The 143,566-nt window shown below is 44.2% G+C and overlaps 4 protein-coding genes across 10 annotated transcripts in view; 3 read left to right on the top strand and 1 right to left on the bottom strand.

The window, feature by feature from the left end:
* Positions 1-4,278, top strand: part of CPA4 (carboxypeptidase A4) — a 21,516-nt gene extending 17,238 nt beyond the window's left edge. The window contains exon 11 of the mRNA XM_025865546.2: positions 2,941-4,278. Within this exon, the coding sequence (XP_025721331.1) occupies positions 2,941-3,128 (188 nt within the window). The 3' untranslated portion in view covers positions 3,129-4,278. The remainder of the gene's footprint in view (positions 1-2,940) is intronic.
* Positions 4,279-18,574: 14,296 nt separating this feature from the next.
* CPA5 (carboxypeptidase A5) lies at positions 18,575-41,244 on the top strand. Of its 5 annotated transcripts, none has more exons than XM_073899200.1 (12): positions 18,575-19,666; positions 20,166-20,377; positions 21,532-21,613; positions 22,704-22,838; positions 33,042-33,140; positions 34,340-34,441; positions 35,632-35,733; positions 36,094-36,204; positions 36,600-36,690; positions 39,854-40,053; positions 40,332-40,416; positions 40,918-41,244. In XM_073899200.1, exons 2-12 carry the CDS (start codon positions 20,262-20,264, stop codon positions 41,103-41,105), a joined length of 1,311 nt encoding a protein of 436 aa, XP_073755301.1. In that variant the 5' UTR covers positions 18,575-19,666; positions 20,166-20,261; the 3' UTR covers positions 41,106-41,244. The 5 variants fall into 5 exon arrangements, with proteins under 5 accessions (XP_073755301.1, XP_073755304.1, XP_073755302.1 ...); XM_073899203.1 differs by having other exon boundaries at positions 40,865-41,052; XM_073899201.1 differs by lacking the exon at positions 40,332-40,416.
* Positions 41,245-50,920: 9,676 nt separating this feature from the next.
* Positions 50,921-57,864, top strand: CPA1 (carboxypeptidase A1). 2 transcript variants are annotated; one of them, XM_025865559.2, is made up of 10 exons: positions 50,921-50,993; positions 51,456-51,537; positions 52,003-52,236; positions 52,471-52,572; positions 53,346-53,447; positions 53,631-53,741; positions 54,407-54,497; positions 55,233-55,432; positions 55,835-55,919; positions 57,600-57,864. In XM_025865559.2, the coding sequence occupies exons 1-10, from the start codon at positions 50,929-50,931 to the stop codon at positions 57,785-57,787; spliced, it is 1,260 nt and encodes a 419-aa protein (XP_025721344.1). In that variant the 5' UTR covers positions 50,921-50,928; the 3' UTR covers positions 57,788-57,864. The 2 variants fall into 2 exon arrangements, with proteins under 2 accessions (XP_025721344.1, XP_073754722.1); XM_073898621.1 differs by lacking the exon at positions 55,835-55,919.
* A 9,637-nt stretch (positions 57,865-67,501) lies between these two features.
* Positions 67,502-110,640, bottom strand: CEP41 (centrosomal protein 41). Of its 2 annotated transcripts, none has more exons than XM_025865587.2 (11): positions 110,529-110,640; positions 96,735-96,798; positions 83,441-83,488; positions 79,164-79,225; positions 78,187-78,256; positions 72,653-72,800; positions 70,631-70,782; positions 70,156-70,223; positions 69,060-69,174; positions 68,375-68,590; positions 67,502-67,697 (listed from the first exon to the last, which is right to left on the bottom strand). In XM_025865587.2, exons 1-11 carry the CDS (start codon positions 110,559-110,561, stop codon positions 67,549-67,551), a joined length of 1,125 nt encoding a protein of 374 aa, XP_025721372.1. In that variant the 5' UTR covers positions 110,562-110,640; the 3' UTR covers positions 67,502-67,548. The 2 variants fall into 2 exon arrangements, with proteins under 2 accessions (XP_025721372.1, XP_073755306.1); XM_073899205.1 differs by lacking the exon at positions 110,529-110,640 and adding an exon at positions 97,389-97,478.
* Between the last annotated feature and the right edge of the window lie 32,926 nt (positions 110,641-143,566).

Consider the following 143,566-nt stretch of genomic DNA (forward strand, 5'->3'; position numbering starts at 1 on the left):
CTGGCTTCTGGGTCAAACACCAGTTTAAAGGATGGCCTTGTAATCCCACATCAAACACATTCTTCCCAGCGTATGCTATGCCAAAATCAAGAGATACTCATCGGATTCCTCCAGAACAAGAGGAGGAAGGCTCTCCTGAGTGCTATCCAAAAGACATAATTATTTCCTAAGTCTTTCAAGAGCACATCTTCTGTATTGTTTAAAGGCTTTGTTTACCCTCCTTGCTTTCCAAAAATGTAGTCAATTTTTGTATAACACTCCGATCCCATGGGTTATTGCATGTGCTACATGAATAGTCGACGTTTGTCCCTTCAAGTGCCAGATCTTTTCTTAGATCAACCATTTTAGCTGAAAATAATTCTCAAATAAATTTCACACTTTCTTGCCTTTTTAAACAGAGCAAGTACAAGGGATTGAAGCTCCTTTCTTCATGACGGAGTGGCCTTCTGAACATCAGTTGTAATGTCCTGAAGGCCTTCTGTGCCATATTGTATTTTCAATCCCTGTGCTGGACAGCCCCAAGCCCATTTTGCTTCTTGAATTCTTGTGTCTGCTTTTTTAGAGTTTTCGTGTTTCCTTCCCCTGGTCAGACTGTACTGCTTTCAGGCCACCTGCCTCTAGCAACCTTCTCCCCTTCTCTTCACTACTAAAGGCTGGGACACAAGTTCTTTGGGCTTATTTGACTTGTGGATAGATTGTGAGTAAGAAGGATGTTCATGACAGCATTGTTTATAGTCATAGAAGCCTGGTGAGCACCTAAATGTCCGTCAGTACAGTACTGAATAAAAACACATTTGGTGCAGGCACACAATGAAACAGTGTGCCCCCCTTAAATGAATGAGGTGTGTCTGTATGTGCTAATAGGGAATAATCTTTAAATGTTAGTTGAAAAATATAGTGTGGTTTTTATTTTATTTATTTAAATTTTTAAATTTTTAATTTATCTTATTATTTTTTAAAGGATTTTATTTATTTATTTGAGAGAGAGAGCGCATGAGAGAGAGTGAGCACTGGGGGGGGAGGGGCAGAGGCAGAGGGAGAAGCAGACTCTCTGCTGAGCGAGGAGCCTGAAATACAGTGTGTTTTTAATATTATGTTCCCATTAATGTTAAAAGAGTAGACAGACTGGGGCACCTGGGTGGCTCAGTTGGTTAAGTGTCTGCCTTTGGCTCAGGTCATGATCTAGCCCCGCATCTCGGGGTCCTGGGATCTAGCCCCACATCGGGCTCCGTGCTCAGCGGGGAGTCTGCTTCTCCCTCTCCCTCTGCCCCTCACTTCCACTTGTGATCTCTTTCTCTCAAATAAATAAATAAAATCTTAAAAGAAAAGAGTAGATAGACTTTGAGCAGGGACCCAAATAAAGTGAAGTGCATGCACTTGATCACTTTGCTCGGCAGAGGACTTTTTGCCTCCTTCCTGAATTTAATATGTGTTCTGAAATAGTTGAGCTTACCATATAAACAACCTCTAGAAACTTCTGGTGCCATCATCTGTTTTTTATTCAACATTTTCTCATGGTAGAGGAGGAAGGATTTCAGAGACTATAGGAGAGCCTGTTTCATAACCTCAGGGGGTGTGTCATCACGGTAGAAGCAGCATCTCTAGAAAAATCACAAGTGATATCATGAGAAACAACCCTCGAAAATGATGGAAAAACAAGAGGACCCGTGTTTTCATTTAACAGACATGTACTATGCTAAATGGACTGGAAGGAGGTTGAGGAAAGCATGGGCTTTTTTTCAGCAGATGGCCTTGGGTTTCAGTTTCAGTCCTGCCATTTTCTGTCAATATTTCCTTAGATAAATTCCTCATTCTGAGCCTGGATTTCCTCCTCTGAAAAACAAGGACAGTGATACCCACCTCACTGAGTTTTTAAAGATTAATGAGGTCATAAATGTAAACTTTCCAAAATAGATGACCAGCTCATGGGAGATGTTCAATAAATGATAGCTGCTATTGACATCACTATTTTATTATTCAGTGTCATTCACACTTTGCACTTTTAGCCAGTTTCTGCTCTAGTAGAGTTTGGCTGGAAGAAGCAGGAAAACGGGCCTCTTTCCTTTCTCCAGCCTTTTGGCAAAGGGAAGTCCCAAGGGCTATGCTTCATTCTCTCTGTGTATCAGTTATCTCTTGCTATGTAAAAAGTTATCCTAAAACTTAGCAGCTTAAAATAATAAACATTTACTTTCTTCCACTGTTTCCCTGGGGTAGGAATTCAAAAATGGCTTAGCTGGGTGGCTCTGGCTCAGGGCCTCTCCCAAGATTGCAGTCAAGGTGTCTTCCACGGCTAGAGTCCTTTAAAGGCTTGACTGGGCTGGAGGGGTCTGCTTCTCCGGTGGCTCACTCAGGTGCTGAGTACCGGCAGGAGGCCTCCAGTCTTCACCACCAAGACCTGTCTATAGGACACTCTCTCACCGTCCACACACTCTAACACGTGGCTTTTCCCAGATCAAATGATCCAAGAGAGAGCAAGGCGGAAGCCATAGTATTTATAATCTAGCCTTGAAGGTCACACACCATCATTTCTGCAATCTCCTGTTAGTTACCCAGGTCAGGGCAGCCCCACTCAGTGTCGGAGGGGACTACCCAAGGATATGGAGACCAGGAGACAAGGATCATTGGGGCTGTCTTGGAGGCTACCTATCACACTCTGTGAAGATTGGTTTTGAGTGACCAGAAGGAGTCTACACAGTGAGTTAGTGACAAGGTGGGCACGAAGATTTAAAATCTCTTGGTTTGAGATGAATGAAGACATTCATCATATAGGACAGCCCGAGACGTATGGATCAGGCCAGTGTTTGTGTGTTGGTGGCCTGATGACCTTCAGAAAGAATTCTACATCCCTCAGGAACCACAGGCAGGCAGAACTCCTGAGGCCTACTCATCTAACCCTGAAAGGAACTGGGGTTCCAAGGTGCTTTCTTTTCTGACTTACAGATCCAGCTAGCGGGAGCAGCATTGACTGGGCGTATGATAATGGCATCAAGTATGCATTCACGTTTGAGTTGAGAGATACTGGGCACTATGGCTTCCTCCTGCCAGCCAACCAGATCATCCCCACTGCAGAGGAGACCTGGTTGGGCCTGAAGACCATCATGGAGCATGTGCAGGACAACCTCTACTAGATGAGGAGCCCCACTCAGTCTCCAGTTATTTCTCCCCGTGTATGCGTGCTCGCTAAAGCCACAATTAAAGGGAGCTTGTTCTTCCATGTGGGACTCAGAACCCGCTGGTTTTGTGGGGGGCACATGTCAGCCCCTCCCCAGCCCTCATCCTTGAAGTTCATGCATGCTGGTGGTGCACCTCAGAGAGGCGCTCTTGCCACCCTGCTGTGCTTTGGTCCTGCTGTTTCCTGAGCCCTTTGTGTGCCCTTCCTTTCACATAATTGCTTGGGCAGGCCACACTTAGCATCATTCCGTACTGGGTGGCATGGCTCTACCTCATTTTTAGAACAAAAAAGACATCTAAGATGGTTCCCTGGCCTTGTCCAATCTAGCCAGGCTGGTGACCCTGCCCTGCCGGGGCCCCAGAGGAGACACTGCAGGCGACAATGCCTGTCTTTGAGATCAGTCTCAGAGGTGACATAGAAATTTAATTAATCGCACTCCTTGAACATATTTGTCTTTGAAAAATAAATCTTGTAGGGTTATCAGTAGAGGCCATCTTCCTTTTTTTTTTTCTGGTTTTTGTTTGGGGTCTGAACATTAAATAGTGGATCCCTTCTCATCACTGGGCCCCAAATTTCCAGATATAACAGTTCTGATCACGTTCTTCCCTTTGTTACACATTGTAACTAGTCCCAGAAAGGGATCTGTGTCACTATAGGTACTGCTCACCCAGGAACCCTTAATGAAGTGGTGATCTAATAGTAGGATTGCTAAATTATCCCCATCTGTCCTAATGGGCTCACCTCTATTTTGCCTTTTGAACTCACTTCAAAGATCTTGCCCTCACCCTACGGGTCCTAAATCACTCCTCTGGCCTGGATAATCTCACTGCCCTGGCACATTCCTGTTTGCAGTCTGGTGTACCGTGTGTTTCCTTCTCCTGGCTTTTCTTTTGGTCTTTAAAGACAACTTCCATTTTGCATCCTGGACCATGAGCGTCAAGGTGGAGCAAGGATTCATCAGTCAGGCTTCTCTTGTTCCATTCCTCCTCAGCACATACCATCTGCCCTTTTTTTTTTCCTTTTTTCAAACATGTCTGTAAATCTTATCCTCCTGCCTAGGATTTGTGCGGCATCTGGTGTGTGCTCATAAGCCAATAAATATTCAATATGAGTCTCATGATCATCTCCTATTCTTCGCCTTCACCTGAATGGAACCAAGCCATGGTTTTGAATATGCAGCTCTTTCTAATGTCAAAAGTCAATTTTAATCCCTGTCTGTATCACATGACATGTAGGAGGACCTTCTCCCCGTCAGGCCCAGGAGCCTCCAGGGCACAGTGTTACCTTGGTGATTGCACTCTGGTCCTGGGTCTAGTTCTTAGTTTTTCAGCTCAGGAGCTTGATAGTCTCAGTGTCCATGTTGATTAGACTCGGGGATGCTGACTCACGCCCACAGAGCTCAGATGAGGCAGATGATAAAATCAGAATACGGATTTATTAATTTACATCATGGCATGTAACTGTTTAGTGGATTGGATCCTCACGTCGGTCTGCACAGTACATTCTCTCCCTGTAGGCAAGATACATGGGAAGCCAAATTATAATCAGAAGGTTGTTTAGTGAGCAGGGCGTCAGAGCAAGGAAAGTTAATTACAGTCTGTGATTAGAATTTTTAATGGTATCCAGCTCTAATAGTATGATATATCCAATTCTATAACCAGAACACACCTGCCAGCCAGCCAGCTGGTCACTGGTGCTGGCTAGTCAGGGTTGCCTCCGACCAGGCAATGCCCCAGGAGGCCTGGTCTGTAACCTGGCTCTATGTGTAGACTCCTCACCCCCAAGACTGAGAGTGTCCTTTAGATCCCTTGAGGGAAAGAGTTCTTCAGCAATACATAAAAAGCCATAAAGAGAATACCTGTGACTACAATCAAATTAAGAGCTTCTGTTAGGTAAAAGACATGTAAAGAAAGTGAGGAGTAAAGTTATAAACTAGAAGATGTTCACTATATTCATATACACACAACAAAGGGCATATGAAGAACTCCTACAGATCAATAAGAAAAGCACAAAGAACCAAGAGAAAATGGACAAAAGCTGCGAGCCAGCATTTCACAGAAGAGGAAACAGGTGTATTTGATCGAGGACCTATGAGTCAAGACTGCAATGAGATGCCATTTTATACTCTTTCAATTTACAAAAATCAAAATGTTGGAGAGGAGGTGGATGATAGGATCTCTATTATCGGTGGGCATATGAATGTGTAAAACCACTTTGGAAAATAGTTTGGCATTACCTTCTAAAGTTCACACATTATGGTCCAGCTATTCTACCCCAGGCATAAACCCAAGAAATTCTTGGACATATACAACAGGAGACATAATGAGAATGTTCATAGCAACACTGTTCATAATAGCAAAAACCTAAAAACAACTAGCAAGTGCACCAGTGGGAGAATGGGTGAATAATGTATGGTATTTTCACATACTGAAATATACAACAGAAGAAAATTTAGTATGATTTTTTTTCTAGAAAGTTCCAAATAACTGAACAAAATGCAAGTAATAATTCATTTTCAGGAAGACATACAAAATTTGATAAAATTGTAGAGAAAGGGAAGAAAGATAGGATCTATGCTCAGACCCCTTATCCTTTTCAAGTGTACCGATTCCCAGCTGCTATGAGTGTTGGCTGCCAACAGCTCAAGGCTCCCTCCCTCTCTGGAGAATTGCTGTTAGCCGAATAGGGGCTGACTCACACAGGAAGTAATGCACTTGTTTTCCCTATATCACCTCCCCAAATGTCAGCCAATGACTGACTAACTTGGGGGCACAAACAGCTAATCTTTTGCCTCAACGTAGGGTCACACTGTGGTGCAATGTGGGCTCCAGAACTCTGAATACGTTTTCCAGCTGATTCCACATCCTTCCTTAGCTTCGCCCCCCCCCCCCATCCTGTCCTGCTTCCCAAACTCTCCTTCTCCTGAGAACTCCCTCAAAAAAAATCACCTAAACAAGAATCTCATCTCAAGCTCTGCTTCTAGGGAAATGGACTTAAGACAACAGGAAGTGAAGAGCCTGGCATTCTGAGTGATGATTACCTTGGATGGGGAAAGGCGGGGGATGAGATAGGGGCCAGGGACCTACGGTTAGATTCAGGTTCTGTTTTTTTTCAGGTATTTTTACCTAATTTAGAAAAAAACAAACCCTAATTCAATAGCTAAATAAATCATAAAAGAGGGCCATGCATGGATCAATGATGAGCATGCCATTAGCCAACAAGGATTATGATTAATCTATTTCTATGGACCTGAAATCCAGTTTTAAAAATGTTTATAAAGGTGCAGATTTTAACACAAAAATGTTTTCCTATTCAATATGCATTTACTGAGCGTCTAGTGTGCCAGTGACAGTTTTAGATGCTGGCAAGGCACTAGCAAACAAGAAGACAAAATTCCTTCTTGCATGGAATTTCATTGTTGTTGGAGAGACAGAAAGTACTCAAGAAAACAAATTAAAAATTTTAATTTGGTTAATGAGAGCTGCCATAAATAACAGAAAACTGGCTGCTGGAAGGAGAGAGATGTATGGTGGTGGGGCCTCTTGACTGGGAAAGTTAGAGAAGACGGTGTTTGGGCTTGTGGTATAAAATTTTTCTTAACTCTCTTCTTTGTGTTCTTTTGGTACTCCCCAAACCACATGAAAAATGTAGGCTAGATGTTATTATCCACATTTTACAGGTGAAAAATCTCAAGAGCAGTGTGTCTCTTGCCTGAGACAAGTAATTAATATTTTCTGTTCTCTAAGTGAAGACCCCACCAAAAAAGAGAAAACTTGAGCCATAAACATTCATGGACACAACTTAAATTTCTGAAACACACTTAAGTTTGGAAGGCTTCCGTACCTCATCAAATGAGTCTCTATGGAATTTTCCACTATTAAGGACACCAGTGAGGATCGAAAAGGGACAGTCCACTGATAATGAAAAAAAGTATTTTGAGTTCTTTTTTTGCAGTACTGGGGGTGGAGTGGGGTTTGTTGAGCCATCCCCAAGTCTTACACCCAGTCTTGTGGGGGTCCAAAAGAAGACCTCGGTGACGTGGCTGAGGATGAGGGATATAGTCCATGGCTGTTGATGGGACTAGCTGTCACCTCTGTGCTACCCACTTGAAACCAGAGCCACCCATGGAACTGCAGCCACCTGGGGACTGACACACAGACCACATCCACTTCTGTCTTCTGGGTTACAGATGGTGAGGAGCGGTAGGATAGCCCAGCTCCTTCACTTGGCCATGTGTCCTCGGGTGTTGATGGACTCTCTGGGAGCTCCAGTTTCCTCATATTTAAAATGAGAATAATGGTAGTATTTAGAATAGTGTCTCAAGAGTATTCAGGAAGCTGACGTATTAAAGTATGAAGCACCTTTATCCCGCAGCAGCAGTTCTCAGTGTGTGTTAGCTTGAATCATTATTCTCACCAAGAGGTGGACATTCATTTATGAATCAGATGATTGGCATTTCCCCTAAATTCCTTTAGATTTTTCATGAGGCTTAATGACAAAGATCTCAACAGTTCACAGAAAAGCGCTGGTTGGATGCTAGGTCATTTTTAGTATTATTTGGGTTTTGAAATATTGGGGTTCTTTCTGTGGGAGCGTTCCCATGTTAAATAGTTATTGATGCCCCTTTACTGGGTTAATACAAAGGATTATTGCCCGAAGCCTTCACAGGTCCAGCTTTCACGAACAACCATGTCAAGTCTATGGGGTCACCTTTGATTTTCACAGGTGCTGGGAAGACCCCACTGTAAATTTCTTGCGAGTGAAGTTGAGGGTATGTTCCAGCCCTGGAATGTACTATGGAGGTTGCCCTTCTTTTATGTCACTACTAGGACTACCTATATATAATATATATATTCTTCATATATATATATAATATATATATGAAGAATCATTTATATTGTCATCATCATCCTTATCTTTCTGTTTGACGAATTCTGGACTTTTGCCAAACCAGACAGCTTGTAAAATAAATCCACTGTACTATTTGTATTGAGCCTTAAATCATGAGCACCAGCTGTTTCTTGTATTTGAAGTAAAGCTCCAGGTGTACTGGGGGCATCCAGAGAGCACAGTTTTTTCCTCCTCTAGGATGCATAGGTACTGTGGTGTAGCTGGGTAACTTGCTCCTTTAATGCAAAAAGTGAATCTCATGGTTTTGTGTGATTGATTGATTCATTAATTACTTTTTTGTATCTCCTACAAGATCGAGCTCAGCAGCTAGTAAATATTTGTTGATTTGATTTGCTGCAGGGACAGCGAGTTAACAATTGCATAAGCCATACTCTCAACAAGTTAGGGCAGCAGGAAAAGGGTACTTTTCCCAACCAATTGGTGGAATTCTGGAAAACAGCTTGGAATGCATGTGCCTAATTTCTAAGAGACAGCATAAATTAAACCTTCAGAGATAAGAAAGACTTGATACTGGTCACATTGCTTGCATTTTTGTAATGATTTGTAGTTTTAAAATGCTTTTATAGATATTGGATAATTAAATTATCACAACCACCCGGTGATATATGCAGGATGGCTATTACTACTATCCCTGCTTGACTGATGAGGAATCTGAGTTTTAAAGAGGTGAAGTAGCATGCCCAAACATACACAGATGGAAATGATGAAGCAGATTTTCAAGACCAGTCTCATAGGTTGTTGCTCAGGAAGCAACTTGAATACCTTTAAAATGCACAGAGTTCCTCCAGCCCCTCTGGTCTCAGAGCCCTATGTCATCCGCCTGGCTCCTGGAACCTTTGTTTCCAGTTTTGCAGTGATGAGAGGGGATGTAGGGAGGAAACAGGAGCCCAGGTCCCCCTCTCTGCCTGCCACTGCTGGCCGATGATGACCACAATTGAGGGGTGTTTTGTGTGGTTCCTGTGGGTCTGCCCTTCCTGTGCCTGAGCCCAAGATTGCCATCCAGGGAGAACTTGGAATTAATGAATTAATGTTTTACTTATTATGAAACATCTGGAATGGACCCCAAACACTATTTCCATCCTTTAGGCCTTTATGCCCTTTCATAGGGATTAGACAACCCAGAGAACCACCAAACCCCATCTTTAACTGTTAGCTTCTCAAAATTTGGATGACAAAATGTCCCCTTCTCTCAACAAGCAGATAGATATATTTATTCTTCTTGAGTATTTAAACAACTTGGACTAACCTTCAGAAACCATTCACCTGGATTTGGGGCTTATAATTTTCTCAAGGGCAGAGGCAAGGTTTTATTTATTTCGGACCCCCAGCACCTAAGCATACACTGGTGCATCATAAAGATACATTGACTGAATACCTGCAGTGGTGTCAGTTTCACATCTGATCTAGAAGCAGCCCGGTGTCTTCTTTCCACTTCGTTAACTGTCTGAGGCCGTCTGCCTTCCTCAGCTCTTGAGTACATTGCCATGGCATTGTTCTTTTCTGATGGATGTGGGAAACACAGAGGTCAGAGAAAGCAAAGCCCTTCTGCTCCAATTTCAGCACATCTCTGTTAGAAAACTCAGAGGCGCCAGGCCCAGTGGAAAAGGAAGGATGATGACCTATCTCACATTGTGAAGTGGTATTTCTAAAGCTCTTTCAGAGGCAGCTGTTGGTGGACAGGTATTAACTTGTTAAGGAGGCATGTCAAAGAAGAATGCACCAGATCTTCCCTCCCTCCCTCTAGCCCCAGGGCCATCGGTAGGATCAATATTTAAGCGGCATGTTTCTCTGTGTCCTCAGGTTCCCTGGTGCCTGGCAGGTCTAGGGACCTTCCATTTGCTCTGGAAAATAAGTGAGGGACTTGTGGAGCCTGAAAGATATTTGATCAAGTTGGATAGTGGACACGTTGCTAGGTTGGGGAAGGCCTGGTAAAGAATAGCACTGGCCCTGGGAGAGGGTGTTTCCCCTCCTTGCCAGGACTACAGGATAGTGGAAGGGTATAGGTGCCCGCTCCGCGGTCTCAGAGGCCAATGGCATCATGACCTTCAGAAATGAAACCAGGAGGGGCGCCTGGGTAGTACAGTCGGTCAAATGTCTGACTCTTGGTTTCTGCTTGGGTCATTATCTTGGGGTCTTGAGATCAAGCCCCGTGTGGGGTTCCATGCTCAGCATGGAGTCTGCTTGAGACTCTCCCTACCTCTCTTTGCACCTCCCCCCATGCTCTCTCTCTTCAATAAATAATCTTTAAAAAAAAAAAAAGACGGAATGAAACCAGGAGATTAGGAAAAGGCAGTCCAGAGATATTTCCCTTACTCCCAGTAGGAAGAGAAATAATAACAAGTTGATCAGTGTTTTCCTGAGTTGCTCAAACATGATGGGGCTTTTGCTCCAGCAATATCAGGTTTTTACTTTTTATTTCTCTGACACTTGGATCCAAATTTGTGACCCTTCCCTAACTGTTACCTTCATCAATATATGAGCAACATAAGGTTCACAGTGAAGTTGTTGCTTAGGATTTAATGGCCTGCCCTGTGTTCTTTTTTTAAAGATTTTATTTATTTATTTGTCAGAGAGAGAGAGAGCACAAGCTGGGGAAGTGGCAGGCAGAGGGAGAAGCAGGCTTCCCGCTGAGCAGGGAGCCCGATGTGGGGCTAGATCCCAGGACCCCAGTTTCTCATGATCTCAATACCCAGAATATTTCTGTGGTCCCAAGGAAGGATTTAGGCTTTATTCTTTAGGCTTTATTCTTATTGCAAGACCCACTTCTAGAGGCAGGCTGCCTTCTCCTTTCATATGTGATAAATTCCTGAACACGTATGGACATAAAGCCTAAAGTGTAAGTCTAGCAGTAGACAGATTGTGATGAGAAGTATATTCCCAGGGAGCCAGAACCTTTCTACTCAGTTGAATGCCAACATCACGCTATACCGGGGAGCTTGTCAGCATCTCTGGCCTTGCTCTGACCTACTGAATCAGAATCAGCATTGCACATGATTCCCAGGTCATTCATATACCCAGCAAAGTTTGGGAAGTGCTGAGCTAAACATAAATACGACTAATTACTCCTCACCTCGTAATCTTTTGGACAGGTGGACTCCACCCTGCCCATATAGGAGAATCACCTGGGGGCTTTTGTGAACTCAGATCAGGTAAAACAATCTCTGGACCTTGGTTCTGTAAAAATCTGCCCCAGTGCTGCTAATGGACAGCCGAGGCTGAGGACTACTGTTTTAAACCCAATTTCCAGTGCCATCTCCCCAGCGTTTTATACATCAGTAGGGAGATGATTCTCCATGGAGAATGGAGGCATGGACGTTTCTGCACGTCCAGATCATACCAGATTAGAAGAACAGAAATCATAAGAGGTTTCAGGTTCCCTTCACTCACGGTTCCTCTTCTGTAATTCTGCCTATTGCCCATACAGGTGTCATCTGACCCCCTTTGTGGAAAATGGGGCCCAAGGTACTGGCACAAATACGGATTTTGCCATGAATAACAAAATCCTTTGTCTCTGGCCTGGGATTTTTGTGTCTTCCACCAGCATCCACGAAATAGTGGCAAGCTAACATAGTAACTTGAAGGTACGGCAGAATGTTCGAGCGTTCACAGTTCTTGACAACATCTTTTATAGTTTTGTTCTTCTCCTGCCCTCATCAATACCTCGCTATGTGGGTTGATCCAACGAATGTCCGAGTGAGGCTATTTCCTTCCAGAATGTCTACCTCCATCTTTAGCTCAGCTGCATCAAGTTTATCTCAATTGTTTAATCACGGGCACTAATAATTTTAGATTACATTTTCCACTAATTTTTACAAAATATGGGCAAAATGCAAAAAACACTGCTGTTTAGATGAAACCAAATGAGGTGAGAAGCTACATTGGCAAGCAGTCCTTCCACCCCTCACCTGCAGTCCTATTGTTGTGCAAAAGTCTGTTATGGTAGAAGAGACTATATGCAGTATGCGCGGGGCATGTCCCCGTATAATTGATGACAGTCAAAGAGAGCCCGAAGTTCACATGGACCCAAGCATTCATTGTAAAATTCTTGATCCCAACGGCCTGTCAGAGGAAGAAGATTTTGACTCTTTGTGATAAAAAGGAACAGCAAAGATTAAAATCCCCACCAGACATCAGATTCCCAAAAGAGAACCTTGATCATAACAGTGCTCAAAAAAATAGCTTTTCCTCCCCCATAATACATTGATTTCAAAGATAGTGAAATTCTTCAATATCTGTCAACATTGATTTAAATAAATTTCAATTAAAAACTCAGATTTTGCCACCTGACACAATGTGAGAGGAGAAGCACTTTTCGAAACAAAAGCATGAGAGTTTTAGGCTTTTTTCAAAATAAATCAGTCCCTGAGCATTAGGCCAGCATTCTTCAGATGGTTTTTCATCCTGCACTCCTATAATGAAAAACCTGTTAACATGTCACACCCAACATATATCATTACCTATTTATAAATTCTTTGCAAATACCATTGTACTCATTATGTAATTTTAAAACACAAACAAAAATTGAAATAAAAAAAGGATAAGATAAAAGTACACAGACATCTTAATAATTTCTTCCTTCACCCCCAATAGGTGTGAATGTCTCACTTTGGAGATCATTGGATTGATTGGAATGCTTCTAACACCTGTCTCGATTTGCTTGAGCTATATTTTTATTTTTTAAAAGTTTTATTTATTTATTTTAGAGAGAGAGAGAGTGAGAGCGTGGGGAGGGGCAGAGGGAGAGAGAGAATCCTCAAGCAGATTCCCTGCTGATCACAGAGCCCTACATGGGGCTTGATGCTATGACCCCAAGATCACCACCTGAGCGGAAATCGAGTTGGACACACAACTGACTGAGCCACCCAGGTGCCCCAATGAGCTATATTTTTAAATGTAAAAAAGACAATTCAGTGAGAACTCTTGCTTTATCATACCTTGTGGTCCCCCAAACCTATTATTTATTATTGGCCCTTTCCAGAAAGAATTTGCTGTCCCTTGACAGGGAAAGTGTCTGGGTCACATTCCCTTTCTTCCATGTGGTCAGGACTTCATAAGCTCCATATATAGGTGTATATATGTATAGGTGGCTCTTCAGTCCCAGGGGCTGGTCCTGGTTATAGCTGCACCCCTTGGCCTGCAGACACCCTTCCTCCAAAGAGTAAGAAGTGGCTTCTTGGGTGGTGGCGGCCAACCCTCCGTGTTGCTGGGGACAGGCTCTTGGGCTATGGTCTTGGGCACCACAGTGGTCATTAGCTGGGTACTGGTGGCCAGGCCCTCAGCCACAGGGTGGTGAGAACTATGGGCTGGGAGCCAGAGCATGTCACCGTGCCAACCCTTGGCCCTGTAGAGACTAGGTGGAAGCAGGCAGGAGCTCGGAGTCCCCTTGGTGGGTGGTTGGACCAGTGGGGAAGAGAGTGGGTATAGTGCAGTTGGGAGGAGGCCAGCTGGGTGCCCAGCTGAAGGCAGCCATGTAGCAGAGGGAGGCCGAAGAAGCTGTCACTAACGGCTTGGCCTAGGTTTGGGGATGGACACCAGTCCAGGGGGCGAGTGGGGAAGGCAAGACCCTGGTATTGGAAAGCTGCCCTTAAGGATGACACCAAGTGAGGTCTTTGGCTGTGGGTGGTAGGAATGGAGTCCAGTAACTAAAAATGGGGAGCAGAACAGAGCAAAGATTTGGGAGCTCTGAGCGGATGGATACAGAGCTGGTGGTATAGGCAGGGGTGAAGGCCTAGGAGGCAGGCTCCCCAAGCTCTCCAATCTCCCCAAACTTTGGGCAGTCATTGGAATGAGGAAATCAGCAAATCGATCTATGGGTAGGTAGGTCATGGGCAGTGATCTGGGCTGTATGCGGGGATCCTGGGTCACATGGGTGAAGATGACACAGCCCCAGCCCACAGGGGGATTGTTTGATGGTTAGACTGATGCTTGCGAACAAGCAGAATCTACAGTGTGTGATGCTGGAGGGAGGCACAAGGCATGATCAGCTAAACTGAAGATATGGTCGTTCGCTATGGCTTCCCCTGGGGGGTGGCCCCAAGGTGGGATTTTGAACGATGAAGTGGATTTGGAAACTCCAGAGCAGCATTAACCACCTTTTGGTGGGTTATTGTTTTCTTGGATTTTCATTACTTGGTTTCCTCGGAAAGCCCCTGTCTGGCATATTTCTGGAAGGTGGGATAAGTCTGTTTTTTTGTTAATTAAATCACATTTTGAGTGTAGTGGGGGAAGCTGGCTATGTTAAGAAACTGTGGTAAATCCTCTTGTTAATCAAAGAATCCTTTTGTAATGTGAATGATGACACTCTTGTTTCTCTGTGTTTTAAAATTACATTTGATATATTTATTTCCATTAAACACCCAAAGGGGACTTTTGGAAATCAAACATAATTTCGTTTGGGGGTTTTATTTGTAAATATTGGAGCACCTCATGCCATCTCTGGAGACCCTCAGGGAGGTCCCCAACCAAAGTGGGAATTAATACCTTTAATGAAGAGGGATTCAGGGCAAGAATCAGATTTCCTGCAACCTCCGCGCCCTGCCTTGGCTAGTTAACTCCTTCCTATCTTTACCTAACTCAGCTCAAATCGCACCTCTTTTTGAGCCTCAGTATTTTTGTGTGGTAACATAGGCATCACGTTAAATTGACCACTTTGTCATTTTTAAGCGTACAGTTTAGCAGCATCAAGTACATTCACATTGTTGTGCTACCCTCAGTTCCGTCCACCTCCAGAATTTCTTCATCTTCCTCAACAAAACTATCCCAGTAAAACATTAATTCCTTGGTTGCCCCACCAGCCCCTGGAAACCACTCTTCTGTTTTCTGTCTCTGTGCATTTGACTGCTCTAGGTGTCAAATGCTGCCATTTATTTATCTATCTATCTATCTATCTATCTATCTATCTATCTATCTATTCATTCATTCATTTAGAAAGGATGATGCGGGAGGGGCCAAGGGAAAGGGAGAGAGAGAATCTCAAGCAGGCTCCCCTCCTAGCGCGGGACTTGATTTCATGACCCTGAGATCAGGACTTGAGCCGAAATCAAAAGTAGGACGCTTAACTGACTGAGCCACCCAGGCTCTCTCAACTTCACTTTTATTTTAATCGGTTATACAGTACAGTGTTTAAAGAGTCAAATAGTTTTATAAGACTTGTTATAAAAAGCAGCCAAGTCCTCATTCCTCCCTCCCACGTCTTGCTCTCCAGCGACAACCATATTGAATTCTTTTAGTCTTGACGTTCACATCCATAAACCTAGGGAAGGTGCTTATATTGCTCCTTTTTGATTTTTCTGTTTTAGGCATTGTCTATTGATTTCTCACTATGAAAAATAAGAATTTAGCTTTCCCATAACTCCTTTGAAATGTGTTTTATTGTGAAGTATATCACACATATGAGAGTCTTCCATAGCCTGCTAAAAATAAAATACTATTGCTTGTTCAGCTGAAGGACACTGTTAGAAGCCTGCATGTGCCCCTCATTGTGCTCCCTTCTCTTTTCCAGATGAAAGCACTAATCTGTGCTAATAATTTCCTTCTTTTTCCTTATAATTATCCTGTGTGTACATATTTCTAAACAATCTATTGTTGAGTGTTACCTGTTTGTGAATATAATATAAATGGAAACATATGGTATGTTCTGATTTTGCTCCTTTCACTCAGCTTTATGATTCTGAGGTTTGTCCACTGAATGTATGCAGCTACAGCTGGTTCATTTTTCTCTACTCTGTTGTGTTCGGTATGAATACAACTACACCTCCATTTGTTTGGTCTTGTCCATATAGCTGGTGCCCATGAGCAAGAGTTTCTCCAGGCCGCATAGGTGGGAGTGGAATTGTCAGGGCATAGGGTATGCGGTACCTTTTCAAGTTCACTAGGTAACAACTGTTGGTGGTAATCTCACCAATTTAAACTTCCACCAGGAGTGGTTGAGAGAGATCACTTGTGAGTGCTCTTCTATGAAATGGCCTTGCATATGTTTTACTCGTTAAAAAAATTAATGCACAGATGTTCTTTATATATCACGGTTATCAATAGTTTAGTGGTTTTATGTATTGTAAATATGTCTTCCCAGTTTGAAGTCAGCTTTTTTTTTTTTTAAGATTTTCTTTATTTATTTGACAGAAAGAGAGAGAGAACACAAGCAGGGGGAGTGGCAGTGGCAGAGGGAGAAGCAGGCTCCCCGCCGAGCAGGGAGCCCGATGCGGGGCTCAATCCCAGGACCCTGGGATCATGACCTGAGCTGAAGGCAGACGCTTAACCTACTGAGCCACCCAGGCGTCCCTGAAGTCGGCTTTCTATTCTCTGTCAAGGATCTTAAGAACAGAAGTTCTTAAAATTTAATTTAATTTTGTTGATTTTATCCATCTTGCCCTTTATGGGAACCTTTATGTTCTTTTTTTCCTTATGTCTTATTTACCAAAATTATTCCCCATCCCAACTTCAGAAAATATTCTCTATATTGTCTTCCAAATGTGTTACAGTTTTGCCTTATACATGTGAGCATTTTAATCTACCTGGAATTGATTTTTATGTGTGGTGCAATAGGGATTTAATTCCATTTTTTCCATCTACATCTACAATCATCCCAGAAACATATATTGAATAGTCTGTCTATTTCACAGTGATCTGCTATGCCAAGTCTGCAAAAAAGGAAGTTTCCAAATATGCTTGGGTTTGTTTCTGCACTCTATTTATCTGTGCCAATACTATAGTGTCTTAATTACTATAGCTTTATAATATGTTTTAATGTGTCATGTAGAAAGTCCTCCCACTTTGTTTTCAGAATTGTCTTGACTCTTAGGATGTGTGTTTGTGTTTTTTCGTATATATTTTTATCAGCTTGTGAAGTTTTGTGGAACTGTTGGGCTTTTGACTGCAATTACTTTGCATCTCTAGATCTATTTGGGATAGCTGAAGAATAAGTACACGAAGATAAACTGCAGAACATCCGAGACAAAGAAGATCTTCAAAGCAACCAGGGATCAGAAAAGATCACCTGCTAAAGAACAGTGACTAGACTAATCAATTATATTTTAACAGTAAAAATGGAAGCCAGGAGACTGTGGGAGATGTTTCCAATGTGCTGAGAGTAAAACAATAATCAACCTGGAATGGATACCCAGTTAAACTATTTTAAGAATGAAAGCAAAATAGAGGTGCCTGGGTGGTGGGGTCGGTTCACTGTCCCGCTCTTGGTTTTGGCTCAAGTCATGATCTCAGAGTCATGAGATCGAGTGAGCCCCACTTCGGGCTTTGCACTTGGCACGGAGTCTGCTTGAGATTCTCTCTCCCTCTCCCTATCCCTCCCACTTGTGCTCTCTCCCTGCCTCCCACCAAATAAATAAATAAATCCTAAGGGGGGAAAAAGAAAGAATGAGGGGCACCTGGGTGGCTTAGTCGGTTAAGCATCTGCCTTTGGCTTAGGTCATGATCCCAGGGTCCTGGGATTGAGCCCCACATCAGGCTCCTTGTTCATCGGGGAGTCTGCTTCTCCCTATGTCTGCCGCTCCCCCTGCTTGTGCTCTCTCTGACAAATAAAATAAATAAATAAATAAATAAAATGAAAGGAAAACAAAAACTTTCAAACAAATAAAAACAGAGAACATCACTAAAGGAAAATTTCAAAAGATCTACTTTGAGCAGAAGGAAAATGACCCTAGATCCTAGGTATATTCTCCTAGGAGGAAGATCAGGAACTGGGCTTGAGAGAACTCTTCCAGGGGAAAATCTGTTTACCATTCAGGTGTCTGGCTTTTATTCCTTTTTGAGATCTGTAGATTCTTACTCTCATGCCAACTCAGTGATGCCTTTTAAGAGTTACTAAAAATATGTTATCCAGCATTTTAGTTGTTTCACGTGGGCAGGATTGTTGGGGCATCTAAACCCCCCACCTGCAGGAGGTAAAAGTCCTCCAACAGAACTTCTTTCAGAAAACTCCGTGTCCTCAGTCTGTATGGAGTCCATGGTACCTCTCCTCATGGCATACTGTAGCACACACACCAGCTATATTTTTACAGTTATTGCATGCTCTTTAAATTAATTGTCTACTTACCCCATTAGAAATCTAAGGGCCAGGTCTGTTATTGCTCTCTGTTTTATTCCCACACCTTGGCAAGTGCCTGGCACATAGCAAATATTCAGTAGACATTTATTGAGTAAATGATTAGATGAATAATGAATTTTGAGCGAGAAGCCAATATTAGGTATTAAGTCAAGCAGAGCTGTGTGTCTCTGCTCCTAGTCCAGCCATTGGAGGTACTGCCGTAGGGCTGGTGAATTCCCACAGAACTCTGCTGTGTAATGTGATAGCCATTAGCCGCATGTGGCTATGTAAATTACTGCAATTAATTAAAATTAAATAGAATAAGAAATTCAATTCCTTAGTCACACTGGCCACATTTCAAGTGGCTAGTGGCTATCCCATTGGACAGTGCAGACATAGAACATTTCCATTATCACAGAAAGTTCTATCGGAAGGGCTGCCATAGAGTTCTCAAGAATTCTGAAGTGCCCTTCTCTCTTTCTCTCTCTTTTTTGCTCTTGCTCTCGATCTTTCTCTCTCTCTCCCTCTCTCCCCACCCCTAAACCAAAAAGACAGGGATAGTTGTCTTATTATTAGTGACTTAAATGATGCTTTTGAACAAGAAGATGCTGGGTACTTTTGGTGACTAGCACCATCCCACTTTTTTTTCTTTTAAATCCCTGAGCTATTGTTTACTAGTACACTCTTTTATTCCTATGTCTACTAAAGCTGAATGTTACTTGGGTGGAAAGCCTAATTGCTTTCTTTTCTAGGTCCTTAAACCCTTTGCTAATGTTTCTGTCTGAGAGTTCCCAAAGCCAGGGTTCTAGGAGAGTTTGGCATGTCTGAACAGCTGAACCACAAAATAATGGAGTAGGTCCGGCGGGGTGTGGGAGCAGGGCATTCTGTCAATAAAAGAGCTCCCCTCTCTGCACACATGGCCAGTTAATTGGCCATTCTGGGAAAGGATGGATGGGGAGGGGGGCTTCTGAGAATCGCCGGTGACAGTTAAGTGGCCTTTTGTTGACGTCCTCTGCTGAACAACTTTGTTGGATTTAGTCTCTGCTTTTCCTCGGCCTCCTGTGGATTTTCTGTTAGATTCATTTACCATTCAGGCATCATCTTTCACTCTCTCCTTCCAATATGACTGCTTTGTGTGCTGGCCTCGGCTTTATTCCCGCTCTTCCCAGATCATAAAGGGGGCTGTGTGGGGCTTCGGCAGGACCGAGAAATTGACTCTGCTGTCTGTCGAGAACCATAATGATCACACGGAGCTTGGTGTCTAGCAGAAAATGCACTACCTGCACCAGCCTACTGGCGACCGGCTGAAGATCGAGGAAAGGGAGTCTTCCCCGAATTCCTTCCCATGCTATGTATCTCTTTCCTTGGTTCCCCTCTCCATTCCCTTCTGTCCGCCTTCTCCCTGCTGCAACTCAAGTCGACCTAAGATGCAGCCGTGACTAAGCGTTAATGCTCTTGAAATAATACATTCTATTTTGCAGGCTTGGCCAAGCCAGTTCACCCAAGTTGTCTCATCTAATACCCCCCCAAACCCCTGTGAGGTAGGGAGGGGAGGTGTTATTAACCCTATTTTCCTGATGAGTAAACTGAGATTTAGGGAGATTAGGGCAGTTGCCCACAGTCTTTTAGACAGGAAGTGAGCACGAGGCCTCTGTCTAAACCCAGCATTCTTTCCGTGGCGTCCACACCCTTATGTGTGAGGAGGACGTGGCCCAGGGGGAGTGTGAGTGGATGGGGAGGGAGAAGGAGAGCAAAAGAGAAACGTTCCATGAAGAGGGAGGAAAAGAGTGATTTCCTTGGGCCTCTAGCTCTTCTCAACTTTCTACGAAGATGGAGGATTTGATGTCCACCAGAGGCTGGCCCAGCAAACCTCCAGGGAGGAAAGAAAGCCAAGAGCCTCGTCTTCCTTTTTCCCTCTTTCCTCTTCCCAGGAGGGCATTGGCCTAGCAGTGGGGAGGGGTGGCCCTAGCTCTCCCCGGGCCCTGCGTGTGGGAGTCACACGCTGGGTCTCCCCCGAGGGAACCTAACGCCCATTCTCAGGCCGGGCCTGCCGGCCTTTAGGTGCCGCGTTGTTTTGAGGCCTCGGCCATGCCTGCCCACGAGGAAGGCCCCTGAAGCTCGCCTGAAGGAAGAAGCATGCAGGGCGCCCCTGGAGGAGGCGTGGGCCCTGGCCCGTCCCCTGTGGACAGGTGGATGCTCCTGGTCTTCAGCTTTATTCTGGCAGCAGCTTTGGGCCAAATGAATTTCACAGGGTGAGTGGCTGTTCTTTAGTGCGGGGGGTAGTGGCTGTGGAGAGCTTGGGGACCAGGTGTGTGTGTGGGGGGGAAGGGGGAGGTGGCTGTCCTACTGGGACCTGGCCAAAGTGGAGGGAGTCGGTCCCTTAGTTCCCATTCAGGTCCATAATCTCCCATGCCCATGCTCAAGGGCAGGACAAGCAGCTGTGTTATTGTCCCTCCCCATGTGAGTTCTTAATCGGCAGCCCATGGGGAAGCTTTCAGGGCTCCATGAATCCCCTGATTCTTGATTATATGTAAAATTATTGGCCTATCTACTTTTTTTCCTGGGGGGAAGGTTTATAACTTTCCTCTGATTCTTAAAGAAGTTAGTAACCGCCAGAAGACTATGTCTCCCTGCCCTAGGGATGCAGTATTGTCCCCCTGTGAATAACAAGAAGCCCTAGTGTCTCACACCAGGCCCTCTAGGGACCTGTTTCTCAGCCTCCCAAAGATCATGCAAGGTGACTACTCCATGGTATGTCCACAGTGGTGATCAGAGAGGGGGTTAGTGAGGGGCTTCATCCTCCCAGATGTCTGAGCCAGCCAGGGAGGGAGCCGGCGCCATCCCAGGCAGCAGACCCCGGAGGTCACAGCTCCTCCAACAGGATGGGAAGGGGCTCAGCTTCTTCCCAAAAGGTAGCATGAGGCTGATCTCCCCTTCCGTGTCCTCAACCTCTTGAGAGAAGACCGGAGAGGGCCCAGGGTTTGGACAGATCACGGCCCCGGGCCCTTGTATGAAGAGCACTTGGGGCCACAGTTGGTCTCCCCTGTCCCCTGGATCTATGCCTTTCTCCCCTTCATTCCTTTTGTTCTCCAGCCCTCCTCCATTCCCCGCAGTTCCTTTCCCGTACTTCCTCCCCCGTCTTGGCTCTGGGTTCATCAGGAGCTCTGCCAGGCTTTCTTTAGTCCTTTAGGTGGTCTGTCCTCAGGCTGGAGCGGCCCCTATCCCAGGCTGAAGGACTTGTGTGCTTCCCAGAGCTACGCATCCTTCTGCTCAGGGTCCTCTGGCCTCCCAGCCTTCCCGCCAGGTGCCCTCGGCCTGGTGTCTTCTCACTCCACCTCCTCCAAGCAGCCCAGCCTTCCAGGAAGCCCTCTCCGCAGCTCCCTCTGCCCTCCCTGTGTCTTTCCAGAGACCAGGTTCTTCGAGTCCTGGCTAAAAATGAGAAGCAGCTTTCAGTTCTCAGGGACCTGGAGGGCCTGAAGCCCCAGAAGGTGAGGACTCCTCAGGGCTGAGGAACACGTTGTGAACTCTCTTATAGTGGCTTGCACTATGTGTAAAATTATTGGCATATCTACTTTTTTTCCTGGGGGGGACGGTTTATAACTTCAGCCCCTCGCCTGCTCCCCCCACCCCAAGCCTGCCCGCCAGACAGCTCTGCCAAAAAGCACAACACTGTGGAAAATCACATGTGGCTCCTCTTCAGGAAAGGTTGGGAACACTCGCTCAGAAGGTTGGGTGACCCTTCTTGGCTTTCTCCTCTGTCCTAGATGGGGGCCTGTTGAGCAGACCCCGTCAGGGGCCACTTCGCAAGTGACTGGAATGTCCCAAAGCCACACGGGAAGCACATAGGTCTCTGGGTGGGACGCCATGCTGAGTGCAGCCTGGACACATCTGTTTCCCAACTGAAATGGCTTAGCTTGGCAAACCTGTGTTTTATTTGGGTTCGTCCCTGTCAGGCTGAGCATTTGTTTCCAAGAACATTGTCCTCTGCAAGTATTCCATGATGGAAAACATTCTCTTCAACTGTTAGAATAGAAGAGTTTTGTTGGAGGGCTGTTGAAACAACCAGATATTTCTGGAGGTGGCCCGCAGCCCTTGTCCCTGTTTGTTTGAGTACCCCTCTCTCCCAGGATGCATAACACTTTATAACAGTTCTCTCCGTTTTACAAACTGGGAAATTTGGATGACATGGGAATCCAGATTGGGTGCCTCCCACCTCTCTGGGGCTTGGGGACAGTGATGCCTCCCTCTTCTGACCAGAGTTCTTGTCCATGTTCATGTCCCATATGATGAGCTGTCTCACTTTTAGCAACTGTGTAGGGCTCTTGGGGTCCAGGTGAGGTTGCAGTGTGTCGGGGAGACTGAGAGATGAAGGTGCTTGGAATTACGGAGGGGAGCTCAGTTCGGGGATTTGGTTTGTTTGCCCCTGTCTTTCTGCTTGGCTTTAGGGTTCTCATTTTGGAACTGGGGCCCTTTTAACCATGTAAGAGAAGACGATCACCTGGCTCCCTAAGGTGCCTAGAGGATGGTGAGTAAGGACGCATGATAAATGTGTCTATTTTCCTTTCCTTTGTGACCAAGGTGGACTTCTGGCGTAACCCAGCCAGGCCCAGCCTCCCTGTGGATATGAGAGTTCCTTTCTCGGAACTGAAAGACATCAAAGCTTACCTGGAGTCTCACGGCCTTGCTTACAGCATCATGATAAAGGACATCCAGGTGAGGTCCTGCCCCAGGGCTGCGGCTAGGGGCCCCCGTTCCACATGCCTTTCTGGTTTGGGCCCGACAGGGAGGAAAACAAGCCAGGGCTAACAGTGGACATCTTGTTTCTAGAGTTCCATCTGCATTCTTGTGAACCGGCTATGGAAGGAATGAAAGCTCACACTTATCAGAGAATATTTAAATCTAGGACAGAGTCCACAGGGGGAGGGTCTCCTAGTGTGATAATGGCGGCCACTTGTGGGCGAGTCCTCTTGGGGAGGGATTCGCAGCTCACGGCCAAGGAGGAAAGCCGGGAGGAGGGGGCAGGAGGAGGTAGCTCAGGTCTTCCTAGGCACGAGGAAAAAGCAGCTCTGGATGCCTCCCTTGGCTTTTCTGACTGTCCCTCCTGTCCTTGTGGTGTCTCAGCCATCCAGTATCAGAGAGTTCCTTCACTCCAGAGAAGTGGGAAGAGGTGAAAGAAACTTAACTGTGGACCCGCTGTGGTTTCCCTCCCAACACCGGTACGGCAATGCTCTCAGTCCTGGGCGCCTCTCCCAGGCAGGACACTCCCAGGGCAATAGCTCTGGGAGAGGTGGCTGCAGACCCGCCCTCGGGTAGGGCAGAGGGAGCCTCCCTCCCGGCCATGCCAAGCTCCCCACCCCCGCTGGTCAGCACACCTTACAGAGCCTTTTCTGAACGTCATGGCATTTTATTTCCACTGTTCTGTCTTCACAAATATCCCAGGGAGCCTCCTTCCTACAGCTGTTCTTGGGGGCGCCACGTGCCGGTTAGGCCTCTCTGGCCGCACCCCTCTGCAGATGCTGTTGGGGGCCTGCAGAATCGTAGCCACCTAGATGCCCCCCCAGCCACACTGTGACACAGCTCATCTCTGAGGGCTGGGAGTGTGGGAACCCGGTCTCCCGGCCGCACAGACTTGACACCACATGCCAGGGGATAAACGCATTAGGAACATTCCTTTCCCAGGCAACCACAGGGCTGGGCCACTTAGGTCCATTCAGAGACCTTTATCCCTCATCAGGCACATGTGTTTGCTGCTCAACGTGGACGGGTGGGCTCTTTCTCTAATTAATCCCCCACAAACCAAAATGGGGAAACTCCCGCAGACGAGACAGGATGCCGCATCAAAAGAAATAGCACTCACTTCTCATCTTTAGCCCAAGCCTGAATTTTAAAGTTTGCGTTTCCCTGCTTGCCCTGGAAACCCCTCAGGATTTGGCAAACAGATATGAAGAGGTCTCTCAAAATTTTCTGTTGATTTCTGCACATCAGGACTGGCCCCAGGGGCACCTCTGAGCCTGCCCACCAGTTCCTTTGGAGCTGTCATCCCCATTCTCCTCAGCCTGTCCCCTCCTGTCATCCTGGGCCTGGAATCCTCGGGGTGGGGGGGAGATAATGCTTTTTACTCCCTCTTAGTAAGATGCCCTGGACTCTCAGCCCTCACCCAGCCAGGCAGGATTTTCACCAACAACTCCCTCTGTCTGCACTGCATCAAGCTCTGATGGTCATACTTAAGATCCCATTTTGGATTAGAGGAGCTGGGGGCCCCTGGGGGAGGCTGCTGTGTTGAGTTGATTTGTGGTGATGAGGGGGAGGGTGTCCAGGAGGAGAAAAGCTCAGAGGTGCTAACAGGAGGGGAAGGCTTTGCACCACTCAGGTTGTTGGCCTCCAGCCTTATGTTTCAGTTATTGATGCACAGGCCGAATTTCTTCCGATTCTTCCGAACCTTCTCAGCTGCGGTGTTTGGCATAGTTTCTCTTGCACGGTGGGCCCTCAACTGTCGCAGAAATTACTCTATTGGCAGGTTCAGAAAGAGCATGCCCAGACAGAGACCTTGCTATTATGTTGGTCTTTGTCTCCAGAGCCCCCTCTCCTGAGCCTCTCAAGGTCCAGGATCAGGCCCGTTGTCTTTCTTTATACCCTACCTAGCACCTCTGAGAGCACCTGCCACTCGGTTGGGGCTTAATAAATTTTAGCTGAATCAATGGATGCGGGGGAAGGAAAGAAGTGGAGGTGTGTTTGCTGGACAGTACCAGGCTGAGAGGGAGAGGGAAAAACCTTGGTGCGGGCTTTTGCTTTGGCCAGAGGCGGAGATTTTTGAGGAAGGGAGGTGCCCCCACCCCCCACCCCCCAGCTGTGATCATGGGGCTGCGTGAGGTAGAAGAGGTGGGTGCATTCATTCCACCCACTGGTGCAGAGATACCTACCGTGTGCAAGGTGCAGGAAATACAAAGATAAGAACTCTGGTCCTGTATCCAGGGGCACCGGTGTCATGGGGGTGGGGAGCGGAGGGGAGTAAATCAGTGATTACAATGGAGTGGATGAGTGTGCTGATGGAGTGCAGCAGGTTGCTATGGGAGCGAGGACACGCGGCTCTCAGAAGGCAGTAATTACGGTGCGGCTGAAGAGCAGGCGAGGGCGGGGGGGGGGGGGGGGGCGCCGGCGGGGGAAGGGGGCCCCCCCGATTGGCGATGAGACCCGACCAGATCACAAAGGGCATCCTCTGCTGGGTGATGAGGTCGAGATTTTATCCCGAAAATCGTGGGGGAGCCATCGGAGGGCTCTGACAAGATCAGATTTGCATTTAAGAAAAATCCCTCTGACAGTGACAATGTTGAGTTGGGGACAGGAGCAGGGAGAGACTGACAGGAAGGAGGGTGCTGAGAAAATGGGCCAGGCAAGAAATTATCTGATTCTGAGTGAGCTCGATTTGCATTTAATTTTTCTTCACCTCCCCGTTTTTTTCAGCCTTTTGGTTTTGGTGTAGTTTTTTTTTTTTTTTTTTCTCTAGGATGAGTCACCATGGAAAAGCTTCACTTGAGCAATCAGCTCTGTGGATTTTAATGGCTTTTTTCTGATTACAAAATTAATAAATATTCATGTTAGATAATTTGGAAAATAGGGGAAAGCACAAAGGAGAAAACAAAAACCACCCGTGCTCTGAGCATCTAGAGCAAAACACAATTTAGCGTAAATATTGCTTTGCCAATCCACCCCCCCCCCACAGCGGATCATTCTCATTAGCATACAAATATAGAGGTATTTCTTTTGCCCTAAAAAAAATCTGCTCTTGATCCCTTCTCTCCACCTCCAGCTATCTATCACCCCATTTCTCTGCTTCCGCACACAGCAAAACTCCTGGAAATATGGGCTGTACTTGCCATCTCCATCCCTCTCTTGGGGCAAACCATCCACCCCTCATGTCACCCAAACTGTGTCATGACCCACAGCTCCTAAGTCCAACTCAGCGGTCAGCTGTGAGTGCCCATTGTTCTTTCACCTTTCAGCACAACTGGTCACTCTCTCCTCTTTTGAAACATGTCCTGTCTTGGCTTCTGCCCTCTCTTGTCTTATCCCACCTTACTGGCTGCTCCTTTTCATGTTGTTTTCCTGTTTCCCAGCTCTGTCCTTTGACCTCTCCTCTACCCCTTCATCCGGGATCCCGGTGTTGACTACCTTCAGCCCCCTGAAGGTCCCCATACTTAGAGCTCCAGCCTGACTCCTACATTCAACCCGAACTCTAGCCTCCTATGTCCCACCACCTCCGCCCCATTACCACCTGCCTGCTTAGCTAGTGGGCGTCTCAGACTTCACTGTTCCAACCTGAGTACCACCCCCTGCCCGACCCGCTCCTCCACAGCCTTCTCCGTCTCAGGCAATGGCAACGCCAACCCTTCTGGTCACTCAGACAAGGAGCCTGGAGTCATCCGTGACTCCTTTCTCACATCCCACATTCAGTTTGTCAGCAAATCCCATCAGTTCTCCCTTTAAAATGTATCTGACCATTCCATGCTGCCACCTCAGGCCAGTGCGCCATCAGCCCCACCCCTGGATTATTCCAGGAGTTTTCTACTGCTCTTCCCAACTCCACCCTTGCCTCCTGGTTGCCCAGTCTCAGACCAGCATTCAGAGGGGTCCCTTAAAATTATTAGTATTACATATTGTATTCAATGATGTCACTTCTCTGCCTAAAACCCTTAATGACTTCCCAACTCAGAGTAAAAGCCAAAGTCCTTAAAATGGCTACAAGGCGCCACATGATCTATGCCCCACTCCCACATCCCCAACTGCTCTCCCCTTGCTCACTCTGCTCCAGGCACCTGGACCTCCTTAACGTTCCTTGAACTTGCCTGACCCATTCCTGCCTCAGAGCCCTTGACTAGATTCATACCTCAGGGCCCTTTGCCCTTCCTGGTCCGTATGCCTGGAATGCTGTTTCTGCAGGTATCTGCATGACCTCTTCCCTCACTGCTTTCAAAACCTTGTTCACAGGTCACCTTTTCACCTTGTTTTAAGTTGTACCCTTCTCCTACATTCCCCAATTCCCTCCCACCTTCCACTGCCTCACTTTTCTCCTTGGCGCTTACCACCTTCTAGTATCCTATCTAATTTATGTAATTATGCTGTTTATTGTCTGTCTCCCCTGACAGACTGTAAGCTCCAGGAAGGCAGGCAGTTTTCTTTCCTTGGCTGCCATATCTTTAGTACCCAGTGTGTGCTCAACAAACACCTGTTCACTGAAATAAGAGATTAAAAAAGTGGCCATGACGGTGGCTGGGGCGGGGTTGGGCAGCAGCCCTTAAAAGGGGAGGAGGCCAGGCAGGGATGAGCAGGAGAAGGCAAGGGAGGACAGCAGCAGGCATGGGCAAGGGCCTGAGGGAGAGGCAGAGTCTGGCTGCTCCAAGGGTGCAGGGAGAGAAGGCCTGGCCCTTCTCTTGGTCCTGGGAGGGGGGCCTTTGCTGACTGACCGTTAATGGGGGCCGTCTGCCATCCAAGTCCTCCAGATACCACTTCTCTCTGGAGGACTCCAGATTTCCCAGTCATGCCTGGTAATGACTGTTCCACCACAGAGTCCGGGAGTTGCCCCCAGGATGACTATTGCCCGGCCTTCTTCCTCCGGCTCCTCATAGCTGAATGTTAGGCAACGGTTCAAGCACTTACCGATTAACCCTTCTCATCCTCACGAGAACACTTTAAAGAATGTGCTCAAGTGTGTGATAACATGACCCCCGCTTTATGAAGGCACACAGAGATTAATACTTTGGTAAACTGAGGCACGGAGAGATGAGTGACTTGCCCGTCCGTGATGGTGTCAGGATTCAACCTGAGACAACCTGGCTTCAGGCCCTGTACCCTCTCTGCTCTTGTGCCATCTGCGGCCTCAGCAGTTGCCGTTGTTGGTGGTGTGGGTGGGTTTAACTTTGCCTTTTGGGCAGTGGGGCCACCACTCAGCCTTGACCTCTGAGGGGGTCCATTTGGCGAACCCCAGATCTGTAGCCACCGCCATGTAGGTGCGGACTGCGGTTGCGGCCCACCTGGAGGAGAAGGCCGGGGGCATATAAGGAGAGGTGCCTGCTACTGTCACAGAGCGGGAGTGGCTGGGGGGTGGGGGTGGGGGGCGAGACGCTCCCCATCCGCTGTTACCCGGAGCCGTGGCCATTTTGCGTCTGTGGCTGGAGTTCAGCTGCCGAGCGCCGGTTCCCTTCAGGCGTCACCTTCACCTTTCCGGGGCCTCCCTCGGCCTCCTGCCCTCCTCCATCCTGGAGGTGCTGTTCTCTGCTCAGTGTTCCCATCCTTCCTTACCCCTGTCATAAATTAATTCACACCAAGGTATTACTTTCCTTGTCAGGTTATGGCTTCCAGGGAGGCAAATGGCTTACTTCTGAGCTGTTTCTTTTTCTCTCTGAGAAGCCTGACAGGGCTGTCATTAGGCTTCCCTGAGCCTGTGGCAAGACTGCATTCTTAGTTCTCTCCGCTCCTTCCCCGGCCCTGTGAAGGGAGCAAACATCTGTGTGGTTTTCAGGCCAGCGTAGATTAGTGTTCTTGGAACTGGGGCCCAGCTGTGAGGGCTGAGCATTCCCAATCTGTACGCGGGTCTTGTCTCCATTCACAAGCCCGTGAGGGTGTTTGGAAAGTTATTTGCAGTTCGGTGCTGATTTCCCATTTGCCCCCAAGCTGTTCTGTGGAACAAAGAACAGCCTCGTGGGAGCTGTGTTCCTGTGGGCATCCCTGGGGGTCTGTGGGAAGAGCTGGGTCCTCTGGTCCTGTCTTCCCAATTTCTCCTCCCTGTCCTCCACCCTCGCCCACCGCCTCAGGCCCTCCACCAATTCCCTAGGCATTCGGATGTACGGACCCTTCACTCCTGTGGGGCCAGAGGGGGACTTCCGGGTGCACCAACCCAGGCTGCTTGCCCCCCTGCAGCTGCTCTCCACAGCTGGTCGTGCCCGGCCCAGAGTGACGTTAGGGCACGCATTGGTCATGGTGGGCTGCTGAGATTTCCGTTGGGTTCCTGGGAGAAGACAAGTCCCTTTTGTTAGAGCTTCCCAGGGTGGTGCCTGTGCCAGCGAGGATCAAGGCTCGTCCGGCCTTCCCTCACCCCACCAGCAATCCCAGCTTTGCCCAAGTGGGAATGTGCCCAGCCCAGCCCGTTCTGCCAGAAAACATTGCAGTCACCATTGCCTAACAGGCAGTCGGTGCTCAAAAAGAAAAGAAAATGAGGTCCAGGCATTGCTCTCCAGTCCTACTTTTAAATCTGCGAACTTGAGGGTTGTGAGCAAGCTGACTGGGGCAGCGTGGGGGGCAGGTGGTCACTGGGCGGCGGCCTTATCTGCAGCAGGGATGGTGGAGGCCAGAGTCCATGGCTGCTCCTTTATTGTAGCCACTAGGGGTTTTTATTTTTGTTTTAGTATTATTTATTCATTTAGAAGATCATACGTATTTTAGTATAAGCATGTTGCCAGAATGTAAAAATAGAGAAAATTTTAAAATGGCTTAAAATCATAATCTTTCTATTCTAACAGGCATTGTTTACATTTTGGTATTTTTTGACATTTTAGTGTCATGTTTTCCTATGCTCGGGGTATTGCTTTTTTCATTATTTTAAAACACTTTTTTATTTTTTTAATAATTTTTTATTGTTATGTTAATCACCATACATTACATCATTAGTTCTTGATGTAGTGTTCCATGATTCATTGTTTGTGCATAACACCCAGTGCTCCACGCAGAACGTGCCCTCTTTAATACCCATCACCAGGCTAACCCACCCCCCCACCCCGCTCCCCTCTAGAACCCTCAGTTTGTTTTTCAGAGTCCATTGTCTCTCATGGTTCGTCTCCCCCTCCAACTTACTCCCCTTCATTCTTCCCCTCCTGCTATCTTCTTCTTTTTTTTTTCTTAACATACATTGCATTATTTGTTTCAGAAGTACAGATCTGTGACTCATCAGTCTTGTACAATTCACAGCGCTCACCATAGCACATACCCTCCCCAATGTCTATCACCCAGCCACCCCATCCCTCCCACCCCCTCCCACTCCAGCAACCCTCAGTTTGTTTCCTGAGATTAAGAATTCCTCATATCAGTGAGGTCATATGATACATGTCTTTCTCTGATTGACTTATTTCACTCAGCATAACACCCTCCAGTTCCATCCATGTCATTGCAAATGGCAAGATCTCATTCCTTTTGATGGCTGCATAATATTCCATTGTGTATCTATACCACATCTTCTTTATCCATTCATCTGTCGATGGACATCTTGGCTCTTTCCACAGTTTGGCTATTGTGGACATTGCTGCTATAAACATTGGGGTGCACATACCCCTTCGGATCCCTACATTTGTGTCTTTGGGGTAAATACCCAGTAGTGCAATTGCTGGATCGTATGGTAGCTCTATTTTCAACTGTTTGAGGAAACTCCATATTGTTTTCCAGAGTGGTTGCACCAGCTTGCATTCCCACCAACAGTGTAGGAGGGTTCCCCTTTCTCCGCATTTTAAAACACGTTCTAACTGCAAGAGTAGTATGATGGACTTTTATCTGTTGTTAACATTTTACACATTTGCTTTTGCTTGGTCTCTCTGTATACACACACACACACACACGCACACACGCACACACACGGATAAGCATACCGTTGACCCTTGAACAATATGGGTTTAAACTGTGTGGGTATACATGGATTTTTTTTTTAATATAAATATAGTACAATACTGTAAATGTATTTTCTCTTCCTTATGATTTCTATTTTTAAAAAGGTTTTATTTCTTTATTTTGAGAGAGAGAGGGCACAAGTGGAGGCAGAGGGGGAGGGAGAGAGAGAATCTCAAGCAGACTCCGCACTGAATGTGGAGCCCAACACGGGGCTTGGTCTCATGACCCTGAGGTCATGACCTGAGCCAAAATCAAGAGTCGGACGCTTTTTTTTTTTAACTTATTTATTTGACAGAGAGAGACACAGCGAGAGAGGGAACACAGCAGGGGTAGTGGGAGAAGGAAAAGCAGGCTTCCCACCAAGCAGGGAGCCCAATGCGGGGCTCGATCCCAGGACCCTGGGATCATGACCTGAGCCGAAGGCAGATGCTTAACAGATGAGCCACCCAGGCGCCCCCCCAAGAGTCGGACACTTAATGGACTTGGCTACCCAGGAACCCCTCCTTATGATTTTCTTTTCTTTCTTTCTTTTTTTTTTTAAGATTTTATTTATTTATTTGACACGGAGAGAGAGGGAGAAAGCAAGCACAAGCAGGGAGAGAGGCAGAGGGAGGGGAGAAGCAGGCTCCCCGCAGAGCAAGGAGCCTGATGTGGGACTTGATACCAGGACGCTGGGATCATGACCTGAGCCGAAGGCAGGGGCTAAACTGACTAAGCCACCCGGGCACCCTCCTTATGATTTTCTTAATAACATTTTCTTTTCTCTAGCTTGTTTTATTGTAAGAATACAGTGTATAATACATATAACAGACAAAATAATGTGTTAATCATCTGTTTATGTAAGGTTTCTGGTTAACAGTAGGCTATTAGTAGTTACGTTTTTGGGGAGTCAAAAGTTATGTGTGGATTTTCAACTGTGTGGGGGTCAGTGCCCCTAATCCTCTCATTGTTCAAGGATCAACTGTATATTCCTGTAGATATGTATATCTATGTGTGTGCATATATATATATATATGTCTATCATGCATATTATAAATAATATATGTGTTTATTATTCTTATTAGCCTTAGGGTTTTGATAGCTAGCCAGCCTTAAGGAACCCAAGGCTAGGAATAGGGTATCTGGGTTCTTACCTCACCTCTGCCCCTTATTGACTTTGCCACTGAGTCCCTTCACCTCTCCAATCTGCTTTATCTCTAAAACATGAATAGTTAATTCCTACCCTGTCATTTGGTCATCTGACTGGATCAACTGAGATAATGAGTATAGGGATGCCTCGTAAACTAAAAGGATGCTCTGGCCTGAAGCAAGGCATCACTAAGACTGACTGGGTTGCAGAGCTCAAACCGGGGTGACTTTGGGGGGAGGTCTTCAGCCTTCACAGCTCAGTGGCCCAGGCACTTCCCAACTTGCCCATGCTGCAAGTCAGCACAGAATCCTGGGGTGTCTCTGTCCAATGTAAGGGTATGAGCTTGGGGTGAAGGGCACCTGCCCACCTCACTGAGTCCCAAGCTGGGAAAAGTGTCCCAGAACGATGCAGGAGGGCAATCCAATCCAACTACATGCCCTCCCTGTGGTCAGTGGGAAGGAGCACGTAGGGACTGAGTACCAACTCCAAATGACACCTGCGGACATTGCTTTTGGCTCACCTATACTTGTGTTTCAGAGGCAGTTAAGAAGGTGAGTAAAAGACCATTGGCACATTAATCCCATAATTATTTGGCCCTGCTTAGTCCACAGCTGGTTTTCCAGATGGCCTGGACGTCACTTGTTAGGCTATTTCCTGTGGGTAGAGTGGCTGTTGTGGGTCGGGGGAGCCCTCTGCTCCTCCAGGAGTACATGGTTCAGCTTGGGCCTTGACTCAGCAGTGTCCCTAGAGGACCAGTAGATCATGAGCACTTTTCTAAAACACTTTCATATCCATTACATTTATCCTATGATATGGGCAAGGCAGGTTCTCACTGTCCCAGTGTTCATGCTGATGAAACTGAGGCCAAGGCCTCACAGCAAGTTGGCGGCAGACTTGGAACACAGCTCTCCGGACTCCTCGCCCTGTGCTCGCTTGGGAAATGGCGGCACGAATGCTGGCTTGCCAAGCAGAGTCACCTAGCTACCAGCGTCTCCTCCTGTTGTGCAGCTCACACTCATGGTGGCTTGTTTTCCTGTGTCAGTGCTGTCTTTGTGCCTAGCCAGCTGAGGCAGGGCTCAGGGGAGGCGGGCCTGGCCCAGTCCTCCCCTTCCCTTCCAGTGTGTGCTCTTGTCTCCTAGGTGCTGCTGGATGAGGAGAGAGAAGCCATGGCAAAGTCCCGCCGGCTGGAGCGCAGCACCAGTAGCTTCAGCTACTCCTCTTACCACACCCTGGAGGAGGTAGGTCTGTCGGCCCAGTCAAGCTCTGGGCTCTGTTGTCCCTTTGGGCTCCTGGGGTCTCCAGACTCGGGCAGAAACTGATGAAAGACTGAGGTCTGAGAGAGAGTGTGAGCCGACACTGGGGAATGCAGAGCAGACACTGGGAGAAAGACTCTCAGCTTCCAAGAAGTCCAGAAGCGAGGATTCAGAGAGAACTGTGGCTCAACAGTGCCGCCCGGGGTAGGTGTGGGACAGAGTAATGGGCCTGCTAGGCAGGATGCTGAGGTAGGGACGCGTCACTTGCAGGGGGTGTCGTCTCCTTAGCCAACACTGAGGCTGGGGATTCAGGGGTCTCGACCTCTTCACAAGCATTTCTGGTGTCAAGGGGCCCGAGCTGTGGGTGCTAGGGTGTAGCAGGGGCAGGAAGCCAGGCATCTTGGAGAGCCACTTGGTAGAGTAGAACAGAGTTGCCTCGGTTGGAGAAAATGCTTGATCACAGTGACAGCCAGCTAGGGCAGGTGTGACCAACTGTGACCGGTTTATAAAGGAGAACATAGAGATGCCCAGTCCAGAAAGAAACTCAAGGCTCAGGTCCCATTTTCATGTAAAGGACATAGTGATACTGGTATTGCCCACTCTCTGACCGTTACTCCCTGTTTCACATGGCCTGTAATAGAAAAAATACATTTTTCCCCATGTATTTGGTAATTCAGTTATATACATACATTCCTCTGTATATACATTGATAGAGGAAAGGAAGGGGTTAATATGGCCTGTCAATGTGTATTAGTATCAGACATAAATAATCCTGCCTTCAGAGGGCTTAGAATCTAAAAGGGCCAAGAAGACCCTAACAGCACTGCAGGGTCTGTGGGGTCTGTCAGATAGACTCAGTGGGCCCAGCAAATGGAAGCAAGAGAAACTTCCACCCTGAGAGAGCCTTGCAGGCTGACCCTGGGGACTGAGTGACTGATCACGCGCGAAGGCTTAGCTCTGGGTGTGGTGAGTGGCCTTCGAATCCAGGCCGACTGCAGCTTATTGCCTTAGGCCTGGTGGGTGTCTTTGATTTGGGCAGTTCTCCATCTGGGTTCTTTTAGATCCTCAAGGGAGGTGGGAAAGCATTCAGGAGGGTGGGATGAGGGAGGGAGAATATCCGGGGAGACCCTGGGGTTTGCCCCTCCCTGCCTAAGTGCCTGTCTGATATACATCATTTCTTGCAGATATATAGCTGGATTGACAACTTTGTAACTGAGTATTCAGATATTGTCTCAAAAATTCGGATTGGCCACAGCTTTGAAAATCGGTCCATTCTTGTCCTGAAGGTAAGAGCTGGTGGTGTTGACCACTAGACTCTACAGTGAGAGCCTCCGGCATAAGGTTGAACTCATGTGGGCTCATGGCTGGGTGGGAGTTGTAGGGACAGAGAAGATGTGTATCCTCCTGCCCCGAGGTGACCCACAGCTCTGGGGTTGTGGTGTTCAGGGCCCCACCCTTGTAGGTATGGGCGGGCGACAGTGCCATGACCCGGCATATCCTCGGTCAGGAAGTAGGTGGGAGGGTTGCGAAGGAGATGGAACTGCAGGGTGGCGGTTGTGTCACCCTGGTCTTGGGATGTGAATGTGGGGGAGCCGGCTTTCTCCCTATTCCCTTGGTTGCGTCATCTGTTAAATGGGAAGAGAGGTAAATAGAGGGCTCATTTCCAAATGACTGAGGTCGTCTGGCTCAGGCAGCCCCTCAGATAGGCCTGAGTCTGTGGGGACCTCCCAGCCCTTCCCAGGGGCCACTGGAAACAGAGTTTGAGCAAAGTTGGCAGCCACAATGCCCTTGGTCATGAGTGGAAGCAGGATAGGTAGGAGTGTGAAGCACCCCCCCCACCCGGAAAACAATTCCTAGCATGTGCCCTAAAGGGCGCTTGGGAGGTTGGACCCCACAGGGCCCCTGACACCCAGCTCTCAGAGCAGACAGGCACTGTTGCCCTCAACCCTGCCCCGGGAGACTCTTCCAAAGGGCCAAGTGTCCTCCTCTCTCCCTTGGGATGTGACCTCCTCTATCTCTGCCTTGATTTCCCCTGGTGGCTGGGCGTGTTCTCCCTTTAATGTTGTCTAAGACCTTGCTACACAAAGTGTGGTCCTGGCACCTGCAGCAGCATCCCCAGGAGCTTGTCAGAAATGCCCAACCCCAGACCCCTCCCCACACCTACTGAGAGTCTGCATGGTAGTGAGATCCTGGGGGATTCATGTGCCCTTTAAAGTTTGAGAAGCACTAGTTGAAGGAAGCTCTGTGCTTCGGGCTGGATCACTCCACTCCCCACGTGCACAAGCCCCACTGCGCCCCAGGGCCCCCACACTTCGTGGACTCAGGCACAAGTACCTGCACATTCAGTCCCCGGCCTGGGCCCAGAGCGCCACCCCAGGTGGTGCGCAGACCTCTGGGGCCTGCTCCTGGGAAGCCTAGGGACAGCCCTGCAGCTGTCTCAGTTCAAACTTGTTTGGGACCTTGTGCTTTTACCCAGTTCAGCACTGGAGGTTCTCAGCGCCGGGCCATCTGGATCGACACTGGAATCCACTCCCGGGAGTGGATCACCCACGCCACTGGCATCTGGACTGCCAAGAAGGTCAGCGCAGATATTGGGGGTGGGGCAGGGGTGGGGACTGTTTGACTATTTCGGGGTGTCTCCAGTTGAAAATTTATACTGGGTTTGTTTAAACGCAGAGGCTCTCTCCCCTCCTGTCCTTTGGAACAGTTGCCGTGTGCTCTGCCCTTCTTAGCACAGTGCCCACACCCAGCCTCTGCCTCCTGGTTGTTTAAAATCCAAGCCTTTCATTCTGCACAAAGAATGTATCTGATGGCTTGATGCCACCCCTGCCTGCAGCCACTGGCTGTGCAAATGCCCTGACCCACCTTAGAGCAGAGCCCGGCAGCGCCTCCCATCCCTTCCAACCCTCCCCCATCCCCACTCTGCCCTCGCTTGCAGATTGTCAGTGAATATGGCAAAGACAGCACCCTGACAAACATACTGAATGCCATGGACATCTTCATGGAGATTGTCACCAACCCTGATGGGTTTGCATTTACCCACAGCATGGTGAGGGCATTTGGGAGGGAGGGAGAGGGGCAAGGGTCAGGGTCAGCTCTGGGGGGGGATGCAGAAAAGGTTGCCATGGCTTTGGGAAGCTGAGCTGAGGTTCCCTGGGGGCTGGCCGGTGACTCGGGTCAGCTATGGCTCTTGCCCTTCCACCCCTGTCCTGCTGCCCGGGAAGGCCACTGCTGGCAGCCTGCACCTGTCCTCGGGCCTCTTCCCACATCCTGGCTTTAGTCTGATCTGCCGTCCTGGCCCATCCTCATGCCAGCCGCAGCCTGCCCTAGAGATTCCTTCCTTTTGCCGCTCTCTGTCCTGCCAGACCCGCCTTCTTAGGTCAGGATGTCAGAGGCTCCCACCCCTGGGGAAGGGGTAAATGTCACCTGCACGGGCTTTTTCAGAACCGCCTGTGGAGGAAGAACAAGTCCACCAGACCTGGAGTCTTCTGCATTGGTGTGGATCTTAACAGGAACTGGAAGTCAGGCTTTGGAGGTATGGCAGTCTGCTGGACCTGGGGGCAGGGCTGGAGGAGGACTTGGTCCTTGGCACGTCTCCCACACGGTCAGGTTATGTGGACGCATACCTTGGGAGACGGGGTAGTTAGCTAATGCAAGTGAGTCATGGACGGGGACAGACAAACACATGCCTAGGATTGGCCGTGCGATATGGGGAGAGGTTGCACATGCGTGGTCAACATATGCATATGTGCAGGCTCCATGGGAAACACGGGAAACAGCTCCTTGCAGGGGGAACCAACTGCAAGGGTCAAATTCTAAATATGGTAGGGGAAGGTACAAGATAGTCTTCAGGTTGTACCTTTAAGAGATACAAGATGGTCTTGCTGGTTGCTCAAAACTCAGTTTTTATGCCCTCCCCTGCAAATCCCTCTAGCCCCTCCTTGTAGGGAGCCCACCAAAAGAAAATGCCTCCAAACTCATTTCCTGAGAGCCAGGACCTGAAATTTGCCCTTTCAGGAGGCCAGAACAATAGTTTTAATATAGAATAAGCCAATTTCTTATCAACTCTGACTTGAGCCTGGTTTTTATTTTTTGACTTAGTTGCTTTGTAATCCTGGGCTGATGGCCTGGTGCATGTCTGCAGGGTCATATTGTTCTAGGCAGAGGTGGGCAGCTTCCTCCCAAGTTCCTTGGTGTTATTCCTGATTATCTCCCTTACCATACCAGGAGAATAGGGACTAGATGGGGAAACTGAGGCCTCCAGAAAACCTAGAGACCATTATGTGGATCCTGGGAATGCAGCAATTGGATGGGTGGCATGCTAGGTCTAGCCAGGACAGGTTGCATGGGCCCAGCCTTCAGGCTCCAGATGTGGCACCCACTACACTGGGGTGGGGTGGGGGGTCGGAGTTTGGCTCCAAGGAGACAGTGCCATTGCTGTTGAAAAGCAGATCCACAGATGGGAGGCCAAACCAATGAGATAGAACATTCTAGATCTTCCCATCCCTTTGAAAATCTGGCTTCTTTCAGTTGGTTCTCATTGAAAAATCAGCATCTGAAGCATCCAGACCAGTCTCAGGCAGCTATAGGGCTCTATTCTCTCTTTTCCTGGCCTCTCAGCCCGTGGTGTTGTGGGTGGGGGTTGTCTGAGAATCCGGTGCTGTGTGTGTAGCTGCTTGTGTAAGGGAACACAACCGTGTAAAAATGGGTGTTTTCACCTCCAAATGACCAGACACTTGCCCCGAGTGGGCATCCATGTGGGCCCCTCGGAACTGGCTGAAGCGGTGCCCACGGACCCCAAGATAAACTGGCTAGCAGAAAGACAAATCATCTCTTAAGGAAAATAACTTTTTTGTGTGTTTCTCCATAGGGGGCAGGAGAGGGGGGAAAATCAGTAATATACACAATAAAAAAAAAAAATATGGGAAAAAAAAAGCCCAGGGGGGACAAAAAACTCCCATAATCCCACTACCCAAAGATTACTGCTTTTAATAATTTACCACGTCCTTCCAGAGATTTCCCCTTGCTACAAATTACATTTTCAGAGAAGGAAAAATAAATAGCTAATGAATCCATTAGCAGGTACTTGTGACACAGGCAGGCTCAGAGGACTTGGACTGTGAACGTCAGAGAGAGGCAGGCAGCTAATTCCCATTTGGTCCGGGGAAGATTAGTTTATGCTGCTTAGCTCAAACCAGAACTAATGGCCTGAAGTGTTTCTCCATATTTGGGCAAAGCCACCTGGTCGTTGGCAGGGGAACCGCTTTCCCCGCGTGGGCTGCAAACGCAGACAAAGCTCTCAGCCTCCCCCGCTCTGCTCATCTGTTGCTGTTTGTCATTCATCAAGTGGAGCAGGTGCAGAAGCTCCCGGCAGACACAACAAACAGGGCCGCTGTCCAGCCTGTGGGGCTGCTCCTCACCCTCGCTTCCTGCAGACACATCCCCTTCTAGCCTGGGTCCCCACCCCAGGTGGGACCCCGCAGACCAAGGGGGGACGCACTCCCCGGTGACAGAACCGCCTCTGGGCCTGCCTGCGGACAGAAATAGTGTGTGCCTGGGTTGGTGACTCAGGCGGGAAGATTTTGTTTATGGTTTTATCATTGCCTTAATTTGATTGCTGCATAATGAGTCATCTGTAGACCATCCCTCCCACTCATGCCGCCCTCACCTGCACTCCCCGGGGAGCAGTGGTTTGCTCCAAGCCTAGCGCAGCATCTCAGCTGGTCCCTGGGCCAGCCCACAGCCCAGCCCTCCATGACAGGGCCCTTGGGGAAGGGAAGAAGACCCAAGAAGAGGCTAAGAGGAAGGAAAGAGATGGAGAGCAAAGAATCTAGGAGATGGGAACCAACTAAATTTGTGAACAAAACAGAAGTTCAGCTCCTCTCCCCTAACTGAGGTCCCCAAGAAGAATTGCCAAAGGCTCTTTACATCTGTGGCTCCCAGACCAGTCTCAGGCAGCTATGGGGCTCTATTCTCTCTTTTCCTGGCCCCAAGTCCATGTTGCTCCTGGGGCCACGGTTGTGGCAAAGCTTGAGCAGATACTCAGTCTGAGCGCTCAACCGCCCCAAGCCTTCGGCCTGGCAGTGGACAGTCGGCAGAGAAGGGTCAGCTCGAAGGGGTCGCCGCTCGTCGGGGAAGCCAGGGTTGGAGACCTAGAGTTTCCTCTGAAGGCAGCCCTGCTTTTCTAAGTCCTTGGTCAGGACTTAAGCAAAGGGCAAGCCAAAGGAGCTCTCTAGAAGGCCCACAGAGTTGCTGAGTCATGGTGTGAATGCACTCCTCTGATGTATTAGACTAGGGTGTGCAGCAGTGATAAATGCCATCCAAATCTCAGTGGCTGAACACGGTAAAAGTTTATTTTTCAGGCACACGAAGTCCAACGTGGGTAGGTGACTCTCCTTGGCAGCTTTCTTCCGACTGTGACAGAGGGATCCAGGATGCTTCCTCCATCTAGAGTTTTTTGCTCCCAACCACATAGACAGAAGAGACTGTGGAGAAGTCATGCCTGCTCTTAACAGCCTCAAACTAGAAGTGACCCATCATTACTGCTCACATTCTCATTGGTCAGAAGTAGTCACATGACCTCAAACAAACTGCAGAGGAGGCTGGGAGATGTAGAGGAATACCTGGATGTTTTGTGAACATTGTCTTTCCCAAACCTGGGAATTCGAACCCTCTGGATGGTTTTATTTTTCTTCCAGGAAATGGTTCTAATGACAACCCCTGCTCAGAGACTTATCGTGGGCCCTCCCCTCAGTCGGAGCCTGAGGTGGCGGCCATTGTGGACTTCATCACTGCCCATGGGAACATCAAGGCTCTGATCTCCATTCACAGCTACTCTCAGATGATCATGTACCCTTATGGCCACTCACTGGAGCCGGTTCCAAACCAGAAGGAGTTGGTGAGATTGGCTGCCTGGGGCTTGGGGGAGGCATCAGGCAGACCGCCAGAGGTTCAGGCCCTCACTCTGAAACAAGGGTCTGGACCAGTTGACCCCATGTTAGGGAGGAGGGGGAGAGCTTGTTGTTCTCACATGTGGTCAAGTTCAAAGCCAGAGGGGCTGTGCTCCCTTCTCATGAGAGCCATCTGCACATTCAACTTCCGGGTTTCTCAGCGGCTGGTGAGGGTGTGGGAGCGTGGGGAGCCCCAGCCTCTCACCCTCTGGATGCAATCTCGCAGTACAATCTTGCCAAGGACGCAGTGCAGGCCCTGTATGAGGTCCACGGGATCGAGTACATTTATGGCAGCATCAGCACCACCCTCTGTGAGTGAGCCTTCCCCTGGGTGCTGCTCTAGGCCCCACATCCACCTGGGGTTGGGCAGGTGCAGGCTGTTTGCTGACTGGCAGGGCTGGTTGGCCACAGGGCAGTGCCGTAGATCTAACTGAGCGGGGTCAGAGCTGCTGTCCACATCTGAATAGAGGGGTGAGTGGTGGTCCCCAGAAACAGGCAACTCTTTCTTTGCAGCATTAATTAATGCCTGGTTCCCAATGTCTGGCTTACTGTGATGTTCCTTGAAGGAGAAGATCCTTCTTGAAGGAAAGCTCCTTGGTGGCCTCAGGGAGCTTTCTTTTTGCTGGGGCAGAGAATGGGGAGGGGGGACAGAGTGTGGCCCAGGTTGACGCTGGGGTCAGAAGGTGTGGTGTTGTCTGGGGTGAGTTGGGGTTTGGCCCCCAGGGCCCACTTTCCACTCAGGATACTTCTGCACCTTAGGACCACACCCTGTTCTTTCTTCTGGGGGCATTTCTTTGCCCTTTTATACCCAGATGTGGCCAGCGGGATCACTGTCGACTGGGCCTATGACAGTGGCATCAAGTACTCCTTCACCTTCGAGCTCCGGGACACGGGGAGCTATGGCTTCCTGCTGCCGGCCTCCCAGATCGTCCCCACGGCCCAGGAGACGTGGCTGGCGCTTCGCGCCATCATGGAGCACACCCTGAATCACCCCTACTAGCAACACCACTCAGGGCAGAGCAGGAGCATTCATTCCCTTCCCCAAGGCCTGGGGCTCCTCCTGAAACCCAAGTGATACATGGTCCTCCCCACACCCTTACCCTGACCCCTTAGGAAATAAATAACAAGTTTGAACAGGCTTGGTGGCCTCTGGTGCTTTGGGCTCAGCACTGAGGGGACCGGGGCGGCTTGAAATGCCTCTTCACTCCTCAGGAATTCAGGAGGATCAGGGGGCTAGCAGCCCTTAGATTTCGTCCTCTTGCAGCGTTCTCCAGGCCCAGAGCCGATAACTCACTCTCTGGGAGCTACTGGATACACACTGTCCCCTTGGTGTTTACATTCTGAGATGATCCGGAAGGCCCAGTGTTTGATCAAAAGGAGTGGGGCTCCAGTGGTGGCATCTCCGGCAGCCCGAGGGAGAGGTGGGTACGGACAGGCACATTCCTTCTCTGCCTGCTTCCTTTCCATGCTGTGTAGCAGGGGAGGGCCACATCTCGGAGGCCCCGGCTTGGAGGACCCCGTTCGCCCCCTAAAGGAAGGTGAACACCCTCACAGTCTCCCCTGGTCCGGGGAGCAGGGTCGCAAGCCAGTCAGAGCCAGCACAGCAAAGCACCACCCACCCAGGGAGAGGAAATCCTCCTTCCCCCTTCTCTCCACCCACGGTCACCACGCTGGTCGGGCACCGAGCAGTGAGTCGAGGCCAGGCATTTGCTAAGCAAGCACTTTATTTAAGGGAGAGAAAGGGACGATATTTTGAGATACAAATGAGGTGCCCCCACCCCATCCTGAGGCTTCCTTACAGCTTTTGCCTTCCTCCACCGCTGGGGAGCAGGGGTCGTGGGTCTCTCTGTCCTGCCCCCAGGGGAAGGCAGGTCCTCTGAAGAAGCAAGCGGGCCACTGAAGAGCTGAAAGGGTCTGTGTAATTCTGAGGCAGAAAATAAGACTTTCATTGGCAAGGGCCAGACTTTTGTTGTTTTGGTCACAAAAGAAAAGGATTGTGGGACCCGTGATTTGGCCCCTGCAGGACACAGAGCACAGGGTTTTACTCTAAATCACGGAGATGGAAGAAAGCAGGGGGAAAGGAGAACGAGTCCCCCTTTCTACGTGCCCTGTAAAAGAAGACAGGGGTTGACTCAGTGGGAGGCGGGGATCAGCGGGGATCAAATCTCTAGGTAAGGCCCATGTCCAACATGGCAACTGAGCAGCAGATGAACAAGGGCTGAGCAAGGGGTCTAGAAAGGTCATTAAAATGTATCCATGGGTATACCCGTATGGCTGGGTACACCTGAGGAGTGCAGCTACTGGGAGCTCTGAAAAAAGAAATAGTGAGGAGGCCTGGCGTAGAGGCAAGAAGGCTAAGCCCAGGGGCCACGGAGGCACCGGGGCCAGGGGATGCCTGTGCCCAGGAGCAGCTGTGCCAGGAGGAGGCCTGAGGAAGTCAGGGTAAAGAACACCTGAAGAACCCAGATCATCTCCAGGGGAAGAGCCAACAACGGGGGAGGAGAGCATCCCGATTCGGGCCGCGGTTCCTCAAGAGAGGCGGAATTTTTTTTTTTTTTTTTTTTACGCTGGAAGCGATTTGAGCGAGCTAGAATTTCCAAGCTAACGTCTTCTGCTATTAGTGGAAATATGAGACCATGGGCTGAATTAGTATAAGCTATAGACAAATAAAGCAAGTTATACCTTTGCACACTGGAGTCTGTGATTATAACTTTTGTACCCTCTGCGCAAATATTTTCATTTCATCCTCTTGGGGCGGATACTACCATTATTAATAAGCTTGTATTTCAGATGAGGAAAGCACGATCATGATTCGGAGAGGTTTTAAAGGCCACATGAGGCCACATGGATGGGAAGTGGTTGAGGGAGATTTGAACTTGGGTGTGTCTAACTCCCAAAACCACTATGTCGCCATTTGTCCAAGCGTGATGTGTGACCACACCTGTAGCGGAGTCCACGGGGAGTCGTTTAATGTGAAGGTAGTTCCATTCCCAGACTGAAACAGAATCTCTGGGGTGTACCCCCCGAATCTGTATTTTTACCCTCTGCCCCAGGAGTTGTGAGGTCCCTTAAAGGCTGAGAACCACCTGCTCTCCTGCCTCCCAGAAGAACACACTTGAGGCTTCCTGGGGAAGTTGGGGCTCAGCATCTCCACCCTCTGCCATTATCCATTAGGGCTGAATGTGGTTACAACAGCGGGAGGCTGGTCATCCTTCTCCAAGATGTTCCTAAGGGGCTGCCTTGGCCCTCACCTAAAGCAGTGTGGTCTGGAGACCACCGGCATCAATACAAAGTCTGGAAATACAAATTCCCAGGCCACCCCAGACCTACTGAACCCAAATCTCTGGGGATGGGACCCAGGTGATGCTAATGCCACGCTGGAGAGGCGTTGCCCTAGAAGCAGGAGTATCTGGACCCTGATGGGTTTCTCAGTAACAACAGTGAAAATAATAAGCTTTTCTAGCACCTAGCCAGGCATGGTTCCAGGTGCATTACAGGATTCAACACATTGCCTCCTCACAGGTCTAAGAAGTAGGACTCTTACTGTCTTGATTTTCAGATGAAGAAGCTCAGACTCAGCGTGGTAGCTAAGGGGCATCCAGCTAACTGAGTGGCAGTCATGCCCTGAGTCGTGCCCAGAGCCCCTTAGGACCAAGGGCCAGGAACTTGTTCTCATAGTCATGTTGGTAAGACCTGTGTACAGCCAATAGACTCATGAAAGTTGGAGCTGAAACTGCTTTACAGAAGGGGGTCTTCTTGAAAGGCAACTTCCTCTTTAAAATCCTTCAATGAATTAACCACCCCCCGCCCCACCCAAGATGCTACATGGCTAGCCCTGGGGACGTCTCCCACTTTGCCTGAACACCTTGCTCATTGGCCGCAACCTCACCAGCCTCCTCTCAGTTCCTTCCCAACTGGAAGCATTTGCACATGATGCTCCTTCTTTCTGGAACGTTCTCTCCTCCCCCTCTTGCTCCAAATGGCCCACTCCTTAAATTTTTCCCTTCAATATAAATTCCTCACCCCAGTCCTTCTAGAACCACCCATTAGAAGTGGATCTATTATCCTCTTTTCCAAGGCCTTATGTATTTCCGTGATTACAATGATAATTAATTGACTTCTTTGTTGATTTGTTTCTGCCACTAGTTTGGCTGCTCTGTGAGGGTAGGGACCATGTTTGGGCTCTTCAGCCTCACTCAGCTCCTGTCAGGTGCACAGCAGGTACTCAGTATTTGTGGAAAGAGTGTTTCTCCTCCTGGGCCTCATACAGATTAGTACTTAGGTTTAGTATCAGGTGACAGAAACCCACCTTACTGTGGCTTAATCAGATCGGGGTTTTATTTTTTTCATGGACTAAGTTGCCTGAGGTGGGCAGAGCAGCCCACCTGACTGAACGTGACTCCTTGAGGCACTGGGGGCCCAGGCCCCTCTGGCCTGGCCTGTTTTGCTACACCCCGTCATGTGACTGAATTCCAGGCAGGAAGGGCAGGGGTGAGCCCGCAGCTGGCTGGCCCATCCAGGGACTTCAGCTTACACTCTGTCGGCTGGGGTTGTGTCAGGTAGTCAAGCTCAGCTGCAACGGAAGCTGGAAAATCACCTTATAGTTGAGCACGTTGCTGCCCCAAATAAAATCAGAGTTTGGTTGGTAAGGAGAACGGGGAGAATGGGTATTGGAAAGACAGCCGGCTGTCTCCAGAAGCTTCTCTGAAGGGAGAGAAGATCTGAAGGGGTCTCTGAATCCGTTTCTTTGCTCTAGTTAAATTGGCTGACTTAACCATCAAGCCAGAGAACTTTCCAGGGTCCTTTAAAAGCTTCTGGTCCAACCCCCCTCCCCTTAAAGTTATAAAGACTGGGGGTCTCTGGATCATTGAACTTCTGTGTGGCCCTACATGAACCTAACGGCTGAGAGAAGACTAAAGCCAGGGGTCTTCCTCCTCTGACTGAAGGGTCTCCTCAGCAAGCCCAGGAAGGTGCTGGCTGGAGGGGTTTAAGTGTATCAAGTAAAAGCTCAAGACTTAAACATGCAAGTCTTAGAGATACTACAGAAAACCTCTTTTTCGTAAAATCTGAACTTTTTTTTTTGTTTTTCATTTCTTAGGTATATAATGCTAAATAGGAGTTCAGTTTTTCTACATTCTGCTTGGTTTTTTTTTTTTTTTTTTCCTTTCCCCTTCCAACAAACTGCTCTTTTTAGGTATGTTTTTTCATCCTTTCACCAGTAAAATTTATGAGCATTTATTTAAAAGAAAAAAACATTGGAAAAACTGAAGAGAGAAAGAGTGATTATACATATGGAAAGCTATAAAGAGCCACAGTGAATGTGTTGCGGTTATTGCTTTCTTAAAAAAACAAACCAGGCCGGCAGTTTGGAACCTGAAAGAGTCCTGTGTGAGGGCAGGCGGGCGGCAGAGGCTGCGAGTGATGGGCGAGTGGCCGGGGGCCAGGGAGTCCAGTGAGTCCAGTGAGGAGGCGTTAGCTGCCTCCATCCCCACTCCCTGCCCTCCTCCATCTCCCCTCTGACTGCCCCAGACAGGCCCAGAGACAAAATGACTTTGCCGAAAACACAAAATTAAATTTAAAAAAGCTTCTTCAGAAAAATAAGATGGCCCAGACAGCCCGTTACTACAGGCTGAGGGAATCCAGGGATCGCCGGCCTGCCAGGGCCTCCCACCCTGGTGAAGTCACACCACATCTCGAGTCTTGGGGGGCAGGGGGGCCAAGCCATGTTCTTCTGGGGACGGGGGTGTCCTGAAGGACACCTTTAACCTGTTCGGCCTTCCAGGGTTCTCCTTCCCCAAGTATTTGGGACCATCCTCGGGAATGATAGCAAATCCGTTCTTTGGGCTTGCCCCTCGTTCGCCTCTGGCCCCGGGATCTGCAGTTGGCCTCTTGCCATCTCCTAACCGGCTTCGCCAAGCTCCGTGGCTCCCCACCCACGCTCCTGCCCCTCCATCCACCTCCCTCAATTTCCCCAAAGCCTAGCTAAGACCGCACGGGAACATTTCACAAAACTGTCCTTGGGGATACAGGAGGGAAATACAATGTAGAAAGTAAAACACTTGGACCGGACGCGGGCTTTGGAGTCGGTTCGTGGCCCTTTGTGAGACAACCCCTCCCTACAGCCTTCACTCTCCTTGGCCCTCTGCCTGTTCCCACGTTGCTTCTCCCCTCCCCCATTTCCTCTTTTACATTAGGGGACATTCCTGCTCGGATCTTCTCTCTTCCGTCTCTGTTCTGGGATTTGGGCTCTGACTTGACATTTCCTAAAGACCGACTGGAGTGTTTCTCTCTTCAGGTTACAAATTCTGCCTCCTTTCCGGACACAAGCACCACCAGCCACTTTAAAGTGATAATCCTGCAGCTTCCAAGCAAACAAACACATAGCTTCTACTGGGCACTCAGTTACGAAAGCGAAGCTCAAGGAGGCTGCTGTCAGAGCCTCCTCTCCCAGCCCTTACACGAGGCCCCCACGGCCCGCAACCTCCCCCCACAGCCTCAGCAGGCGCGGCCCCTCTCGACCCACACCGTCCTGGGAACCCTCGCCCATCGCAAGTCCCAGGGCCCCTGGGGCTCTACTGTGATCTGCCCCCAAACCTGGGAAGGCCCTCCGTACTCTGCCCAGACCTGTCACCAGGCTGTGATTTGTTTGGGGGTAAAAAATACAAATGTCTTAGAATCATAAAGTGTCGCAGCTGGAAGGGACCCCCAAAATCCTTCTGTCCTACTCTCTCATGTCATAGATAAGGAAACTGAGGCTCAGGGATGTGCGGTGACCTCCCCGAGTCATATAACGGGTTTGTGGCAATCTACTTTCGGACGGCGTTCCCTCTCCCGTTTTGCCGTCTTCTGAAGTTAGAGAATGCCTTTGTGTTGGCTGTGCACTTCCTTCAGGCGCGTGTGACAGAGAGCCAGCTTGCTAAAGCTGGAGGGGGAGAAAATGGAATGAGTTGGCTCATCTCTAGAGCTGCGGTGGGGGTGGGGTGGCTAGACCCACCTGAATCACCCGGCCTCAGAGTTGGGAAGGGCGGTCCCTAGGGGAAGACAGAGGTGCCGTTACCAGAAGGAGGATGCTGGGCAGGGAAAAGGAGAGATGTCCATTACAGGCCAGCACTTAGCTGCCTCAGATTCTCACAGCCTTCTCTTCCCACACACACAACTGTATCCCATACAGCCTTGAACACACTTGCCAAAGCGAGACAGCTGAAATCTCCTCCAGCTACCGCATTCGGCCATTTTCACTGTGCCTGTTTGGGCTATTTGCAAGGATATCCCTTGTCCACAGTCTTCCTTTGATCCCCGACATGGACACGGACTGATTCTCCTGCCTTTTTAACAAACCATTTTCTATGTTTTAGTTTGGGGATCTTTAAGCATTGTCTTAGAGCTTCCGTTTACCACGCTTGGGCACTCTCTGGCAACAGCGTTGCCATGAATAGTTGTCCAGTGTGTGCACTGCACAAAAGCATTCTGCTGAGAGGATGAGGGACTATGTCTGCCCAGAGGGGGAAGGATGCACTTTTCCATTTCACATAAAGTCTCTCCTAGGCTAAAATTGTATTGTCCTCTGACAAAACGACCACTTTAAAAGCTCAGTAAAGGGGCGCCTGGATGGCTCAGTCGGTTGGGAGTCTGACTCTTGATTTCGGCTCAGATCATGATCTCGGGGTTGTGGGATGGAGCCTCAAATCGGGCTCTATGCCCGTTGCGGAGTCTGCTTGTCCCTCTCCCTTTGCTCTTCCCCTGCCACTTGTGCAAGCTTTCTCTCTCTCTCTCTCAAATAAATAAATAAAATCTTTAAAAACATAATAAAATCTTAGTAGGTGCATCACTTAGAATGCTTTTTACAGCCTCAGTGCTTTGTATAGTTAATAAAAAGGAAATGTATATTCCTTGATACTGTATAGTCCAAAGGTGGAGCGACAGACTTGACAATATCCAGGGAAGGGTGTCTCCTCAAGAGTGGGAAAACATTTTCTAGAAGCTTCCTTGCTGGCTTCCCTTCACTTCTTATTGGTCAAACTGGGTCAAATGCCTACCCCTAAATCAATCACCTGTAAAAGACAGTGGGATTCCTCAATTGTCTTAAGCCAATCTTGGAATTTATCCCTGAGCTGGGGATGGGGTGACTTTCCTGAGGGGTGATACCTGCATCGAATCTTGGTTTGTTCAGCGAGGGAGAAGGGAGGGACACTGGACTCTCTACTCCATGTGGCTACAGCAGGCCTTCCTCGGTTTACATTCAGGCCTCTGGCCTGTGACCTTTCCTTGAATCTGGATGCCAGGCTGGTAGCTTCTTTCTCATGCTAATAGGGGTCTTGATGCTCTGCATACACTCCCAGTTTTCTGCTTAAAGGCCTTCATCTTTGCCCTTGCTTTGGACCAATGTGAAAGAAGCCCCTGTGGGAAGGCAATGCTGTGGCCTTCTGCTCCAGGTTCCATTCTAGCAAACTGATCTTTACCAAGAGGCAATTTTCAGCTTCCTGAGGTGCTTTGGAGGGACCCAGGGAATTAGGCCTAGCCTCCGCCTGAGACCCGAAGTCCTCTCCCATTGTGTTTTCAGCTTCCTGACATTGCTGGCCCTAATTTTAGCTTGCAGCATTAAATTAATCTTTCCCAACCCTGCAAGGAAATAGATTACATGACTCTTGATCACCTTAGGTTGCTGGCTGGAGGCTTCAGGAGGCCCGCTTGGCGGGGCTGTCCCTCCCCCCCCCATCCCCCTTCCCCCAGTGGGCTTGTCTTTTCTAGAAGGAATTCACAGAAGGCCCAAGAATTAGCCAACACCCCCAACATGTGTAGTGTGTGTGAAACAGAGTCAAACCTATAGGACAGCTTTGGATTTAAGAAATACAAAAAGAAATATTGTTTTCATAATGCAAACTGAAGAAAGGCTCTACAAAACCTTTTTTCTTGCTGGGGGACAGATTTGAGAGCTCGAGAACACTGCAGGGCCCTGAGAGTTGAGGGAGACTATGAGGGATGGCTAAGAAACAGTTCCTGGTCTGAGGAAACTTATAGTCTCACAGGGGAGACACACATTAAGGAGGAGTAAATGTGAGTTTGTGTTCAAGCACTGCCTAGTGTAATGAACACCCATTCCTTTCTGTGCCTAGTAAAATCCTGTCATTAAGACTCAGGTCAAATGTCGCCTTCTTGGTAAAGTCTTCCCTGGAATCCACTTCTCATGCACGGCAGAGAAAACGCCCCACTCAGGTCTCCCGCAGCGAGGAATGCATCCCCCGTAAGTCTTTTGCTCATGTCATCCTGTCTTGGTAACGGCTTCTTGTAAGACCTGTTGGAGAACCGGAACATTGGTTGGTTACTTCCATCTTCTGCATGAGACCGTGGGCTCTCTGAGATCAGGGACAAGTCAGTGGGGAGCTGAATTGTTGTGGTGAAGCCACACTTCCCACAGGCTGCCCCCAGCCAATGACTGGTGTTTCTGGGGGATGCAGGACTCCCCTGGCTTGCAGCACTGGCTCCAAGATTTTGTGTCAGCCTGGCCAAAATATTCTCAGAATGGCTCCTGTCTGCGCTTCTCCTGCCCAAACTCCTCTCCTCCCTGCTCTCCTCCTTTGAGGAGAGACCGGGCAGATACTTGAGAAAGAGGCCAGAGGAAGCTGCAGGTAGGAAGTGGGTCTTATCTGGGGCCTGGAGATCAGGCAGGGCTGCTGGAGAGGAAAGAAACAGTCTTCATGGAGACCCCGCATCTGTTGAGGATGGTTTCAGTGTTCTATCGTCTTCTCAGAGCTAAGCTCAGGAAAGACTTGGGGGTCAATAGAATGGAGCCTCTCTGTCCTGGCATAGGAGGGTCGGCCAGGTAGAGGGTGGGATAGGGAGGCAGAGGGAACAGTTGGAAACCAGAAAGGGCCACTTTGACTGTTGTCAGTGTCCAAGCCCGAGGCCCTGACATAGAGCAGGGCCCCCAGATGGTGCTGGGTAGCCCCTGGGGGCCCCTGTGGATTAGAGCGGATTTGTGTGAGATGTTTCTGCAGTGAGATCAGCATCCAGAGCCAGAGTTTATTCCCCCTTGCGAGTTCCACTTTCTCCTGGACACTGTGCAGTCCCAACAGGGGTCTGGCCCTGGTTCCCAGCACCAGGCTTTCTACTCTGATGACATCTGGTTATAGTTCCCATCAAGGGCAGCCCTGATCCTGAGCCCCATAGCGGCGGGGGTGGGGGGAAACGCTGGCGGGAGTCGGGCTCCCGCCCCAGCTGCTGCTGCTGTGGTCTGACTCCCACGAGGCCACTGAGGCCGGGAGGACTGGGGCTGTACCCCGGAGGGGGACGTGCCTGGCACCGGGGAGGGGCAGCCCTGGACCCAGCCAGCAGGTGCAGGAGCGGGATGGGGGCGGAGAGTCCCAGCTGGCTCTGCCGTAGTAACAGAAGCGCTGGCACTTAGGAACGTGGGGGAAGGGGAAGCCCTCACCTGAGGCTCCAGCTGGCGTGGCCGCTCCGGAGTCCACTGCCCGGTCAGCAAACAGGACTGAAGCCCAGGGGCAGGTACCCGGGGCTGTGGGCGAGCTGGGGCCCAGCTGGAAGGCCTCAGGCCCCAGCCGACCCTCAGGCTCAGGCGGGCACTTCACGGCCAAGGGCTTGAGGCCTGGCTTATCTCCCCAGCTGCCCTGTTCCCTGCCACTTTATCAGGGAGGGTGAGAAGGTGTCAGAGCTCAGGACTCCGTCCTCCCTCCCCGTGGGACAGGGCCCAGGTGCAAGGGGGAGGACAACCCTTGGCCATGGCCAGAAGACCTCTGACCTGGGGGAGTTTAAAAGGCCCCAGGACCTTCTCTCAGCCTCAGCTGATGTTCCCAATTAGCCGCGGGATGAGGCGGGTGCTGATTTTCAGTGTGTTGCTGGGGGCTGTGCTTGGCAAAGAGGACTTTACAGGGTACGAGGATGACGGGAAGGGGGTGCTCACGCAGCAGAGGGGAGGACTCGGCCCCTGGCCAGCATCTGGAGGCGACAGACAGGCTGACTTGTGGGAAGACTCCAGAGAGGCGCAGACTAGTACACCCTGGGAGGCAGGCTGACCAGGGGCCATTCCAAGCCCCGGAGAAATCCAAGCTTGAAGGAATTTTTAGGAGAGGAGGTGGGAGGAAGCCTGGCTGGCTTTGGAGAGAGAAATAGAGTCTAAACTGGGATGGGGATCTCAGTTGTGTCCAGAAGGTTCCAAGGAGCATAGACCTCCCCTTGCTAAGGCCTCTCATGATTCCTCCTGCTCAGCCAGAGAGGATAGAGGCCCAGCCTTTGGATTCCAGGCCTCTCTATGCCACTTTCCTCCCACCGGGGGAGCGTGAAAGGCCAATCCAGAGTTGCTCGGGCCCTTCATCTCCCCTCCCTCTCTGCCCAGGCATCAGGTGCTCCGAATCTCTGCTACCGATGAAGCCCAGGTACAGAAGGTGAAGGAGCTGGAGGACCTGGAGCACCTGAAGGTCCGAAGAAGTGGGGAGCCTTCCCCGAGGCCCCAGGGTTCCTCTCAGGCTAGCCGGACCCACCCCAGGATGCCACCCTCCCCGGGGGCCACCTGGGGCCTGGGCCCTCTCTCCTCAGCCACCCAGAAAGGACCCAGGGGACTGATCCCTGTTAAGAAATGATTTAACTCCCACCGCCCCCCCCGCCAAGTCCCAGAATCTTGCTGCCTTCGAGCTTCTGAGCAAAGGGGGGGGGGCCTCCTTTCCGGCACTGCTCTCTCTCCCCTGTGCTTTCTTGAGCTCCTCCATACTGCCATTTCCCCGACCACAGTGAACTCTGTCCAATGGCCATGGTTTCCCCTTCGTCCCCTGCCCCTAACAGCCATGCTGCAGCCGCAGTTGTAGGGGACACTCTGGCCTAACACCCCCTCCCGGGCTGGCCCCTTCCCAGCTCACAGGGACAGTGCCTGCTCTCGTCCTCCCCAGCTGGACTTCTGGAGGGGCCCTGCCCAGCCTGGTTCCCCCATCGACGTCCGAGTGCCCTTCCCCAGCACCCAGGCTGTCAAAATCTTCCTGGAGGCCCATGGCATCGGGTACACGACCATGATTGAGGATGTGCAGGCCCTGCTGGATGAAGAGCAGGAGCAGATGTTCGCCTTCCGGACTGGGGCCCTTTCCACGGACACCTTTAACTACGCCACCTACCACACCCTGGAGGAGGTGAGGGACCCCTGGGGTCACTTGGCGCAAGCACTAAGCTCTGCCTCAGGCTGGCAGAATGTGGCCAACCTGGGTGTGCGGGGCACCTGCTCTGTCCCCTAGCGGCCTGGGGGGCCGGGGTCGCGGCTCCCCTGAATCTCAGCGCTTGCAGCCAGCGGGCGAATGGAGCTGCTCCGGAGGCATCCAGGTGCCTGGCAGCCACTCCAGCCGGCCTCCCCTTCTCTCCCTTCTCAGATCTATGGCTTCATGGATATCCTTGTGGCTGAGTACCCGCAGCTTGTCAGCAAGCTCCAGATTGGCAGCAGCTACGAAGGGCGTCCCATCTATGTGCTGAAGGTAACAGGCACCTGCGTGAGAACATACCCGGCGCATATGGGAGAATGGGCAGCCCCCTGTGTGTGTCGGGCCTCGGGGGCAAGCCCACGGTCGCAGAGAACACACCGTGACGTGAACGCCCCATGCTGACATTGGGGAAGGACAGAATCTCTATGCTGGTCCAGCTGTATGCATACCTGTACACACACAATTCTTAAATTTTTAAGTGACCTGGGTATTTTTTTAAAAGATTTTTTACTTATTTATTTGAGAGAGAGAGAGAGAGAGAGCGCGCGCATGAGAAGGGGGAGGGTCAGAGGGAGAAGCAGACTCCCTGCTGAGCAGGGAGCCCGATGCGGGACTCGATCCCGGGACTCCAGGTTCATGACCTGAGCCGAGGGCAGTCGCTTAACCAACTGAGCCACCCAGGTGCCCGACCCGGGTATTTTCAATCAAGTGTCACATTGTGGGAAGTATCCCAGAGTCGGTGGAGTCCAGAGAAAATGTTTTATTTGTGATGCGCCACAGAGAACTGTGTATGGGCAGCAGAAGAGGGCAGGGCCCAGAGTTCTGGCTGAGGCCCATTTGCCCCAAGGCCGTATGAAGGCCGGAGGCCACGTTCTGCTGGATTCCCGTCCGGACACCCCACTCCCCACCTCACCTGAGTGATGGCCCCACAAACGGAGCCTCAACCTGACATACCTGGGGAGCAGAAGGCCTCTGGGCCGGGGTAGGCTCCCCTTCAAGGAGCCAAGACAGGACGGTAGCTGGATCTCCCTGTTCTTCTCGTCCAGTTCAGCACTGGGGGAAACAGCCGTCCTGCCATCTGGATCGACACCGGCATCCATTCCCGGGAGTGGGTCACCCAGGCCAGCGGGGTCTGGTTTGCAAAGAAGGTAAGGCTGGGGCGGTGAGCAGGGCTCTTGCCTGGTGGGGCTGGCGGTCAAGGCCCGCGGGAGCCCTGGCCTCCTCTGTCCACCCAGAAGCAGTGATGCAGAGGGAGCAGGTGCTCACTGCCTCAGTGTGGCGGACGGCTGGCCTGACCCCCTCTGCCTGTCCGTCCCCTAATTCCGCACCAGATCACACAGGACTATGGCCAGGAGCCCACACTCACCGCCATTCTTGACTCCATGGACATCTTCCTGGAGATTGTCACTAACCCTGACGGCTTTGCCTTCACCCACAACAAGGTATAGGCCTTCTCCCATTCTTTGGAGGAAACAGGGTGGGCCTCTGAGCCCCACGAGCTAACTCACCCCTAATCTCAACCCCCAGAAGTCGAGGGAGGGGCAAATAGACCTGTCTTCCTAGACCAGGGTTCTCATCCTTGGCATTCTTGACATTTGGGGCAGGGAATTCTTTTTCTGGGGGGGGGGACTGTCCTGTGCCTGCAGAGTGTTTAGCATCATCCTGACCTAATACTCAGGAAATGCCAGGAGCAACCCTCTCCCTTGAGAGAGCCAAAAATGTCTTCAGACTTTGCCAAATGTCCAGGTATCGTCCCCAGGAGAGACCCACTGCCCTGGACCTTATTTCCTAGCTTTATGTTACTTTTATGGCAGGTACAGCATGCTACCAAGCTAGTGTGTGTCGTCGGGGGGGGGGGGCACGTTGTGGAGGCACCTGGTGAAATGCCATCTACTGTTGCCTCTGTTCTCCTTCAACCAAGAGCCTCCTTTGCAGACCTTCCTGACAACCAGTTGAAAGTGGTTTCTGACCCATGCTATGTCCACCCCAGTGTTATGGATTGGGTGCTTCGTGTTGGTTATGGCCGCTCACAGCCCACCCTGCTGTCTGCGGGCTCTGGACGCCAGCCCGGCATGGTGACAGACAAGCGTCTTGATTCCTTCCCCAGAATCGCATGTGGCGCAAGACTCGGTCCCTCACGGAGGGCTCCTCCTGTGTTGGAGTGGACCCCAACCGGAACTGGGATGCTGGCTTTGGGAGTAAGGCCCAGTGTGATTTGGAAGCAGGGATGGGAAACCCAGCGTGGCTTCTTCCCTTCCTGGGTCCTGTTGCCCCCTCCCCTTTCCTGCCCCAGCGGTGAGGGCGGAGGGGGGGGGGGCGGGTGTCAGTGTCTCCTCTGGGGCTCTTAGTGAGGTTTTCTTGCGCTGTGTCTGTAGAACAAATCTCCCCGCAGTGGAATTAAGGTCTGAAATCTATGTAGGGGTTTTCGAGGGTAGCTTCAGCTCCTTCCCTCTGTGGTCCCTTCACTACAAGAATCGGTCTTGGGGACGCCTGGGTGGCTCAAAAGCGTCTGCCTTTGGCTCGGGTCATGATCCTGGGGTCCTGGGAGCGAGCCCCATGTAGGTCATGTCGGGCTCCCTGTTCAACAGGGAGCCTGCTTCTCGCTCTCCCCCTGCTGCTCCCCCTGCTTGTGCTTGCGCATGCTCTCGCTCGCTCTCTCTGTCAAATAAATAAGATCTTAAAAAAAAAAAAAAAGAATGGGTCTTTCTTGAGACCCTCCTGGGGCATGTCCATCCATGTCGCCTACGCCTGGCTGGGGAGGGAGGCAGGACCCCCAGGTTATAAAAGGCCTTTGGCCTTTCCTTAATCCCAGGGTAGGGGTGAGCCCTCCTGCATTCCACCTCACCCCTGCTTCCATGCGAAGAACTTGAGGCTGTAGAAGCCACGCTGCTTGGGTATAAGGAATGCCAACGATCCTTCTTCCTTTCCCACAGGGCCTGGAGCCAGCAGCAACCCATGCACAGAGACTTACCATGGCAAGTTTGCCAATTCTGAAGTGGAGGTCAAGTCCATTGTGGACTTTGTGAAGAACCACGGGAACATCAAGGCCTTCATCTCTATCCACAGCTACTCCCAGCTCCTCCTGTATCCCTATGGCTACAAAGCAGAGGTGGCCCCTGACCAGGCTGAGCTGGTATGTGCCCATCCCCCACTTGCCCTGTGGTGCCTAGCACCCCTTTCTCCCATGGAGCCCCGATGGCTTAGGAAGACCTGCAAGGCAGACTAGCCTCGATTTCTGCCTGGAAAACTGAGGCCCAGATGGGTTGAGTCACTCCTGTCACATGACAGAGCAAGGGGCAGGGCTAGACTTGGAGCTGGTACCACAAGCTCAGTTTGGAACTGCAGTGTGACCAAAGGGCAGTGACCGAAGTGCCAGCCAGACATCCCATGGGGTTAGAGGACTACAGGGTCACTGAACTCCTGCTCTTTGCTGGGCTACTTCCCAGCTGGAAGTTGGGCTACCCTGGCCCTGCTGTTTTGGGGGGGTCTGCTGTTGCTGCCCATAACAGGTGGTACCGCTCGGCATTTTCTCCAGGACCAGGTGGCCAAGTCTGCTGTGACAGCCCTCTCCTCTCTGTATGGCACCAAGTTCAAGTATGGCAGCATCATCAAAGCAATTTGTAAGTGGGTGCATGGTCTCTGCAGGGGCACCGGGAGTAAGCTTAGCTGGCGTTTCCTGCCTGGGGTAGTGTCCCTCCTTGGGGCAAGTGCCCAGCGGTGCCTAGATCAGGGAACACAGGCGAGGAGAACAGTTCTCGGCCGTGCCTCGGTGGGCAGCGGGGCCCTTTTCTGACCTGAACTCTGCCTTCTTTGATACCTTCCGATAAAACGTATCAGCTCCTCTGAGAACTTTGGTCCCCTTGTCTTAGGTTAAGTCCAGCTTTATGGAGGGGCTGGAGGGTTCTGCTGGCATTTCTGTATCACCAAGAAATTCAACTTAAAAAAACACTCCTCCTCTGATGTCTTTCAGTTAGAGACTAGATCCTATCTATCATCCCCAGCTTAGTTGTCCCTGCCATGCCGCTGGGAGGAGCACTGCTACATCAAAATGGAATTCAGTCAGCAAATGTTTACTGAGCACCTACTATGCATCAGGCCTTGTTTTCCGTGCTTGGGAAACAGCTGGGAATAAGCAAAGATCAGGAACCATACATTCTAGTCGGGGAGAGTGACGATAACCATGAATTAGTAAATGATACAGTATGTTAGGTGATGAAAATTCAGGAGAAAAAGAAAAGCTAGAACAGAGTAAATGGAATCAAGGGTACTGGGCATGGAAGCTGGGGAGGTGGGTGGAAGGGTAGGCCTCAGTGAGTTGGTACTATCTGGGCAAGTGTTGAAGGAAAATGAGGAAGGGAGCCAAGAGGCTATCTGTCTGGGGAAGAGCCTTCTGGGCAGAGGAACCTTCTAGAACAAAGGCCCTACCATGTGATCTGGACTGGCGTGTTGGGGGAATGGCAAAACAGCGTGGAGCCCCACGTGACGGCAGCCGGCGGGTGGGGGGGGAGAGTGCACAGGGTCATAGGGGACTAGTGGGGTGGGGGCAGATGCCATAGGGCCCTGAGGAATGCAACAGTTTTGCCGGCTGACAAGAGGCAGGGGACAGGGACAGAGGTGGGGGGTCTGCACATACCCCTCACGTACCTCATGCCCAGAGTGCCAGGTGTTAGTAGGCGAGTGGGCCACAGTCTTAGCTACAGCTGGCCTTGCTTTTGGATTCCAGGCCTGGTTTGGAAGTGGTTTCAAACTGCATCAAAGTTTTCTACTTCATTCAATGTTGTCAAATTACATTCTGATATGCAGCCGCCTCCCGCACCCCGGCCCGATTCAAAAGCAACTTCGTTACCCACTGTTAACTGCAAATCTGGGCCAAGTTTCCTCCAAAAAGACAGCCAAGAGGCTTTTACTTTGCCTCTGGCCCTTTGCACTTTCTCCTGCAGACCAGAGCCCCAGGGGACAAATCCTGGTTACTCAAGTGGGTAACTCTGGTATATTTGGACCAAAGCAGCTGTTGGAGGGAGGCGGTTTTCAGTGGGGCTTTCGCAATTGTGAGAATGTTCTTGCATCCCCCTGTGATAGGAGAACCACAGCTGGTCCCTCTCTCTGGGCCTCTTGAGCTGAGACCTTTTGGGGGAGCTTCCTGGGAGGAAGCCAGGCTGCTTGGTCAACAGCGGGCCCTTAGCAGACGCGGCCTCCCGTGAACCCTGCATGAGGCTCCGGGCTTCGGACCATTGGCCCAGCCCACATTAATGTGTCAAGAGTGATTGACCTTTGCTCTCTGGCATCTGCTCCCGCCCCAGACCAAGCCAGTGGAAACACCATTGACTGGAGCTACAGCCAAGGCATCAAGTACTCCTTCACCTTCGAGCTCCGGGACACGGGGCGCTATGGCTTCCTGCTGCCGGCCTCCCAGATCATCCCCACGGCCCAGGAGACGTGGCTGGCGCTTTGCGCCATCATGGAGCACACCCTGAATCACCCCTACTGAACTGGCCCTTCGGGACCCTCCTCTTCCCCCGCCCCCTCTGGCCCCACCCAGGCAACCAAATAAAAGTCTGAGTGTCCATGGAACAGAATCTGGGGCCTGGCATGGAGGAGTGCGTCTGCCTTTGCAAGCCGGGGCAGAAGTGGTTTTGTTCCTGCAGGCCTCCCTGGGAATGTGTGGGTGGCTGGACTAGATGACCCCTAAATTCCCCTGCATTCCAAGGTCCTCTGAAGTTGGATCCAAGTGGCGTCGGTTTTAATTAGAGCACCCCGCGCTCAGCTCATCAGTGCGGTGGTTCGTTCATACCTGAGTAGCCAGCGGCCGCCCGCTGCAGCGGCTAACCAAATGCCAGGCACCCTGCAGCGGTGAGGAATTCAGCCTGCACAATAGTAGAGCTCGTTGGGTCCGTTTATCTACAGGAGCAATAACTGAGTATGGACTAGAATAATCTTGGTGGCCGCTGCTGTCCCAAATAGACATTGCAGCCAGGCAGAGCAAATTTAATTAAGTCGGAAGAAAACAACTGGGTTCAATGAAAAATTTACTGGAGATAAAGAACAAACACCAATCCCAGGACATTTTATTAACTGTAGTATACCACGAAGACTTTGCTTTTAGAGACAGAAGTAGCCTTATTTTCATATGCCACATCCTTTCTAGCATCCTTTGACACATGGTCTCCACTTCCTCTCCTGTTTTACCCACCACCACTCCCTTACCATTTGCAAAATTTCTCAAATATAAGGCCCTCCCTCTGATACTGTCCAGAGCTCCTAAAACTCACTGGCTTTCCTCCTTTGGCTCGGTGGTTCTGATGGCTGTGACATTGCAGGGAGCGCTAGCACCACAATACATTGGGCATCTCAGCTTTTTTCAAAGCAAGAATCTACCCGGTGTTTCTTCCAAATCTCTTCAGATGCAAATGTGGAGCAGGGGGTTATTCTCACAGCAGTCACTGGGAAGGGAGTGAGGGTGGATTGGTAGCGCCCCAAAGGGGGGAGCTGGGGGTAAAGATGGCAGCTTTCCCCGTGTGAGCCAGGCGAGGTGTTGCAGCACCTCCAGCTCCAAGGATGTAAAAGTCTTATCTTTTCCACGGGTCAAATGCTCTATTTTTGTTGTTTGTTTTGCTACCAAACATTCCAGAAAACAAAAAGTATGAGGCCGACTATACATACAGTATATATAAACTTACATATAGGTAGGTTTATGAGGCCAGGTAAAATGGCATTTCAGTCTTTTTTTAAGATTTCATTTATTTGAGACAGAGAGCGAGAGCGTGTGCACACGCACGTGCGTGACTGGAGGAGGAGGGAGAAGCCGACTGAGCGCAGAGCCTGATGCGGGGCTCGATCCCAGGACTCAGAGATCATGACCTGAGCCGGAGGCAGCCGTTTAACTGACTGAGCCACCCAGGCACCCCAATATTTCAGTCTTTCCAGAAAAATGACCTAAAGATTTTATAACACTTCCTTCAAGTTATCTTTTGGGAAACACTTCCATTCAATCTGTGTAGATAAGCTGAAACCCATTTTGATGGCTCAGTTTGGACAAGTGAAAAGCTGATCTTATTTTTTTGCTTAAGATGGATAAGCAAAAAAATATTAAGTTTGCAAGGACACTATATCTTACAAAATCGGATTACTTAGACTTCAAGGATAGAATTGCTTAATTTAAAATAATCGTGCTTCTGGATAGCAGGCACCACTTTGTTTGGCATTCAATCTCCAAAACCACAAATAGTAGTTGACGTATAGATGCCCAACAAATATTTGTTGAGCGAATGTTCTCTAGGTTTGCTAATGAATGAACTCATGAATTTTGTAATCTGTACAGTGTAGGCTTGTGAGTTGAGTTCCCTGAGTTGTAGTTTAGAAAGTGAGGCTCTGAGCAAGTAAGAGTCTTAAGACACCTGACAAGATAAGGAACGAACCCCAGAATGAAAATTCCATGAGGGCAGAGTTTGCATTGTTTTTTCAACACGTAATCCCTACTGGTTGGCCAAATACATGGCACATAGTAGGCACTTAATAAATACTTGTTAAATGGAGACATGGAACTTGTTAATACTATTTTTTTTTTTTTGTATTTCCAAGTGTAGGAAGGGGTTTCCATCTTATTGGCAGATACATATTTTTACAAATCTGTATAAATTTTACTTTACAAATAAAAATATAAAGCAAAAAGGGAAATGATAATTTTAGAAAATAGTGCAGCATATATGAGAAAGTATTAAAAACCTTGAGGGGAAAAGAGTTCTTATAAGTAAAAGGGGTTAAATAAAAAGGACTACCATTTCCAAAGAAAGATAAGCAATTCCCAAAAGAAGAAACAGAAAAAGCCAATAAATGTATGAGAGATACTGATCCTCTGAGTGATTTTTTTGTACATTAAAGAAAAGCAAAGGAATCATTTTTCTCCCATCAGATTGACAAAGAAAAAAAAAAAGACTGACAACTCAGTGTTATCAAGGGTATGAAGAAATAAGACCTGTCATATACTACTGGTGTGAAGATAGATTTATGCCACCTTCCTGGGGGTGGCAGCGGGGAGGGGGGGTGCAATATAAATCAAAATTTCAAATGTATTGTTGCTTTAACCCAGAAAGTGCACTTGGAGAAATTTATTTTATAAAAATATTCAGACAAGTTCAAAGATATGTATGTACAAGGCTGTAATAATACAAAATTAAATAAAAAGTTAAAGAACTACCTAGGTACCAGTATTGATACCCATATGACATGTTTAAACAATGGAGTATCGCGAGGCCAGTGCAGACCGTGTTGACATGGGGAAATGGGTCACAAAATACTAAGTGAAAGAAGCCAGCCACATAATGAAAATGTTCTAAAACAGGATTGTGGTAATGGTTGCACAACTCTGTAAATTTGCTGAACATCACTGAATTGTACACTTAAAAATGCGGATTTTAGAGGATGGAATTTATACTTCCATACAGCTGTTTAAAAATATAAGAAGTTGGTTACAAATTAATATGTCGAGTATGAATCTCAGTTTTGTTTGAAACACACATACACATACTATGCCAGGAAGGGTATATTCCCCAGTAATAATCGAGGTCACCCTGGGTAGTGGTGGTGGTGGTTTTCCCTCTTTTCTGAATTTCTTGCAATAAGCTTGTAGAATCAGGAAAAAACACAACTATTTCAAACACACCAAATAACCTGTGGGTAAAGTATAATCTGGAATCAACTTAATATCAACATCAAACATTTCATGGCCATCTTAATTTGTGCCAGATTCTTTTTTATAATTTGCCTCAAATCTCTTCTGTTCTGGCATCCTATTTCGCCATCTTGCCCAGAACAACGTATCTTATCTTTGGAAAAATTTATACTCCAGATAGAGCTGGAAGCAGTAGTGTTTCTACTCAGGGAAGGGGTTTCTCCCGCTCCCAGTTGGGAGCTTTTCCCTACGCAGTCTGCCATAGCTCACATGAAAATCCCCAAGAGCCCTTTCTGCTCACATTCGGTTTCTGTAGCAATCTGGGGAATTGATTATGCTCGTGCCTATTCTCCAGGGCTTTTCAAAAATCTTTATTTTTAAATGAACTCATTTGGCTTTTTTCTTACACCATTATATATCGTTCTCAATGTGGCCTGTGGGTCATTGGTGGTCCGTGAGAATCCTTAGGGTGGCCTCTTGAATTAACACTCAGATATGCACGTGTAGCTTTTCTGGTTTTGGCTTGAAGTTAAATTTGAAATGTCACTGAATACAATCCAGATATGACCTCACTGGTCCCTCATCCAGTACAGTGGTGTTCATCATCTCAGTGAGTGTTTTGCAAGGGCAAGTGGGGCCAGGTGGGTTTGAGGCTGCAGAAGGACTCTTGCTGTAAGGACTTTAAGGACAGAAACATCATTCTGCGAACATACTCAGACCCACGTGCCACTTACAGGAAACCGGTATGACCAGCCATCACATTCAAAGTGGCCACATGAAGGAAGAACTCTGGGAAAGAGGCACAGAGGACCCGTCAAATCTGAAAAACTGTCACAGGGTAACGAGTTTTCCCCAAAGCTTTCAGGATCTGCACTAATGTGGCAACTCACATCGCGAGCATCACCTAACAACCGCAGAGACAGAGACTGCCAAATGTTTATGGCCAGACACAAAGAAGAAAATGCAAAGTGTCCTGCTCCACTGCAGGAGTGGCGTTCTGCTACATCTTGGGGAGACTGCAGGGGAGCAAATACTCCATGGACACGGATGGAGGCAGAGGTTTGCCCCTGCTTCCTCCCATGAGACCCAGGCCTGTGGCCAGGAGCCGATTCACGCAATTTATGTCTCAGCCTAAATCAGAGACATCACCCCAAAGGAAAGCAGAGACCGGACACAAATCCTATCAATATGGTTTATTAAATGAACAGTTCAATGTACGAAGACAGCTTACTTCTTTTCCAACAGCCAGGTTAGAAGTTGGTAACTCCTGTTCCTTCAGGGAGACCTCATTCGTGTTCTTTCGGACACAAAACAAATCTCAGAAAGCCTGGCGCACCTGCCCTCAGGACAGGTCGAGAGACCCAGACAGTGGATCTGTGGAAATACATGCTTCCGGGAGCAGATGTGCAGTCTCTGAATTCCTGTCGCCTTTCGTGCAGGCTGAGGAGGAGGGAAGGGAGGCCAGCACCCGAGGGAAAGTTACATTCAAGTTGGTAAATCGGGGGCGTCACCAAGGGAGAGCGTGGCTGCGCCCAGCCGGCGTGGGAAGCACAGAGCAGAGTGGAGGATGAACTTGATCGGAAGCCACGGTTCTCAGGCCGGCTCCCGGCTTCTCAACCTTTAGCTCAGTGGCTCAGGGGCTCCAGGCGAGTTGCTTGCTTAATTTCCACCTGCTCCTCCGTCTCCTCACCTGAGAATGGGGCACCCATCCCATGGGACTGTTATGAGAACTGATGGGAGTCAAAACACATCTGGAAGAGTCTAGAACACTGTCGAACACAGAGTAAGCTCTTCACACATTTGCTAGGATTGCTATCCGGAGAGCTTCAAGATTTGGAACAAAAGAGAAAAAGAACCCACTCTCAGATGCGGATGGTGTACAACCTGTGTTTGATGAATTCTGAAGGCTACTTTGAGCCTGAGGGGACCATGAAAACAGGCGTGGCAGACTGCAGACAGCCGGGGTAATAACGCCCCTAACAGCTCCCAGGGTGCCCCCTGCAGCGGGTAATCTAAAAATCGCAGGCTTGTGAATGCCACTCCTACAAAAGCAGGATGTACACAGGGACAAAAGATAACGAGCTTGCCGGGGTCTCCAGGACGGCAGGCCAGCATTGAGCGGCCAGAGTCACGGGCACTGCATCTCAGATTGCAGTCTGGACAGCTTCAATTCACTTACTCACGCATGCTGACTAAAGGTCACTGTCCTTTCGCTGGTGATTTTCACCCTCTGGGAGCTTATAGTCAAAATAATGTCGAATAGAAGACGTATTTGCATCCTTTAAAAAAGGTAGTCCATCAGTCAGGAGCATTTAATATGTGGCCTCTGTTTGCCACGGGTTTTACCAGATGCCTCAAGATGTTACACAGGCGGAGAGAATTTGCTTCTACGTTCGGAACAAAGGAGGATCAGCATCAGAGAGTGAGACCGTCGGGGGTGGTGGCGTGACAAATACAGTTTTGTAAACACACATAAAATCACGCACTGAACCCTGTTTTGTCAGAATTCAATTCTGACAAATTTCCATCTTTACATTTTCCGTGCTATCACTGACCTATGTATGAATTTAAGGACACCACCACAACAACGTCAATAGTTACCATAATTTCAGGAAGGTATTACTACCCAAGCGTATTCTGAGCATTCTGCAAGCACAGGGTGTCTTATTTCCTGGTTTTTTTTTTTTATCGGAAAAAATACATTTGTTAATAAAATTAGTTGACCTGCATATAAGCATATCATCATGCACACATTATTAAAAGGATGAATTATTACCTATGTTTCTGATGCTTCTTGTAAAAAAAAGGAAAAGTATTATGGGAATTGTGTCTTTGAAAGAATTGTGATGAATCTAAACTCACATGAAAGACACTGACAACATTCTGTGACCGGGGAAAGGAAGGTTCTCAGTGATAATCATCGGGGTATGGCAAGAAGAGAGTCGTGGATGTAAATCCAGGGGAACAGAAATTAATTATACCCCCCCACCAAAATGTCGGATAACATAAAGACAGAATCTATAACCAACATGTAACATGACAGAAACCAAAAGCAGCACAAGAAAAATTACCTACATCTTTCTTCCTAGCCGAGCACTCTGATTTCACTGATATTCCACCAGGGAATTAGGGAAAAGAAGGTTTTTGTTTTGTTCCGTTTTCTCGGTGAGTGGCCTAGAGTCTTAAGAATTTTTGTATAATCTCGATAGCTCCACAGGAAAAAAAAAAATCCCTCAGCAACTAATGAACACTGCTATTCTCGTATAATTCAGATTTACACCAAGTCCAATATGACTGTGCTGATTCTGGTGTTCCACTAAAGGTAAAAAATAAAATTACTTTTAGGCCATTTGCATCATTCTATACCTTTCAATAGGTTAAACCTGGCATTATTACAGCCCAAGATGTGCTTTTCATTTTCGAGCGAGTAATGTAGCTCCCCTCCCTCCCCACTGCCCCTCACTTCTTTTCTTGCTTCTTTGCTTTTCTCCTTTCTTCCTTAAAGAAGACACACCTCTTTAAAGCACGAAACATATTATTGAGACTTTGGCCATCACCGCTGCTCAGGTGGGGCTGCAATTGTACATCATTAAAGCACCTGCCATTGCGGGGGGGCGGGGGGGGTCACACGTTCCCAGACAAGGGCAGCCATCAACCCCCCCCAACACTGACAAGGAAGTCCTGCTGTGAGGTGCTTCAGGAACAATCAGGCCCTGCCTGAGCATGAGGAGAAACCCAGGCCTTCTGTCTAGAGAGCTAAGGTCCCTTATCCTGGTTGGAATGATGTCCTGATTTTCTTTACACAAAGAATATGTGCCAGGGCGCCTGGGTGGCTCAGTCGTCGGGCGTCTGCCTTCGGCTTGGGTCATGGTCCCAGGGTCGTGGGATCAGGCCCTGCGTCGGGCTCCCGGCTCCGCGGGAAGCCTGCTTCTCCCTCTCCCACTCCCCCTGCTTGTGTTCCCTCTCTCACTGTGTCTCTCCCTGTCAAATAAATAAATAACATCTTTAAAAAAAAACAAAAACCAAAAAACAAACAAAGAATATGTGCCTTCTTGGGAGATGCCACAAAAAGAGGTATGCTTTCAAATCACCTCAGTCTTGTGGCTCCCCCAGATCATCTCAACAGAGAGGAAGAGAGAAGTTGGCAGATCTCAGCATATGAATAGCAAACAACAAATTAATAACTATGTACTTTAATCTTCATTCATAATTGCACAAAGTACCGCTGATCACTTAAATAATACATGTCAGTTAATCCAATGAAGAAACTAGCAAAGGAGAATGTTTGAAGCAATAACTTGAGCATGTTAAAACCTGTCTGCGAGTGGACATTTAACACGTAAAGAGCAGAATCAGAACAGGTCTTTGAGGAGCAGTGATTTAAAATCCTTACCAACAGGCAAAGCACTATGGAGAAACACACATAAATATATTCAACCTGCCAGATGTCTCAGCTAAATGCACAGCGATTCCAAGAGGTTTGGCTACAGTGACTTTCCATATATATATATATATATATACACACAGTAGGTTCTAACACTCTAGGGGTGTTTGGTGATCGGAATGCAGAGGAGGAACAAAGGGGGACTACCATTACTTTCAAAGTAGAATCGAGTGGGGAAATCGAAACTCCTGACTAGTCAACTTTAAAATGGCATAAACAGAACTTTGTTACAGAGAGAGATTTTTTTTCCCTTGAAAATGTATATGTGTCATAAATGGCTGAAAATCTTGTCCATGCTAGGGGAAAGTTGAGTGTGGAAAAATTTGCATTTTTTAAAATCTACGCTGTAAAGAAAATAAAAAGCCAGAGCATTCTGGCATTAGCAAAAGGCTGAACTAAGTTCTCAGGCAATAAATTTATGGGGAAACATGACAGGCTCCTCATTAAAGCTATGTGTACATTGGCTGCATTTTATACAAGATTCTTGAATCTTGTGGAAAACTGGGCACGGCTTGACATCTGAACAATGTCCCTGGTTTGTTTGATTTCTAAAGCATCGGAATATGTTGCACTTTGGAAATCAAGTAGAGAAGAATAAACACACTAAAACAGAACTGGGCTGAATCTGAAAGTTATTTTTCCATATGTCTCTATGAGATATTTATTACCTTTCTCTTACAAACACAGCCGCCCCTTCCCTCCCCCCGCCCCCCACTAAAAAAACTGCGGGACTTTTTTTTTTTTCCTTTTTTTTTTTGGTGGCGAGAAAATAGTCCCGGTAAGGCAAATCTTACCCGGCAGCAGGAACCACCTAAGGATAGGCAATTTTCAGTTGGCTTTCAGAAGCTGGTTGCCATGACAAAGAGCACAATTTATTCCTTGGTCCCTTATCACAGCTACAGATCACAGACCATAAAAATTAACAAGGCTCTCTCCCTTTGCCTGATGATTTCGGAGTCCCTCATCCTTACCTGAGGTCTTTTGTTCCCCCAATTAAATGGAATGAATGTCAGTCACCTAGCAATTCAGTTAATGCTGATTCAAAATTCTGGCCCAAACCAGAATCTATAATCACAACCTCCTAATCACAGCTCAGTCATGAGAATGAAAAGTAAGCAGGAAATTGCACTAATTACTCAATTAGACTAATACTGTATTTTTAAGCTAGGGCTTAAAGGGGCTGTCAGCCCTGACAAAGGACAGCAGAGCTGTCCTCACCTTGTGTGCCTGAGGTTGCCCAATTGAATCTGCTTTTTCAAGTGGCCATAATTTCTATCCATCTAAGATGGACTGGCCCGAGCTGGGGAGTGGAAACTTATGAAGGAGAAACCGACCACCAATGGGGAGGCCGGTCGGGGTGGGCAGCGGGGGTGCGTCAGTGGCCCTTAACACAGGCCCCTACGGTGGCCAGGGCTTCTCTGCGAGGAGCCCTCAGGCCCCGGGGTGAAGGCAGCTGAGCGCACATCGTCACGGGGCTGGTTCCAGAAAAACATCCGGTGAGGAGGAACACTCAGGGAGCGCGAGGGTGGCTCTACCAAACCTTAAAACTGAGCACAGCTCCAGGTGCCAGCCTCCCAACTCCTGACAGAGCCTGCGGTGGGCGCTGGGCAGACAGCTCCTCGGCCAGTGGGCCCACGCCTGGGGGTGGCTGAGGGGTAAGAAGCATCCACCCCCCACTCCCGAGACGGCTGCTGCAGAGCCCACCTGGAGAACCTTAATGAAATCAAGACCAGTGAGTGAAAAGGAAGTGGCTGGGAAGAACATACCAGATGGGGCTGAAGAATTTACAAAACGATGCAGGATATGACCCAATACAAGCTGGACCTTATTTGAAAGAAAAAGGGGCCTCAAAAATTAGACTCTTTTTTCCTACTCAGTTTCAGAAACTGAAATATTCTGTAAACAATAGGGAGGACACTAGAGCCTGTCACGCCTCTGGTTTTTGTAACCCCCCCCCACCCGCCTGCCCCGCCAGCTGGATGCAGGCGAGGAGCGGACCCCAGGCGGAGGGAAGAGGGCCTGTCACACATGGCAGGGTCTTTCCTCTGCAGCAGTTTCTGAAAATGACCAACTTGGGAACTGCTCAGGGGTTCCGAAAGGAGAAAAAGTATTTATTCGACTAAGACGGACAAAGTTTTTACTTCCAGGGTTTGCCTTGCAGGTGGCTGCTGCTGAGTGAGCGGGGGTTTGGGGGGCCAGCAGGGCCCCCGGCGGGCAGGTTCTGACTGCCACGGGCGCCTGGAACCTTGGAGTCTCTTCCAGCGGCGTTCGCTTGGCTCAGCCGGCCTGAAGGGAGCGAGAAAGCAGGGAGCAGAGCTGTAAGAATGACTCCGGGCGCCATCTGCCAAGTATACTTTTAAGTTAATGAAGTCTTAGGGTACGACTACTTTTAAGCTAATGAAGTCCTATTCATTGCTTACTTTAGGCTAAAACCTACTCTTCATCCTTGAGATCAACTTGAAGATGGGGAAGGGGCAGGGACGAAAGGAAGCCCAGTGACCCTTTGTTTTCTTCCTCTCCATTATCCCCAACCAACCTAGCCTGGCCTTCATTCCTTCTTGGGAGAAATGGGTACAGGAGGGATTAGGGGAAAGAGAAGAGAAAGTAGTGTGCTCAAGGGAAGGTTGAGCAGGGTTTCAAGGTGCCCAGAAGCCACAGAGGGAAACAAAACACATCGGAGAGGGAATCCTAGTGCCTCAGCTGAGCCCCTCCACTCCGCCTGAAATACATGTTATCTGACTGATAAATCCTTTCTCCTTCTCTGTCTATATGCAATGTCTAATTCTTCCCACAACCTGGGATCAGCACCCCTTGCCCCCCGCTTCCCCACACAGCACCCTTACACTCCCCATCCCCTACAGATATTTTAAGACTCTGAATATAAGAGATCACACTTTTCACACAATGAGGTCATTTTCAAAGCTCTACAGAAAACATGATCTCTAAAGGTCAAAGTAGCTTACTGGGATTGTCCGCAGGACCCTGATCCTCTTCCAGGTAATATTCTATCTTTTTTAAGTCTTCTGGGGTAAACCTCCATTTATTCTCAGCTGGTGGGGGCGGCACTTTGGGGCTGGATCGCTTCCGGGCAGAGCCAGGAGGAAGGGCCTGCTGGCAAGATGCTGGCAGGGAACCCGTAATCAGTCCTTCTGGGAATTTCTGAGCTAAGACTTTTAGACCTAGGTGTGGAAGAGCATCAGAAAAAGCAGCGTTAACATGGTGAGGCGACAGCAAGACCTGGAAAGGTGGCTGCATGTCTCCTAATCTTTGGCCTTCCAGTCTGGGCCAACACAAGGACATGACATCTTAATTGCTTCACCATGAAGCAAATTATACCAGAAAATGTCGGTGGTTAGGCGGGGGATTCTGAGAATTCCACCAGAAATCCTTTTGCTCCAGTCTTCAGCAGTAAGGCTTTCTTACAGAGCCTGAAAGCAACAGCGTTATTTCAGGAATTAAAAACAAGTGCTGACGGAGCTAACGGAAGTTTCACAGAACTCCTGACCCCTTGCAGCCAGCATGGTTCTCTCTCCTTCCAGGATTCTAAATTCTGAACGTGGACAGGAAAAGGGTGATAGGGGAGGGGTTGAAGGGTTGTGAGTCCCAGAGAGCTGTGTTTTCAGTCCCAAGCAGAGGCAGCCCACTCACCTCCGGAAAGCATGAAGAGGTTCTCAAAGCCCCGCTCGCACATGGTGGTGGCCGCCTGGCTGGCCAGCCTCTCGTCATCGTCGTACAGAATGATGACCTTGCCGTGGGCATTTTTCTAAGAGTCACAGGAGTTAAGGTTCGCCCGCACTGGAACTACTGAGAAACTCCCAGGGAACAAGGAACGGTCTAGGTTCACCTTCCTGAGCTGGTATTCTTTTTTTTTTTTTTTTATAAATGAATATCACTGTGGTCCAAGACAGCACTAGCTCCACACCTTATACCCTTTAGCTCTTTTATCCTCACGGCCCTGAAAGGTCTGACAATCTCCATTTCACAGGTGAGGACATAGGAAACCTCTCTGTCCCATGTGTCCACTGCAGTCTTATTTATGATAGTAAAAAAATGGAGACCCACCTAAAGGCCCATTAGAGAGGAAGAGTTTTTAGTAAATCACAGTATAGTATATAGTAAGATGAGATAATGCACTGCATCAAAAATGGAGTTTACAAAGAGCTTGTGTTAGCATGGAGAAATACACTGTACTATGAACTGAGGGCAAGTCAAAATACTAAATTATATCTACAGTATGATTTCTACTTTGTTAAAAAAGAATACAGAGAAGACAATTGGAAATAAAATATGCAAAAAACATAATCAGAGTCGTTCAATTGTATGATTATCAATCTTTTTTACATTTTTCAGTGCTTAAATTATTTCCCATTTGTGTAATTTTTATGAGCCAAAAAAGAAAGATTTTAAGATGGAAAAAATTTAAAACAGAAAGAAAAAAATTTACTCTTAGATTTCACTTGGGCAAGCTTTCTGGCGGGGAGAAAGGTCTTAGGACTAACTCTCAACAGATCACAGCCTTTAACCTAATGTTTTTTGGCCCACTGCAGGATGGCTTGGAAGCATCTGCCAAGATGGTCAGGATACTCAGCAACAGCGAAGAATCCAAATTCTAAAATATGCTAAGTAAGCTAATTAATATCAAAGGTCCTTACAGAGGTTTTTTTCCCTAGGAGCATGATTCATGATAAGTTTGACTCTTACAGTCCTCAAACCACCCAACTCCTTAAAATGCAACAAAGGATACATATTCAAGAATGTCATTTGAATAAGGGTTCATCGTTCTAGACAGAGTTGCAATTGGGTAACTATAAGCTGCAAAGAGAAGAAAAAGCTTAAGAAGTTTGTAGCTCTCAGTACAACTTGGCCCCAAATTCCCGGCTGGCTTAAAGTCTAAAAGCTCAAAGAACCATATTTGCAAAATCAACGAGCCATAAACCTAAATACTTTTTTGAGAGAAGAGAAACAGGTCACTATGAACACAACAGGAAGCTTCATGTCACCATTTCGGACATTTAGCCCCAGGTCCCAGAGCCATCCGAGATTGTCACCAGCCTCTCTCAGAGCATTATGGCAGAGCCAACTTCCAGATTCCCATGATGGATCCAGTTAACAAAAAATTTCCTTAACTGCTGACCCTGGGGTGCGGCTCAAGCCTGCCTAGACTCCAGAACGGGCTCTGTTCTTGGGAGTGAGACACGAAAACGCCTTCACTCTCTTACCTCCAATAATGTGGCACTGCTGGTAAGAATCTCTGTCTCGCACATCTAGTAGCAGGAAGGGGCAGTCGGGATAAGGTTTGTCTTTGGTGTTGGACTCTGCTTTCTTCACTAGCCCTTTGTCTAGATCCAGTTCCCCAACACCACTGATGACGCTGCAAGTGAAAAGTAGGTCGGCAGAAACTAGTCAGGGGTGAATGGCTTCAAGGTCAAATGCGTTTCTTCAGAATAGCCAGAGAGGGCTCAGTGTCTTTTCAAAGGGCACTTCAAAGAAAAAGGAAAATGGACATGGTGTCTCAGTTCTGCCTCTGAATGCACGACCGTATGGATTCCCATTCTATCACACTGGACCCTGAGGAAGGGACCCAACGTGTCCACCCATACTCAGCTTCAGAGAATGCATGTTAGGTCATTAGCATGGCTGAGGGGGCAGAAATCGTAGGGCACGTTGCTGCCTCCAGCAACAAGGGCAGCGTTCAGAGAAAGAAAGGGGCCAACAGTTAATCTAAGGAAACTGTAAGAAGCGTAAGAAAGCAGACCAAAATGGGAAAGAATATGGTTGGTAGGACAGGAAAAATGAAGGCTTTCTATGTACATTAGATGTAACATAAACCAACATCGATTAATGTATCTCATCTCCTTACACAGCGACCTATCCGATAGGTATTTTGAATCTTAATGTTTTCAATAGCTATCTGTGCTTACTCCCAGTTTATAGGTGACAGTGTTGAGGTTGAAGAGGCTTTTAGATTTGGTGGCATTCAAATAATGAGACAGAGGAAACACTAGGATTAAATGAATGAGCTTGCTATTGACAGTTCTGTTTCTAAGATCATAAAACTGGTCTCCATATTAAGATTACAGACAAAATGTGGTAAAAAATATGAATCAAAGGCTTAAGAGGAATGGCTGTTAGGAACAAAATGGCGAGGGGTGAAATATCTGTAGTGGAATGTAAGAGGACGCCTTTCGCAGGCGACTATGAAGACGTGTGTGCCGGACCACACACTAGTATGGCCTAATGGCTCCTCTCCCAGCGTGGCAAATCAAATCCTGCACTTAGACCCGATAAATGCTGTAACTAGATGCCACAGAGGGCATAGGAGAAGAAGAAAATCTATTTCCTATGAAACTGCATCCTCAATGGAAGTCTTATTGGTCTGTGTCGCTAATTCCAATTTTAGAGCTCTTGCTGAAAGTAGTTATAAAAAAAACAAGAGTAGTACTGGGGGTGCCTGGGTGGCTCAGTCGGTTAAGCGTCTGCCTTCCGCTCAGGTCATGGTCTCAGGGTCCTGGGATCCAGCCCCGGAGCCTGCTTCTCCCTCTGCCCCGCCCCTCCCCCCACTCGTGTGCGGACGCGCGCGTTCTCCCTCCCTGGTAAATAAATAAAATCTTAAAAAAAGTAACAGTGGTACTGATGATAGCAATTCTTTTTCTAGCAGACCTAGTTTCTCTGGAACAACTGTTTTGCTAGTCGTGCGCCGAAAATCAGCACCATCTTATAATCAACACCTAATATCTGCGAGAAAGCGTTGCATCATAGTCTTCGCAGAAAGAAGGACCGGTCCCGTGCAGTTTGAGAACTGACTCCAAAGGCTGCTTTCATGCTCCTTTGCACCTGTGTTAATATCAGAGCACCGCGAGTGGCACTCTATTTTTCTTCTGATTGCAGACAGGGTAATTATAAGCTGCAGCAGACAGAAAAGGGGGCAGGAGTGGGAATCAAAAGATAGTAGTTGTAAAGCTAAGTCCTAATAGCAAAGCTGCATCCAGGAAGGCTGAGAGAAGGATGGAATTCAGGAGTGAAAATTAATGCTCTCCTATCAATATACTCTTACCTTCACTAAGATGCTGTGAAAAGAGTCAGGCGGTGGCATTCATATCAAGAGAAAATTAGAAGAGCTGGGGTGAAAATGTGGGACTTGACTACTGCCAGTGTGTTTCTCCAGTGATTAAATCACCGAAACTGGTATCCAAAGGAGTATGAAGTAAAATGCAGGGAAAACATGGATCCGACGAGCGTACCTCTGCAGAGTGGAGCGATTGGAGTCCCCGGGTCCCGCGCTCGTTATGAACTGCATGGGGCTTGGCGACTGTTCCCCCGGGCTCCCCTTTCCGTTGGTCCTGGCACCGATCTCCCCATCGGGCTCTGAAGTCGTCGAAGAGCCATTGTCTAAGATTTGCAGAGGGATAAATAAGTAAAGTTGACCTCCGAGTTTATTCTCGGCAGTCCCATTGAAATTAGGTCAAGACGAGGAAATCCTATCACAATTATTAAACTGTCCTGGAAGTTCTACCACGTAGGACCCCAGGAGTCCCCGAGACCCTGTCAGGGGGACCCACAAGGTCTCTTCTACTGTGTTGATATTTGCACGAATGGTGCCAAAGCAATGGGGGCTAAAACTGTGAGCGCCTGAGCAACAATTGGGGCAGAGGCCCCGAGTTTTATTAGTGAGCGTCGTATTTTTCACCAACATGAACGTGCTCGGTTAATAAATACGGCAGTCACGTTTTAAAAAGTCCCCAATGGAGCCATAATCATAATTCTATTAAATCTCATCTTTAAGTACACACCTTTGGAATATTCTGTGTGATGATATAGGGAGTCCGCATATAGCAAGTCGGCTCCACACCAACATAGCATGGTTGTCTCAAGGGAAAGTATTAGTGTGATTAGGGCTGCTTTTGCCCTGAACACCATTTTTACTTGGAAGGAAAACTGACAGAGAAATTATAGTTACTTAGACTTGTGAATGTGGCAGACATTTTCTCAAAAATGATCTAAGCGAACTGTCATTTCAAGGAAAACAACTGATGGTATCTGTTGTAAAGATTCAATTTTGACCAAAAATCAGAATTTTAGAAACCGTGTTCTCCATCAGGAGCCTGACTGCCTCCTTGTACTTAATGACTTTTCCGATAAGATAGATGGTGAGATTAATAACTATGATTTTTTTTTGGATATTGTGTAATGAATGAAATTTGTCAATGTTTGGAAGATCTTCATAACTCTGTGAATCGATCTTTTCCAAATGACCGATGAATGATGTTATAAAATCATGCATGGGTAAGAAGATTAATTCAAAGTGCAAGACAGACCAGTGGGTTTAATGGAACAGAGTACTAAACATGCATTGATATGGTTTCAGATTCCACATTACAACTAACCTTTAACTAACCTTTAAGAAGCTACCAGTCGTCAAGTTTTGGTATGGTGTCAAAGATATGTATCCGCAATTATCTGAAAGGGTTATTAAAAGAGTCTCCCTTTTTCAACTACAGGTCCGTGTGAGGCTAGATTTCCTTCAAGTACTTCAACCCAAAGAGCATATTGCAACAGATTGAATGCAGAAGCCATGACAATCAGCTGTCTACTATTGAATCAGACACCGAGACTTAAAAAAAAAAAAAAAAAAGTAAAACAATGCCATGCTCAGTAAACTTGTTGTTTTGGAAATACAGCTATTTTGCATAAAAATGTTATTTATGTTTGCAATGGGTTCAGTATCACTGTTTGTAAAATGAAATGCTAAATAAATATTTTTAAGTTCTCAGTTAAAATTTTTAATATCCTAAATATTAATAGGTATAATGCACATAAACCAAAATTCTTTGAGGTCCTCAGTTTTAAGAGTGCGGAGGAGGACTGTACCAAAAAGTCTGGGAATTTGCTATTCTGACTAGTACAATGAGAGAAGAAATAGAAATAAGAAGCCTAGTTATTAAAGAGGACACTAATATTTATTTTGCATATGACATATATATACCTAGAAACTTCAGAAGAATCCTATGAGAATAAGGGAAATAAGTACGTGGTTAGCTTAAAAAAAGAAATACTAACAAACTACTTTTCTTATATGCCAATTAGAAAGGAATATGACGGGCATCTCATTTACAGTAACAACTGCAAATGTAAGATACGCTCTCCTCGAAAATAAGCCTATTAAGACATGTAAAGGGCCCACAAAAACTTACATCCTTTCTAGGTCTCCTAAAAATTTTACTTAAGAGACATTAAAAACAACCCGAATGAAGACAGTGATGTACTTTCACATTCCTGACTGGGTGACTAAAAGTGAAATGATGTTAATCCTTTCCAAACTTGATTTTTAGCCCTAAACCAATCCCAGTGGGATTTTTGGAAAGCTTAAAAGGATTTTAAAGATGAGAATGAAAAAAATTTATATATATATAATATTGTATATGTATATAAATATTGTATATTTATATACACACACACACAGACACACATACATACATATGGGTAATTTAGAGAATATGCCTTAGCGAATAGTAACATATATTGCAAAGATAAATGATCAAAACAGTGCTGAACCACAAACCAGACCAATGGAATATGAGAACACAGAAACAAATCCCAGAATATATATAAAAAGCTAATATAAATGTTAAAGGTAACATCACAAACCAGTGGGTAAAGGGAAAACGAGTGAATAAATGGTGGTGGGATATTGTGCCAACTATCTAGAAAAATCGAATTTAGAAAACCCCCTCACATCATATACCAAAATATTAACAAATAGATTGATGTAGGAAAACAAACAAACAAAAAACAAAACCACCAAGCAAGCTAATAGAAGAAAATATAGGTGAATAGTTTATCTTATTTTGGATTTTATGAGCCTAAGGCAATAAAAGAAAATACAACATGAAAGGCTAATAGATAAAATCTCGTAAAAATGCAAACCTTGTGTATGTCAAAAACCAACATGAAGAAAATTAAAAGGTGAGTAACAAATTAGGAAAAATATCTATGACCTAGATGCATGAGGAAAGGTTAATACACTTAATTCACAAAGCATTTTTTAATTAACTAGTGCTTTAATTGAAAAAAGATCCTGTGCACAAGGTAAAAATGCAAACAAGATAAAACTGTTAATACAGAAAGGAAGTCCCTTCCCACTGCAGACCCGTAGGCCCTCAGGCCACCTCTCCCAAGGGAACTACCTTCACAGATTTATATCTTCTTCCAGAAATAAAGCAACTACAGATTTTTGCATCTATTTTATTTCTTCCCCTTTTTACATATCAGGAGAATGCCATTCATACTGCTCTGCACTTTGGTTTTTTGTTTTGTTGTTTTATTTTTACTTAATGATACAGCTTGAAAACTGTTCCAAATCATTAAGTAAAGCTTTTTCTCATTCATTTCAAGGCTGTACTGGTTTCCAATGTTTAAAGATATCCTAATACACAGAGCTTTTACAAATCAGTAAAAGATGAACATTCCATGAGGGAAAAAAAATGGGGAAGGACATGTAATGTTCTCAGAAGAAATAGGTATGACCAATAAACAGACACATACACAAAGCTCAATTTCATGATCAGAGAGATTCAAAGGAAAATTATTAGATACTACTTTTCATCTATCAAACTGGCAAATGTTTGCAAAAATGATAATTATTCAGCATTGCCTAGGATGAAGAGAAACAGGTCTTCTCATTTATTTGTTGGGAATGCAAACAGGAAGAACCATTCTGGAGATAATGTGGAATCAGCATCGAGCATCTTAAAATGGTTCCACCCTTCAACCATCTGCAGCAATTTATCTCCAGGGAATAATCAGACGCACACAAACGTTTATGTATTTACATTACAGCATTGTTTTATAAAAGTGAAAAATTAGAAAAACCGTAATGTCCAATAGGAGAATAATTAAGTAAATTATGGTAGAGCCACAGGAAAGGCATTATATGACAAAACAACCTTCACAATTCAGCTTTTGAAGTCCATTTAATGACTTACGATAGTATGCATGATAAAATGTTAATTTGAAACAGCACAATTCAAAAGTATACACAAAGCGTACGGATTTGGGTGGGCAGTTAGGTAGGGGGAAGATAGAGCAAAATGTTAGCAGGGATTATTATTTTAATTTTCTTTATATATTTTTTTTGCAGTTTTCTAATTTTCTAGAAATACACTTTTAAGTCAGGAAAAAACAGTAAACGTTACAAAAGGAGATTTTTTATTCCTTCAAAAATAGCCAATATGCATACAATCTGTTCTACAGGCATTCCTGAGTGAGTTATTATTCTGTGTAGAGCACTAGAAAAACACTAATATTACTCACACATTATGGTGTCCTACTTTATAAGAGCCTATTTTGCTGTGCAAATTCATCGCAGAAGAGAAAATTGCATGTGCCCATATGTTCCGGTGCTGCAATTGCAATGAATTAAAGGACCAAATCCAGGTACTTATATAACCCGGTTAAAACTGGGAGTACTTCTATGAGGAGACTCAATTATCTCTGTTACAAAGAGCCCTTATTTCTCTGCCGTGAGAGGCATCTGTCAAAGATAAATTCCTGTCTTTGTCAGATGCTCTTTATCCTCCCTAACAAAAACAAGTCCGGGGAGATGACAGTTAAGTTGCACAAAACCAGGGCTTGGACTTCCTGAGAAACTTGTCTTGAAATCAGAAGTCAAAGTCCTGGCCTACATCAACCTTCACAGAACACATTTCCCTTCAGTAAACAGCCACATATTGATGGTTGAGTACCTCAGGATAAAATAAAGACCGTAACCCTGTGTATTCTTTTCATGACAGTACAACTAAGAGGTTTTATTTTCGACTCGGCATTTCAGAAAGGAAACCTGGAGCTAGAAGCCTATCTTCCTAGCCCTATCTCCAACCCAGCACCCATGCCTCCCCCAGACGGCTTGCCAGGCGGGATGACACATTCCTCAAACTCGCTCGGAGCTTCTCATTCTCCGCATGCCTTTGCTCAGGTTGCAAGAACCTCACCCTTAACTTGCACCTGTGAGATTCTACCCTCCTTTATGGCCCAGTTCAAAAGCTTTCAGAAAGCCTACCTCAGTTTTCTAACTGCAAAGTACGTTGCCTTCCTCAGAACTCCCACAGCAAAGACACTGGTTGTTACCAGACACTCGTAGATCGGTAACCCGCGCCCACTCCCTACTGGCTGTCTCACCTTAAGCAAGTAATTTAACCTCTGAGGCTTGGGCTTCTCATCTCTAAAGTGTACCTTCTAGAGTTTTTGATAAGATTAAATAAGAAAACTTAAGTGAAGTACTTAGCAATATATATTCAACAAATGATGGCTTCTCCCCAGTCCTCCCTCATGAATTTCTGCCACGTTTGTGATTTTGTGCTTCTGTTATCACTCTCCTCATCCAACACGCATACGAGTGTGCGCGCGCGCACATGTGGCTACCAACTCTTCGCAAGCAGAGCTGGGCGTTACCCATCTTTGTAGTCTCCTAGCACCTGATACTGAGACCTGTGCATATATAGACGGCACTAAAAATACTTGTTGGAAAAAAAGTAATTAGTATATTAAACACATCAAAAACTACAAATGTTAGAGCCAGAAAACCAGATGGCTTTTCAAAAGAAATAAGAATTAATAATTAAAGCACCAGGTACCATTTCTCAGAGAGTAACAGTCTGATTGCAAATAGATCCATCAAAGTCCCAGTTCCCTGTGAACACAACAGCAAAGGCAGACAGGGTGAGTACCTTAAGTCAAATGGTCAATCGTTTATTTGCCCCACATCCTCAATTCTCATTACCTTCTAGCCTTTGAATCTCTTCAGCTGTCACTTCCAGTGTTTGATCAGATAGGGAAGCAACTTGGATGACCTGAGAGAAGAAAGAATGAAATGTATAGATGCCTGTATGTTTGTCTTTAAACAGAGGCAATTCTGTCCTTTATAAAAGATGAGGAAACATCAAACATCAAAGATCTCTTGGTTTAAGGAACTGTCAGTGTCCTCCACTGGAAACTAAATCTCAGGCCTCCTCATTTTGGGAATGGTAATCATACCGCAGATGATAGTTCCAGAAAAAAAAAAAAAGATTCATTTAAAACATCACATGATAAACTTAAAAGACCAAAAGGACAATTTAGAACACGAAACGTGAATAAATAATCATATATATTTCAGTCTCAACACGCAGTACTTACAGTGACAGAATTGAATCAACAATTCTACATGCAACCAAGAAATAAATGTAATTATGAATATATGTATTACAACACTGTATACCTACACACAGTTTTTAAAGCACTTTTCACAGCTCAGCTCCTAAGACCCAAGATCCACCTTGAGGTACATCAATGAAACTCATGTTTGGGGGCCAGAGAGACACTTTGCCCCTAATTTTCAAATGAAAGAAGAAAGTGACTTTCCCAAAGTAACAAAATAGCCCATGGCAATCACCTGGTTTCAGGGAGAAAAATGTCCAAACAATCCAGAGACCAGAAATCTAGATTCTAAATATTAAATTAAAGCGTGCAAGGAAAAAAATAAAACCTAAACCATAAGTGTGATGATTTAAAGGTGGAATGTACACTTTCCTTTATAAAATTCTTATCAAAGAAGACTTGAATGAACAAACACACCACGCATCAATCCTCCCATAGGTGAAATGTAAAGAATCAGAAGAAACCCTTCTGCAAACATTACTTAGCCGTGGAATTTAGAAATACTCACATAAACCAGCACAAATTAGAGTCTTGGCTCCAATGGAGGATCGTTCAACTTACCAGCTGGGCAAAAGTTGTAACTTTTAGTCTCTTGAAAAGCTCATCCTTTTTGTATCTATAATCTGAAAAGCAGGAGAGGACAAATAATTTTCTAGGTATATTTTTCTTTCTTAGAGGTACTCATTCTTTCTATTTGTCAAGTTATGTGGTATAATTTTCAAGTGATTTATATGCTTTTCCATATATTATCTCATATACGATCCTCATGGTATGGTCAAAATTGAGTGTGCCACACATTCTCATCACTCCTTTATTCCCCTTCCCCCCCACCTCGTGCTTTGGCTGGTAGGCAGCCTACAGTTGAATTTACAAGCCATCCTTTTGTGTCTTGTGACTTTACCCCTTGCATTTATTCTATCCGCTTACCCTTTTTCCCTTTTACTCTGCTTTCTTTTGACCACCATTTTTGTAAGCCACTTTAAATCCTTTTCAGAACAAAGCAGGGAATAAACGTCTGCATTTTGCAAATGAGGACAGAGACCCAGAGAAGCTCAGTTGCCCCAGGTCAAACAGCTGGTAGGGCATTCACACACTCTGCCCTGAAGGGAGACTGGTTCTGTCCCTGAGGTTACAAATTATGCTGGAGACATATCGACCCCTCCCCCCCCCCCCCCCCGGGTACCATGCTGGGCATAAAGTTAGGCCTGGTCCTGATAATCTATTCTATCAGTTTCTCCGCAACTTCACTTCAATAAAAATCCACCTACTCAGTGTTCCAAGATGAAAAAGTTCCCGACATCTGTCGTGCAGAAGTGTCACATTTAAAAATGGTGAAGATGGTAAATTTGATGTTATGGTTTTTTTTTTTTTTACCACAATTAAAAAAAAATCATTCTGAAACATCAATATTTATTCAGCACTATCTTGACAGTCCTGAGACATGACTCAAATGGGGGCACTTCTACGCCTGTTTGTTATTAACAGTTCTTGATATCACATTGACCAGTCTTTTAAAATTTAGCCAATCTCACATGACCCAGTACCTGTCCCCCAGAGGCATGCTAGAAGTCAGCTTCCTTAAAATTTCCTGAAGATGACTGCCAATTCTGAGTTTTCAGCATCCAACCCCCACCCACCCTTAGCGCTTCCCTTCACTTCTACATTTTTATATTGGCGCCCATGATTCCTTAAGTACTTCCTCATTATTTCCGAATTACTAAAGGTTAGGTGGATAATTACTACGGCCTTCACAGCATAGAAGTCGCATAAACCGAGAATCCTAGCAACAAAGGAAAGGATTAAAGGTATTTAAAAGTATTTACCTGGTGTTCCTAATCACTTCCATGAATTTTCCAAAAACCAACACAGAACGAATCCTTTGGAGGATAACGTTAGCTTGGTTGACCAAACACCTTACGACTCAGAGTCAGGAAATAATAGTACTTTAAAAACTAGACTTGTCACTATATCGAGACTCCCGTTAACAATGAATTCAAGCTTCTCTGTTCTCCATGTCTCAAAGAGAGCCATCTGGCTAATAACTAACCATTACTTCTAGAAAATTCTCAGAATAGCTTCTTCTGGATACAACAAGGTAACAAACCTAAATGCAAAGGAGCTTCTAAGACCTGCCAGGATGCAGACCCAAGAAGCTGGGCAGAAGCTTTCAAAAGTACAGCTCAGCTGAATAACCACAGTCTCCTCTCAATTGCCACCAATCTGCCCACCAAAAGTCATTTATATAAATCACAATGGCAATAAATCAGCCAACAAAAAGAGTCAACAGCTTTCAAGTAGCTTGCACTGTGACATTTCTCCATTGATATTCTTTTGGTATAGTTATACAGTTTGAAATACTTCTCCACTTCTTCACATTCCCAGTACAAAATGTACACATTCAAATCCCCTTTGACTAAGTAGAAATGATCTCAAACGAAAAACAGGCTCTACTATATTCTACGGATTGGCATTTCTAGTATCCTCTCATAGGTGCTCGGCATCCCACTGCACATTGGAGCCTGAACTCTACATACCTGGTTCTTGTTTAGAAGGACAGCCATCGGTAGGACTTTCTGACATGATTACTCGGAGATAAAAGATCAAACTAGATGTTTTACTGTAAGTTTTAAAGTTTATAAAAAAGGCTGACTTGGAAAGCTCTGTCGTTCTGTCCTTGCAAGGGCGAACAGAACTTTAAGGATGGAGCTTCTGCTACGGTTGCTTCTCCCAAACTCCGGGATGGAGACAAAAAAATCCTAGTTTCAGATACGTTATCAAGTGCTGCTTCTCCGGTAAGTCTGGAGTCTCAGAATGCCTCTCTCGAGTTACTGGAAGGACAGAGACCTGACTATCTAGGATGCTTCACACTGGGTCCAGCTAGTGTCATCTAACCACCAGAAGCCAAGAATAGGCTTTGTGAGCAGTCAATAGACACAGAGTGTCTATTTTCCCGAGACAGAGTAGAAAGAATATTCAGATTACAAAGGAATGCTGCGTTTTCAGGGTTCTGTCAAAACGCGTTACTAGCAAAGGGAAGTTGGGCTCACAGTGGAAGACGAATCAAAGGAAGTGACAGAACAAGGTTTGTGATTTCACAGAAAGACATGGCATCTAAGGTAATCCACGAAAAGTGATGGGTCTAGGGTGTCACGAAACAAGGCAATATTCTCCTCCCTTTTGACCCAAAAGAACATCTACAACAGAAAATAGGAAAAGAGAAGGAAATAGCTTCCAAAATGTAGCTCTCAAATCAGAATCTGAAGTAATTCTAGTCAGGGAATCAGGACAAAGTGTGTGAAACAAGGTGAGAGGAGCCTCCTGTCTTACTAAAAGGAAGTCCAAAACTTCTAAAGAGGGAAGCAAACATTTTCAAGGACTCTATTCTAGAGGTATCTGGGGGGGGGGCAGGGGAGGGGGGGAGACCAGTTCCATCTAGAATTTAGATATTAGAGAAACCACGTTGTGCTTTTAAGAAATGTTTTAAACAGGGTTCAGCAATCTGGGTGGAACGGGACATTTTCAGGGGGCAAATCTTGGTGTGGACATGTGAGCTTACACTAAGCTACGAATGGATAGGAGGCAAAAGGAGATTGCAAGCCCAACCAGAAGCAAGCCAGCTGAATTTTACCTGCTGTGGATGAACTAAGGATGACACAGTGAAGCACAGGTGAGTAAACGAGATTTTTTTCCAACAGTTTAAAATGGTAATATATACTTAAAGAATATATACTTATGTAATGTAAAATATAATAAAAGCACAAAATCTGATATAAAGGATCGAAGAAGAAAAGGATGGTGTGACATTACCCATGAAAAAAACAAACGTCTGTAACATTAGCCCTTATAGCTGAACACGGTTAACTATCAAGAGTCAGCATAAAGCTATTCCTGAGTCCACACTATTGGCTGGGGTTTCTTAATACCGTGGCAATTCAAAAGAAGCAGAAACATTATCATTTAAATTAAAAGGCCTGTGTTATAAAAACAGAAGTTCTGGCGAATTCTGGGTTTGTAATATTCTCTTCCCGAAGGATGTGTATTACCAGAGTGAAGTTCTGAACTATGAACCATCAGAGTGCCTCTTTACTACCATTAGCTAACTACTCCCCTGGCACTGGGTTCCTCTACTGAGGAGATGAACAAATCCATCTTAGGAAATAGATGTTCCCACTTCTTTAATTGTGGCCTTGGTGTGTACTCTTTCCATCCATTTTGGACACAGGTTGAGAAATTATGATTTTGTGCAAGGGCGACGCACTCGGTGACTAGTAGCTTATCTTTGAAGCAGATTAGTTTGTAAAAAGGATGTGCATGAAATATGATTTTTAATTAAAGGAAAGCAGACTGCAATGAATTCATAAGGCATAGCACCACTTTAAGCTCATTCTCTCTTACGTCTTGATGTCTTTCATGAATAACTGACTAATTTATACGCAAAAGGAGGTTATGAAAGAAGAGATAATATTATTCCTATCTCGGGCATAGAGAAAACGAAGAAGGTAGGAAAGATCATGACCTTGAAAAAGGTGGAGACTACAGTACAATGAAACCAGAAGCTCGGACTCTCGCTGCCTAACTAGAGAGCTCATTCTGCATTTTCAACACTGACATCTCTGGTGGGATGTCAGTTGGGCAGAACTCAGCCCTCAGGCGACAACCTCAGCAGCTGGCTGGGATGGTACACGGTGTTTCCCACATCCTCCTTGGCACCTGCCAGGCTCGCCCGCCTCCCATAGATCTCTGAGCCTGTCAGCTGTAGGATGGGGCTAAGGTTGTTAATAACCAACTTCTAGAACTTCAGGGCTCTATTTTCCCAAACCGTCAATAGTGTTACTCACTTTTTTTGATCTCTTCTAGCTTCTCAATGTATTTAGTCATACTGTTACCTAAAAAGAGAATACGATAGGCTTTTAATGGAAGAAAATGAGTTAACACTGTAAAAACAGAATGGAGTACAAGTACTCCCCAAGCCTTCCTATCTAGTTCTTATGGAATCATAGTAGGTAAATGGGCCTCATTAACACTCTTTTGGATTATACAGCCTCAATAAACGATGAGGAATCAAGGGGAAAGTATTGGCCAAATGTATTGAACGTGTACATACCCAATAAACACTAGGAAGCCCCAGGCCATATAGATGATCACTTTACATAATCTTTTTTTTTTTTTTCCTTTTTGAGTCAAGGCTTTTCTCCTCCTTTTATTTCCCCATAATCTTTCTGTGGGGAAGATGTGCCAAGGAGAAAGAAAGAAGCAATGATCTCTGAATGTCTAAAATGTGCCGCTGTGGCTACCCAAGCAAGCCCTTGCTCTCTGCTTAGTCTTTGCGGTTTCCCTCACTTTCCTGAACATGGTCTTCAACTATTCGTGCTGATGCTGCAGCCCAAACTAGACCACACAGTCTGTGCGCTAGTATTCACCATGGATTCCCACCAGTGTGGAGAGCACCAAGCCCTCGTGTTCTGCAGCCTGGTTCTACAATACCAGGGGCTAGCCAAGGTGGTTTGGAGGGTTTCCATACACTAAAACGGGGCCAGGATCCTTTGGTTTCTGAACGAACTAAGGTCTAGTTCCCAAGCCACAGGCTATTATTTTTTACTGGGCATGCTTCAATTTGATTCAACACGGCAAGCTCTGCCTGGCATTCAAAAGATACAGCAAAAAAGGGGAAAACTGTTTCAAAGTTTCTCATTTCTAAAATTGTGCTCCTAACCTTTAAGCCTTGGGAGGAGCTAGTCAGATTCAGTCCCAACTTCAGATAAAAGAAATGCTTCCAATTAATGGCATGAACTGATGTTTTTTTAGGACTAGCCTGAGCTTTTCTTCATGTTTTAGGTCAGAAGTAGAGAGAGAAAATTCTTGCTCTGAAACCCAAAATACATTTTCCAAAACACAACTTACATCATGTTATTATTAAATCTTTACTTACGAATTCATCAGGGAATAAAATTCCACTGAGTCAAAAAAATTTATTTTCTTCCACCTGAAGACACACACTCTCCGGATCAGGATGAGACAGTGGGACACAGTATAGGCCTAGAGCCAGACTGTGGCCTTCCAAAAGCTCAGAGAGACATGGCAGCAGTCAGGGAGGCTGAAAGGTCTGAGCCTTCTCAGGAGAGACACTGAAAATGGCTAAGAGGTCCAAATAGCACCACAGACCAAGAGTAGAATCAAATATGATCTTTTCTAGGTTCTTCAGGCTGGAAGTGACCTGAGCTTCCTGACCTGACCTCCGGATCTCCGGAGTGGGAACCACAAATTCTTCCTCAGGGCACACCTTTCTCCCCTGCAACTCTGACCTCAGGCGGGAACCCACTGGTCAGTACAACGGGGGAAGAAGACAGGGCAAACATTGGGCTTGCTCTTCAGTGTCCTGCTGTCTTATTCTGAAGGTATTTTATATAATAGCTTTTGGTTACAAGTGTTCCTGAGTCCCCTATATTTGCATGTTGCTGACCCGGCAGTTTGCTTCTTTTGGCGGGGCAGCTTCGGGCAGTCTCGTCAGAAAGCTGAGGTACAAAAAGGATCACCGATTTGTTCACTGACACGGCAAATTAGTAACTAAGCCGGGCTGAATGTTCCCAACCTCCTGGTTTGTAACATGGCTCACAAAAACATACTTGTGCTGTTTTAAAAAACACAGTTTCACTGTGAGGTAAATACGTAGGAAGTGTGACTTCCCTAATAGTAGCAGGTGGGACCCATTTTACGCTTTAAATTCCCCGAGGCACACCACACATGGAAGACAATAGCCAGCCTTATTATATGGTCTTTATTATTAAAAACATTGCATTTCCATTCTACAGCGGTTTCCACTAGCAAAGTGTCTGAAGCCCATTTCTTAATCAATCTTAATCAGCATTTTCCGAGTATTTACACAGCACTTCATCTTTGTACCAGCAGGGCCTCACACCAACCCTGTGAGGTAGGCCGGCGCTCCTACTGTCTGTTCCTCCCACTAAAGGAGAAAGGCAGGCAAGCGCAGTCTTTTGCAGAGGTATGCAAATATTTGGCAAAATTAAGCACAAATCTGAGAGGGCGACCGATAAGAAGGTCTTTTCATTATAAACATTCATTCTATCCAAGCAGGGGGGGAAAAGAGAAAATGGAGGATTTCTGCATTGTTTCAGCTGGAGAAAGACACTAGGAATAGCTGACACAAAAGATCCTTAAAAATGATTTTAGAAAGTATGAAATGTAGTATTGTACCCCACTTCATAGAACGCTTATATCTTAACTATGCAGCTTATCTTACTGGATCTAATTGCATCTGAAAATAGGCTTTTGACTACCTTTTTTAAAAAGACTAGAAATGAATCAATTCTATAATTGGCTTATTTATAAATGCAGCTTTGTTTCATACAAAAGGAGCTTAAAAGATTATCAGCAAACCAGTTTTTTTTTTTAACTGAAATTACACATTACTGCTAGATAAATTTTCAGAGACTAGACTTTGATTAAAAAAAAAAAATGTCAGTGGCTCCCCATTGCTTCCTGACTAAAGTTTAAACTCCTTGTTCTAGAGCTGAAAGCGCCCAACGTCTTACCTGCCTCTTCAATCTTGCCTTAATTACTAAACTTGACAAACTCTCCGTTGGTCTTCTGTTCTCTAACATGTCATCTTGTCCGTGTAATCATAATAGCTCACCCAGCTGGAAGTGACCTTTCCCTCCTCTGAACTTCGACAGCACTCAGCTCACCACTCACAAGGCATTTATCATTATACCGCCTTATTTGTGTGCCGGTCTTACCTACCTTCTGATACTGAAAGCCAAAGACTATTTACACACACACACACACACACACACACACACACACACACACACACAGAATCTTTATCTCTTCCACTGTCTAGCATAAAAGGTACTTGGAATTATTTGCTAAGTGAAATATACTCTGAAGATCTACTATCTGAAGAATCCTTATAACAAATTATTTTATAACACAAATTATCATGCCCCAATTTGGCTTGAGTTTTTGGACACCTGATTTTCTTTAAACTATGCACAACTTGATTATTATTTCAGTATATGTCATATACTACCTATGTAACACCCATATTATTTCAAGACTCGGGTAACCTCGAAATGTATAAGGTGGTATTTAGCTCTACTTAGTTTATAATTTAAATTGCAAAAAAGATATATCTGTATATTTATTTATATATATACTTATATATATATATATAAAAGTTTTGCAATTAGAATCAAGAGAAAGAGACAACCCAACTCTATCAATAGTGCTATGCAAGAGAGAGCACAATCGATAAACGGAGTGACTCGTTCGTTAGATTTTTTTCCCTTTGTTTTCCTATAATTTAATAACATTATTTGCACTGAGCCAGTAAGGAAAGCAAGTGATTTTGAGCAGCAGTAATCTAAAGTGGGCAAGATTTATAAGGCACGAACAGAGTTGCTAAGAGACAACTCCATTGCTTTATTTTTGTTCAATATTTCCCTCCTCTACGGAGAAGTTCTTTTGGCTCAGAAGGAGCAGAAAGCGTGAAAAGAGGCACAGTGGTCCTTTGTTAATCTCAATAAGTTATATGAGTGTATAGTGCTTTCTGGTTTATAAAAGGCTTTCACATACATTTCTTCCTCTGACATAAAAAACAGAATTAAATACCAAATAAAAGTGAAGAGTACCTAGTCTGTAATGTGTTTGAGTGCTTAAGATCAAGGCTATTAGCAAATATTCAGACAAAGTAGAGACTAAAGAAGAAAAAAGGACATGACTAGTTTGTGTGGCAATAACAAGAGTAATGTGAGTTTTTAAAAAATTAAAAGTAAGGCTAGAAGAGACGCAGTGGAGAAAAATCTACAGAATTTTAGAAAACTGGACATTTGAAATTAGATTGGATAGAGATTGAAATGAGAGGCTAATGCAGGCGATGAAAGAGTGCAGGACACTGACAAAGGGAGAGCCCTGTGGTTTGGAAAGTGTCCCTTCATCAGCCTGTGGTGCTACGGAGCGGAAACCCAGAGAGGGTGCTTGAGAATACATAAGAACCCTGCGGTGGAGACCCAACAAAACGCCGTCAGGGATTTCGTCAGAAGCATAATCCATTCATGGCACAGTCTGGCAAGGCTGGGGAGCTGGTAAGGGACACCCAGGCACCTATGGAACAAAAGAAATATTTGAAGTTCAAATTGATTCCGGTATTTCTAGCTGTGGCTATACAGCAGTGTGTGAGTTTATGGGAGAAGTAGAGTCAGAAGCATAGAAATCAAAAATAATCTTTACCCAGGAAGAAGACAGCAGTCTTTGAAGAACTCAGGAGGTGATGTGGGTGAAGACTGGAGATACCACGCAATTCTTGATTTCTTGTGATTAACTCTGAATTGCTCACTGTTTGGTAAGAAAAGATTAAAGACCCATCTATTTAGCCTAGAAATGAGGAATGCTCACTCATACCTGTGCTTATTTTCACTGCTCTGACTGCAGAGCTTAAAAACAGACCATAGACAAGGGCTCCTTACTCTCACGGGGCTATAAGGTTACTCTTGTGCTCTCTTAACCAGGACTCCTCACCCTTTGCACCTGTTGGCACACATATAAATGATAATATTTGAACAAAATGCTGGTGTAAATGCTGGCTGCCCCAGGCCCCAATGGCTACCCAGAGACCTAACGGGACATGTATCCTGGCACATAACCAACAGGCCACGGTACACCAAGTGGAAACGTTCTCTGAATACACAGGGAGAGAAGTCACAAAAATGCATAGAAAAAAAAACATTAACATCCTCCCCTGAAATTGGGGCTCCTGGGTGGCTCAGTCGTTAGGCGTCTGCCTTCGGCTCAGGTCATGATCCCAGGGTCCTGGGATCGAGCCCCGCATCGGGCTCCCTGCTCGGCAGGAAGCCTGCTCCTCCCTCTCCCACTCCCCCTGCTTGTGTTCCCTCTCTCGCTGTGTCTCTCTCTCTCTGTCAAATAAATAAATAAAATCTTTAAAAAAAAAAAATCCTCCCCTGAAACTGACTTTAAAATAATTTCTAAGTTTGAAACAACAAAAAAAATCAAACACTAGGATAGCCCCACACTGACTTTAAAATAGTTTTAAGCAATGAAGTACACTTTGGCCCTTCCAAAAGCTATTATAAAACTAGTTTGGGAGACTTCTTACTCCAGGAAGATGAGGTAGATGTATTTTACTCCTCCAGCTAAGTACAACAAAAACACTGGACAACGCACAAAATGGGAGAAAGTATTTGCAAATCATATTTCTGATAAGGGTCTAGTATCCAGTATATGTAAAAGAACTCTTATAACACAGCAATAGAAAAAAAAAAACCAACAAGTACAAACTAGGCCAATGATTTGAATAGGTATTTCTCTATAGGAGATACACAAATGCCAATAAGCACATAAAAAGGTGCTCAACATCATTAGTCATTAGGAAAATGCAAATCAAAACCACAATGCGATACCACTTCATATCCGCAAAGATGACTATAATCAAAATGATGGACAGTAACAAGCATCATCAAGGATGTGGAGAAAAAGAGCCCTCCTACATTACTGGTGAGAATGCAAAGTAGTGCAGCTGCTTTGGAAAACAGTTTGGCAATTCCTCAAAAAATTAAACACAGAGTTACCACATACGGTCCTATATGACTCTTATGTATATAACCAAGAGAATTAAAAGCATATATTCACACAAAAATTTGTACATTAACGTTTATAGCAGCATTATGGCCAAAAAGTATAAACAACCCAAATGTCCATTAATTGATGAGTGGATAAACAAAATGTAGAATATATTTATACAATAGAATATTATTTGGCAGTAAAAAATAATGAAGTATTGATACATGTTGCAACATAGACAGACCTGGGACCCATTATGGGAAGTGAAAGAAGCCAGACACAAAAGGCTACATATTACATGATTCCATTTATGTGAAATGTTCAGAATTGGCAAACTCACAGAGACAGAAAGTAGGTTAGTGATTATCAGGGGCTGAAAAAAGTAAGGGATGGGAAGTGATCACTCTTGGATACTGGCTTTCTTTTTGGGATGACAAAAATGCTCTGCAATTAGAATGATGATGGTGTCACAAGTTTGTGAATGTACTAAAAACTTCTCAACTGCTTAAAAGGTTAACAGTGTGAATTTTATGGTATGTAAATTATATTTCAATTTAAGAAAATAACATATCAATTATAAAAAAAGATTGATTAAAAAGAAAAACCCTGGACATTATGTATAAAATAGAAAAGAAGACTTGATAGGTTGGAGAGAGGAAGGCAGACTGGGTAGGGACCTCAGGGCCCAAGAAATGGAATGATAGTTGGGTTACATGGCTTTTTGTGTTATCTGTCTGTCTGTTTGCCTCATGTATCTTAGACTTGGAGCTAAAGAAGCCAGGATCCAGAAACACCAATGCAGAGAGAGGGAAAAAAAATCCCTAACAAAAGCCTGCTCTCCCCACCCAAAGGCCTAGGGAAGGGGCAGCCTAGCAAGTCAGAAAACTGTCAGACAATAACTGCTTTACTCCAACCGAACACCACCCTCACCTGTCAGCAAAGGTTAGGGCGGGGGAGGGGGGTGCGGGCTTGAATTCTCTCCTTGCTGGGCTTTGATGAGGTGACATCAAAGCACCAGAAAGAGGATCAAGGAGGTGGGGATGGGAAAGTACTCAAAGATATAATGGCTGAAGACTTCCCACATTTGACAAGAAACATAAATCTATAGATGTACGTAGAAGCCCAGTGAATGCCAAACAGGATAAACCCAAAGAAACCCACATCAAGATACATCATAACCAAACTTCTGAAAACTAAAGAAAAAAAGAACCTTGAAAGCAGCAAGAGGAAAAAACGACACCTTACCTATATGGGAAAAACAGTTCAACTGATAGCGGATTCTTCATGAGAAATCATGGCAGCCAGAAGAAAGTGGAACAATATTGCTCAAGTGCTTAAAGAAAGTAATTGTCAACCTAGGCTCCCACACTCAGAGAAAATACCCTTCAGGAATGAAAGGAAATCAATACATTTTGCAGATGAAGGGAAACTCAGAGGTTTTACCTTAAGGGTAGGGTTCTTTAGGGTAGGTCTTACCAGCAGACCTACCCTAAAAGAATGGCTAAAGAAAGTTCTCTAATCAAAAAGGAAAAGTAGGGGCACTGGGCTGGTTCAGTCAGTGGAGTGTGTGACTCTTGATTTTGGGGTTGTGAGTTTGAGCCCCACATTGGGTGTAGAGATTATATAAAATAAAATCTTAAAAAAAAGTATTAAAAAAAAAGAAAGGAAAAGGAAAAGAAGGAACCTTGAAACCTCAGGAAAGAAGAATACAGAAAGCAAAAATACACATATGTACATTTTTTCAAGTGCCTATGGAATATATGCCAAGATAGACCCTATCCTGAGCAATAAAATGAACATCAGTGCATTTTTAAAGGTATTTTTAAAAGATTTTATTTATTTAATTGAGAGAGAGAGAGCACGAGCAGGGGGAGGGGCAGACTCCCCGCTGAGCAGAGAGCCTGACAGGGGGCTCAATCCCAGGACCCGGGATCATGACCTGAGCCGAAGGCAGACGCTTAACTGACTGAGTCATCAGGCACCCCTAAAAGTCACCATTTTAAAGTGTATAATTCATAATACACAATCTCTTCCCGAAAACAGAACAAGAGGAAATACTTTCCAGCCCATTTTATGATGCTGCTGTTACCCTGCTACTAAAACTAGACAAAGACAGTCCCCCCGCCACAAAAAAAATTACAAACCAATGTACCTCATTAATATAGACACAAAAATCTTTAGCCAAATAATAAATAGAATTGAGCAATATATAACAAGAGTTACACACCATGACTAAGTGAGGTTTAGTCCATAGATGCAGCAATAGTACAATATTTGCAAATCAAGGTAATCCACCATATAAACCAGCTAAAGACAAAATCATATAATTATATCAATCAATGCAGTAAAACCATTTGTTAAAATTCAACAGTCATTCATGATGGAAAATTCTTAGAAAAACAGGAATAGGAGGAAACTTCCTCAATCAGGTACAGCTAACATTGTACTTGATCATGAAAGACTGAATGTGTGTTCCCCCTAAGATCAAGAAAAAGGCAAGGATATTCACTCTTATCTCTCTTATTTGACATAGTTCTGGAAGTCCTAGCCAGTGCAATATAAGGCAATAAAAGGAAATAAAAGACATATACGGACTGGAAAGGAATAAATAAAACTTCTTTTCTGTAAATGACATTGCTGTCTACAGAGAAAAGCCAAAGGAATCTATGAGAAAACCCAAGGAATCTACAAAAAACAAAAAACAAAAAACAACCCAAAACCCCAACAAACAAACAAACTCCTCTTGTACCTAATAAGTGAATCTAGCGAAGTCCTAGGATTCAGGGGAAACATACAAAAATCAGCTGTATTTCTATACATTAGCAATGAACACAATGACACCAAAATTAAAAAGACAATACCATTTACCATTGCTAAACAAAAAGTGAAATACTTAGGTGTAAATCTAACAAAACATGTACAGGATACTTATGCTGCAAACTATACAGTGTTAATGAAAGAAACCAAAGAAGATCTAAACACATGGAGAGACATACAGTGGTCCCCCCCTTTATCCTCAAGGGATATATATTCCAAGATCCCCCCCATGGACACCTGCAACCACAGATAGTACCAAACCCTGTATGTACTGTGTTTTTCCTAAACATATATACCTATGATAAAGTTTAATTTATAAATTAGGCACAGTAAGAGATTAACAATAACTAATAATAAAAAAGAACAATTATAATATATACTACAATAAAAGTTATGTGAAAGCGGTCTCTCTGTTTCCCAAAACATCTTCTACCCTTCTTCTTGCGATGGTGTGAGATAATAAAATGCCTGCGTGATGAGAAGTGAGGTGAATGACACAGGCATTGTGATGTAGCGTGAAACTACTTTTGACCTTCTGAGATACATCAGGAGGAGGAGTGTCTGTTTCCGGACTGTGGATGACCGTGGGTAATTGTAACTGGAAAGTGAAATCCCAGATGCGGGGTAGAGGTGACTACTGTACTATAGTAATGGGTTGGAAAACTCGACGTAGTAAAGATGTCAATTTTTCCTAAATTGATATATGGGTTCAGTGCAACGCCTATCAAAATCAGAGCAATGCTTTTTTCATAAATGTAAATGAGATTATTCTAAAACTTACATGGATTCCAAAGGAATTGGAATAGCTAAGATAATTTGTAAAGAAAAAGTGGGAGTAATCAGTCTAACCAATTTTAATCAAGCCTGTAAGATGTTGGCAGAGGGATAGACACATGGATCAATGGAACAGAAGAGAGAACCCAGAAATGGATCCACATAAATACGCCAAACTGTTTTTTGACAAAGGTGAATGTGCAAAATTCAGTGGAGGAAAGGCAGGCTTTTAACAAATGGTGCTAGAGCAACTGGACATCCATAAGCAAAAAGTTAACTCTGATCTAAGTTGCATAAGCAAAAAGTTAACTCTGATCTAAGCCACATTCTTGTACAGAAATTACCTCAAAATGTATTGTTTTCTCTCTTTTTTAAAAATATTTTTATTATTTATTTATTTGAGAGAGAGAGAAAGCAGGAGCAGAGGGGAGGAGCAGAGGGAGAGGGAGAAGCAGACTCCCCGCTGAGCAGGGAGCCCGACATGGGGCTTGATCCCGGGACTCTGGGATCATGACCTGAGCCACAGGCAGATGCTTAACTGACTGAGCCACCCAGGTGCCCCCAGCCTTTTTTCCCTTAATTTTTAAATTTATTTATCGAAGTGTATTGTTGACTTAAATGTAAAACCTAAAACTATGAAACTTTTAGGAAAAAACCTTGATAGAAAATTTCTGGGTCTAGTCTCGGCAAAGAGTTCTTAGACTTAACAGCAAAAGCATGATCCAGAAAAGGAAACACTGATACACTGGACTTCACCACAGTTAAAAACTTAGGCTCTTCAAAAGACCCTGTCAGGAGAATGAAAAGATAAGCTACAGACTGGAGAAAATATTAGCAAACCATGCATCCAACAAAGGACTGGTAGCTAGAATATATAAGGAACACTCCACACTCAAGTTAAAAAGCAAACAATCCAATTAGAACACAGGCAAAAGACATGAAGGGATACTTCACTGAGTCAGATATACAGATGGCAAATAAGCATACAAAGACCTGTTCAACATCATTAGCCATCAGGGAAACACACATCAAAACTGCAATGAGATGCCACTACTCATCTATCCGAATGGCTAAAATTAAAAATGGCAACACCGCCAAATGCCTGTGAGGATGTGGGGAAACTGGAGCATTCATTCATTTCTGGTAGGAATGCAAAATGGTCTAGCTACTCTGGAAAACAGTTTGGCAGTTCTCAAAAAACTGCAAATGCAACTATCATATGACCCAGTAATTGCACTTCTGGGTATTTATCTGGGAGAAATGAAGGCTTCAATTCAAACAAAAATCAAAACATGAATGTTTATAGCACCTATATTTGTAATAGTTAACAAGTGGAAACAATCCAGATGTCCTTCAACAGATAAATGGTTAAACTGTAGCACTTCCATACCATGGAATACTACTCGGTAAATAAAAAAGTATCAACTAACAAATGTAACAACCTGAATGAATCTCCAGAGAATTATGCTGAGTGCAAGGCCAATTCAAAAAAAGTTGCATATTGTATGATTCTACTGATACAGCATCAGTGAAATGACAAAATTATAGAATTGAAGAACAGATCAGTGGTTGTCAGAGGTTAAGGAGAGGGTAAGGGTAGAAAGTGGATGTGCCTTTAAAAGGACAACATGAGGGATCCTTGCAAGCTGGAAATGTTCTCTATCTAGACTTGTATGTATCAATGTCAGTACCATGGTTATGATACTGTATAGTTTCCATAATATGTTACTGTGGGAAACTGGGTACAGGGTACATGGACTCTCTCTGTATGATTTCTTAAAATTGTGACTCTACAATTACTTCAAAATAAAAAGTTTAATTAGGAAAACACTAGATTAAAAATCTGAGGATATAAAAGGCTATAGGCAATTACTACGAATTATAAAAAGCAGACTTAAGTATCTCAATCTAAAAAAAATTGAAATTAATTTCAGGTACTATTTATTATTAAGTCAAATTTTGGTCATGAATTGAGGAATGGAAGGGAAAGAAATGGGTTTTTGTTCACAAATCCCAATTCAATTTCCAGGAGAAAAATCTATGAAGATACAGACAAAACTATGTATCTGAAATAAACCTCAGCTCTTTTATTTATTTATTTATTTTAAGATTTTATTTATTTGACAGAAAGAGCACAAGCAGAAGGAGAGAGAGGGAGAAGCAGGCTCCCTGCTGAGCAAGGAGCCCGATGTGGGACTCGATCCCAGGACCCTGGGATCATGACCTGAGCCAAAGGCAGATGCTTAACTGACTGAGCCACCCAGGCGTCCCATAAACCTCAGCTCTTAAAAATTTTCATTTTAAGAAGGTTCTAGGAGAAATGCATTCCTTTATAGTTGTCTTTTAAATGTTATCTGGACCCCTCAGAAAAAAAAATAATGGTATTTTTAATCAAAGTGCTTCCTTCACAGAATAGCTTATTCCAGAAGAGTGGGTCACAGGTGCAGTTGGGGGGGGGCAGGGAGATAGAGATGGAGGAGTTGAAGGCATTTGCGGTAGAAGGAATGAGGCTGGGAGAAAAGCTGGGACAGGTGGCCAAAGAGACAGTGGCCAGGCTTCACACCAGGTCTCTTGATGCGTCATCGACTTCTTCACCCTGCATTCAAATCTCGTTCTGTCTCCTTCTATTGAACTTCAAGTCAATCACCACAATCTCTGTGCCACAATTTCCTCCTCCTCAAAAACGGAGATAAAATTTTCTACCTCCCGTCAAACAGGATATTTGCAAGGATAAATATCTGTACAGCTTGGAAATGTTTGAAAGAAAGGTCCCAAGAAATTATATCTGCAAAGGTGGTTCATTTAAAACATTCAATTGAAGTTCATTTTATATGAGCAAACTTGCATAATGGAACACAGTAATTTCAAAGGAGACTGGAGGAAAGAAAGACAAACTGAATGAGATTTAATCCAAGTCAGTATCTCATCTATATCTTCTCAGTTGTCCTCAGGTTACTGGTGGCAAATTCAGCATTGCCAAAGGCATGTGGTGCCCCAATCCACTAGCAAAACCATCTCAGTAGAATAGACTCGCCACAGCAGACTTTAAATGGTTGAAAAACGAAATGAATAAGAAATCAAAATCTCACAAGCCTGCAAATCCACTAGGGACCTGGGGAGTGGTCTGCATCATGACAGTGAAGAATGTTAAGCGCTTGGAAATAAGCAATGCGACTCTTAAATTTCATTTTACTTCAACTGAAGCACGGATTGAGTTTTCTCTGATATTTTAGTTACTCATTCAGGTCTGTCTGCCTGCACTTAAATCTAAGCTCTTTGACTGCAAAAGTCACAATTCACACTCATCTTTCTATGTCCCCTAGTCCATAACTTTGCATGTAGTTGGCACTCTGCAAATATTGAACTGAACAAATGTGTACAAATATTATCTATTACTCAGAGTTTAAAGGAATATATTTAAGGTGCTCCAAAAGAGAGGTCCACTCCCCCACCCCCGGATACTTATTTAGCCTCAGCCTTGTAACCTATTGAACAAGGCTTTCATCAGTTTCTCAATTTATAAGAAGCTAAGTTATGTAAATGGAAACTTTTCTGATAATCTGAAAAGAAAAAGCTTTCAAAGATAAAGCCTGAGGGGCGCCTGGGTGGCTCAGTCGTTAAGCGTCTGCCTTCGGCTCAGGTTACGATCCCAGGGTCCTGGGATCGAGCCCCACAACGGGCTCCCTGCTCCGCGGGAAGCCTGCTTCTCCCTCTCCCCCTTCCCCTGCTTGTGTTCCCTCTCTCGCTGTCTCTCTTTCTGTCAAATACATAAATAAATAAAAATCTTTAAAAAAAAAAAAAAGATAAATCCTGAGCCTGGAAGGCAAGGGGGCTAGAACGTGAGAAACTTTGAGCTTTGATTGACAGCAGGCTTAACAGCCTGCTTCTTGCCAGTAATTCATTATTGGATTTTTTTTTTTAAGTTTTAATTTTCTAATATTTACTCACCAGTATCCAGTCTTGACTTGATATGCTGATACCTTGGGTTTTGTGGTATTCTTTTGGTCAGATACTAAAAAATAAGAAAATTCACAATTAATTGAGTTAATGTAAAAATAAGGGTGACAAAGGTGGGAAAGAATCAGATATTTAAAAAATAGAACAGATGCTAAAATTTCATCCAATTTAAAGAAGGAAGGCGCTCTAGAGGCCCAACTGTCCCTTCAAGCGAAGACTCTTCAGCATTTCCACAGGTGAAGATGGTTATCTTGTTTCTGTCAAAATATTTTCATTTTTTGTCAAAATAATCTCATAGCTCTATGTAATTCGGGGGAAAAAAACTCTTAAAAAAATTATTTCTGACATTGAGCCAAATTAGTCTCCCTCTAAGTTCCATCCAATCCACGGTGACAACCCAGAATAAGCCCCCCCCACACACATACCCCTGCCTCAAGAAATCTGTGAAAATACCTAAAGACAGCTCTCTCACCTTTCTTTTTAGTTTTACTCTTTGTACAACGATTTCTAGGCCATCTCCTCTGGACACGCTCTAGATTTTATCCACATCTGCCCTGAAAAGTAGCACTTGGACCCAGACCTGAGCACCGTGCCCAGATGCCGCTGGGCCAGGACCTGGTTTGGCAGTCCTCCCCTGCTGCTTGCCTGGAATCTGAGGCTCCACAGATGTCACTATGATGGCATCTGCTCTTGGGGCAGCCGAGGCTCATCACAGGCCCAGGGTGAGTTTGTGGTCATCAAAAGATGGCTATGTCAGGTCTTCCTTGTCCTGTACTCGGGGAGTGAACTCTTAAGTCCAAGCACAAGACATTTATGCATATTAAGTTTCAGGGGCATTGGCGAAAGCCATTCAAGTGAGGGAAGGCTGGTGAATTGACATTTCAAGATACAGCTTTCTTGCTCAGGCCTTTTCTGGCCTACAAGTATCAACATCATACGCTCAGTCACAGGCAGCTGCAGAATATGAAATTAAACCTGGCCAATACATTTCTGGCTTCATCTTCCGCCCCTCACACACATGTTCCCATGTTGACGTTGCCCGCGTGCTTCCCTAACTTGCTGCACTCCCTCAAGTCTCCAAGGCTTAGCAAATGTCTGCCTAGAATGCCTTTCCTTGACTTGTCCTTGGGCAGAACCTTACTTTCTCTGTAAGCTGTCCAAGGTGGAATCAGGCATTTCTTCTCCCTGGCTCCCAGAGTACCCTGTACCATTGTTTCCACCCCGAGCTTCTTCTCTGTATTTCCTCGAAGGCAGGGACAATGACTTATGCAAATCTGTATTCACCCAGGACCTAGTACATGGTAGGCACATTTACTGATATGGAGTCAACAAATGAGTATCTAGAATGCAGAGTATAGGGGTACCTGGGTGGTTTCAGTCGGTTAAGTGTCTGCCTTCAGCTCAGGTCATGATCCCAGAGTCCTGGGATCAAGCCCCGAATTAGGCTCCCTGCTCAGCAGGGAACCTGCTTCTCCCTCTGCCTGCTGAGCTCTCTCTCTGACAAATAAATAAATAAAATCTTTAAAAAAAAAAAATAGAGTGCAGAGTATCTTATAGTAATTACCTGGTTCCTTGGAAGAGAACATCAAACTTTATTATTATTTTTAAAAATTATTTTTATTTATTTATTAACTAATCTCTATACCCAATGTGGGGCTTGAACTCAGAGATTAAGAGTAGTTTGCTCTACCGGCTGAAAGAAAGAAGAAAAAAAAATCAGGTGGAGAACACCAAACTTCTAAAACCCGTGTCATTTGCCCTTGAAAACACAGTTAACTACAGCATGTCCTGCTGGCCAGAGTTTTAGATTTCAGAGACCAGGAGGAATTTTTTAAAACTGGGGGCACCTATAGAGAAAAACCAACTTTTAATTTTGCCAAGAAAGGACATTAAAAAAAAAAAAAAAGCACAAAACCTCGTAACTACCACCTGCCATTTTAATACCTAAAAAGTAAGGAAGAAAAAAAAAATCCCAGAATAAAAAGATTGGTCCTTTAGTGTTATTAAAAAACTCACGACATTGTCTGTGTTTTCCATTTCACTCCAGGCAAGTGAATACTTAGCATTGGGCCACAGATGTGTGTGTGTATGTGTGTGGAAACCCTGAGCTATTTTATTCCTAGAGAAAGACTGGAAAACTCTGGTCTCCATCTGATCAGTAACCTGCTGTCTTTAAGAGAAATCGACTCTAACATCAATTCCAACTCCTTCCTAGATGAAGACAGAAGATTCTTAAGTGAGAGAGGGAAATAGTTAAAGACTGAAAAGGGGAACTTTAGAATAAGATCCCACAGAGGAAGACAGTATCATAGCAAAACAAATCTAAAAAACCCAAAAATGCAAACAAAAAAAACAGGGAAAACATGCATCTGGTAAACTGAGTCAAGAAAAGCTAATAGTAGAATTCTGTTATCTTAGGCTAAGGGATTTAAAATTTTTTTTGTACTCTGTATTTTCATAATTTCTATATGCTACTTCCTGTTTTTACTTTTGTTTTGTTTTGTTTTCCACTAGTTTCCTAGCAAAGTGTCTTTTGAAAAACTCCAGGCTAGTCTCTGCTGAACCAAGGGGATTTGTCCATACCTAAGCCAACATAGCTAAGAAGTGAGGATGTCTCTGGGGACCAGGTGTGGTGGCAGCAGAATGATGGGGGGAGAGTGTGTGGACAGCTGCAGTCGCTGGGCCCTTCCTGCCCCCGGTTTTCCCTTACAGAGACTAATGAGAAATCCATATGCTGCAAGTAGAAAAATGCAGTGTCTCTTTTCCATTTTCCCATTTTGGACCCATTTCTTGTTTCTGACTTTCTAGTGCCAACCACAACGTAAAACTTGGTGCTTCACTCTAAGCAGACTACCACAGATTTTATGGAACTGCCATACATTTTTCCTTAAAATTCTTGCTTTGGGGGTGACTGTTTCTTGACCTACTGACCAACTGGCTTTTTTCAATTACATAAACAGGATGGAATGGTGGAAAGTGAAAGAGCTGAGAAAAGAAGCTGTTTCAAGGACTATTCATTCATTCAACAAAGCCTTATTGAGCACTAACCATTCAGGCAACATTTACTGGAGGAGTGAGCCACTGTGCTGAGGACACACAGCCATCCAGCTCTCGGTGGTGCTGGGAAGGAAGACAAGCCAACAAAGAGATACCTCACTGCATGATGAAAAGGAGAGCGAAGCAGGGAGTGCAACAGGAGCTTGTGGGATCGGCACCTGATCCTGAGTAAAAGAGTCAAGAACTATGTCCTGAGCACTGACTTCTGGGCCGAAGTCTGATGGCCAAGAGAATTAGTCAGGCTAAAGGAGTAATGGGTAGAAGCGGCAGGGTTTCTGGGTAGACCTGGAGCATAGGGGCATCATGGGGTCAGATGAGGCTGAAGAGGCAGGGAGGGCAGTTCCTAAGGGGCCTTGTATCCACACTAAGAAACCAGGATTTTTTTCCCTGTAGATGGTAATTTTGCTTCCCCTGCTCCCAGAGATAACTGTCAATGTCTGCAGACATTCTAGGTTGTCAGAACTGGGTGGTGGTAGTGGGGATGCTACTGGTATCCAGTGAGTAGAGGCCAGGGATTCTGTGAAACATCCTACAATGACAGGGAAGTCCCCCACAGCAAAGAATGAGCTGGCCCCAAATGTCAATAGTGCCGAAGTTGAGAAACCCTAGTGCAGATGATTGGGGAGTCATTGAAGAAAGTTTAAGGAGAAGTGATGGGATTGTCTTCCCATTTTAGAGAGCTCACTCTGGCAGCATTCTGGAGAACTAATACGATCATCGTCAAGGATGGAGGCACGAAGATCAATTAAGAGGTAGTTGCGCTAAGAAACATCTGTGGTGCTAAGGAAGTGACAGTAGACATGAGGAAGAAGAGACAGTCTCAAGAAATCTTTAAAGATGTAAAATCAATATGATTGAAAACTGACTGGTAGAACAGGGGGAGGACAGTGATATCATTCCCCCAAAAAGGGACTTAAGGAGGAAGCATCAGTTGAAAAACATAATGTTTTTCATGTTGAGGCATGTTGAGTATGCGCTATCTGCGGGTTGTCCAAAATGGAAGTGGTGAGCTGGCTGTATGGGTCTGAGATCAGGAGAGAAATCTGGGGTTGCAGAAATAAGATTTGGGGGTTGTTGGACAAAATCACCATCAGAGATTGTGTAAGACAGAGAAGAAAAAACCCCAGCACTTAAGGTCAGGTAGAGAAAAGCACTGTGCATGAGACTCACGAGAGGCCAAAAGAAAGTGGGTTATGAAAATTAAAGAAGAGTTTCAGGAAGAAGGGCGTGGTCAACAGTGATCAATGCTGTCAAGTCTGAGAACAAGAGGTCAAACATGAACAAGCGAGCAAGAATGCAGGTCAACTAAGAGCATAACAAAGTAAGTTTGGATTGAACAAAGCAGGACATTGTTGACGACCCTGGTGGATGAGGTTACAGCAAATTGACAGAAGCAGAAGCAAAAACAGCAGGTTGTATGAGATGGAGAGGGAGGAAAGAAGATAGTAGCCAGATGGCCTTTTTTTTTCCTTGAGAGTTGCTAAGGAATTAGTTTTTGTTGTTGCTTTGTTTTGTTTTGGAAGAAAGGAGAGATTTGAGGATGTTTAGAGGCTCGATAGGAGGGGTCGGAGATGAAGCAGGAAGGTACGGAAAGGAGGGGGTGGGAGAGGATGCGGCCCAGAGCCCAGGTGGAAGGTTCAGCTTTGGATATGTATTTAAGGGGAAGATTTCAGATAGGTGGTCAAGATGAAGTTTATCAGGAGGAGGGAGGAGGCTGAGAAGGTTCATGTCTGTGGTATTATCAGTGAGCGATGAAAAATGTCAAAGACCCTTTGAGGGTTTACATCCCTAGAAAGGGTCCAAAGATAATGTCTTCCCTGTCTACCCATGACATCCCAGCAACTTCACTTCTACTCGGCTTTCAAGACCCAGCACAGACACACCTTCCGAGAAGACTCCTGTGAAGGCCCCAGGCAGATGGAAATCTCTTTCCTGCCCGGACTATCACAGCACTCTGTACAAATCACACTCTTCACTTCCTGCGCTTGGGACATGGCTCGACCTCCTGGATCGCTCTACCTGCTGCAGGGCCTCCCACCAGCGTGAGCAGTAAGGACAGCCTAAAGGGTGAAGATGGCTCTGAGCCCTGAGCAGCACACATTGTGCACGCCGGCACCATGGGATGCTCTAGGAATCTGAAGCATAGGGAGCATTCATACACCGGGGGTGATATGGGAGACTTTATGGATGAAATGGCATTGGAGTTGGGTTTTAAGGGTTGAGCTTCTATGGATAAAGATAGGGGAAAAGGATGGAAAAAGTATTTCAAGTGGAGAAAATTATAATGGTGAAGCCACTTGAAAAGCATGTTGAAAGAACCCCACGTTTTTCGATTGGCTAGAGAAGGTACAACAACAATAATGAAGATAATCCCTGCTAATATTTACTGAGCACTTAACCATGTTGTCAGGCACTCAACTAAGCATTTTACCTACATTATCTCATTTAACCCTCACAACCACCCCTGATGCAGATATTAGTAGTATCTTCATTCAGCATATTAGGAAACAGGGGCACAGAGATGGGGTGACTTCCCGATGCTAGTCAGCTGGTGAGAAGGGTAGAACCTGAAATGAAACTGGGTAGTCTGCCTCTAGAGCTTGCCCCCTTCCACACATCTGAATACCAGATCCACCAAAGGGTTTTAGATGGCCCATGAGTCCTGTGAAACTATGAAAAATTTTGTGTATGTGCATTTTTCTGAGGAAAGGGGTCTGTGATTTTCACCAAATTTTCAAAGGGGTTTATAACCCAAAAAAGGTTAAGAACCACGGGTATATGAAATCCTGTACTGCATGGTAGGACATGGACACGTAGGCTCCAAGTAGAGAAGTCTGAATGTACACTGAGGGTCTGGAGGAGGCCATGAGGACAACAGAAGGTAACAAAAACACTGAGCTGTGGGCCATATCATTGCAAGAGTATTTTGGCAGATTACTAACATACGCAAAGTAAGACTGGGCTTTATTGAATACATGCATGTCGGAGAGGGGAGAAGAATGAGAAGTCAACAATGGGATTCTTCTGAAAGCAAATCACTAAAAAATGAATGAGATAGTCTGAATCTCAAATTGTTCAAACATGAATGTGCTTTTCTGACTTCCCACCTCTCTCAAAATGAAACTCCCAAGGTTGGTTGTATTTCAACTGCAACATCTATAATAAGATTTACATTTAAAGGATTTTTAAAAATACCATTATACATTTTGTTCAGAATTTCCCTACTTATCTCCTTTGTATAGACAGGAGGTCCATAAAATGAAGGAAATGAATTCAGTCTTGAAAAGAGTCTCATTTAAGGCAATCTTACATTTAACATAGGTCTTTGAAAGGAGAACATTTTTTTTTTTAAATGGCAGTTTTAATCTGGTCCAATTCTACTGATCTCAAACACCAACCTTGACCCTGTATGCACATGTAGCAGCCCCTACTTCGCTAGCAGCTACTACCTATGGCTGACTGTATTTTTCAAGATGTTTGCAAGAGAATTTCCCATCTCACTTGTGCTGTGATGTTGAAACTCCTCCCACAGGGGCCAATGCCCCCCCTCAACACACACACCCCTTGCTTGAATCTGGATGAAAGTGCTGCCTTATGACTTCTGAGGCTAGATCATAAAGGGCAATACAGCTTCCACCTGGCTCTCCTGGGACACTTGTTCTTGGAACTCAGCTACCATGTTGTGAGGAAGGCCAAGCCACATGGAAAAGGCCATTTGTAGGTGGTATGGCTGACAGCCCCAGCTGAGGTCCTTGCCAACAGGCTGTATCAATGGCCTTGAAGACGTGTTCAAGATAACTCTAGCCCCAGCTTCTGTCTGCCTGCAAAACCACACGAGATCCCAAATAAGCAGCACCTAACTGAGCCTGGTCAACCTTCAGAACCATAGAGATCATAATAAGATGACTATTATTTTAAGTCACTAAACATGAGGTGATTCGCAGTGAATCAATATATAACTGGAATATATTTTCTAATATATAATTGGAATGCCTTCCGGGTATCTGCACTTTACTCCTCAATCCACTGCAACATGGCTACTGTCCCCACCATTCTACTATGGTTCCTGTGGCAGCTCGCCAACATCAGAGATCCCCTAATTGCTGAATATAATGGTGACGTTCCATTCTTTAACTCACTTCACCTTTCTGTACCTTTTGACACTGTTATACAGTCCCCCCTTCTTCAGTTTCCACTCCCTTGGCTTTAGTGATATCTCTCTCCCCTGATTCTCCAATGACACATGGATCATTTCTGTCAGCTGCTTAAACACTGCGTTCCCCAGGATTCCATCTTCTCAATCTCTAGGTTCTCTGAGAGCCACACACTTAGGTTTAATTCCATTTATATGCTTGATATCCAAGTAAGGAACTATGGCCTGACTTTTCCTCCCAGCTCAGGCATATATTCATTTACTCATTCAACAGATGTTTACTGCATGCCAGGCAGTGGGACAATACATACAAGGACCCTAGTTTATGTTCTTGTTAAGTATGCCAGAAATAAACAAATAATTATAGATTACAAATAAAATAATTACAGATCATGATCTACTGGGTGAAGACAGCATATTGAACACACGCATTTAATTTCACTTCCTTCCCAAACCTCAGTTTTGTCTTCTATTTTAAGGACATAGAGTTCAAAAAACCAGAGAGAGCGGGAGAAGTGACAGCAATAGATTTTTTAATTCTAGAAAGCAGATCAACAGTGAAAATGACTTGACTGACTCAAGAAAGTCAAAGGGAAAGCCAAGAACAATTCTTAAAAGGCTTAGGAATCGACAGCCTCCAGCACCTCCAGGAGCAGGGAGCAAAAGGAGTGGCTGAAATAAGGAAGATTGTTTGAAGGCGATGAGAAGCAACTTGATCTCCACATCCCTGTCCCGTGGGCTACTGGGTGATTGCCCCTCCCCCACCATGGTAGCTCTCTACAGATTTATTCCCTGAGAAGAATTTCTGGACTGGGAGGTCTCTAGACAGAGAAAGGTAGAGATATCATTACTGAAAACAGGGGCATTAAGTGAATGATGCAAACTAATGTTGAGATTTAGCTCCTAGCCCTAATTCCTCCAGGAATTCAGCTAGGCTTTTACTCTCAGGAGAATGAGGGAATTTTGAGGAAAATCACCAGCCTAAGAGAAAAGAGCTGAAGGTATAGATTTGGGAGGAGAGCCGCCCAAATCATGGCCCAGTGAGATCTTCCTGTAATTAGGCTCACCATCAGCAAGCCCCTCTCAGATATACAGATCCCAATCACCTGTTTAAGTTTCTAACTCAAAAACATAAATTAATAATTTAGGATTAAATGAAGCCTCAGAACACTGCTGTGAATTTTGGGGGCACACAAAGCCCTAATCTCCAGTGTAACTGTATTTGGAGACAGGGCCTTTAGGAGGTAATTAAGGTTAAAGAAGATCATAAGGGTGGGGCACAAGTGTAATAGGATTAGTGTCCTTACAAAAAGAGACACCAAAGAGCTTCCACCTCTTTACAAGTACACACAGAAAGAAATCTAGGAATACACAATGAGAAGGCAGCCATCTGCAAGGCAAGAGAGACCTCTCACCGGAAACTAAACTGGCCAGCACCTTGATCTTGAACTTTCCAGTACTCCAAAACTGCCAGAAATAAATTTGTTGTTTAAAGCAACCCAGTCTGTGACATTTTGTTATGGCAGCCTGAGTTAACTAATACTAATCTCCAACAAAACAAAAAGAAAAAATAGCAATAGGAAGGAAATAGACTATGCAGGAGAAAAAAATATTTCAAAAAACTATCGTTAGAGAAACGAAAATACACATACACAAAAACTTGTCCATGAATATTCATAGTAGCATCATTCATTACAGCTCCAAAGTAGAAACAACACAAATGTCCATCAGAAAGAACAAATAAAATATGTATGTCTATGTCAAGGAATATCATTCAGTAGTAGAAAGGAATGAAGTACGAATACATGATATAACATGGATGAACCTTTAAAACATTATTCTAAGTTAATTAAAGAAGCCAGTCACAAAAGACCACATTTTGCATGACTCCATTTATATGAAATGTAGACAACAAGCAAATATAGAGACAAAGTAGATTAGTGATTGTCAAGACTGGATGGGGGAGACAATGGGAAAACTGGGGAATGATAGCTAAAGGTTACAGAATTTCTTTTTGGTGTAATGAAAATTAGTGATGATTGCACAACTCTGTGATATATTAAAACCATTGAACTGTATACTTTAGATTTAACAAGTAACAAAAATAAAAAAACTTTTGCTCTACAACCAGACCAAGTACTTATGTAAGAGTTAAAAGAATTAAGTTGACCTATATTTGTCTGACATGGAAAGATCTCCAAGACTTATTGTTAAGTACAAAGAGCAAGCCAAAAAGTCATATATATAATGTTATAACATTTGGGTAAAAGAAAACCGCAAGATAAAACTCTCTCTACACACACAAGTGCGCACATACACACACACAAGTACACAGAGAACATTTTTGGAAAAGCTAACTGGAAACAAATGATAAATATTGATGTAGGAAAATTTTCCTACATTGTTTATAAAAATTTAGAAATAGTATAGAATAAAAATAAAGGTAGATAGGAATTCCAGGAAAAACAAAAAGTAATAAGAAAGAAAATGTAACTGTAATGATAATCAATATTTACACAGTCACAAACACACAAAAACAACAGTAAAAAAATCCAGTTAGAAATTAGGCAAAAGATACAAAGAGATATTTTTTTTTGAAGAGGATATATGAATGGCAAATAAGCACATGAAAAAATTTAAGATGTTCAACCTCGGTATCCATTGGGGAAATACAAGTTCAGACCATTATGAGACGTCACAGTGTACCTATTTAAACAACTAAAATCGGGGCGTCTGGGTGGCTCAGTCAGTTAAGCGTCCAACTCTTGATTCTGGCTCTGGTCATGATCTCAGGGTCATCAGATCAAGCCCCACACCACACTGGGGTCTGTGCTGGGCGTGGAGCCTGCTTGACATTCTCTTCCTCTACCTCTGCCCCTCCCTCCCTCCTCCTCGCTCCCTCTCTAAAAACAAACACACACACACAAAAAAAACCCCCACAAAAAACAAAAAAACTCAACTAAAATAAAAATACTGACAATACCAGATGTTGCCAAGAATGTGCAAAAACTCATCTCACATTCACTGGTGAGGAGAATGTAAAATGGTACAGTCATTCTGGAAAATAGTTTGGCAGTTTCTAAAAAACTAAATGTAAGCTCACATACAACCCAGCAACTACACTCCCAGGCATCTATCCCAGAGAAATGAAAATTGACATCCATAAAAACAGCTGTACCCAAAAGTTCGTATCTTTATTCATAATAGCCCCAAACTGAAAACAACCAAAATATTCTATAATAGTTCAATGGTTAAACAAACTGTTATATATATATACTGCAGAATACTAATCAGCAATAAAAGGAATGAACTATTGCTATAGGCAACAACTTGAATGTGTCTCAAGGACATTATTCTGAGTGAAAAAAGCCAGTCTCAAAAGGTCACATATCATGTGATTCCATTTATGTAACATTTCCAAATGACAAAATTACAGAAATGGAGAACACATTAGTGGTTGCCAGGGGTTAGGATGGTGAGGCAGAGGAAAGTGGAAATGACTAGGAAGGGGTAGTATGAGGGAGATATTTGTGGTGATGGAATAGTTCTGTATTTTGATTATAAATCTAAACACATGCAATCTTGATTATATTAAATCTACACATGTGAAAAAATGGCCTAGAATTATACACACATTTTACAAATGTCAATTTGTACAAATTTATGGCTTTGATATTATATTATACTTACATAAAATATAATCAATGGGGGAAACTGGGTGAAGGTACATGGGACTGTACTATTTTTGCAACTTCTTGTGAATCTATAGTTATTTCAAAATAAAATGTTTTTTCTTTTTTTTTTTTAAAGATTTTATTTATTTATTTGACAGAGAAAGACACAACGAAAGAGGGAACACAAGCAGGGGGAGTGGGAGAGGGAGAAGCAGGCTTTCCGCAGAGCAGGGAGCCTGATTCGGGGCTCAATTCCAGGACCCTGGGATCATGACCTGAACCGAAGGTAGACGCTTAACGACTGAGCCACCCAGGTGCCCCATCAAAATAAAATGTTTTTTTAAAAGGACATCAGATTCCAAAACAGAGGTCTTTTTTTTTTTTAAAGATTTTATTTATTTATTTGAGAGAGAGAGAATGAGAGATAGAGAGCACGAGAGCGAAGAGGGTCAGAGGGAGAAGCAGACTCCCCACTGAGCAGGGAGCCTGATGTGGGACTCGATTCCAGGACTCCAGGATCATGACCTGAGCCGAAGGCAGTCGCCCAACCAACTGAGCCACCCAGGCGCCCCCCAAAACAGAGGTCTTAAGAATTAAAAACACAGGGGCACCTGGCTGGCTCAGTTGGTTAAGCGACTGCCTTCGGCTCAGGTCATGATCCTGGAGTCCCGGGATGGAGTCCCGGGATGGAGTCCCGGATCAGGCTCCCTGCTCAGTGGGGAGCCTGCTTCTCCCTCTGACCCTACCCCCTCTCGTGCACTCTCTCTCTCTCAGTCTCTCTCTCTCGCAAATAAATAAAATCTTTTAAAAAAAAAGAATTAAACACACAACAGCAGAAATTAAATAGGATTAGAAGATAAAGTTAAATAAACCTCCGAAAGAGAGCAAAAAGACAAAGGTGTGGAAAACAGGAAATAAAGTTTAAGAAAATTAGAGAACCAGTCTTATAGAAGCAACATGAAAATGAATTCAAGAAAAAGAGGACGGAGAAAATAGGAAGGAGAAGTCAACAACAAAATAATTCAACAAAATTTCACAGAATAGAAAGACATGAATTTCTGGTGCCCACCAAAATGAGTGAAAAGAGAGCCATAGCAAGGAATATCTTCGTGAAACACAACACTAGTAACATAGAGAAGATTTTACAAGCTTCTAAAAAGGAAAAATCAAGTCAAGGTACAGCATGGCTTTGGACTTCACAGCAACACTGGATGCTAGAAAACTTTAATGCAATGTTTTCAAAATGCTGATGGTTTCCAACCAAGAATTCTATACACCACCAAACTTGCAAGCAAATAAATGTGAAGGCAGAATAACAGCATTTTCAGACATGCCTAACATTTTAGATATAAATAAAAAAGTTATTTCTCATGCACTCTTTTTCAAGAAATTACTGGAAAATGTGCTCCACTAAAGCAAGAAAGTTGGACATCTTCCTCTAGGACACAAATGTATGACCACACAGAGCATCCCAGCTCCTATCCCCCTATACTCCTCTTTCTCCCACATTCCCGATCTCATTAATGACATGGGCACCGATGAGTAGCCCAAGCTGGGAAACTAAGTCATCCATTCCAATCTCATTTCTCAAAGCTATTCATGAAGTCTTAATGATTTAGTTACCTAAATATTTCTCATTTCTGTCCCATGTTCCATGACCTTCCTTTAGGTCTATATCGTAAATACCACCTACCCAATCTGCCTACCTCCAGTCCTGGCCTCCTCCTTTCTCCACAACGTGGCTACAGCCCTCTGCCTAAAATGCAAATCTGACCACATCACTCAGTTACTTAAAACTCCTCAAAAGCTTCTTAAATTCAGATCAGCAGGCAAGATAAATACGTGGCAAACTGCCACTCTCCACACCTACCTCCCCCACCTTCATGGTAGAGATTATATTTGATCATGGTACTCTCCTGCAGAGCCTCACAATTTTCCTCAACATAGCACATAGACATCCACCATGAAATGAAATAATTTGCAATTCCTGTTCGATATAAAGGCCAAGTACTTTGGCAAGGCACAGAAGGCCCTTCCAGGCTTTACTCCAGCTTCTCTAGGGGGAACTGTCCACTCCGACGTTTCACACCTCCTCATCTTTGCTCATGCTGTTCTCTACTTGAGACGCTTCCTCACCTGGCTAGTCACCTTGCCATTTCAGGCCATCTCCAGGACCCTTCCCTCGCTTCCTTGAGTCCAATCTTTCCTCTGTGCTCTCTCAACTTGTCCCCCAACCACACTGCATTCAAATTCTGTTCCCAAGTCTCCCTCACTAGACTGAACTTATTAAAGGACAAATGCCTTGTCTTACTCTGTGTTTCTAGCACCTACCGCAGTGTAAGAGGCCAATAAACATTTGTTGAAATTAAATGGCCACAAATGCAGCAGGGCCCTAGGGGTGAAACGGACAAGGAAATGGTCCTATCGGGAAGAGGGTAAACTAAGGTCATATTTTGCGTCCTTTCCCAGTGGCTTGATCTGCTTATTCCCACTCTTCCCGTATCCCCATAATCAGAAATGATGGCTCCTTTTGATTTTGCTCCTTTAGTGTTCGGGGCGTTCATGCATATGTTCGTTATGTTGTGTAACTGCCACGCCCAGACTGTAAGCCCTTTGAGGGAAGGGGCTGTGTCTTCGTGCACTTGGCTCCTCTGGGCGACAAATGCCAGGCCACAGCGAGCATGTGCGTGAGAGTGGCCGGCCTCTCACCACTGGATAACGGCCTCGGCTCCGAGTCCCCCAGGCCCGCCCCGCCTCCCTCCGCTCTCCAGACCCCTCCTCACGCCGGCCGCTTCCCGCCTTCCGGCCGGCGGAAGTCACTAGCTGCTCTTCCCTGCCTACGTGGAGCCTTTTCCGGTGCGCCCGCCCCCTCCGGCTCTCGGATCCGGACCTGGCCCTCACCTCAGGATTCCCAATGTGCCTCCGGACAGACATATTTGCTCCAACCGGCCACGCGGGGTTTCTAGCCTCACCGGTAGCCTCTAACCCTAGCTTCCTACCCCCACAACCTCTCTCGGCCGCCTCCTTACAACCTCTACTCTGATTGGCCTCCCTTCTCCGGCTAGCCAATGGAGGCCCTTTTTACTCTCTCATTGTAGGGTCAAGGGAGAGCGAGACGCCGCTCAATGGTTGCCACAGGCAACGGGGGGACGCCAGCTTCCGAGGCCTTTTGTGCTCCCGGCAGGGCCCCGCCGGCTGCTGCCCGAGCGCGGGAAGAGGGGCGCGGGGGAGGGGCAGGCTAGCGCCTGCGCGTGAGCCGATGCGCAGAGCCCAGAGAGGGGGAAGGGCCGGAGAGCCGACGGCGGTGGAGGGGGACTTCAAGGGGGAAACAGGTCTTTCTAGCTAATGTGCAGGCACGTATATGACACAGGGGGCACCCTCCCCTCCTAAGGCCATCTTAAGCAAACATCTGGGCTACTTCTACAATAGGGTAAAGATGCGAGACAGGGTGGTTCAGCAAGAATGGGAATCTGTAGTTTATTATTTTCGGGTTAAGTTAATATGCAAATTATGCAAAATATCATGGGTAAGTACAGTAATTATTGTAGCTTTAAAAGCTTTTTAGCTAGCTAGAGAACGGCCGCCTTAATTGCAAAGCGCACACACTATTCTGTGATTCATCATTCATTTAACAAATATTTAATAAGCACCTTATGAGAAAAGCTGCAGTAGGTTTTGTGGAGGATGGGAGGATGACTAAGATCCAGTCCTGTTGTCATGGAAACCATTGTGACTCCTGCCATCAGCTGCCACCTGTTCTTATTCCAGATCTGAAAATTAAGTCCTAGCACCTTTACAAGACATCACACACAGTTTGACTTTGGCTCCAAAATGTCCCACCAAATTCATCAAAATTATTTACTCTTACATGGGAGAACAACACAATAACCCTTTGTCCTTTGGTCTAAGTTGTTTTTCCAGGAATGGAGAAAGGTTGCTCTGAACTGATCATGTTCACTGGCTCTCTACTTGTGAATAATAGCATGCAGCTGAGCTACTTCAGGGTCTGTGCGGATGACCCATTCAACAACATGGCCTCACATGCCCTTGTCCTCTCAGACACTTCAGCATCCCACCCAGAGGGCCACACCTTAAATAGTGTTGCTTGACCTCCAGGAGCTGAAACTGACCACAGCTGTCTCTTGCACATTCATGCCCACTGAATTTGTCTGAACTTCTCTAGTGTTCTCCAGTCTTTTAATCCCTCTCAAATTCCCAGCTTTCACCCCTCCACTAGAATGAGGAGGAGTTTGGGGGCAGCAAAAAATGGGAAGGGGGCTGGTGGGGAGGATAGCTTACTATGCAGAGGCTTGTGGACACATTGCTACTTAGAACGAATGCTTACTGGTGTGGTGTGGAGGTTGGGTGGTGATGGAGATTATGGGTAGAATAAATAGAAGAAAGAGGAGAGAGTGAGAATAAGAGTCTAAACCAAAAGGTGATAAAAAGAGAAAGAGTCTTCAAGACATTTGTAGGTTAAAGGAACAGTTATGTACATGCGAAGAAGTAAGGAGTGCAAGGAATTGGAAGGCATCACGGATGGCTATAATTTTTCCAACTTGGGGGATCAAGTGGATGAGTGATAATGCATGAATCAAGTTAAAGAACAATGGAGGTCAATAAATCAAAAGAACAGAAAGTACAAGACCCAAAAGCCTATTGGAGTAGGAAGCTCAGCTTCTGTTCTTCAATGTTTGGGCTCACTTCTCTGTATGGTCATCTCCCTTTTCTCCCCAGAGAGTATGGGAATATCAGGTTTTATTTGTGTCAGTACTCATTTTGATTATCAAATTTGGGCTGCATGTAAAGCATGCAGAGATCATAGAAATGTGGCTTCTTGGGTCCAGTCATCAGAGATGCTGATTATGTGTCTAGGGTGAGGGTTTAGGATTTTAAATACATGTTCTCCCACTCCTACTCCTTGATTCTGATGCACGGAGTCCAAGGGCCACACCTTGAGAGGCTCTGCAGTAGAAGAACCTCTCATTTGGCCTCAGTGGAATCCTTAGAAAGCTTAAAGCTATAAATCAAAAGGCTTTTAACATGATGAATTTCCCTTAAAGATTCCTTTTGGATATATAGCAAAACTGCATCATAATCAAAGCAAGGTGCTTACTGCTTATATGAAAAATAGGTAAGTGTCATAAAAAAGATAATTCATAGAAGAAAAGCATTTAATAAACATGAAGAAACGTCCAATTAATAATGAGAGAAATATAAAACCGTGCAGCTAGATCTCATTTTTCAACTAACAAATGGACAAAAATTTTTGTTTTTCTCTTTTTTAAATGACAGTGCTCAGTATTGGCTAATGCATGAAACAAGCATGCTTATACATTGTTAGTGTGACTATAAAGAAGTGTAACCATTTTGAAAAGTAATTTGAGAGTGGATATCGAGAAGCTCTCAAATCTTAATATTCTAAAAATTTCTTCTAAGGAAATAGATACACAAAGATTATACCCACAAATATTTACTAGAATCTTTTTAAAATGATGAAAAGTTGAAACAACTTAATTGATCATCGGTTAAAAAATGATTAAAATAAGTGAGGGCATATCCATAAAAAAGTAATATTATGGAACCATTAAAAAGTAAGTTTCAAGAAATAATTAAGGCAATGGAGAACTGTTCCTGATACAGTAAAAGAGAAGAGCTGGAAACACTTTTTTACTTAATATAATCCTGATTTGTGTGGAGAAACATACAGGTATCCACAGAAGAAAACTGAAAAAAAAATTTTAAATGTAAGCCATCTCTGGATGATGGAATGTGGATTTTTAAAAATTCTTTATACTTTTGTGTATTTTGCAGATTTCCTTCAGTGACTATGAATTAATTTTATACTTTAATAAAAACCTCTCCTTCTAAGACACACAAAAAAGCCTGATTCTGATTTCAGCTTGAAAATGGTCTGTGGCCTTTGTCTGGGCCATTTTAGACCTGAGCTGAATTCTGTGTAATTCTGCCCTGTAAAGTGCTCTAGCTCTCCCGTTCTTGGCAGTAAAAGACCCTCCAGGCACTTGAGTGAGATCCTTGCAATCAGAGTGGTGATTGCTAAGAGGTTCAAGCTTTGTTTGTAAGAGAAGAAGTTCTGATTCTTTTCTTTAAAAGTTCCTACTTCCACTGATTAATCTTATTTTTCATGAAGTTAGAAGTGCTCTTGTGAACTTCCATTTGTTTGATGTCTTCTTTTTTAACCCTGTAGGTGTTCCAAAAAGCTTTTAGTCTTGGCAGAGTTGGTGGGAGCTCCAGATAGGCCAAGTGTGGCTGGCTTACTGAGGAGTTCATGTTTTAGGTGCTGCTGTGCTTGGTCCGTCCCTCCCCCCTGAGCTCCCTTCCTGGGAAATGATGTGGGCATGTAGGTGTTGCAGTCTGATTTTCTCCTGGGCCTAAAACCCTCTGGACCCATCTTCAGCCTGAATCTGGCCTCATGCCATCCAACTGCCTCTCCCTTCCCCTCCCCCTCAGCTCTCAGCCTTCTTTGCTGATAGAGCCCAACACCTTCCCCTCAGATCTGTCTCATGACATTGCTTCTCAGATATAGGCCTTAGCTCCCTTCCTTGGCTTCATTTACTTTTGTTCCCTAAATAAAGGACTTCTAGGAGTTTAAGGAAACAATTCTGCCCAATCCAGTCCAGTCCTGGGGTTCTTTCCCTTTCCCCAAGAAATGGAACTGCACTTGCTGCAGCGAACCCACAGATCCACAGGCCCCACCCTGTGAGAAAGTCCCTGAAGTCCTGGTAACAGTTTAGTGTTGCTCTGCCTGGTGGTAGAATGTGCCCAACGGAGTAGCACACCAGCCTCTGAGTGGAGGGCTGACCCTTGCCTGTGTCTAGCTTAGGCGAGAGTTGAAGTGCTTGGCCTGGGCCCAGAGGTGTCAGCCATCCCTATGGCCCCTCCCAGGAAAGTAATACCCACCTCCCAGGATTTCTTTGGGATCACCACTGGTGACAGTGCTTTCTGGTGAAACAAAAAATTGGCATCCTGGTTTTGCTTACATGATGGGGTTGGCATTCCCACATGTGGAGTTCTGCAGTCACTTCCAAGAGCCACCTAGGATGCCAAGCTGTTGTAGGAAGGATGTATAATGTCCCCTCCCAGGCAGATCTAAGATTCCCTTTACCCACTATGATCCTATCCCAGGGCATTCAGTTGTCACATGCCATGTTCTGCTTCTGTCTTAGGATTTATATGGAACAATACTCTGCCACAGCTCTAGTTCCAAGAGGACTCTGAGGAGCCAACCTGGATCTCAGAATGGTCTGCGCCAGGATGGAGGAGTCAGTGGTGAAGTACTTGTGTTACTCTGGGCACAGTGGAAAGCTAGAGACCTCATGCCCCATGAAAAGGTCAGTAAATGTGGATCAAGTGTGTCAGATATTCACATTTTTCAGAATAATATAGAAACCTAGGTTTTCATGTGAAATCCATAGGCCACCAATGTACAACCCTGTGCAAGACTCTACAAATATAATTCCTACCCTTCATGGTTTTTAAATAATCAAGATCATACCCATGGTAAAAGACAAACAAACATTAATGGGAGTTCTGCTTTTATTTAGGATGTAGAAACCTGCAAAAGACATCATTCCCTTCCTATCCATAAGAATGAATAATCTAGGGCGCCTGGGTGGCTCAGATGGTTAAGCGGCTGCCTTCGGCTCAGGTCATGATCCCAGGGTCCTGGGATCGAGCCCCGCATCGGGCTTCTTGCTCAGCGGGGAGACTTCTTCTCCCTCTCCCTCTGCCTCTCCCCCTGCTTGTTCTCTGTCTGTCTCTCTCGCAAATGAATGAATAAAATCTTAAAAAAAAAAAAGAATGAATAATCTAGGGGCGCCTGGGTGGCTCAGTCGTTAAGCATCTGCCTTCGGCTCAGGTCAAGATCCCGGGGTCCTGGGATCGAGCTCCGCATTGGGCTCCCTGCTCAGTGGGAAGCCTGCTTCTCCCTCTCCCACCCCCACCCCCCCCCTGCTTGTGTTCCCTCTCACACTGTGTCTGTCAAATAAATAAATAAAATCTTAAAAAAAAAAAGAGTGAATAATCTACAAAATCCGTACATTTTCTTGAATGTATGGGCTGAGATCACAAGGCAGCCACATAACCAAATGCCAAAAAGTGGCAAACCCTACTGAGGAGAAAAGGGACACACAAACCGTTTCTCGTTTGGCAGAGCACCGGAAAAAAGGTGAGTGCCATAGATGTGATATGAAGATGTCAAGCTAAAATTTTCACTAATTCCTAAAGGCTGAATTTGGGCTAGTCAATCAGTTTAGAACAACTGGGAGCCTGTGATGGTTAATTTTATGTGTCAACTTGGCTAGGCACAGTACCCAGATATTTGGTCAAGCACTCTTCTAGATGTTTCTGTGGGTACTTTTTAGATGAGATTAGCATTTAAAAAAAATTTTTATTTATTTATTTATTTATAGTACGTGTGTGCTCATGAGCTGGAGGGAGGGGGCAGAGGGGGAGGGAGAGAGAGAATCTCAAGCAGACTCTGCACTGAGCACAGAGCTCAACATGGGGCTTGATCCCACAACCCTGAGATCAAGACCTGAGCCAAGATCAAGAGTCAGCTGCTTAACCAACTGAGCCAACCCAGGAGCCCAAGAGATGAGATTAACATTTAAATCAGTAGACTATGAATAAAGCAGATTACCCTTTATCATATGGTGGGCCTTATCAATTAGTTGAAGACTTTAAGAGAAAAAGACTGAAATTCTCTGAGGAAGAGGGAATTCTGCCAGCAGATTTGCCTTTAGACTTGCAGCTGCAATCTTCCCTGGGTCTCCAGCCTGCTGACCTGTGCTGCAGATTTTGGACTTTCCAGTTTCCATTATTGCATGAACCAATTCCTTATAATAAACTTCTCTTTTCCTCTCTCTCAGATAGATAGATACATTTATATCTATAGCTCTCTATGTATTTATGTTGGTTCAGAGTGACAGACACAAGGGAAGTTTATGTTCACTTGCAAGGTCTTCTCCATGGGTGTCCCTGGGTGCTCAAAAGAAAGAAGTGAGAGGAAGACAGGAGACCAGAGAGAGCCCCCTCCTTGGTGGTGTAGGTTTATAGGAGGTGACTGCCTGCTGCATGAGACAAGCACAAATCACCCATATCTTGTGACCTTTCTCTTACCAAAGCCAAAAAGTCTTAAGCCACTAGGGGAGGGAAAACAGACCCTCTTGTCCCCGGGGTCACCAGGGGAGGGGTAGGAGCAAACCTGTCTGCATCTGAGGGAGGGCAGGGAACCATCCTTCTCCCTCTCAGGAACCTGGAAGGTATCTGTTACTTCAAGGGGAAGGATAGAAACAAAAGCTGTTTGCTCTGGTTTGGGTGGGCAGAGTGGGGAGGGAGAGGGTGATCATGAGAACCTCTTGGATCCAAGAACCTGCACCAATATGAAGCAGAGGTAGACTACTGCTGGGAGAGAAACAGGTACCTCTCTCCTGCTCAAGGCCCACCAAAGACACAAGGCAGAGTTTGGTTACCATGGAGGAGGTCAAGGGAGGAGGGGAGTAACATTGAAAAGGTCCTACTCCCCAGGCCCAGAGGCACAGGACTCTCCTGAGACTGAGGCTGGACCAGGAGAATCAAGGACCACAACCTGCCTTCCAACACAGCCTAGCAACAAGCAGCAAGCAGTCTGCTGCTGAGGAGGCAAGACTGTGGAGAGAAACCCCACTGAGTGGTTCAAATATGCAGGTACTGCTGAAAGCCAGTGGTAAAGCAGAGTATGGAGAAAAACCCTCCAGCAACCCATTCCCCACACTAAGCACAAGGTGCGCCAAGGGTAAGGATAGCAACAACTAAACTCAAACCATACCAACTACTGACTAGATTAACTCACCCCCTTATCCCCCACCCCCACCCCATAATAGCCTAACGGAAGAGGCAAGCCCACTTTCAGGCATAAACACCATTTACTTCGTTCGGTCTCTACTGGCTTCACGTATAATGTTCCACATTCAATAACAAATTATGACAATATAAAAAGAAAAGAAAAATAGAGGGGGGTGGAGAACTTATCACTGAGAGAAAACAATCAACAGAACCAGATCTCAACAACAAGGATCTATCAGACAGGAACTTCTAAATAACTATGACTAATATATGAAAGGACTAGTAGAAAGAGTGGCAAACATGTATCAACATATGGGGAATTGGGGCAGAAAAATGGAAACTATAAAAAGGAAATGTGAGAGATAAAAAAATATATTAAAGATGAAGAATTCTTGTAGTGTGTTCACCAGCAGAGTAGGTACTGCTGACAAAAGTATGAACTTAAAGATAGTACATTAGAAATCATCCAAAATAAAACACAGAGAGAAAGGTGGGGAAGAAGGGTACAGAAGATAGAATTTTAAAACTGTGGGACAATATCAAGATGATAGACAATAGGGCAAAATAAATATTTTAAAATAAGGTGGCCAATAATTTTTTTAAATTAATGAAGGACAATACTACAACTCGAAGAAGCTCAGAGAATCTCAAGCAACATAAATACACCAAACCAAATCAAAATCAATATAAAATCCACTTATGGACACATCATAGTCAATCTGGTGAAAATCAAAGATTTTTCTTCTTTCAAGAGAAAATCTCAAAGACAGCCAGAGAAAAACATTACATACAGAAGAAGAAAGATAAGTTTACACCAAACTTCTTGTCTTGTAACTATACAAAGTAGAAGACAATAGAGAGACATCAAGTGCAGAAAGGGAGAAAGAAATCTTTTTCTGGAATTCTATACTCAGTGTAAGTATCTTTTAAAATGAAGATAATATAGACTTTTTTGCACAAACAAAAATTGAAGGAATTCATTGCCAATAAACTTGTATTACACAAAATGTTAAAGGAAGTTCTCTGGCAGAAAGAATACAGTATTAGTGAAGATTTGGACATACACAAATGAACAGCAATGGAAATGATAAAATGAGGATAAATATAAAAAATATTTTCCTTTTTGGGGTGCCTGGGTGGCTCAGTCATTAAGCATTTGCCTTCGGCTCAGGTCATGATCCCAGGATCCTGGGATCGAGCCCCGCGTTGGGCTCCCTGCTCACCGGGAAGCCTGCTTCTCCCTCTCCCACTCCCCCTGCTTATGTTCCTTCTCTCGCTGTGTCTCTCTCTGTCAAATAAAAAAATAAAAAAATCTTTAAAGAAGATATTTTCCTTTTTGTTTTCTTTGAAAGAAAGTTTATTAGGTACACATAGTAACGATGTATTATGAGATTTGTAACATGTAGAATTAAAATGTATGACAATAATAGTACAAAGGTTGGGAAAGGAAATTGAGGTGTACTGTTGTAAGTTTCTTAAACTATTCATGAAATTGTTCATTCTTTCAAGGTACACTGTATGAAGTTTAAGGTATATATTTTAAACTCTAGAGCAACCACTTAAGAAAAAAGAATCATCGTTAAACAATAGTGGAGATAAAATAGATAATAAAAGTACTCAGTTATTTCAAAGAAGGCAGAAAAAAAAAGAATAAAGATGAAATGGGACAAATAGGAAATGCATAGCAAGATGTTAGGTTTAAATCCAACCATACCAATAGTTAAATATAAATAGAAATGGTCTAAACCAAGGGGGGGGGGTCAATAAACTATGACCCTCAGCTCAAATCTAGCCTGCTGCCTGTTTTTGTAAAATAAGTTTTATGGAATCACAGTCTCGTTCACTAATTTAGGTATTGTTCTGACTTCTTTCTTACTACAATGGCAAAGTCAAGCAGCTGCAACAGAGACTGGATGACTTACAAAGCCTAAAATCTTTACTAAGTGGCCCTTCACAGAAAATGTTTGCCAACCCCTAGTATGAACACCCCGGTTAAGAGGCAGAGATTATCAGATTAGATAAAGAAAACCAACTATTCGTTATCTACAAGAAAAATACTTTAAATATAAAAGTAACCATTGGTTAAAAGTAAATGGATAGAAGAAAACTATACCATGCAAACACTAATCAAAACAAAGCTGGACTAGGGAAAGGAAAGTTTGTTCAACAAATGGTGCTGTGAAAACTCGATATCTGTATAAGAAAGAGTGAAGTTGAACCTTACACCATATACAAAAATGAACGCAAAATGAATCAAAGACCTAAATGGAAGATCCAAAACTATAAAACTCTTAGAAGAAAACATGGGGGGATATCTTCATGACATTGGAGTTGGCAGTGATTTCTTAAATATGCCACCAGAAGTTCAGGCAACAAAATAAAAAATATAAGTTGGACTTCAAAATTTAAAATGTGCTTTGAAGATCATTGTCAAGAGAGTGAAAAGATAACCTACAGAATGGGAGGAAATATTTGCAAATCATGTATCTGATAAGGAAGCAATATCCAGAATATATAAAGAACTCCTACAACTCAACAACAAAACAAACAATTAAAAAGGGGGCAAAGACTTGAATAGACATTTCTCCAAAGAAGATCTACAAGTGGCCAATAAACATCTGAAAAGATGCTCAACGTCATTAGTCATTAGAGAAATGCAAATCAAAACTACAATGAGTTACCACTTCATACCCTAGAATGGCTATTAATTAAAAAAATAATAATAGGAAAGAAAGAAAGGAAAGAAAACATCTTGGTGAGGACATGGAGAAATTGGAAGTCTTGTGCTGGTGGGAGTGTAAACTGGTGCAGTTGCTGTGGGAAAACAGTGTGGTGGTTCCTCAAAAATGTAAACATGGAGTTACGTATGACTCATCAATTCCATTCCTAGATATATATCCAAAGGATTGGAAACAGGGACTCAGAGATATTTGTGTACCCAGTGTTCATCCCAGCATTATTCACACTAGCCAAAAGGTGGAAACAACCCGTGTCCATCAGCTTAATGAATAGATAAACAAAAGATGGTATATACATACTTAACAATATTTAAAATGGTATGCTTCCTGCTATGTATATTTTATCACAGTAAACACAAAACAAAGCAAAAGCTGGACTGGCTACATTGATTTTAGACGAAGTAGACTTTAAAGCCCTTCAGTGAGTCTCCATAGTTTTATGGTCAAAGTCCATTTTCTTTAGATGACATGCAAGACCTTTGAAATTCTGTCCTCTGCCTACCATTTCATCCCAATCTCTTACCATAGTAAGTGCTTTAGCCATTCTGAAGTACAGAATAGCTTCAAATATGCCATGTTGTCTCTTGCCTCTGAGTCTTTGTGCCTGCTCTTCTTTCTGTTTGGAAAGTCCTTTTGTCACTCTTCACTCTTCCTTTGGGATAAAGATGGAAACCATCCCTTTCTGAGAGCCTTCTCTTAACCCCCCTACCCTCATCCCAGGCTTTGGGAGGCGCTCTTTCAAAATGCCTCCACGGCACCCCGTATCTATCACATTGTGCCATGATGGGTGATTTCCTTGCCTGCTTCCTTTACTACCTTGTCAGCTCCTTGAAGGCAGGGATACTATATCCTATTTTTTTAAATTCTTAGCGCCTACTATGGTGCCTTGCATATGGTAGACACACAGTAAGTATTTGTCAAATGAATCAAATACTCTGACGGTGCTCGTGGAGATACCTGGGAGACCAAAACATGGGAAGTCTCCTCCTTTATCACACTAGTCATTTTTACCTTTTTTTCTGCTGTCTAGTGTATCAACATATAGGGAATAATTGTGAAGTATCCCCCAAACTGATAATAAATATTATTCTGTGATTGTTAAACGAGTGAAATCCACACACAATGGATGTGAATAAATGTCTGCAAATGTCATCCTAAGAAACAGGATGTAGCAGCGCCTGGAAATTTAATCAAGGCATGACGGAATGTGGAGGAAAGCTGTAACATAATCAATGGCCTTAACAGCTGAAGAAAGAATATGTGAGCAGAAGGGGGGTGGTCTGTAGGGAGTGCTGAAAAGCAGAGCCAAGGAACAAACATTTGTCATTATGTCTCCAGCCCTGTCAAGAGAAAGAGTTGTTTTTTGACTGTTAGACACAAATATGCAATCCACCCTCTATCCCTATGGATGCCACAGAGCTCATCCAATTCCCCCTGCTTTGTTCTGATTTCATGCTCACAAACAACCTCTGGATTATAATTTGGCTTTCCATGTAGAGTTTCCAATAGGAGAGAATGCGCTGACCAGTCAACATGAACATCTGGTCCATTTGGCAAGGACTGTCCTCTTTGTATATGAACGCACTGGTGTTCTGGTTTATACATCAGTCAGCTCATACACCCCAGGGGCTACAGAGGTGCTCGTTCTCCCAGCTCTCGCCGAGGCTGCCAGTGAGGTCCTGTTCCCCTTCGTTTGCACCTTCGCTCAGCACAGGCTGAGGACAAAGTATCTCAAATCAGCCGCAGCTCCTCCAGATTTGAGCCCGTCTTGCTTCAGACTTAATGTCTTCCTCATAGGAAAAAAAGGGCTTTGGACCCACAATCTATGCTGATGTGCAGGATCTTTCCTTGGGATTATCTCTCTTCTTCAGAAATCTGGCCTCTGCTGATGATACAGTTCTTATCTCCCCATACCACAATCCTAGCCCGTGTGTTTGTTTACCTTAGTAATCGTTTCCAAAGGCCGAGGATTAGGAGGAATACTTTCAGAGAATATGGTTAGAGTTGAGCTGAGTCTGGCAAAGGCTTGCCCTGGCAAGGGCTCAGGTACAGTGAGAATGGAAGAAGAAAAAGGAGACCAGCCTCTACCTGGTTTAGTTAGTCTTGTTAAAATGCATGCCTGGACAATTTCTGGAAACCCTAAGGCCTCAAGTAATGATTTTGGTAGTCCTGTGGGTGTTCTGTGAGGTGCTTTGTCTCAATGGGCTGGTTTGAGTTTTAGGAAGAGTAAGGGTCTAAGTGAATGGAATTGCCGTAGGAAGTGCCATGAGGATCAATGCTGGCCTGGAGAGAGGCCTTAAATACATTTGCAGGCTGAATGGAAGATCCACAGAAAGTAGAAGGAAGGAAGATGGGATTGGTGAACTCTACTTTAAGAAAAAAAGAAACCCTGAAAACTTATAATTAGATGGAAGGAATTAAGCATTTATCCTTCCTTTCTAGTAGGAACTGTATTTCAGGGTACCAGTTAACCCTAGCCGATGAGGAAAAGCCCCACCAGAAGGATGCCAGCAGAGAAAGGAATTATAGGTAGAAGGAATTATACAATAAAGAAAGCAATAATGTGGAAACTGTAATGAAAATACGAATTCAGGCAAGGAGCTTCAATTGGTGTTAAAAAAAAGTCTTTGGTGAATGGTATTTGGGGAGCTGAGATGTGTAGTGCAGAAGCAGTATATCACGGAAAGCTTTCCAAGTGGCAAGGTGAAAAAAACACGTGCAATGAAGGAGTCAGGCTGTCATCACTCTCATATCCTGGGCTCAATCTTAGTGTTACTAATAGACACTCAACTAGATATTATGTGTCCTCTGATGTGACTCAATATGGAGCATATATTGTAACCTATGATCCGTTCTAGACAAATATAATTAACTTGAATATATAGTTTAGATATAACTTTTATTTTATATGAAAAATAGGAGTTGGAAGAACAAGCTGAACGATATTACAAGGAAGCAGTCAGACAAGTCCAGAGGGTAGGATATTCTGCAGGACAACTGATGTGGCCTCTTCAACAACCGGTGTCATGGAAAAGGGACTGTGCCACATTCAAAGAGACTTAAGGGACATCACAACAAGATGTGATGTATGGTCTTGGGCTTGATACTGATTTGGGCGAACTGGCTATAAAGAAGATTTTTTAAACAAATGGGGACATTTTAATATGGATTGAGTATTAGATGAAATGAAACTTTCAGAAATGGCAAGGTGACTGAAAAGAAGGTTTCAAAGAGTATAGTTAGTGATCTGTCCTTTTGGCTAAAATATTACATACTACATATAAGCATAGAGAAAGATCCACAAAGATGTTAATGTGGGTATTGAGATAAACTTTTTCTGAGATATTTTTTAATGAGGTATAATTCACATACCATAAAATTCATCCTTTTAGAGTATACAATTCAGAGGATTTTGCTATATTTACAGGGTTGTGCCACTATCATCACTGTATAATTCCACAACAGCTTTATCACCCCCAAAAGAAGCCCCATACTTATTAGTAATCAGCTCCTTAGCCCCCTTTCCCCACCTCTGGCAAGCAACAATCTACTTTCTGTCTCTATGGATTTGCCTGTTATGAATAGTGCATATACATGGAATCATACAGTATGTGGGCTTTTTGTGTCTGGCTTCATTCACTTATCATAATGTTTTCAAAGTTCATTCACATGTTAGCATGTATTAGTACTTCATTCCTTTTTATGGCTGAATAATATTATATTATATGGATATACCCCATTTTATTTATCTGTTCATCAGTGGATAGACATTTGGGTTGTGTTAACATTTGGCTATTATGAATAATGCTGCTATGAATATTTGTATACAAGTTTTTGTGTAAACATATGTTTTCAATTCTTTTGAATATATACCTAGGAGGAGAATTGTTGGCTCACATTTGGAGGAAATGCCAAACTTTCTCAAAGTGCTGCACCATTTTACATTCCCACTAACACTGTATGAGAGTTCCAATTTCTCCACATCCTGACCAACACGAGTTATTGTCCATCTTTTCTATTTGAGCCACCATACTGTGTGTGAAGCAGTATCTCATTGTGGTTTTGCTGTTCATTTCCCTGATAGCTAATGATGTTGAGCATCTTTTCATGTGCTTATTTGCAATTTGTATATCTTTGTAGAAGTGTCTATTTAAGTTTGTTGCCAATTAAAAATTAGGTTGTCTCTTTATTGTTGAGCTGATTCTGGATACTAGACTCATCATAAGTGTGATTTGCAAGTATTTTCTCACATTCTGCGGGTTGTTTTTTCACTTTCTTAAGGGGTGTGCTTTGAAGCACAGAAGTTTGATAAAGTCCAACTTACCTATTTTTTTTCTTTTGTTGCTTATGCCTTTGGTGTCATCTCTTAAAAACCATGTCTAATATAAATTCATGAAGATTTACCCCTATGTTTTCTCCTAAGAGTCTTCTAGTTTTAGCTGTTACACTTAGGTCTTTGATTCATGTTGATAATTTTTGTATACAGTATGAGGTAGGTGTCCAACTTCACTCTTACACATGGGTATCCAGTTTCCCCAGAAACATTTGTTGAAAGGACGATTTTTCTGCAGTGAATCATCTTGGCACCCTTGTCAAAAATCAATTGACCATAAATAAATGAGTTTTTTTCTGAACTCTCAATTCCATTTTATTCATCTGTCTGTCTATCTTTATGGCAGAACCACACAGAGTCTTGAATATTGTAGCTTTTGGGGTAAGTTTTGAAATTGAGAAGTGTGAGTCTTCCAATTTCGTTCTTCTTTTTCAAGATTGTTTGGATCTTCTGGGCCCCTTGCATTTCCATTTGAATTTTAGGATCACCTTGGCAATTTGTGCAAAAAAGGCATTTGGGATTTTGATAGGGATTGCACTGAATCTGCAGATCAATTTGGGAAGTATTGCCGTCTTAACCCTAATAAATCTTCTAACCCATGAACACAGGATGTCTTTTCTTTTATTTGGGTCTTTAATTTGTTTCAACAATATTTTTGTGGTTTTCACTGTACAAGTCTTTCACTATTTTGTTAGATTCCTTCCTGAATATTTTTTGATATTATTAAAAATGGAATTGTTTCCTTAGTTTTATTTTTTGCTAGTGTATAAAAATACACTTGATTTTTAAATCTTGTATCCTGTAATCTTTTTTTTTTAAGATTTTATTTATTTATTTATTTTTATTTATTTGGCAGAGAGAAAGCAAGAGAGTGGCAGAGGGAGAGGGAGAAACAGGCCCCCTGTCGAGCAGAGAGCCCGATGCAGGGCTTGATCCCAGGACCCTGGGATCATGACCTGAGCTGAAGGCAGTCGCTTAACGAACTGAGCCACCCAGGCACCCCAAATCTTGCTGAAGTCATTTATTAGTGCTAATTTTGTATATGCGTGTGTGTGTGTGTGTGTGTGTGTGTGTGTGTATTCTTTAAGATTTGCTATTATGAGATCATGTCATCCACAAATAGAGATAGTTTAAATTAGAGATGTCTTTTCTTTTTCTTGCTTAATTGCCCTGGCTAGAACGTTCAGTACAATGTTGAATAGAAGCGTCAAGAGCAGACACCTTTGTCTTGTTCCTGATGTTAGGGAGAAATGCTTTCAGTCTTTCACTGTTAAGTATGATGTCACTTGTGGGTTTCTTCTAGATGGCCTTTATCAGGTTGAGGAAGTTCCCTTCTATTTTATAATTTGTTGAGTGTTTTTTTAAAAGATTTTATTTATTTATTTGATAGAGAGAGAGAAATAGCATAAGCAGAGGGAGCTGCAGGCAGAGGGAGAAGCAGGCTCCCTGCTGAGCAGGGAGCCCCATGTGGGGCTCCATCCCAGGACCTTGGGATCATGACCTGAGCCGAAGGCAGATGCTTAACTGACTAAGCCACCCTGGCACCCCTCGTTGGGTGTTTTTTATCATGAAATGTCAAATATTTGTTCTGTGTCTATTGAGATGATCATGTGGTATTGTGCTTTATTCTATTAATATGGTGTGTTACATTGATTTTCATACATTGAACCAACCTTACATTCTGTCGTAGTGTATATTCTTTCTTATATGTTGCTAGATTCAGTTGTCTGGTATTTTATTGAAGATTTTTGCATATAAATTCATAAGGGATATTGGTTTTTAATTTTTTCTTGTAATATCTTCATCTTGTTTTGATATCAGAGTAGTGATGGCTTCCTAGAATGAATTGGGAAATGTGCCTTCCTCTTCTATGTTTTGCAACAGTTTATGAAAGATTAGTGTTAATTTTTCTTTAAACATTTATAGAATTCACTGGTGAACGCCATCTGGTTCTGGGCTTTTCTTTGTGGGATGTTTTTGGCTACTATTTTCAGTTTCTTTACTTGTTACAGGTCTTTTCAAAATTTCTGATTTTTCTTGAGTCAGTATTGAGAGTTTGTGTCTTCCTAGAAATTTGTGTGTTTCATCTAGGTTATCTAATTTATTCGCATATAATTGTTCATAGAATTTCCTTGTAATCATTTTTATTTCAGCAAGGTCACTAGTATTGTCCCCTTTTTCATTTTTGATTTTAGTAATTTGAATCTTCTATCTCTATTTTCTTGGTCAGTCTAGTCAACATTTTATCATTGTTGTTGATTTTTTTTAAAAGAACCAACTTTTTGGTTTCATTAATTTTCTCTGTTGTTTTCTATTCTCTATTTCATTTATTTCAGCTGTAATCTTTATTATTTCTGTCTTTCTGTTTGCTTTATGTTTAGATTGCTCTTCTTTGCTACTTTCTTTACATGGGAGGTTAGGTCATTGACATGAAAACTTCTTTTCAAATGTAGCTATTTACAGCTATATATTTCCATATGTACACTGCTTTCGCTGCATCCCATAAAGTTTGGTATGTTGTGTTTTATTTCCATTCATTTCAAAGTATTTTCTAGTTTCCCTTGTGACATTTTCTTTTACCTTTTATGAGTGTGTTGTTTAATTTCCAAGTATTTGTTACTTCCTCAGATTTCCTTCTGTTAGTGATTTCTAATTTCAGTCCATTTTGGTCAGAGAATATTCTTGGTATTGTTTCAGTCCTTTTAAATTTATTAGGACTTGTTTTATGATCTAACATATGGTCTGTCCTGGAGGATGTTCCAGGTGCATTTGAGAAAGCTGTGTATTCTCATGTTGTTGGGTAGAGTGTTGTGTAGATGTCTGTTAGATCTAGTTGGTTCGTAGTGTTTCTGTCTTCTATTTCCTTGCTAATCTGTCTAGTTGTTTTACCTATTATCAAAAGTGGGTTTTTGAAGTTGCCAACTTTTGTTGAATTGCTGATGGTATCCCACAGGTCTCCGAGATTCTTTTTATTTTTCCTTGTTCTTTTTTTCTTTCTGTTCTTCAGACTGGATAAGCTAATTGAACTATTTCCAAGTTTGCAAATTCTTTGTTCTGCCTGCTCAACTCTGTTTTAGAGCCCCTTGAGTGTTTTCGTTTCCATTATAGTATTTTTCAACTACAGAACTTTTATTTGATTCCTTTTTTAAAAATATAATGTCTACCTCTTTATCGATATTTTCTATTTGATGAGACATTGTTCTCAAACTTTCCTTTAGTTTTTTAGACGTGGCTTCTTCTCATTCTTCAAAAATATTTATTAAAGCTGGTTTAAATCTTTGTCCTTTCAGCCCAGTATCTGGGCTTCCTCAGGGAGTTTCTACTGATTGCTTTTCCTCTCTGTGTATTCATCTGTATTCTTATTTATTTTCATGTCTCGTAAGTTTTTACTAAAAACTGGACATTTTAGTTTTTATCTTTTTTTTAAAAACTGGGCATTTAAAATAATATCATTTTATCTGGTAGTCTGGAATGCAGTTTGGCAATCTGGAATATAATCTGTAGATCTCCCCTACCCAGAGTTTCTTATTGCTATTTGTTATTGTTTGTTTGTTTAGTGACTTTTCTGAACAAGTTCTGTAGTCTGTATTCTTTGTTCTATATGACCATTGAAGTCTCTGACCTATTAGCTTAGTGGTCAGCTAATAATAAAACAGAGATTTCCTTGGAGCTAATAAGTCTCCCAGTCTTTACAGAGCAGCTCAGTGTGTATGTCGGGGCATGCCTTCAACATTCAGCCAGGCAGTTGAAAATTCTTCCTTTGCCTTCAGTTCCTGCTTGCACAGAGCTTCAGATCAGTAAAAGTGAGCTCCTAAGGTCATTGCTGATCATGTGCACAGCCCTGGCCATGAGCACAAGCTCACATAAGTATGTGGCCTTCTAGATTCCCAGGAATATACAGATCTTTTTATAGCCCCTATGGACATTTTGTTCCCATCGTTTCCTTTTTAAGCTTTTTACTTTTTAAAGATTTTCTTATTTATTTTAAAGAGAGAGCATGGGGGTAGGGTGGAGGGAGAGAGAGAATCTCGAGCAGACTCCCTGCTGAGTGTAGAGTCCAATGTGGGGCTCCATCTCACTACTCTGAGATCATGATCTGAGCCCAAATCAAGAGTTGGATGCCCAACCAAGTGAGCCACCCAGGTGCCCCTGTTTTTAGCTTTTTAGTTAGTCTATTATTTGCCCCAACCGTTACCCTATAATTCAGACAGCTGTCAAGTCAAACAATTACTTCTTATTGTTTTAAACAAATGTCCCGGGGAGAAGGGTTTCTGTACTGGATGAACCCTGAGTTAGTTAAATAAAGCCAGCTTGTAAGTGGGGTCTCCCAGGGAGCCACCAAGATAGGTCAAATAATGGCAATTCTTTATAAATGAGGCTTTAAAGAAGCTCCAACTTCATTCCGCCTCTCTGGTGGCTGCCAGACTGCTGGTTTTCACTGTAATTGTGGACTCTTGGTTTTCAAGGCTATTATGAAGCTGGAGAGGTGCATGGGAATAGAACAAGTTAAATGATCACAAACTCATGGTTCTGAGTTTCAGCTGTTTTTCTTGAATAAATGCTCTTTGGATTGCTGTAAGCCTTTGTTTAATTTCCAGAGTTCTGAGAAATTGATTCTAGTGATTTTTGCTACTTTTTTCATTGCTTTTGTGAAGGAGAGCATTTTGAGGTTCTTAGTCCACCATTTTTGCTAACATCATTCGGCAGCAGTAATCTCTTGATGATGGGCATGTAATGTTTTGTTTTGTAGTTTTGGTTTGTCTACATTTTCTATTTTTCCACAATACACATGTGATATGTTTGTAATAATAAGTGGTCATTTATGTAAAGAAAAAAATAAAATCTAAAACTAAAGTCCATGAAATTTTACTTGCCATTTCAGTAAACTTGGCTATTCAGACCAGGGAGCATAAGTTAAAACCTTTATATTCTTTTAATTTTCCCATTAGTTTTTTTCAGTTACCATTGTCAATTCACCTCTAGTGACTAGAGATAAAGCCTTTAAAATTAAAAGTGTGTCTGCTTTTTTTGTGGGGGCAGCAAAGAAAATGATGTGGTTGGTGACTGTAACTTTCCTGGTTAGTTTTGAGAGAGAGAACTCCTTGGGGTGGGGGGATCATTGTTAGAGTGACCATATGTCCTGTTGTTACAGTATAATTATTAATAGCACCCACTTTACATTCTTTTTTTTTTAAAGATTTTATTTATTTATTTGAGAGAGAGAGAATGAGAGAGAGAGAGCACGAGAGGGAAGAGGGTCAGAGGGAGAAGCAGACTCCGTGCTGAGCAGGGAGCCCGATGCGGGACTCGATCCCTGGACTCCAGGATCATGACCTGAGCTGAAGGCAGTCGCTTAACCAACTGAGCCACCCAGGCGCCCCCACTTTCCATTCTTAAAAGTGTCCTAGCTTAGATCATAAATTTTATGGCCAGCACAGGTTGTGACAGCAACAGGAGGTGAGGAAGCCAGCAGATGACTCAGGGACTGTTGCAAGAGCAGAAAACATGGGGAGCCAGGCTGGACCAAGAATGGATCTGGAGATAAACAGTTGAAAGGCTTGAGCATGGCTCCCCAACAAAGGCATGGAGGTTACCACTTCAGCTTCTTAAGTATCTCTTGAACTTCCATCTTGGGTGAGTTTGTGGTTCAAGCTGATTCCTCCTAAATTACTACAAAACAATCACTAGATCCTTCTCCCACCTGCTTTGGCTCACAGGAGAGTTCAGGCCCACCTCCAGGCTCTTGCAGACATTTCCCATTTATTGCTGGTAAGAGCAGCTATGCGGTAGTCCCTCTCTGAGCTCCCTGAGCAAGAGTATGGCTTGAGATTTATGGTGGTGAGTTACCTGGTGGAGGAAATCCTGCTATAATGGTCTTTGTGCTGTCAGTGGCTTGGTCGAAGCTTCTTTGGAAGTGCAGGGAAAGAGGCTCACAGTGGCTGCAAGGACCAAGGTAAGTGATCAGGTTTGGAAGCACAGAAGCTGAGTCCTGTCACAGATTAGTGAGACCAGGTTCCCAGGATTCAGGGTGGCTATTAAATGCAAAATCTTGCTGCGGTGGTTTCCTTTGGATGCCTCCAGTTTGTGGCCAGGCTGTATCGTTTACTAGCTTTTTAAGGTTTTGGAGGAGAGGAGCACCAGACAGAATTCTCCTAGTCTGGGTATCTGCATGTTGCTCACTGGCAAAATGAAATACAACAAATCCCAGAATCCCTATATATAGCAATATAAACCCTTTCTACAAAAGAAATATTTCAATAAAGTTGTAAGGAAGAAAGGGGGATGTCATCTTCTGAATGCCTGTTCTGACCGTCTCCTGCAGTCAATACAGGCATGGGCCTGGGACATTGATAATGCAAAGCTTGTTCAAGAAAGAATTGGTGACTAGGTGTGAGGCAAGTTGTCAGGTGGGGTCAAACCACTCACATAGTATTAACTCATGTTGGACAAGAATCAGCTGGAGAGAGGTTTGAAAGGTATTCTTAGAGTACCTACAACATTGTCTTTCTCATTTATGGTTTTTTCCTCTTTTATTCATTCAGTTAATATATTGAATTACGTTGATTGATTTTCAAGTGTTAAGCCAATCTTTCATTCTTGGGATAAACTCCCCTTGGTCATGATATATTATCATTTTTATGTACTGCTACATTCAATTTATTAATATTTTGTCTGTTTATGTATCTATGCTCATGAGGGTTATTGGCCTGGAGTTTTATTTTCTTGTACCTTCTTTGGTTTCAGTATTGGGGTATTGCTGGTCTCATAAAAATGAGTTGAAAGGTGTTCCCTCATTTTCTTAAAGCATTTGTGTAAAATTGGTAGGATTTCTTCCTTAAATATTTAATGAAAACCAGTGAATTCATCTGGGCCTGGAGTTTTCCTTGTGGGAAGACTTTTTACACTCAAATTATTGAGTTATAATTTACATGCAATAAAATGCACTAACTTTAAGTATACAAGCAGGTGAATTTTGACAAATGTATATATCCATGTAACCACAGATGCAATCAATTCTGTCATCATTAAAAGTTCCTCTGTGCCCAGGTCCAGGCAATATACCTTCCCTTCATCCTAGGCTACCACTGACCTGCTCTATAGATTAGATTTGCATTTTCTAGAATTTCATTTAAATGGAATCATATGGCATGGTTGTTCTCATTGTTCATCTTTTTTTTTTTTTTTTTGAGATTTATCCATGTTGCTGCAGGTATTGGTAGTTTTTTTTATTGCTGACTATGGTTATACCACAATTTGTGTATCCATTTACCTGTTAATTGACATTGGGTTGTTATTAGGTTTTGGAGGAGAGCTATTATGAATGAAGCTGCTATGAATATTTATGTACAAGCTTTTGTGTGAACATATGTTTTAATTACTCTTTAGCAATTTGGGGTAGTATTGTTGAATTGTATGGTTAGCGTATGTTTAAAAGGAATTGCCAAGGTGTTTATTAAAGTATTTGTACCATTTTATATTCCTACCAATAATACGAGTTTTAATTTCTCCACATCTTTTCCAACACTTAGAATTGCCACTTTTTAAAATTGTAATCATTCTAGTGCATATTAGTGGTAAATTATTATAGTTTTAATTTGCATCTCCCTGGTGACTAATCATATTGTGGATCTTTTCATATGCAGATTGACTATAGATCTTATTTTGTGAAGATCTCTTCAAATGCTTTGCCCATTTTTAAATTAGATTGTTTTCTTATTTAATGAGTTGTAAGATATACATATTTTATATTATGTATTATTATTTATTACTTTATTATTATACTATAATTATATTACTGTTATATATCATATATATATTCTGGATACAAGTCCTTTGTCTGAAAAATGTGTTGTGAGTACTTGCTTTTTTAAAGTGTCAATTATTATTACAAATTGTGTTTTTCAAGGATTTTTTTCCATCCAGCTTGTTAAATTTATTAGCCTAAAATTATTTAAAATTTTTATTTTATTGTCCCTCTGACTCTCTGATGTCTATAGGATCTGTGGTGATAACACTTTCATTCTTGATATTGATGATTTATGTTCTTTATCCTGGACCAGTCTAGCTGAAGATTTGTCCTTTCTGCCGGTCCTTTCAGAGAAGCATTTTTTTTTTACTTTGTTGATTTTTCCATTACCTCTTTTCTCTTTTGTAAATTTCTGCTCTTTGTTATTTCTTTCCTTTTATGGAATATGGGCTTACTTTGCTTTTCTTGTTCCAGTTTTTTAAGGTAGAAGTTTAGGTCATTGAGTCTAATTTTCCTCTTTTCAATAAGATTTAAGTTTCCCCATAAGCACTGAATTAGCTGCATCCCAGAAATTTTAATATACCGTATTTTCATTGTCCTTCAGTTAAAAATATTTACTCATATCCCTTATAATTTCATCTTTAATCCACAGATTATTTATTTTTGTTAATTTTCTCCTATTTGGGGTTCTGAAGAAGATATGAAAGAAACTCCCCCGTTGACATCTGATTTGGTGCTAGACACCTGTAAGCCTAATTGCCTGCCTGTGTTTGTTGCCTTCTGCAGCATCCCAATATAGCCAGCTCACCCCCAGGCCCCACAAGCACATGTGCCCTTTTGTTGCCTCTGAAATTTCATGCTGGGTGGAACCTCTTTCAAATCTTACACTGGTAGAACTTTCCCTTTATAAAATGTTGCACATGCACTATTCTCTCTCTCTATTCTGGACTTTCTCCCAGAGAAAGCAATCCTCCCCACCAGTTACCTTGAGACTTCCATTCTCTGTGATTAAATAATATTTCTTTGATCATACCAACGGATTACTGTCATGTTGACATCTAAACATAAGGTTGGAGTCATGAGGGAGTTGCTGTGAGGATTTTATGAGTTCTAATTGAATGGCTTTGTGGTTAGAGAATACACTCTGTATGATTTCTGTCCTTTTACATTTGTTGAAACTTGTTCTATACTAGTTTATATATGTTTGTTTGTTTTTGTTTTATAGTAGTGACTATACCACATGAACTTGAAAAGAGTGGCCATTCTAAAATCACTGGGAATAGAGCTCTACCAATGTCAATTAGGTCAATTTGGTTAATAGTGTTGTTCAAGTCTTCTAAATCTTAACTAATTTTCTAATTTGTCCTGTCAGTTACTAAGCAAAACTGAAATCTCCAACTACCATGGTGAATTTGTATAATTTTTCCTTTACTTCCCTTAGTTTTTACCTTCTATAATTTGGAACTCTGTTATTAGACACAAAAGCATTTAGTTTTCCTATGTCTAGATGAACTGCTTATTTTACCATTATGAAATGACCTGTGGCAGGAAGAATTTTAAGATGACCCACAATATTTCCTTTGTCTCTGGTATACGTGACCTGAACAATCTCCAAGATTGTTAATGTGATGAATTTTAGTCCTAGCATTAGTTTATGTTATATTGTCCTATTGACCTTTAAAATGGGGAGATTATCTGCATTGACTTGACCTAATCACATGAAAGCAGAATTTTCTCCAGTTAGTCCTAGAAGAGGAGTCAGGAATTTGAAACATGAGGGATATTCAATCCCCTGTTTGCTGGCTTTAAGATGGAGAGTACCACATGTCAAGGAATGAGGTAACTTCTAGGAACCAAGAGTGACCCCTGGCTCATCACCAGCAAACAAATGGGGAGCTCACTTATACAACCATAAGGAATTGAATTCTTCTACCAAAAGTCATCTTGAAAGCAGATTTTTTTCCCAGATCTTCCAGATGAAAACTTAACCTGGCTGATATCTAATTTCAGCCTTGTGATACCCTGACCTGAGAACCCAGTCATGCTGTACCAGACTTCTAATATACGGAATGTGAACAAATACATGGGTGTTATTTTAAGCTCCCGGGCTTGTGGTGATTAGTCATGCAGCAATAGAAAACTGATACAGACCTGTATCTCTGGTCATATTGCTTATTCCAAAGTCTCCTTTTGGGGCACCTGGGTTGCTCAGTTGGTTAAGCATCTGACTCTTGATTTCAGCTCAGGTCACGATCTCAGGGTCGTGGGATCAAGCCCCATGTTAAGCTCTGTGCTCAGCACAGACTCTGCTCCCTCTTCCTCTGCCCCTCCCCCCTGCTCGTGCTCTCTTGAGTGTGCTCTCTCTCTCAAATAGTCTGCTTTCTCTGATATTTATATAGTTGCTCCAGATTTTGTAGGATTATATTTGCGTGTTGTATCTCTTTCCATCTTTTTATTTTAGTCGGTATCAAGTGTGTTTCTTGTAGTCCTCATACTGTTGGGTTTTGTCTTATTATTCACTCTGACAATCTCTGCCTTATAATTGAGTATTTTCATTCATTTACATTTAATTTAATTACATACATGGTCTGGCTTATGTCTACCATCTTGCTATTACGTTTCTATTGGTTTCATCTGAGTTTTCTCTTTTTCTCCTTTTCTACCTTCTTTTGCTTTAATTTTTCCTGCTCTTTTTTTTTTAATGTTTCATACGACTGAGCCACCCAGGTGCCCTCCAAATTTGTTTTTTTCTGAGGTTTTTCTCATAGTTAGATTGGAGTTATGGGTTTTTTTTAGAAGGAAGATACAAAGATGAGGTGCCCTTCTCATCACATCCTATCAGGAGGTACATTGATACCCTGGTGGTATTAGCCTTGATCACTTGGTTAGGGTGATATTTGCTAGGTTTCTTCATGGTATAGTTAATATTTCTCCTTTTCCACAGTTTATTCTTTTTTTTTTTTTTTTTTTTTGAGAGAGAGAGAATGAGAGATAGTGAGCACAGAGGGAAGAGGGTCAGAGGGAGAAGCAGACTCCCCGCTGAGCAGGAAGCCTGATGCGGGACTCGATCCCTGGACTCCAGGATCATGACCTGAGCCGAAGGCGGTCGCTTCACCAACTGAGCCACCCAGGCGCCCTCCACAGTTTATTCTTTAGAAATGATTCACTAAGTCAAGAGAGGCAGAAATTAAATGCCACCTGTTGGAATGAGGGAAAAAAAATACATGTATGTGTGTGTGTATATGTATTGTTACGTAGAGATTTGTCTCTTCCCATTTACTGATTTATGTATTTTTCGATCATTGATATCAGTATGGACTCTGTATATATTTTTTGTTTTTTTTTTGGTTATAATCCAATTACTTTGTATTTTTGGTTATAATCCAATACTGTTTTTGTATTTTTATATTTTTTTTTACTTTGTATTTTTTTGGTTATATATATTTACTTTGTATTTTTGGTTATAATCCAATACTGTTATTTATTTTGTTGCTCAAATTGTTCGAGATTGTGGCAGTTGGGAACTTTCAAGTTGGTTCCTGTGTCCCTTTGATATGTTCCTATCCTTTTGCTTTTTGAGCATTTCCTTTCTGGTATTTCAAGATGCTCCTTTCTTGCATTTTTTCCACCTCAGTCTAGTATCAGTCATTTCTCCAAGATGCCTGTTTTGATTTATTTCAATTTGAAAATGGCATATGAAACCAAAGCCTGGCCACTGGGTTTGTTCATTACTCCTGGGATGTCATTGGTTTTAGGCCTTCTCAGCAGACAGAACTAGGTAATTTATGTATAAATGCTAGCTCATAAATACAAGGATATCTATGCCTGCTTCTGAATCTATGTATGCATATGTGTATCTGCAGCACAGCCATGAACTAATACTGATGCCTCTGACTCCAAACCAGTACTACAGTTTTCATTCTAGCCTTCTTTCTTTTCTGTCACTTCCCTCTCCAACACTGAGAAACCTGGTTCCCACCTCCATTTACTTAATTGTTCACCTCCCATATACTTATAAGACAATTTCAGAATTATGAAGCTGTACTCCAATAAGAAACAAACTTACCAATTAGAATACAGTTTAAATGTATAGTTTCTTTTGTCCTTAGACTTAAAACTTCCAGTCAAAATGCAGTTTCCAAAGTTACTTAGGTCAGCTCCTTTTCTACCCACACCCTCAAGTGTAGTTATAGCAACATTTGTAATGCAGTTGGATTTCTTTGTCACACTCTACACTCCATCCTGAGATTCCCCCAACATTCTAGTTAATCTACATCTATAGTAACTGTCATGATTACTGTAGTGTTACGGTAATAGTAAGTCTTGAAATCAGGTAACTTTTTTTCCCCCCAATATTGTTTGGCTATTCTAATTCCTTAGTCTTTTCACTTGGAAATTCACTCAGTGAATTTTAGAATAAGCTTATAAAAATCTACAAAAATTTGGCCGGGATTTTGACTGGGACTGCATTGAATCTATAGACCATATTTAGCAGAATTAACATCTTAACAATATTGAGTCTTCCAATCTATGAGCATCTAATCTCTCTCTATTTATATCTTCTTTTATTTCTTTTATCAATATTTTTTAGTTTTCCACTTACAGATCTTGCACATATTTTGCTAGATTTATACCTCAGTCCATTTTGGGGGTATTGCAAATGGTAGTCACATGCATTGTGAATGGTATAATGGTATGGTTTTATTTTAATTTCAGGTTCCAATTGTTTATTGCCTGTATATAGGAATACAATTGACTTCTGTATGTTAACCTTTTGCCTTGTAAGGTTGCTAAACTCATTTTTTGGTTCTAGGAGTGTTTTTGTATATTCTATGGAATTTTCTACAGACACAACCATGTTGCCTGTGACTAAATAATCTGTATTCCTTTTATGAAATTTTTTTTGGTCTTATTGCACTTGCTAAGAATTCAAGTACAATGTTGAATAGAAGTGATAAAAAGGACTTCCTTGCCTTGTCCCAGATTTCAGAAGGAAAGCATTCAATCTCTTGTCATTAAGTATGATGTTAGATGTAGGGTTTTTTGTAGATATCATTTATTAGGTTAAAGAAGTTTCCTTCTATTTCTAATTTTCCTGAGAATTTTATCATGAATCAGTTCTGAATTTTGTCAAAAGATTTTTCTGCATCTACAATCATTTGTCATATGATTTTTCTCAGTCTATTAATATCGTGAACTATATTGATTTTTGAATATTGATGCAGTCTTGCAATCCTAATGTGAACCCTACCTAGCCATTATGTAATATATATTGATTATATATTTGTATATTGATAAATTCAAATTTGCTAATTTTTTGTTAAGGATTCATGTCTGATTCATGAGAGGTATGAGTCTATAGTTTTTGGGTTTTTTTCTTGTAATGTCTTTATCTGATTTTTGTATTGAGGGTAAGGCAGGTCTTATAAAATAAGTTGGGAAGTTCCTTTTGTAGTTTGAAGAGAATGTAAAGAGTTAATATTATTTCTTCCTTAACTACTTAGTAGAATTCACAGTAAAATCATCTTCTCATGGAATTTTTTTGGGGGGGGGGGCGTTTAACTACAAATTTATTTTCTTTAATAGGGTTATCAGACCTATTCTTATATATTCCTTCTGTAGTGAGTTTTGGTAATTTGTGTCTTTCAAGTAAATGGTCCATTGTATAAAACTTTTGGGGGTGCCCGCATGACTCAGTCCGTTAAGCATCCGACTCCTGATTTTTGGCTCAGGTCATGATCTCAGGGTCGTGGAGCATGGAGCTTGCTTAAGATCTTCTCTCCCCCTTTCCCTCTGTTCCTTATTCCTCTCTAAAAAAATAATAATAAATAAATAAAAGCTTTTGAATTTGGGGGCATGGAATTGTTTGTAACATCGCCTTATTATCCTTTCAATATCAATAGTGTCTCTCTTCTTTTATTCTTAATATTGGTCATTTTAATCTTCTCTCTTTTTTCTTGGTTAGCCATACTAATATTTGGCTCTTAATAGAGAGGAGGGCATCTAGGGATCACCAATATGCCTAGAAAATCATGGTATGCAGTGAACTGAAGCACTAACCTAAAAATACCTGTAGGTTTTTGACTCTCAATGAAAAATTGGATTTCTTGGTATCACGAAGTCTAGCCCTTTTAATCCTGCTGGTAACCCCTCTCTCCAGATGGATGGTGAATTAATGTTCAAGCATAATTTCTTGAAGCCTGAGTTTACTATAGTTCATCTATGGGTGGGTCCCCTTAGACATGGATCTGGAATGCTCTTGTGATAAGGGATTAATTAATAGTTCAAAGTCCTAGAAACTTGCTTAAGAGCTCATTCTTTGAGATAGTTAAAAGCTGTTTTTGGGGAACATCAGTGGAGTAAATAAATCTGTAGCCAACTGATCAGGAAGAAAAAGAAGAAGACACAAATTAACAATATCAGGAATGAAGGAGGGGATATCACTATAGCTCCTATAGACATTAAAAGGATAATGACGTTTATGAAAAAATGTATGCCAATAAATTTGTTGATGATACAAACTAACAAAGCCTGCTCAAGAAGAAATAGGTAACCTGAATGGTCCTATATCTATTAAAGAAATTGAATTTGGGGTGTCTGGGTGGCCCATTTGGTTGGGCCTCTAACTCTTGGTTTTGGCTCTGGTCATGATCTCAGGGTCATGAGAGCGAGCTCCAGGTGGGACTCTGCACTCAGTATGGAGCCTGCTTAAAAAAAGACTCTCTCTCCCTCTCCCCCTGCCCCTCCTGCTTGTGCGCGCTCTCTCTCTCTCTCTCAAATAAATAAATCAATCTAAAAAAAAAAAAAAGACAAATTGAATTTGTAGGGGCGCCTGGCTGGCTCAGTTGGAGGAGTATAGAACTCTTGATCTGGGGGTTGTGAGTACGAGTACACATTGGGTGTAGAGATCATTTAAAAAAAAATAAACTTAAAAAAATTGAACTATAGATTAAAAATCTACCTTTCCTACAAATAAACTAACCAATTAACTCTCCAGGCCAAGATAACTTTACTGATGAATTCTACCAAAAATTTAAGAAAAATACTAATTCTATATAATTTTTTTCCAGAAAACAGAAGAGGAAGAAACATTTCCCAGCTCATCTTGTTAGGTCTGCATTACCTTGATACCAGAACTGGATAAAGACATTATAAGAAAAGAAAACTAGATGCCAATGTCTTTCATGAACGTAGTCACAAACATTTTTTTTTTCTTTTAGGGTTTTAATGATCAGTCACGAACATTCTTAACGTAAGTTTAGCAAATCAAACCCAAATCAAATAATACATCATCAGCATTTACTTAAGAAAAATATATCCACACAAAGCCTTGCATATGAATCTTCATAATAGCTTTATTTAGAATACCCCACGATGGAAACAACCTGAATGTCCATCTACAGATAAGTAGATAAATTCTAGTCACCTACAGATGACTAGAATTGATACTTGTTGGCTATATAGTTGATTCCACATAATGGAATACTATTCAGCAATAAAAGGAATAAATTATTGATACACACACCAACATGGATGGATCTCAGAATCATTACGTTGAATGAAAAAAGTCTTCCAAAACAGTACATATTGCACAATTCCATTTATATAAAATTCTAGACAAGTTTATATAAAAATTGTAGGATATTTCTAGAAAATTTCTGTCAATCTCGTGTCAGAAATTGGGTCAGTGATTGCCTGGATGGGGGTTGGTAGGTAGGAGGTGGTAGAAGGGAAAGAAATGTATTATAAAGGGGCAGGAGGAAATTTTCTGGATAATGGTGATGATTTTGGGGGTATATATGTATGTTAAAATTCATGAAATTATATGCTTTAAATATTTGTGGTTTGTTGACATCAGTTGCATTTCAATAAAACTTAAAAACTCACCACCACCACCATCGCCCACCCCCCAAATAAAAAAGGAAATAGGAGGGAGGGCTGAGGCAAGCTTTGAAATAGGGACACAGTCTCTGGCAGTCCTCCATCCCTGGCCCGCCCACTTGCCTAGTTCTCGTTCTTAGATTTCCTAGTGCCCTGATCCGCCCTCATTTATCTTAACTTTTATTTCCTATTGCTGTATCAGCAGTTTATGGGGTTGGAACTTGGAGAGGGTATTTCTTTTCTTTAAGCCCCTGTTATGTCCCTTGTTTGCCTTCTGTCATTTCTACAGCTAAGACCATTTCCAGAGCAAGTTTTTGTTTTCTCTCCACATCATGCATATAGTCACTAACTCCATAGGCTGAGGCCTTTCCACTGCCTCTCTACTAAACCAAAAGTTTAGTGGTAGCAAGAATTGGCAGTCTGTTTGCTTTTTTAGTGTCCTTGAGTTTTCAGCCTTGAAATTCCATACTTGAATTTCAGAAGCATGAAGACAGTCTCACCTCTGAAGATGGCCCAGGCCCCTATATCCAGGGCTTTGGGCCCCATCTCTTGGGGGGGGGGTGGCAGAAGACCTCTTATGGTACATATTCAATTTTCTTTTATTTTTCCAGGAATCACTTTAACCAATTCCACAGCCTCCAGCTGCTTCATCTTGAGAGCAGAGAGTGCTACACTAATAGCAGGCAGCCCTCCCAGTGCAATTTATGGCTTCACAGCTCTGAAAATTACAGTCATTTACAGTCTTCTCCATTAGTGCCCTGACCCCATCCAGTTATGTCTGCATGTTTTTGGTTCCTGATGCCTAAAGCTTCTTGTTGCTTTACTACCTGATCGCTCCAAGCTGAAAAATTTCCTTTTCCATTTCCAGGGGACCTTCTGATCTATAGACCTGCTCAACATGAAGACCACGGGGTCACCTTTGTTTGTTTTCTGTTATTGGGTTCACTAATTCTTCTGTTACAAACCTGTAGTTTTCTAGAGTTAGTTCTCTGATAGAGATTATCAGTGAATTTGGATTCTTCCCAGAGTTCTATTACTTAAACTAATTCTGTCTACCTCTCTTCTACAAGTTGGGTCATTTTGCTTCAGATCTCTCCCACCATCAGTCTAACACTAATGTCAGACCCCGATATGGCTTTGTGTGGTTCCCCTTCAGTGAGTCTTAACTATTTATCCTCCTGCTGAGGCTGGCCCTGAGGTTTAAAGGAGCCCTGCCTCCTAGCAAGCTGATCTCAGCAGCCATTAAAAGGCGAGTCAGGGATGCTTTAGTAGGGATGTTCTGAAACTTCAGTGTGCATTGCTATCACTTTGAGGGTCTGTTGAAACACAGATTGCTGGGCCCCATCCCCAGAGTTGCTGATTTAGAGATACCAAGCATTTGCATTTTACCAAATCCCAACTGATGCTGATACTGCTGGTCAGGGGACTACACTCTGAAAACTACTGCTTTCGTCCCTTCTTGCAATTGCCCAGAATCCTCCTTTTTATCTATCTATCTATCTATCTATCTATCTATCTATCTATCTATCTATCATTTATTTAAATTTTCTTAGTTAACATACAGTGCAGTATTGGTTTCTGGAGTAGAATTCAGTGATTCATCACTTACATACAGCACCCAGTGCTCATCACAACAAGTGCCCTCTTTAATGCCCATCACCCATCTAGCCCATCCCCCATCCCTCTCTTCCATCAACCCTCAGTTTGTTCTCTGTTGTTAAGAGTCTCTCCTTTTTTTATTTTCCCCCTTCCCAAATGTCCTTCTGCTTTCTGTCTTAAATTCCACATGAGTGAGAGCATGTGGTATTTGTCTTTCTCTGACTTATTTTACTTAGCACAATACATTCTGAATCCATCCATGTAGTTGCAATTGGCAAGATTTCATTTTTTTGATGGCTAAGTAATATTCCTGTGTGTGTATGTATGTGTGTATCACATCTTCTTTATCCATTCATCAGTTGATGGACACTTGGAGACCTACTTGATATGATATCCACCTGTCCCTGTTCATCTTTCCTTTGTTATTGGCTACTGTTTTTAGCTCCACACCTGTCCTTTGTGCTCATCCCCGGACTTGGTTCTCCCAGTTGTCTTACTCCAAGTCCTTTGACCTGTCTTGGTGGCTCTTCCTGCTCCAGGTCATCCAGATAGGATCCCTTCTCTAGTCTAGCCTCTCAGGGTTCCAAATTCAATACCAAAACCCTTAGCCACCTTGCAGGCAGTGTCTAGACCAACTTTTAGCAAGTCCTAACCCCAATACCTCATGGCTATATTTGCCCAAACTACTTCCCCTCAATCATTGCCTTGCCTTAAAACTAGTCAATTTCATGCTAATAACTCTGGACTTCCCTGTCTTAAATCTCCCATTTCAAGTCAATATCATGGGCAACAATAAGGAGGCTCCCTGAATTTATTTTTACTATTATTTTTCTATTAATGGCTCTCCAAGTGCACATTTTGATAGTACCCTCTGGGACAAAGACTAGGAGACAGGCAAGTGTATCCCAGTTTCTGTTTCTAACAAATTTTTCTCATCCCCTCTATTAAATCTCTTGTGTGTCTGATCACCTATCCTAACCTAGAAACAACTAAAATACCTTCCTTCTTCCTATTTTCCTGTATTAAAGCAGTTAAATCTATATTTGTCCTTTTAAGTACATTTCTTTCATGTAGTCTAGTCTGGTTTCTAAGATTTCAACCATCCTAAGTAGTGTCTTTTTTTTTTTTTTTTCCTTTCTTCCTTAAGCCCCTGTTATTTTTCTACTTGCCATTTCTAAGCTAAGACTGTCTCCAGGGCAACGGTCCTCTGCTCACTAGCAGGTCCTCAGCTCCTGCCCCCCTTTGTGAAGGCCCCTTTGCTGTTTATGTGCAAATTGGATTTCCAGAACCTAATGCTCCAGGTGCAGGCTGATTGTGTTTCTTTTTCTTTTTCTTTTCTTTTTTCCTTTTGCCTTTGGATTTGTAATTACTTAATTTCTTCATTCACCTCAGACCAAGAATCTATATTTCCAATTTAATTCTTCCATTTGACTCCACCCCTTCTTGTTTCCTGTCTTTTAAAATCCACCATGCTAGTCAAGACTAATTGATTAAATTTCCAAAGGGCCCCCACCCAGGAGAAAGCGGAACAGTGGTGTCCTTGGTTAAGTTGTAGATGTCCAGCTGATTGCCATGAGTTGGTCTTTCCCTGTCTTTTTTTTTTTAATTGAGATATAATTGACATATAAGATTGTATAAGTTTAAGGTGTACAACATGTAAGTCTGATATATATTGCAATATGATTACTGCAGTAGTGTTAACTAATCCCTCTGTCTTTTAATAAAGTCCTCCTGGGGGTAATTTTCATTTCATCCCAGAATGCATGAAAGGAAGGACCCATCTTGTTGCTTCACT

Source organism: Callorhinus ursinus, unplaced genomic scaffold (genome assembly GCF_003265705.2).
Source record: "Callorhinus ursinus isolate GAN/ISIS: 27379988/994484 unplaced genomic scaffold, GSC_fseal_2.0 scaffold12, whole genome shotgun sequence".
Taxonomy (NCBI): domain Eukaryota; kingdom Metazoa; phylum Chordata; class Mammalia; order Carnivora; family Otariidae; genus Callorhinus; species Callorhinus ursinus.

Coding starts and splice junctions, on each gene's coding strand:
- CPA5 (XM_073899200.1), top strand. CDS start 20,262: ATGCAGGGCGCCCCTGGAGGAGGCGTGGGCCCTGGCCCGTCCCCTGTG. Junction 35,734..36,093: donor GCATCTGGACTGCCAAGAAG/GTCAGCGCAGAT, acceptor CCTCGCTTGCAG/ATTGTCAGTGAATATGGCAA. Junction 40,417..40,917: donor CAGCATCAGCACCACCCTCT/GTGAGTGAGCCT, acceptor TTTTATACCCAG/ATGTGGCCAGCGGGATCACT.
- CPA1 (XM_025865559.2), top strand. CDS start 50,929: ATGAGGCGGGTGCTGATTTTCAGTGTGTTGCTGGGGGCTGTGCTTGGC. Junction 50,994..51,455: donor GGCAAAGAGGACTTTACAGG/GTACGAGGATGA, acceptor CTCTCTGCCCAG/GCATCAGGTGCTCCGAATCT. Junction 52,237..52,470: donor CCTACCACACCCTGGAGGAG/GTGAGGGACCCC, acceptor CTCCCTTCTCAG/ATCTATGGCTTCATGGATAT.
- CEP41 (XM_025865587.2), bottom strand. CDS start 110,561: ATGTCTGTCCGGAGGCACATTGGGAATCCTGAG. Junction 68,591..69,059: donor CCTCTTCATGCTTTCCGGAG/GTGAGTGGGCTG, acceptor TTCCACACCTAG/GTCTAAAAGTCTTAGCTCAG. Junction 67,698..68,374: donor GGGTCCTGCGGACAATCCCA/GTAAGCTACTTT, acceptor CGCTCCCTTCAG/GCCGGCTGAGCCAAGCGAAC.